Here is a 104376-nt window from a genome sequence, read left to right as displayed (position 1 = left end):
TATTTAGGAAAAATGGCTCAAGCTAAAGTGTTATCCTTCAAAATTACTGTTGCCACCCTTTACTAAGGTCTTCATCCTAGCAGAACAGATTAGTTTGTCTTAGAAGTAAATTGTATATCACGTTATATGTAAAGTCTAAGAGCCTTAAAATACTTTCAATGCCAATTATTCTTGTGTTTTATGTTTAGATTACTGAATACTAAAAGAATGTTGTGCAAACAATACTTATTCTTCAAAGGAAGAGATGTACAAGAACACGAGGACATGCACTGAAACTGGAGGGAGGTAGACTGATAGGAAATTTGATGAAAAATTACTTCACAGAAAGGGTAGTTGATAAATAGAAAAGCCTCCCATCCGATGTTGTTGCAGCTAAATGGTGAAACAATTTAAACACGCTTCGGATAGGCATAAGAATATCCTTAAGAGAAATGTAAGGAGCAAATAGGGTTGAAGTTGCCTAAAGGATACATGAAAAGGAGCAGACTACATGGGCCAAGTGGTTCTTATCTGCCATCAAATTCTGTTTCTATGTAATACATTATTTCAATAGCCAATTTCTACATGAACTGAACTTTAGAATTTTAAAACTAATCATAGTGTCTTTATCATTTAAGAATAATTTAATTAATTAAGTCTAATGTAGTTTGATCTTGATTGGAATATAGATGGGAAAATCGATCAATTCTTAGGTCTTTAAAAGTGTCTATGCCCTTTAATTCATTCAATCATTGTGCTTCATATTGCTTAGAAATAAATGGGATCAAGATATCAATGTCTGGGAGAGGAAAGATTGAAAGACTGTGGATGTCCTGAGCATACTTCTCAATGTCAGTCATTTTGAGTGTAAAACATATCCAAAGAGCAAAAATATATTGTCAGAAGTGGGATTTGAACCTACGCCTCTTTACAGAGGCCAGAATTCCCATTAACTGGAAGAGTAGAATCTTGAGTCTGGTGTCTTAGACCGCTCGGCCATCCTGACAAGCACATCAGTATGTCCAAACCTGCTTCCTGTTAGGGTTTATCATTTTACTATTTATATTTTTGATTGTGATTTTGACAAATAATTTGGCCTTGTTGAAAAAGGGGTCAGTAAATCAAGATCTTAGATTAATGCATTTCCTCTAAAAGCTGTTTCTTAAATAACATTATTTAGGAAAAATGGCTCAAGCTAAAGTGTTATCCTTCAAAATTACTGTTGCCACCCTTTACTAAGGTCTTCATCCTAGCAGAACAGATTAGTTTGTCTTAGAAGTAAATTGTATATCACGTTCTATGTAAAGTCTAAGAGCCTTAAAATACTTTCGATTCCAATTATTCTTGTGTTTTATGTTTAGATTACTGAATACTAAAAGAATGTTGTGCAAACAATACTTATTCTTCAAAGGAAGAGATGTACAAGAACACGAGGACATGCACTGAAACTGGAGGGAGGTAGACTTAGAGGAAATTTGAAGAAAAATTACTTCACAGAAAGGGTAGTTGATAAATAGAAAAGCCTCCCATCCGATGTTGTTGAAGCTAAATGGTGAAACAATTTAAACACGCTTGGGATAGGCATAAGAATATCCTTAAGAGAAATGTAAGGAGCAAATAGGATTGAAGTTGCCAAAAGGATACATGAAAAGGAGCAGACTACGTGGGCCAAGTGGTTCTTATCTGCCATCAAATTCTGTTTCTATGTAAAACATTATTTCAACAGTCAATTTCTACATGAACTGAACTTTAGAATTTTAAAACTTATCATAGTGTCTTTATCATTTAAGAATAATTTAATTAATTTAAGTCTAATGTAATTTGATCTTGATTGGAATGTAGATGGGAAAATTGATCAATTCTTAGGTCTTTAACAGTTTCTATGCCCTTTAATTCATTCAATCATTGTGCTTCATATTGCTTAGAAATAAATGGGATCAAGATATCAATGTCTGGGAGAGGAAAGATTGAAAGACTGTGGATGTCCTGAGCATACTTGTCAATGTCGGTCATTTTGAGTGTAAAACATAACCAAAGAGCAAGAAAATATTGTCAGAAGTGGGATTTGAACCCACGCCTCTTTACAGAGACCAGAATTCCCATTAACTGGAAGAGTAGAATCTTGAGTCTGGCGCCTTAGACCGCTCGGCCATCCTGACATGCACATCAGTATGTCCAAACCTGCTTCCTGTTAGGGTTTATCATTTTACTATTTATATTTTTGATTGTGATTTTGACAAATAATTTGGCCTTGTTGAAAAAGGGGTCATTAAATCAAGATCTTAGATTAATGCATTTCCTCTAAAAGCTGTTTCTTAAATAACATTATTTAGGAAAAATGGCTCAAGCTAAAGTGTTATCCTTCAAAATTACTGTTGCCACCCTTTACTAAGGTCTTCATCCTAGCAGAACAGATTAGTTTGTCTTAGAAGTAAATTGTATATCACATTATATGTAAAGTCTAAGAGCCTTAAAATACTTTCGATGCCAATTATTCTTGTGTTTTATGTTTAGATTACTGAATACTAAAAGAATGTTGTGCAAACAATACTTATTCTTCAAAGGAAGAGATGTACAAGAACACGAGGACATGCACTGAAACTGGAGGGAGGTAGACTTAGAGGAAATTTGAAGAAAAATTACTTCACAGAAAGGGTAGTTGATAAATAGAAAAACCTCCCATCCGATGTTGTTGAAGCTAAATGGTGAAACAATTTAAACACGCTTGGGATAGGCATAAGAATATCCTTAAGAGAAATGTAAGGAGCAAATAGGATTGAAGTTGCCTAAAGGATACATGAAAAGGAGCAGACTACATGGGCCAAGTGGTTCTTATCTGCCATCAAATTCTGTTTCTATGTAAAACATTATTTCAACAGTCAATTTCTACATGAACTGAACTTTAGAATTTTAAAACTAATCATAGTGTCTTTATCATTTAAGAATAATTTAATTAATTTAAGTCTAATGTAATTTGATCTTGATTGGAATGTAGATGGGAAAATCGATCAATTCTTAGGTCTTTAACAGTTTCTATGCCCTTTAATTCATTCAATCATTGTGCTTCATATTGCTTAGAAATAAATGGGATCAAGATATCAATGTCTGGGAGAGGAAAGATTGATAGACTGTGGATGTCCTGAGCATACTTCTCAATGTCGGTCATTTTGAGTGTAAAACATAACCAAAGAGCAAGAAAATATTGTCAGAAGTGGGATTTGAACCCACGCCTCTTTACAGAGACCAGAATTCCCATTAACTGGAAGAGTAGAATCTTGAGTCTGGCGCCTTAGACCGCTCAGCCATCCTGACATTCACATCAGTATGTCCAAACCTGCTTCCTGTTAGGGTTTATCATTTTACTATTTATATTTTTGATTGTGATTTTGACAAATAATTTGGCCTTGTTGAAAATGGGGTCATTAAATCAAGATCTTAGATTAATGCATTTCTTCTAAAAGCTGTTTCTTAAATAACATTATTTAGGAAAAATGGCTCAAGCTAAAGTGTTATCCTTCAAAATTACTGTTGCCACCCTTTACTAAGGTCTTCATCCTAGCAGAACAGATTAGTTTGTCTTAGAAGTAAATTGTATATCACGTTATATGTAAAGTCTAAGAGCCTTAAAATACTTTCAATGCCAATTATTCTTGTGTTTTATGTTTAGATTACTGAATACTAAAAGAATGTTGTGCAAACAATACTTATTCTTCAAAGGAAGAGATGTACAAGAACACGAGGACATGCACTGAAACTGGAGGGAGGTAGACTTAGAGGAAATTTGAAGAAAAATTACTTCACAGAAAGGGTAGTTGATAAATAGAAAAGCCTCCCATCCGATGTTGTTGAAGCTAAATGGTGAAACAATTTAAACACGCTTGGGATAGGCATAAGAATATCCTTAAGAGAAATGTAAGGAGCAAATAGGATTGAAGTTGCCTAAAGGATACATGAAAAGGAGCAGACTACGTGGGCCAAGTGGTTCTTATCTGCCATCAAATTCTGTTTCTATGTAAAACATTATTTCAACAGTCAATTTCTACATGAACTGAACTTTAGAATTTTAAAACTAATCATAGTGTCTTTATCATTTAAGAATAATTTAATTAATTTAAGTCTAATGTAATTTGATCTTGATTGGAATGTAGATGGGAAAATCGATCAATTCTTAGGTCTTTAACAGTTTCTATGCCCTTTAATTCATTCAATCATTGTGCTTCATATTGCTTAGAAATAAATGGGATCAAGATATCAATGTCTGGGAGAGGAAAGATTGATAGACTGTGGATGTCCTGAGCATACTTCTCAATGTCGGTCATTTTGAGTGTAAAACATAACCAAAGAGCAAGAAAATATTGTCAGAAGTGGGATTTGAACCCACGCCTCTTTACAGAGACCAGAATTCCCATTAACTGGAAGAGTAGAATCTTGAGTCTGGTGTCTTAGACCGCTCGGCCATCCTGACAAGCACATCAGTATGTCCAAACCTGCTTCCTGTTAGGGTTTATCATTTTACTATTTATATTTTTGATTGTGATTTTGACAAATAATTTGGCCTTGTTGAAAAAGGGGTCATTAAATCAAGATCTTAGATTAATGCATTTCCTCTAAAAGCTGTTTCTTAAATAACATTATTTAGGAAAAATGGCTCAAGCTAAAGTGTTATCCTTCAAAATTACTGTTGCCACCCTTTACTAAGGTCTTCATCCTAGCAGAACAGATTAGTTTGTCTTAGAAGTAAATTGTATATCACGTTCTATGTAAAGTCTAAGAGCCTTAAAATACTTTCGATGCCAATTATTCTTGTGTTTTATGTTTAGATTACTGAATACTAAAAGAATGTTGTGCAAACAATACTTATTCTTCAAAGGAAGAGATGTACAAGAACACGAGGACATGCACTGAAACTGGAGGGAGGTAGACTTAGAGGAAATTTGAAGAAAAATTACTTCACAGAAAGGGTAGTTGATAAATAGAAAAGCCTCCCATCCGATGTTGTTGAAGCTAAACGGTGAAGCAATTTAAACACGCTTCGGATAGGCATAAGAATATCCTTAAGAGAAATGTAAGGAGCAAATAGGGTTGAAGTTGATTAAAGGATACATGAAAAGGAGCAGACTACATGGGCCAAGTGGTTTTTATCTGCCATCAAATTCTGTTTCTATGTAATACATTATTTCAATAGTCAATTTCTACATGAACTGAACTTTAGAATTTTAAAACTAATCATAGTGTCTTTATCATTTAAGAATAATTTAATTAATTTAAGTCTAATGTAATTTGATCTTGATTGGAATGTAGATGGGAAAATCGATCAATTCTTAGGTCTTTAAAAGTTTCTATGCCCTTTAATTCATTCAATCATTGTGCTTCATATTGCTTAGAAATAAATGGGATCAAGATATCAATGTCTGGGAGAGGAAAGATTGAAAGACTGTGGATGTCCTGAGCATACTTCTCAATGTCAGTCATTTTGAGTGTAAAACATAACCAAAGAGCAAAAATATATTGTCAGAAGAGGGATTTGAACCTACGCCTCTTTACAGAGGCCAGAATTCCCATTAACTGGAAGAGTAGAATCTTGAGTCTGGTGTCTTAGACCGCTCGGCCATCCTGACAAGCACATCAGTATGTCCAAACCTGCTTCCTGTTAGGGTTTATCATTTTACTATTTATATTTTTGATTGTGATTTTGACAAATAATTTGGCCTTGTTGAAAAAGGGGTCAGTAAATCAAGATCTTAGATTAATGCATTTCCTCTAAAAGCTGTTTCTTAAATAACATTATTTAGGAAAAATGGCTCAAGCTAAAGTGTTATCCTTCAAAATTACTGTTGCCACCCTTTACTAAGGTCTTCATCCTAGCAGAACAGATTAGTTTGTCTTAGAAGTAAATTGTATATCACGTTCTATGTAAAGTCTAAGAGCCTTAAAATACTTTCGATTCCAATTATTCTTGTGTTTTATGTTTAGATTACTGAATACTAAAAGAATGTTGTGCAAACAATACTTATTCTTCAAAGGAAGAGATGTACAAGAACACGAGGACATGCACTGAAACTGGAGGGAGGTAGACTTAGAGGAAATTTGAAGAAAAATTACTTCACAGAAAGGGTAGTTGATAAATAGAAAAGCCTCCCATCCGATGTTGTTGAAGCTAAATGGTGAAACAATTTAAACACGCTTGGGATAGGCATAAGAATATCCTTAAGAGAAATGTAAGGAGCAAATAGGATTGAAGTTGCCAAAAGGATACATGAAAAGGAGCAGACTACGTGGGCCAAGTGGTTCTTATCTGCCATCAAATTCTGTTTCTATGTAAAACATTATTTCAACAGTCAATTTCTACATGAACTGAACTTTAGAATTTTAAAACTTATCATAGTGTCTTTATCATTTAAGAATAATTTAATTAATTTAAGTCTAATGTAATTTGATCTTGATTGGAATGTAGATGGGAAAATCGATCAATTCTTAGGTCTTTAACAGTTTCTATGCCCTTTAATTCATTCAATCATTGTGCTTCATATTGCTTAGAAATAAATGGGATCAAGATATCAATGTCTGGGAGAGGAAAGATTGAAAGACTGTGGATGTCCTGAGCATACTTGTCAATGTCGGTCATTTTGAGTGTAAAACATAACCAAAGAGCAAGAAAATATTGTCAGAAGTGGGATTTGAACCCACGCCTCTTTACAGAGACCAGAATTCCCATTAACTGGAAGAGTAGAATCTTGAGTCTGGCGCCTTAGACCGCTCGGCCATCCTGACATGCACATCAGTATGTCCAAACCTGCTTCCTGTTAGGGTTTATCATTTTACTATTTATATTTTTGATTGTGATTTTGACAAATAATTTGGCCTTGTTGAAAAAGGGGTCATTAAATCAAGATCTTAGATTAATGCATTTCCTCTAAAAGCTGTTTCTTAAATAACATTATTTAGGAAAAATGGCTCAAGCTAAAGTGTTATCCTTCAAAATTACTGTTGCCACCCTTTACTAAGGTCTTCATCCTAGCAGAACAGATTAGTTTGTCTTAGAAGTAAATTGTATATCACATTATATGTAAAGTCTAAGAGCCTTAAAATACTTTCGATGCCAATTATTCTTGTGTTTTATGTTTAGATTACTGAATACTAAAAGAATGTTGTGCAAACAATACTTATTCTTCAAAGGAAGAGATGTACAAGAACACGAGGACATGCACTGAAACTGGAGGGAGGTAGACTTAGAGGAAATTTGAAGAAAAATTACTTCACAGAAAGGGTAGTTGATAAATAGAAAAGCCTCCCATCCGATGTTGTTGAAGCTAAATGGTGAAACAATTTAAACACGCTTGGGATAGGCATAAGAATATCCTTAAGAGAAATGTAAGGAGCAAATAGGATTGAAGTTGCCTAAAGGATACATGAAAAGGAGCAGACTACATGGGCCAAGTGGTTCTTATCTGCCATCAAATTCTGTTTCTATGTAAAACATTATTTCAACAGTCAATTTCTACATGAACTGAACTTTAGAATTTTAAAACTAATCATAGTGTCTTTATCATTTAAGAATAATTTAATTAATTTAAGTCTAATGTAATTTGATCTTGATTGGAATGTAGATGGGAAAATCGATCAATTCTTAGGTCTTTAACAGTTTCTATGCCCTTTAATTCATTCAATCATTGTGCTTCATATTGCTTAGAAATAAATGGGATCAAGATATCAATGTCTGGGAGAGGAAAGATTGATAGACTGTGGATGTCCTGAGCATACTTCTCAATGTCGGTCATTTTGAGTGTAAAACATAACCAAAGAGCAAGAAAATATTGTCAGAAGTGGGATTTGAACCCACGCCTCTTTACAGAGACCAGAATTCCCATTAACTGGAAGAGTAGAATCTTGAGTCTGGCGCCTTAGACCGCTCAGCCATCCTGACATTCACATCAGTATGTCCAAACCTGCTTCCTGTTAGGGTTTATCATTTTACTATTTATATTTTTGATTGTGATTTTGACAAATAATTTGGCCTTGTTGAAAATGGGGTCATTAAATCAAGATCTTAGATTAATGCATTTCTTCTAAAAGCTGTTTCTTAAATAACATTATTTAGGAAAAATGGCTCAAGCTAAAGTGTTATCCTTCAAAATTACTGTTGCCACCCTTTACTAAGGTCTTCATCCTAGCAGAACAGATTAGTTTGTCTTAGAAGTAAATTGTATATCACGTTATATGTAAAGTCTAAGAGCCTTAAAATACTTTCAATGCCAATTATTCTTGTGTTTTATGTTTAGATTACTGAATACTAAAAGAATGTTGTGCAAACAATACTTATTCTTCAAAGGAAGAGATGTACAAGAACACGAGGACATGCACTGAAACTGGAGGGAGGTAGACTTAGAGGAAATTTGAAGAAAAATTACTTCACAGAAAGGGTAGTTGATAAATAGAAAAGCCTCCCATCCGATGTTGTTGAAGCTAAATGGTGAAACAATTTAAACACGCTTGGGATAGGCATAAGAATATCCTTAAGAGAAATGTAAGGAGCAAATAGGATTGAAGTTGCCTAAAGGATACATGAAAAGGAGCAGACTACGTGGGCCAAGTGGTTCTTATCTGCCATCAAATTCTGTTTCTATGTAAAACATTATTTCAACAGTCAATTTCTACATGAACTGAACTTTAGAATTTTAAAACTAATCATAGTGTCTTTATCATTTAAGAATAATTTAATTAATTTAAGTCTAATGTAATTTGATCTTGATTGGAATGTAGATGGGAAAATCGATCAATTCTTAGGTCTTTAACAGTTTCTATGCCCTTTAATTCATTCAATCATTGTGCTTCATATTGCTTAGAAATAAATGGGATCAAGATATCAATGTCTGGGAGAGGAAAGATTGATAGACTGTGGATGTCCTGAGCATACTTCTCAATGTCGGTCATTTTGAGTGTAAAACATAACCAAAGAGCAAGAAAATATTGTCAGAAGTGGGATTTGAACCCACGCCTCTTTACAGAGACCAGAATTCCCATTAACTGGAAGAGTAGAATCTTGAGTCTGGTGTCTTAGACCGCTCGGCCATCCTGACAAGCACATCAGTATGTCCAAACCTGCTTCCTGTTAGGGTTTATCATTTTACTATTTATATTTTTGATTGTGATTTTGACAAATAATTTGGCCTTGTTGAAAAAGGGGTCATTAAATCAAGATCTTAGATTAATGCATTTCCTCTAAAAGCTGTTTCTTAAATAACATTATTTAGGAAAAATGGCTCAAGCTAAAGTGTTATCCTTCAAAATTACTGTTGCCACCCTTTACTAAGGTCTTCATCCTAGCAGAACAGATTAGTTTGTCTTAGAAGTAAATTGTATATCACGTTCTATGTAAAGTCTAAGAGCCTTAAAATACTTTCGATGCCAATTATTCTTGTGTTTTATGTTTAGATTACTGAATACTAAAAGAATGTTGTGCAAACAATACTTATTCTTCAAAGGAAGAGATGTACAAGAACACGAGGACATGCACTGAAACTGGAGGGAGGTAGACTTAGAGGAAATTTGAAGAAAAATTACTTCACAGAAAGGGTAGTTGATAAATAGAAAAGCCTCCCATCCGATGTTGTTGAAGCTAAACGGTGAAGCAATTTAAACACGCTTCGGATAGGCATAAGAATATCCTTAAGAGAAATGTAAGGAGCAAATAGGGTTGAAGTTGATTAAAGGATACATGAAAAGGAGCAGACTACATGGGCCAAGTGGTTTTTATCTGCCATCAAATTCTGTTTCTATGTAATACATTATTTCAATAGTCAATTTCTACATGAACTGAACTTTAGAATTTTAAAACTAATCATAGTGTCTTTATCATTTAAGAATAATTTAATTAATTTAAGTCTAATGTAATTTGATCTTGATTGGAATGTAGATGGGAAAATCGATCAATTCTTAGGTCTTTAAAAGTTTCTATGCCCTTTAATTCATTCAATCATTGTGCTTCATATTGCTTAGAAATAAATGGGATCAAGATATCAATGTCTGGGAGAGGAAAGATTGAAAGACTGTGGATGTCCTGAGCATACTTCTCAATGTCAGTCATTTTGAGTGTAAAACATAACCAAAGAGCAAAAATATATTGTCAGAAGAGGGATTTGAACCTACGCCTCTTTACAGAGACCAGAATTCCCATTAACTGGAAGAGTAGAATCTTGAGTCTGGCGCCTTAGACCGCTCGGCCATCCTGACAAGCACATCAGTATGTCTAAACCTGCTTCCTGTTAGGGTTTATCATTTTACTATTTATATTTTTGATTGTGATTTTGACAAATAATTTGGCCTTGTTGAAAAAGGGGTCATTAAATCAAGATCTTAGATTAATGCATTTCCTCTAAAAGCCGTTTCTTAAATAACATTATTTAGGAAAAATGGCTCAAGCTAAAGTGTTATCCTTCAAAATTACTGTTGCCACCCTTTACTAAGGTCTTCATCCTAGCAGAACCGATTAGTTTGTCTTAGAAGTAAATTGTATATCACGTTATATGTAAAGTCAAAGAGCCTTAAAATACTTTCGATGCCAATTATTCTTGTGTTTTATGTTTAGATTACTGAATACTAAAAGAATGTTGTGCAAACAATACTTATTCTTCAAAGGAAGAGATGTACAAGAACACGAGGACATGCACTGAAACTGGAGGGAGGTAGACTTAGAGGAAATTTGAAGAAAAATTACTTCACAGAAAGGGTAGTTTATAAATAGAAAAGCCTCCCATCCGATGTTGTTGAAGCTAAATGGTGAAACAATTTAAACACGCTTGGGATAGGCATAAGAATATCCATAAGAGAAATGTAAGGAGCAAATAGGATTGAAGTTGCCTAAAGGATACATGAAAAGGAGCAGACTACGTGGGCCAAGTGGTTCTTATCTGCCATCAAATTCTGTTTCTATGTAAAACATTATTTCAACAGTCAATTTCTACATGAACTGAACTTTAGAATTTTAAAACTAATCATAGTGTCTTTATCATTTAAGAATAATTTAATTAATTTAAGTCTAATGTAATTTGATCTTGATTGGAATGTAGATGGGAAAATCGATCAATTCTTAGGTCTTTAACAGTTTCTATGCCCTTTAATTCATTCAATCATTGTGCTTCATATTGCTTAGAAATAAATGGGATCAAGATATCAATGTCTGGGAGAGGAAAGATTGAAAGACTGTGGATGTCCTGAGCATACTTCTCAATGTCAGTCATTTTGAGTGTAAAACATAACCAAAGAGCAAAAATATATTGTCAGAAGTGGGATTTGAACCTACGCCTCTTTACAGAGGCCAGAATTCCCATTAACTGGAAGAGTAGAATCTTGAGTCTGGTGTCTTAGACCGCTCGGCCATCCTGACAAGCACATCAGTATGTCCAAACCTGCTTCCTGTTAGGGTTTATCATTTTACTATTTATATTTTTGATTGTGATTTTGACAAATAATTTGGCCTTGTTGAAAAAGGGGTCAGTAAATCAAGATCTTAGATTAATGCATTTCCTCTAAAAGCGGTTTCTTAAATAACATTATTTAGGAAAAATGGCTCAAGCTAAAGTGTTATCCTTCAAAATTACTGTTGCCACCCTTTACTAAGGTCTTCATCCTAGCAGAACAGATTAGTTTGTCTTAGAAGTAAATTGTATATCACGTTCTATGTAAAGTCTAAGAGCCTTAAAATACTTTCGATTCCAATTATTCTTGTGTTTTATGTTTAGATTACTGAATACTAAAAGAATGTTGTGCAAACAATACTTATTCTTCAAAGGAAGAGATGTACAAGAACACGAGGACATGCACTGAAACTGGAGGGAGGTAGACTTAGAGGAAATTTGAAGAAAAATTACTTCACAGAAAGGGTAGTTGATAAATAGAAAAGCCTCCCATCCGATGTTGTTGAAGCTAAATGGTGAAACAATTTAAACACGCTTGGGATAGGCATAAGAATATCCTTAAGAGAAATGTAAGGAGCAAATAGGATTGAAGTTGCCAAAAGGATACATGAAAAGGAGCAGACTACGTGGGCCAAGTGGTTCTTATCTGCCATCAAATTCTGTTTCTATGTAAAACATTATTTCAACAGTCAATTTCTACATGAACTGAACTTTAGAATTTTAAAACTTATCATAGTGTCTTTATCATTTAAGAATAATTTAATTAATTTAAGTCTAATGTAATTTGATCTTGATTGGAATGTAGATGGGAAAATCGATCAATTCTTAGGTCTTTAACAGTTTCTATGCCCTTTAATTCATTCAATCATTGTGCTTCATATTGCTTAGAAATAAATGGGATCAAGATATCAATGTCTGGGAGAGGAAAGATTGAAAGACTGTGGATGTCCTGAGCATACTTCTCAATGTCGGTCATTTTGAGTGTAAAACATAACCAAAGAGCAAGAAAATATTGTCAGAAGTGGGATTTGAACCCACGCCTCTTTACAGAGACCAGAATTCCCATTAACTGGAAGAGTAGAATCTTGAGTCTGGCGCCTTAGACCGCTCGGCCATCCTGACATGCACATCAGTATGTCCAAACCTGCTTCCTGTTAGGGTTTATCATTTTACTATTTATATTTTTGATTGTGATTTTGACAAATAATTTGGCCTTGTTGAAAAAGGGGTCATTAAATCAAGATCTTAGATTAATGCATTTCCTCTAAAAGCTGTTTCTTAAATAACATTATTTAGGAAAAATGGCTCAAGCTAAAGTGTTATCCTTCAAAATTACTGTTGCCACCCTTTACTAAGGTCTTCATCCTAGCAGAACAGATTAGTTTGTCTTAGAAGTAAATTGTATATCACATTATATGTAAAGTCTAAGAGCCTTAAAATACTTTCGATGCCAATTATTCTTGTGTTTTATGTTTAGATTACTGAATACTAAAAGAATGTTGTGCAAACAATACTTATTCTTCAAAGGAAGAGATGTACAAGAACACGAGGACATGCACTGAAACTGGAGGGAGGTAGACTTAGAGGAAATTTGAAGAAAAATTACTTCACAGAAAGGGTAGTTGATAAATAGAAAAGCCTCCCATCCGATGTTGTTGAAGCTAAATGGTGAAACAATTTAAACACGCTTGGGATAGGCATAAGAATATCCTTAAGAGAAATGTAAGGAGCAAATAGGATTGAAGTTGCCTAAAGGATACATGAAAAGGAGCAGACTACATGGGCCAAGTGGTTCTTATCTGCCATCAAATTCTGTTTCTATGTAAAACATTATTTCAACAGTCAATTTCTACATGAACTGAACTTTAGAATTTTAAAACTAATCATAGTGTCTTTATCATTTAAGAATAATTTAATTAATTTAAGTCTAATGTAATTTGATCTTGATTGGAATGTAGATGGGAAAATCGATCAATTCTTAGGTCTTTAACAGTTTCTATGCCCTTTAATTCATTCAATCATTGTGCTTCATATTGCTTAGAAATAAATGGGATCAAGATATCAATGTCTGGGAGAGGAAAGATTGATAGACTGTGGATGTCCTGAGCATACTTCTCAATGTCGGTCATTTTGAGTGTAAAACATAACCAAAGAGCAAGAAAATATTGTCAGAAGTGGGATTTGAACCCACGCCTCTTTACAGAGACCAGAATTCCCATTAACTGGAAGAGTAGAATCTTGAGTCTGGCGCCTTAGACCGCTCAGCCATCCTGACATTCACATCAGTATGTCCAAACCTGCTTCCTGTTAGGGTTTATCATTTTACTATTTATATTTTTGATTGTGATTTTGACAAATAATTTGGCCTTGTTGAAAATGGGGTCATTAAATCAAGATCTTAGATTAATGCATTTCTTCTAAAAGCTGTTTCTTAAATAACATTATTTAGGAAAAATGGCTCAAGCTAAAGTGTTATCCTTCAAAATTACTGTTGCCACCCTTTACTAAGGTCTTCATCCTAGCAGAACAGATTAGTTTGTCTTAGAAGTAAATTGTATATCACGTTATATGTAAAGTCTAAGAGCCTTAAAATACTTTCAATGCCAATTATTCTTGTGTTTTATGTTTAGATTACTGAATACTAAAAGAATGTTGTGCAAACAATACTTATTCTTCAAAGGAAGAGATGTACAAGAACACGAGGACATGCACTGAAACTGGAGGGAGGTAGACTTAGAGGAAATTTGAAGAAAAATTACTTCACAGAAAGGGTAGTTGATAAATAGAAAAGCCTCCCATCCGATGTTGTTGAAGCTAAATGGTGAAACAATTTAAACACGCTTGGGATAGGCATAAGAATATCCTTAAGAGAAATGTAAGGAGCAAATAGGATTGAAGTTGTCTAAAGGATACATGAAAAGGAGCAGACTACGTGGGCCAAGTGGTTCTTATCTGCCATCAAATTCTGTTTCTATGTAAAACATTATTTCAACAGTCAATTTCTACATGAACTGAACTTTAGAATTTTAAAACTAATCATAGTGTCTTTATCATTTAAGAATAATTTAATTAATTTAAGTCTAATGTAATTTGATCTTGATTGGAATGTAGATGGGAAAATCGATCAATTCTTAGGTCTTTAACAGTTTCTATGCCCTTTAATTCATTCAATCATTGTGCTTCATATTGCTTAGAAATAAATGGGATCAAGATATCAATGTCTGGGAGAGGAAAGATTGATAGACTGTGGATGTCCTGAGCATACTTCTCAATGTCGGTCATTTTGAGTGTAAAACATAACCAAAGAGCAAGAAAATATTGTCAGAAGTGGGATTTGAACCCACGCCTCTTTACAGAGACCAGAATTCCCATTAACTGGAAGAGTAGAATCTTGAGTCTGGTGTCTTAGACCGCTCGGCCATCCTGACAAGCACATCAGTATGTCCAAACCTGCTTCCTGTTAGGGTTTATCATTTTACTATTTATATTTTTGATTGTGATTTTGACAAATAATTTGGCCTTGTTGAAAAAGGGGTCATTAAATCAAGATCTTAGATTAATGCATTTCCTCTAAAAGCTGTTTCTTAAATAACATTATTTAGGAAAAATGGCTCAAGCTAAAGTGTTATCCTTCAAAATTACTGTTGCCACCCTTTACTAAGGTCTTCATCCTAGCAGAACAGATTAGTTTGTCTTAGAAGTAAATTGTATATCACGTTCTATGTAAAGTCTAAGAGCCTTAAAATACTTTCGATGCCAATTATTCTTGTGTTTTATGTTTAGATTACTGAATACTAAAAGAATGTTGTGCAAACAATACTTATTCTTCAAAGGAAGAGATGTACAAGAACACGAGGACATGCACTGAAACTGGAGGGAGGTAGACTTAGAGGAAATTTGAAGAAAAATTACTTCACAGAAAGGGTAGTTGATAAATAGAAAAGCCTCCCATCCGATGTTGTTGAAGCTAAACGGTGAAGCAATTTAAACACGCTTCGGATAGGCATAAGAATATCCTTAAGAGAAATGTAAGGAGCAAATAGGGTTGAAGTTGATTAAAGGATACATGAAAAGGAGCAGACTACATGGGCCAAGTGGTTTTTATCTGCCATCAAATTCTGTTTCTATGTAATACATTATTTCAATAGTCAATTTCTACATGAACTGAACTTTAGAATTTTAAAACTAATCATAGTGTCTTTATCATTTAAGAATAATTTAATTAATTTAAGTCTAATGTAATTTGATCTTGATTGGAATGTAGATGGGAAAATCGATCAATTCTTAGGTCTTTAAAAGTTTCTATGCCCTTTAATTCATTCAATCATTGTGCTTCATATTGCTTAGAAATAAATGGGATCAAGATATCAATGTCTGGGAGAGGAAAGATTGAAAGACTGTGGATGTCCTGAGCATACTTCTCAATGTCAGTCATTTTGAGTGTAAAACATAACCAAAGAGCAAAAATATATTGTCAGAAGAGGGATTTGAACCTACGCCTCTTTACAGAGACCAGAATTCCCATTAACTGGAAGAGTAGAATCTTGAGTCTGGCGCCTTAGACCGCTCGGCCATCCTGACAAGCACATCAGTATGTCTAAATCTGCTTCCTGTTAGGGTTTATCATTTTACTATTTATATTTTTGATTGTGATTTTGACAAATAATTTGGCCTTGTTGAAAAAGGGGTCATTAAATCAAGATCTTAGATTAATGCATTTCCTCTAAAAGCCGTTTCTTAAATAACATTATTTAGGAAAAATGGCTCAAGCTAAAGTGTTATCCTTCAAAATTACTGTTGCCACCCTTTACTAAGGTCTTCATCCTAGCAGAACCGATTAGTTTGTCTTAGAAGTAAATTGTATATCACGTTATATGTAAAGTCAAAGAGCCTTAAAATACTTTCGATGCCAATTATTGTTGTGTTTTATGTTTAGATTACTGAATACTAAAAGAATGTTGTGCAAACAATACTTATTCTTCAAAGGAAGAGATGTACAAGAACACGAGGACATGCACTGAAACTGGAGGGAGGTAGACTTAGAGGAAATTTGAAGAAAAATTACTTCACAGAAAGGGTAGTTTATAAATAGAAAAGCCTCCCATCCGATGTTGTTGAAGCTAAATGGTGAAACAATTTAAACACGCTTGGGATCGGCATAAGAATATCCATAAGAGAAATGTAAGGAGCAAATAGGATTGAAGTTGCCTAAAGGATACATGAAAAGGAGCAGACTACGTGGGCCAAGTGGTTCTTATCTGCCATCAAATTCTGTTTCTATGTAAAACATTATTTCAACAGTCAATTTCTACATGAACTGAACTTTAGAATTTTAAAACTAATCATAGTGTCTTTATCATTTAAGAATAATTTAATTAATTTAAGTCTAATGTAATTTGATCTTGATTGGAATGTAGATGGGAAAATCGATCAATTCTTAGGTCTTTAACAGTTTCTATGCCCTTTAATTCATTCAATCATTGTGCTTCATATTGCTTAGAAATAAATGGGATCAAGATATCAATGTCTGGGAGAGGAAAGATTGATAGACTGTGGATGTCCTGAGCATACTTCTCAATGTCGGTCATTTTGAGTGTAAAACATAACCAAAGAGCAAGAAAATATTGTCAGAAGTGGGATTTGAACCCACGCCTCTTTACAGAGACCAGAATTCAGTAGACCAGACACCAGTAGAATCTTGAGTCTGGTGTCTTAGACCGCTCGGCCATCCTGACAAGCACATCAGTATGTCTAAACCTGCTTCCTGTTAGGGTTTATCATTTTACTATTTATATTTTTGATTGTGATTTTGACAAATAATTTGGCCTTGTTGAAAATGGGGTCATTAAATCAAGATCTTAGATTAATGCATTTCCTCTAAAAGCTGTTTCTTAAATAACATTATTTAGGAAAAATGGCTCAAGCTAAAGTGTTATCCTTCAAAATTACTGTTGCCACCCTTTACTAAGGTCTTCATCCTAGCAGAACAGATTAGTTTGTCTTAGAAGTAAATTGTATATCACGTTATATGTAAAGTCTAAGAGCCTTAAAATACTTTCAATGCCAATTATTCTTGTGTTTTATGTTTAGATTACTGAATACTAAAAGAATGTTGTGCAAACAATACTTATTCTTCAAAGGAAGAGATGTACAAGAACACGAGGACATGCACTGAAACTGGAGGGAGGTAGACTGATAGGAAATTTGATGAAAAATTACTTCACAGAAAGGGTAGTTGTTAAATAGAAAAGCCTCCCATCCGATGTTGTTGCAGCTAAATGGTGAAACAATTTAAACACGCTTCGGATAGGCATAAGAATATCCTTAAGAGAAATGTAAGGAGCAAATAGGGTTGAAGTTGCCTAAAGGATACATGAAAAGGAGCAGACTACATGGGCCAAGTGGTTCTTATCTGCCATCAAATTCTGTTTCTATGTAATACATTATTTCAATAGCCAATTTCTACATGAACTGAACTTTAGAATTTTAAAACTAATCATAGTGTCTTTATCATTTAAGAATAATTTAATTAATTAAGTCTAATGTAGTTTGATCTTGATTGGAATATAGATGGGAAAATCGATCAATTCTTAGGTCTTTAAAAGTGTCTATGCCCTTTAATTCATTCAATCATTGTGCTTCATATTGCTTAGAAATAAATGGGATCAAGATATCAATGTCTGGGAGAGGAAAGATTGAAAGACTGTGGATGTCCTGAGCATACTTCTCAATGTCAGTCATTTTGAGTGTAAAACATAACCAAAGAGCAAAAATATATTGTCAGAAGTGGGATTTGAACCTACGCCTCTTTACAGAGGCCAGAATTCCCATTAACTGGAAGAGTAGAATCTTGAGTCTGGTGTCTTAGACCGCTCGGCCATCCTGACAAGCACATCAGTATGTCCAAACCTGCTTCCTGTTAGGGTTTATCATTTTACTATTTATATTTTTGATTGTGATTTTGACAAATAATTTGGCCTTGTTGAAAAAGGGGTCAGTAAATCAAGATCTTAGATTAATGCATTTCCTCTAAAAGCTGTTTCTTAAATAACATTATTTAGGAAAAATGGCTCAAGCTAAAGTGTTATCCTTCAAAATTACTGTTGCCACCCTTTACTAAGGTCTTCATCCTAGCAGAACAGATTAGTTTGTCTTAGAAGTAAATTGTATATCACGTTCTATGTAAAGTCTAAGAGCCTTAAAATACTTTCGATTCCAATTATTCTTGTGTTTTGTGTTTAGATTACTGAATACTAAAAGAATGTTGTGCAAACAATACTTATTCTTCAAAGGAAGAGATGTACAAGAACACGAGGACATGCACTGAAACTGGAGGGAGGTAGACTTAGAGGAAATTTGAAGAAAAATTACTTCACAGAAAGGGTAGTTGATAAATAGAAAAGCCTCCCATCCGATGTTGTTGAAGCTAAATGGTGAAACAATTTAAACACGCTTGGGATAGGCATAAGAATATCCTTAAGAGAAATGTAAGGAGCAAATAGGATTGAAGTTGCCAAAAGGATACATGAAAAGGAGCAGACTACGTGGGCCAAGTGGTTCTTATCTGCCATCAAATTCTGTTTCTATGTAAAACATTATTTCAACAGTCAATTTCTACATGAACTGAACTTTAGAATTTTAAAACTTATCATAGTGTCTTTATCATTTAAGAATAATTTAATTAATTTAAGTCTAATGTAATTTGATCTTGATTGGAATGTAGATGGGAAAATCGATCAATTCTTAGGTCTTTAACAGTTTCTATGCCCTTTAATTCATTCAATCATTGTGCTTCATATTGCTTAGAAATAAATGGGATCAAGATATCAATGTCTGGGAGAGGAAAGATTGAAAGACTGTGGGTGTCCTGAGCATACTTGTCAATGTCGGTCATTTTGAGTGTAAAACATAACCAAAGAGCAAGAAAATATTGTCAGAAGTGGGATTTGAACCCACGCCTCTTTACAGAGACCAGAATTCCCATTAACTGGAAGAGTAGAATCTTGAGTCTGGCGCCTTAGACCGCTCGGCCATCCTGACATGCACATCAGTATGTCCAAACCTGCTTCCTGTTAGGGTTTATCATTTTACTATTCATATTTTTGATTGTGATTTTGACAAATAATTTGGCCTTGTTGAAAAAGGGGTCATTAAATCAAGATCTTAGATTAATGCATTTCTTCTAAAAGCTGTTTCTTAAATAACATTATTTAGGAAAAATGGCTCAAGCTAAAGTGTTATCCTTCAAAATTACTGTTGCCACCCTTTACTAAGGTCTTCATCCTAGCAGAACAGATTAGTTTGTCTTAGAAGTAAATTGTATATCACGTTATATGTAAAGTCTAAGAGCCTTAAAATACTTTCAATGCCAATTATTCTTGTGTTTTATGTTTAGATTACTGAATACTAAAAGAATGTTGTGCAAACAATACTTATTCTTCAAAGGAAGAGATGTACAAGAACACGAGGACATGCACTGAAACTGGAGGGAGGTAGACTTAGAGGAAATTTGAAGAAAAATTACTTCACAGAAAGGGTAGTTGATAAATAGAAAAGCCTCCCATCCGATGTTGTTGAAGCTAAATGGTGAAACAATTTAAACACGCTTGGGATAGGCATAAGAATATCCTTAAGAGAAATGTAAGGAGCAAATAGGATTGAAGTTGCCTAAAGGATACATGAAAAGGAGCAGACTACGTGGGCCAAGTGGTTCTTATCTGCCATCAAATTCTGTTTCTATGTAAAACATTATTTCAACAGTCAATTTCTACATGAACTGAACTTTAGAATTTTAAAACTAATCATAGTGTCTTTATCATTTAAGAATAATTTAATTAATTTAAGTCTAATGTAATTTGATCTTGATTGGAATGTAGATGGGAAAATCGATCAATTCTTAGGTCTTTAACAGTTTCTATGCCCTTTAATTCATTCAATCATTGTGCTTCATATTGCTTAGAAATAAATGGGATCAAGATATCAATGTCTGGGAGAGGAAAGATTGATAGACTGTGGATGTCCTGAGCATACTTCTCAATGTCGGTCATTTTGAGTGTAAAACATAACCAAAGAGCAAGAAAATATTGTCAGAAGTGGGATTTGAACCCACGCCTCTTTACAGAGACCAGAATTCCCATTAACTGGAAGAGTAGAATCTTGAGTCTGGTGTCTTAGACCGCTCGGCCATCCTGACAAGCACATCAGTATGTCTAAACCTGCTTCCTGTTAGGGTTTATCATTTTACTATTTATATTTTTGATTGTGATTTTGACAAATAATTTGGCCTTGTTGAAAATGGGGTCATTAAATCAAGATCTTAGATTAATGCATTTCTTCTAAAAGCTGTTTCTTAAATAACATTATTTAGGAAAAATGGCTCAAGCTAAAGTGTTATCCTTCAAAATTACTGTTGCCACCCTTTACTAAGGTCTTCATCCTAGCAGAACAGATTAGTTTGTCTTAGAAGTAAATTGTATATCACGTTATATGTAAAGTCTAAGAGCCTTAAAATACTTTCAATGCCAATTATTCTTGTGTTTTATGTTTAGATTACTGAATACTAAAAGAATGTTGTGCAAACAATACTTATTCTTCAAAGGAAGAGATGTACAAGAACACGAGGACATGCACTGAAACTGGAGGGAGGTAGACTTAGAGGAAATTTGAAGAAAAATTACTTCACAGAAAGGGTAGTTGATAAATAGAAAAGCCTCCCATCCGATGTTGTTGAAGCTACATGGTGAAACAATTTAAACACGCTTGGGATAGGCATAAGAATATCCTTAAGAGAAATGTAAGGAGCAAATAGGATTGAAGTTGCCTAAAGGATACATGAAAAGGAGCAGACTACGTGGGCCAAGTGGTTCTTATCTGCCATCAAATTCTGTTTCTATGTAAAACATTATTTCAACAGTCAATTTCTACATGAACTGAACTTTAGAATTTTAAAACTAATCATAGTGTCTTTATCATTTAAGAATAATTTAATTAATTTAAGTCTAATGTAATTTGATCTTGATTGGAATGTAGATGGGAAAATCGATCAATTCTTAGGTCTTTAACAGTTTCTATGCCCTTTAATTCATTCAATCATTGTGCTTCATATTGCTTAGAAATAAATGGGATCAAGATATCAATGTCTGGGAGAGGAAAGATTGAAAGACTGTGGATGTCCTGAGCATACTTGTCAATGTCGGTCATTTTGAGTGTAAAACATAACCAAAGAGCAAGAAAATATTGTCAGAAGTGGGATTTGAACCCACGCCTCTTTACAGAGACCAGAATTCCCATTAACTGGAAGAGTAGAATCTTGAGTCTGGCGCCTTAGACCGCTCGGCCATCCTGACATGCACATCAGTATGTCCAAACCTGCTTCCTGTTAGGGTTTATCATTTTACTATTTATATTTTTGATTGTGATTTTGACAAATAATTTGGCCTTGTTGAAAAAGGGGTCATTAAATCAAGATCTTAGATTAATGCATTTCCTCTAAAAGCTGTTTCTTAAATAACATTATTTAGGAAAAATGGCTCAAGCTAAAGTGTTATCCTTCAAAATTACTGTTGCCACCCTTTACTAAGGTCTTCATCCTAGCAGAACAGATTAGTTTGTCTTAGAAGTAAATTGTATATCACATTATATGTAAAGTCTAAGAGCCTTAAAATACTTTCGATGCCAATTATTCTTGTGTTTTATGTTTAGATTACTGAATACTAAAAGAATGTTGTGCAAACAATACTTATTCTTCAAAGGAAGAGATGTACAAGAACACGAGGACATGCACTGAAACTGGAGGGAGGTAGACTTAGAGGAAATTTGAAGAAAAATTACTTCACAGAAAGGGTAGTTGATAAATAGAAAAGCCTCCCATCCGATGTTGTTGAAGCTAAATGGTGAAACAATTTAAACACGCTTGGGATAGGCATAAGAATATCCTTAAGAGAAATGTAAGGAGCAAATAGGATTGAAGTTGCCTAAAGGATACATGAAAAGGAGCAGACTACATGGGCCAAGTGGTTCTTATCTGCCATCAAATTCTGTTTCTATGTAAAACATTATTTCAACAGTCAATTTCTACATGAACTGAACTTTAGAATTTTAAAACTAATCATAGTGTCTTTATCATTTAAGAATAATTTAATTAATTTAAGTCTAATGTAATTTGATCTTGATTTGAATGTAGATGGGAAAATCGATCAATTCTTAGGTCTTTAACAGTTTCTATGCCCTTTAATTCATTCAATCATTGTGCTTCATATTGCTTAGAAATAAATGGGATCAAGATATCAATGTCTGGGAGAGGAAAGATTGATAGACTGTGGATGTCCTGAGCATACTTCTCAATGTCGGTCATTTTGAGTGTAAAACATAACCAAAGAGCAAGAAAATATTGTCAGAAGTGGGATTTGAACCCACGCCTCTTTACAGAGACCAGAATTCCCATTAACTGGAAGAGTAGAATCTTGAGTCTGGCGCCTTAGACCGCTCAGCCATCCTGACATTCACATCAGTATGTCCAAACCTGCTTCCTGTTAGGGTTTATCATTTTACTATTTATATTTTTGATTGTGATTTTGACAAATAATTTGGCCTTGTTGAAAATGGGGTCATTAAATCAAGATCTTAGATTAATGCATTTCTTCTAAAAGCTGTTTCTTAAATAACATTATTTAGGAAAAATGGCTCAAGCTAAAGTGTTATCCTTCAAAATTACTGTTGCCACCCTTTACTAAGGTCTTCATCCTAGCAGAACAGATTAGTTTGTCTTAGAAGTAAATTGTATATCACGTTATATGTAAAGTCTAAGAGCCTTAAAATACTTTCAATGCCAATTATTCTTGTGTTTTATGTTTAGATTACTGAATACTAAAAGAATGTTGTGCAAACAATACTTATTCTTCAAAGGAAGAGATGTACAAGAACACGAGGACATGCACTGAAACTGGAGGGAGGTAGACTTAGAGGAAATTTGAAGAAAAATTACTTCACAGAAAGGGTAGTTGATAAATAGAAAAGCCTCCCATCCGATGTTGTTGAAGCTAAATGGTGAAACAATTTAAACACGCTTGGGATAGGCATAAGAATATCCTTAAGAGAAATGTAAGGAGCAAATAGGATTGAAGTTGCCTAAAGGATACATGAAAAGGAGCAGACTACGTGGGCCAAGTGGTTCTTATCTGCCATCAAATTCTGTTTCTATGTAAAACATTATTTCAACAGTCAATTTCTACATGAACTGAACTTTAGAATTTTAAAACTAATCATAGTGTCTTTATCATTTAAGAATAATTTAATTAATTTAAGTCTAATGTAATTTGATCTTGATTGGAATGTAGATGGGAAAATCGATCAATTCTTAGGTCTTTAACAGTTTCTATGCCCTTTAATTCATTCAATCATTGTGCTTCATATTGCTTAGAAATAAATGGGATCAAGATATCAATGTCTGGGAGAGGAAAGATTGAAAGACTGTGGATGTCCTGAGCATACTTCTCAATGTCAGTCATTTTGAGTGTAAAACATAACCAAAGAGCAAAAATATATTGTCGGAAGTGGGATTTGCACCTACGCCTCTTTACAGAGACCAGAATTCCCATTAACTGGAAGAGTAGAATCTTGAGTCTGGTGTCTTAGACCGCTCGGCCATCCTGACAAGCACATCAGTATGTCCAAATCTGCTTCCTGTTAGGGTTTATCATTTTACTATTTATATTTTTGATTGTGATTTTGACAAATAATTTGGCCTTGTTGAAAAAGGGGTCATTAAATCAAGATCTTAGATTAATGCATTTCCTCTAAAAGCTGTTTCTTAAATAACATTATTTAGGAAAAATGGCTCAAGTTAAAGTGTTATCCTTCAAAATTACTGTTGCCACCCTTTACTAAGGTCTTCATCCTAGCAGAACAGATTAGTTTGTCTTAGAAGTAAATTGTATATCACGTTATATGTAAAGTCTAAGAGCCTTAAAATACTTTCGATGCCAATTATTCTTGTGTTTTATGTTTAGATTACTGAATACTAAAAGAATGTTGTGCAAACAATACTTATTCTTCAAAGGAAGAGATGTACAAGAACACGAGGACATGCACTGAAACTGGAGGGAGGTAGACTTAGAGGAAATTTGAAGAAAAATTACTTCACAGAAAGGGTAGTTGATAAATAGAAAAGCCTCCCATCCAATGTTGTTGAAGCTAAACGGTGAAATAATTTAAACATGCTTTGGATAGGCATAAGAATATCCTTAAGAGAAATGTAAGGAGCAAATAGGATTGAAGTTGCCTAAAGGATACATGAAAAGGAGCAGACTACGTGGGCCAAGTGGTTCTTATCTGCCATCAAATTCTGTTTCTATGTAAAACATTATTTCAACAGTCAATTTCTACATGAACTGAACTTTAGAATTTTAAAACTAATCATAGTGTCTTTATCATTTAAGAATAATTTAATTAATTTAAGACTAATGTAATTTGATCTTGATTGGAATGTAGATGGGAAAATCGATCAATTCTTAGGTCTTTAACAGTTTCTATGCCCTTTAATTCATTCAATCATTGTGCTTCATATTGCTTAGAAATAAATGGGATCAAGATATCAATGTCTGGGAGAGGAAAGATTGATAGACTGTGGATGTCCTGAGCATACTTCTCAATGTCGGTCATTTTGAGTGTAAAACATAACCAAAGAGCAAGAAAATATTGTCAGAAGTGGGATTTGAACCCACGCCTCTTTACAGAGACCAGAATTCCCATTAACTGGAAGAGTAGAATCTTGAGTCTGTTGTCTTAGACCGCTCGGCCATCCTGACAAGCACATCAGTATGTCTAAACCTGCTTCCTGTTAGGGTTTATCATTTTACTATTTATATTTTTGATTGTGATTTTGACAAATAATTTGGCCTTGTTGAAAATGGGGTCATTAAATCAAGATCTTAGATTAATGCATTTCTTCTAAAAGCTGTTTCTTAAATAACATTATTTAGGAAAAATGGCTCAAGCTAAAGTGTTATCCTTCAAAATTACTGTTGCCACCCTTTACTAAGGTCTTCATCCTAGCAGAACAGATTAGTTTGTCTTAGAAGTAAATTGTATATCACGTTATATGTAAAGTCTAAGAGCCTTAAAATACTTTCAATGCCAATTATTCTTGTGTTTTATGTTTAGATTACTGAATACTAAAAGAATGTTGTGCAAACAATACTTATTCTTCAAAGGAAGAGATGTACAAGAACACGAGGACATGCACTGAAACTGGAGGGAGGTAGACTTAGAGGAAATTTGAAGAAAAATTACTTCACAGAAAGGGTAGTTGATAAATAGAAAAGCCTCCCATCCGATGTTGTTGAAGCTAAATGGTGAAACAATTTAAACACGCTTGGGATAGGCATAAGAATATCCTTAAGAGAAATGTAAGGAGCAAATAGGATTGAAGTTGCCTAAAGGATACATGAAAAGGAGCAGACTACGTGGGCCAAGTGGTTCTTATCTGCCATCAAATTCTGTTTCTATGTAAAACATTATTTCAACAGTCAATTTCTACATGAACTGAACTTTAGAATTTTAAAACTAATCATAGTGTCTTTATCATTTAAGAATAATTTAATTAATTTAAGTCTAATGTAATTTGATCTTGATTGGAATGTAGATGGGAAAATCGATCAATTCTTAGGTCTTTAACAGTTTCTATGCCCTTTAATTCATTCAATCATTGTGCTTCATATTGCTTAGAAATAAATGGGATCAAGATATCAATGTCTGGGAGAGGAAAGATTGATAGACTGTGGATGTCCTGAGCATACTTCTCAATGTCGGTCATTTTGAGTGTAAAACATAACCAAAGAGCAAGAAAATATTGTCAGAAGTGGGATTTGAACCCACGCCTCTTTACAGAGACCAGAATTCCCATTAACTGGAAGAGTAGAATCTTGAGTCTGGTGTCTTAGACCGCTCGGCCATCCTGACAAGCACATCAGTATGTCTAAACCTGCTTCCTGTTAGGGTTTATCATTTTACTATTTATATTTTTGATTGTGATTTTGACAAATAATTTGGCCTTGTTGAAAATGGGGTCATTAAATCAAGATCTTAGATTAATGCATTTCTTCTAAAAGCTGTTTCTTAAATAACATTATTTAGGAAAAATGGCTCAAGCTAAAGTGTTATCCTTCAAAATTACTGTTGCCACCCTTTACTAAGGTCTTCATCCTAGCAGAACAGATTAGTTTGTCTTAGAAGTAAATTGTATATCACGTTATATGTAAAGTCTAAGAGCCTTAAAATACTTTCAATGCCAATTATTCTTGTGTTTTATGTTTAGATTACTGAATACTAAAAGAATGTTGTGCAAACAATACTTATTCTTCAAAGGAAGAGATGTACAAGAACACGAGGACATGCACTGAAACTGGAGGGAGGTAGACTTAGAGGAAATTTGAAGAAAAATTACTTCACAGAAAGGGTAGTTGATAAATAGAAAAGCCTCCCATCCGATGTTGTTGAAGCTAAATGGTGAAACAATTTAAACACGCTTGGGATAGGCATAAGAATATCCTTAAGAGAAATGTAAGGAGCAAATAGGATTGAAGTTGCCTAAAGGATACATGAAAAGGAGCAGACTACGTGGGCCAAGTGGTTCTTATCTGCCATCAAATTCTGTTTCTATGTAAAACATTATTTCAACAGTCAATTTCTACATGAACTGAACTTTAGAATTTTAAAACTAATCATAGTGTCTTTATCATTTAAGAATAATTTAATTAATTTAAGTCTAATGTAATTTGATCTTGATTGGAATGTAGATGGGAAAATGGATCAATTCTTAGGTCTTTAACAGTTTCTATGCCCTTTAATTCATTCAATCATTGTGCTTCATATTGCTTAGAAATAAATGGGATCAAGATATCAATGTCTGGGAGAGGAAAGATTGATAGACTGTGGATGTCCTGAGCATACTTCTCAATGTCGGTCATTTTGAGTGTAAAACATAACCAAAGAGCAAGAAAATATTGTCAGAAGTGGGATTTGAACCCACGCCTCTTTACAGAGACCAGAATTCCCATTAACTGGAAGAGTAGAATCTTGAGTCTGGTGTCTTAGACCGCTCGGCCATCCTGACAAGCACATCAGTATGTCTAAACCTGCTTCCTGTTAGGGTTTATCATTTTACTATTTATATTTTTGATTGTGATTTTGACAAATAATTTGGCCTTGTTGAAACTGGGGTCATTAAATCAAGATCTTAGATTAATGCATTTCCTCTAAAAGCTGTTTCTTAAATAACATTATTTAGGAAAAATGGCTCAAGCTAAAGTGTTATCCTTCAAAATTACTGTTGCCACCCTTTACTAAGGTCTTCATCCTAGCAGAACCGATTAGTTTGTCTTAGAAGTAAATTGTATATCACGTTATATGTAAAGTCTAAGAGCCTTAAAATACTTTCGATGCCAATTATTCTTGTGTTTTATGTTTAGATTACTGAATACTAAAAGAATGTTGTGCAAACAATACTTATTCTTCAAAGGAAGAGATGTACAAGAACACGAGGACATGCACTGAAACTGGAGGGAGGTAGACTTAGAGGAAATTTGATGAAAAAATACTTCACAGAAAGGGTAGTTGATAAATAGAAAAGCCTCCCATCCGATGTTGTTGAAGCTAAACTGTGAAACAATTTAAATACGCTTGGGATAGGCATAATAATATCCTTAAAAGAAATGTAAGGAGCAAATAGGATTGAAGTTGCCTAAAGGATACATGAAAAGGAGCAGACTACGTGGGCCAAGTGGTTCTTATCTGCCATCAAATTCTGTTTCTATGTAAAACATTATTTCAACAGTCAATTTCTACATGAACTGAACTTTAGAATTTTAAAACTAATCATAGTGTCTTTATCATTTAAGAATAATTTAATTAATTTAAGTCTAATGTAATTTGATCTTGATTGGAATGTAGATGGGAAAATCGATCAATTCTTAGGTCTTTAAAAGTTTCTATGCCCTTTAATTCATTCAATCATTGTGCTTCATATTGCTTAGAAATAAATGGGATCAAGATATCAATGTCTGGGAGAGGAAAGATTGAAAGACTGTGGATGTCCTGAGCATACTTCTCAATGTCAGTCATTTTGAGTGTAAAACATAACCAAAGAGCAAAAATATATTGTCGGAAGTGGGATTTGCACCTACGCCTCTTTACAGAGACCAGAATTCCCATTAACTGGAAGAGTAGAATCTTGAGTCTGGTGTCTTAGACCGCTCGGCCATCCTGACAAGCACATCAGTATGTCCAAATCTGCTTCCTGTTAGGGTTTATCATTTTACTATTTATATTTTTGATTGTGATTTTGACAAATAATTTGGCCTTGTTGAAAAAGGGGTCATTAAATCAAGATCTTAGATTAATGCATTTCCTCTAAAAGCTGTTTCTTAAATAACATTATTTAGGAAAAATGGCTCAAGCTAAAGTGTTATCCTTCAAAATTACTGTTGCCACCCTTTACTAAGGTCTTCATCCTAGCAGAACAGATTAGTTTGTCTTAGAAGTAAATTGTATATCACGTTATATGTAAAGTCTAAGAGCCTTAAAATACTTTCGATGCCAATTATTCTTGTGTTTTATGTTTAGATTACTGAATACTAAAAGAATGTTGTGCAAACAATACTTATTCTTCAAAGGAAGAGATGTACAAGAACACGAGGACATGCACTGAAACTGGAGGGAGGTAGACTTAGAGGAAATTTGAAGAAAAATTACTTCACAGAAAGGGTAGTTGATAAATAGAAAAGCCTCCCATCCAATGTTGTTGAAGCTAAACGGTGAAATAATTTAAACATGCTTTGGATAGGCATAAGAATATCCTTAAGAGAAATGTAAGGAGCAAATAGGATTGAAGTTGCCTAAAGGATACATGAAAAGGAGCAGACTACGTGGGCCAAGTGGTTCTTATCTGCCATCAAATTCTGTTTCTATGTAAAACATTATTTCAACAGTCAATTTCTACATGAACTGAACTTTAGAATTTTAAAACTAATCATAGTGTCTTTATCATTTAAGAATAATTTAATTAATTTAAGACTAATGTAATTTGATCTTGATTGGAATGTAGATGGGAAAATCGATCAATTCTTAGGTCTTTAACAGTTTCTATGCCCTTTAATTCATTCAATCATTGTGCTTCATATTGCTTAGAAATAAATGGGATCAAGATATCAATGTCTGGGAGAGGAAAGATTGATAGACTGTGGATGTCCTGAGCATACTTCTCAATGTCGGTCATTTTGAGTGTAAAACATAACCAAAGAGCAAGAAAATATTGTCAGAAGTGGGATTTGAACCCACGCCTCTTTACAGAGACCAGAATTCCCATTAACTGGAAGAGTAGAATCTTGAGTCTGGTGTCTTAGACCGCTCGGCCATCCTGACAAGCACATCAGTATGTCTAAACCTGCTTCCTGTTAGGGTTTATCATTTTACTATTTATATTTTTGATTGTGATTTTGACAAATAATTTGGCCTTGTTGAAAATGGGGTCATTAAATCAAGATCTTAGATTAATGCATTTCTTCTAAAAGCTGTTTCTTAAATAACATTATTTAGGAAAAATGGCTCAAGCTAAAGTGTTATCCTTCAAAATTACTGTTGCCACCCTTTACTAAGGTCTTCATCCTAGCAGAACAGATTAGTTTGTCTTAGAAGTAAATTGTATATCACGTTATATGTAAAGTCTAAGAGCCTTAAAATACTTTCAATGCCAATTATTCTTGTGTTTTATGTTTAGATTACTGAATACTAAAAGAATGTTGTGCAAACAATACTTATTCTTCAAAGGAAGAGATGTACAAGAACACGAGGACATGCACTGAAACTGGAGGGAGGTAGACTTAGAGGAAATTTGAAGAAAAATTACTTCACAGAAAGGGTAGTTGATAAATAGAAAAGCCTCCCATCCGATGTTGTTGAAGCTAAATGGTGAAACAATTTAAACACGCTTGGGATAGGCATAAGAATATCCTTAAGAGAAATGTAAGGAGCAAATAGGATTGAAGTTGCCTAAAGGATACATGAAAAGGAGCAGACTACGTGGGCCAAGTGGTTCTTATCTGCCATCAAATTCTGTTTCTATGTAAAACATTATTTCAACAGTCAATTTCTACATGAACTGAACTTTAGAATTTTAAAACTAATCATAGTGTCTTTATCATTTAAGAATAATTTAATTAATTTAAGTCTAATGTAATTTGATCTTGATTGGAATGTAGATGGGAAAATCGATCAATTCTTAGGTCTTTAACAGTTTCTATGCCCTTTAATTCATTCAATCATTGTGCTTCATATTGCTTAGAAATAAATGGGATCAAGATATCAATGTCTGGGAGAGGAAAGATTGATAGACTGTGGATGTCCTGAGCATACTTCTCAATGTCGGTCATTTTGAGTGTAAAACATAACCAAAGAGCAAGAAAATATTGTCAGAAGTGGGATTTGAACCCACGCCTCTTTACAGAGACCAGAATTCCCATTAACTGGAAGAGTAGAATCTTGAGTCTGGTGTCTTAGACCGCTCGGCCATCCTGACAAGCACATCAGTATGTCTAAACCTGCTTCCTGTTAGGGTTTATCATTTTACTATTTATATTTTTGATTGTGATTTTGACAAATAATTTGGCCTTGTTGAAAATGGGGTCATTAAATCAAGATCTTAGATTAATGCATTTCTTCTAAAAGCTGTTTCTTAAATAACATTATTTAGGAAAAATGGCTCAAGCTAAAGTGTTATCCTTCAAAATTACTGTTGCCACCCTTTACTAAGGTCTTCATCCTAGCAGAACAGATTAGTTTGTCTTAGAAGTAAATTGTATATCACGTTATATGTAAAGTCTAAGAGCCTTAAAATACTTTCAATGCCAATTATTCTTGTGTTTTATGTTTAGATTACTGAATACTAAAAGAATGTTGTGCAAACAATACTTATTCTTCAAAGGAAGAGATGTACAAGAACACGAGGACATGCACTGAAACTGGAGGGAGGTAGACTTAGAGGAAATTTGAAGAAAAATTACTTCACAGAAAGGGTAGTTGATAAATAGAAAAGCCTCCCATCCGATGTTGTTGAAGCTAAATGGTGAAACAATTTAAACACGCTTGGGATAGGCATAAGAATATCCTTAAGAGAAATGTAAGGAGCAAATAGGATTGAAGTTGCCTAAAGGATACATGAAAAGGAGCAGACTACGTGGGCCAAGTGGTTCTTATCTGCCATCAAATTCTGTTTCTATGTAAAACATTATTTCAACAGTCAATTTCTACATGAACTGAACTTTAGAATTTTAAAACTAATCATAGTGTCTTTATCATTTAAGAATAATTTAATTAATTTAAGTCTAATGTAATTTGATCTTGATTGGAATGTAGATGGGAAAATGGATCAATTCTTAGGTCTTTAACAGTTTCTATGCCCTTTAATTCATTCAATCATTGTGCTTCATATTGCTTAGAAATAAATGGGATCAAGATATCAATGTCTGGGAGAGGAAAGATTGATAGACTGTGGATGTCCTGAGCATACTTCTCAATGTCGGTCATTTTGAGTGTAAAACATAACCAAAGAGCAAGAAAATATTGTCAGAAGTGGGATTTGAACCCACGCCTCTTTACAGAGACCAGAATTCCCATTAACTGGAAGAGTAGAATCTTGAGTCTGGTGTCTTAGACCGCTCGGCCATCCTGACAAGCACATCAGTATTTCTAAACCTGCTTCCTGTTAGGGTTTATCATTTTACTATTTATATTTTTGATTGTGATTTTGACAAATAATTTGGCCTTGTTGAAACTGGGGTCATTAAATCAAGATCTTAGATTAATGCATTTCCTCTAAAAGCTGTTTCTTAAATAACATTATTTAGGAAAAATGGCTCAAGCTAAAGTGTTATCCTTCAAAATTACTGTTGCCACCCTTTACTAAGGTCTTCATCCTAGCAGAACCGATTAGTTTGTCTTAGAAGTAAATTGTATATCACGTTATATGTAAAGTCTAAGAGCCTTAAAATACTTTCGATGCCAATTATTCTTGTGTTTTATGTTTAGATTACTGAATACTAAAAGAATGTTGTGCAAACAATACTTATTCTTCAAAGGAAGAGATGTACAAGAACACGAGGACATGCACTGAAACTGGAGGGAGGTAGACTTAGAGGAAATTTGATGAAAAAATACTTCACAGAAAGGGTAGTTGATAAATAGAAAAGCCTCCCATCCGATGTTGTTGAAGCTAAACGGTGAAACAATTTAAATACGCTTGGGATAGGCATAATAATATCCTTAAAAGAAATGTAAGGAGCAAATAGGATTGAAGTTGCCTAAAGGATACATGAAAAGGAGCAGACTACGTGGGCCAAGTGGTTCTTATCTGCCATCAAATTCTGTTTCTATGTAAAACATTATTTCAACAGTCAATTTCTACATGAACTGAACTTTAGAATTTTAAAACTAATCATAGTGTCTTTATCATTTAAGAATAATTTAATTAATTTAAGTCTAATGTAATTTGATCTTGATTGAAATGTAGATGGGAAAATCGATCAATTCTTAGGTCTTTAACAGTTTCTATGCCCTTTAATTCATTCAATCATTGTGCTTCATATTGCTTAGAAATAAATGGGATCAAGATATCAATGTCTGGGAGAGGAAAGATTGATAGACTGTGGATGTCCTGAGCATACTTCTCAATGTCGGTCATTTTGAGTGTAAAACATAACCAAAGAGCAAGAAAATATTGTCAGAAGTGGGATTTGAACCCACGCCTCTTTACAGAGACCAGAATTCCCATTAACTGGAAGAGTAGAATCTTGAGTCTAGCGCCTTAGACCGCTCGGCCATCCTGACATGCACATCAGTATGTCCAAACCTGCTTCCTGTTAGGGTTTATCATTTTACTATTTATATTTTTGATTGTGATTTTGACAAATAATTTGGCCTTGTTGAAACTGGGGTCATTAAATCAAGATCTTAGATTAATGCATTTCCTCTAAAAGCTGTTTCTTAAATAACATTATTTAGGAAAAATGGCTCAAGCTAAAGTGTTATCCTTCAAAATTACTGTTGCCACCCTTTACTAAGGTCTTCATCCTAGCAGAACAGATTAGTTTGTCTTAGAAGTAAATTGTATATCACGTTATATGTAAAGTCTAAGAGCCTTAAAATACTTTCGATGCCAATTATTCTTGTGTTTTATGTTTAGATTACTGAATACTAAAAGAATGTTGTGCAAACAATACTTATTCTTCAAAGGAAGAGATGTACAAGAACACGAGGACATGCACTGAAACTGGAGGGAGGTAGACTTAGAGGAAATTTGAAGAAAAATTACTTCACAGAAAGGGTAGTTGATAAATAGAAAAGCCTCCCATCCAATGTTGTTGAAGCTAAATGGTGAAACAATTTAAACACGCTTGGGATCGGCATAAGAATATCCATAAGAGAAATGTAAGGAGCAAATAGGATTGAAGTTGCCTAAAGGATACATGAAAAGGAGCAGACTACGTGGGCCAAGTGGTTCTTATCTGCCATCAAATTCTGTTTCTATGTAAAACATTATTTCAACAGTCAATTTCTACATGAACTGAACTTTAGAATTTTAAAACTAATCATAGTGTCTTTATCATTTAAGAATAATTTAATTAATTTAAGACTAATGTAATTTGATCTTGATTGGAATGTAGATGGGAAAATCGATCAATTCTTAGGTCTTTAACAGTTTCTATGCCCTTTAATTCATTCAATCATTGTGCTTCATATTGCTTAGAAATAAATGGGATCAAGATATCAATGTCTGGGAGAGGAAAGATTGATAGACTGTGGATGTCCTGAGCATACTTCTCAATGTCGGTCATTTTGAGTGTAAAACATAACCAAAGAGCAAGAAAATATTGTCAGAAGTGGGATTTGAACCCACGCCTCTTTACAGAGACCAGAATTCCCATTAACTGGAAGAGTAGAATCTTGAGTCTGGTGTCTTAGACCGCTCGGCCATCCTGACAAGCACATCAGTATGTCTAAACCTGCTTCCTGTTAGGGTTTATCATTTTACTATTTATATTTTTGATTGTGATTTTGACAAATAATTTGGCCTTGTTGAAAATGGGGTCATTAAATCAAGATCTTAGATTAATGCATTTCTTCTAAAAGCTGTTTCTTAAATAACATTATTTAGGAAAAATGGCTCAAGCTAAAGTGTTATCCTTCAAAATTACTGTTGCCACCCTTTACTAAGGTCTTCATCCTAGCAGAACAGATTAGTTTGTCTTAGAAGTAAATTGTATATCACGTTATATGTAAAGTCTAAGAGCCTTAAAATACTTTCAATGCCAATTATTCTTGTGTTTTATGTTTAGATTACTGAATACTAAAAGAATGTTGTGCAAACAATACTTATTCTTCAAAGGAAGAGATGTACAAGAACACGAGGACATGCACTGAAACTGGAGGGAGGTAGACTTAGAGGAAATTTGAAGAAAAATTACTTCACAGAAAGGGTAGTTGATAAATAGAAAAGCCTCCCATCCGATGTTGTTGAAGCTAAATGGTGAAACAATTTAAACACGCTTGGGATAGGCATAAGAATATCCTTAAGAGAAATGTAAGGAGCAAATAGGATTGAAGTTGCCTAAAGGATACATGAAAAGGAGCAGACTACGTGGGCCAAGTGGTTCTTATCTGCCATCAAATTCTGTTTCTATGTAAAACATTATTTCAACAGTCAATTTCTACATGAACTGAACTTTAGAATTTTAAAACTAATCATAGTGTCTTTATCATTTAAGAATAATTTAATTAATTTAAGTCTAATGTAATTTGATCTTGATTGGAATGTAGATGGGAAAATCGATCAATTCTTAGGTCTTTAACAGTTTCTATGCCCTTTAATTCATTCAATCATTGTGCTTCATATTGCTTAGAAATAAATGGGATCAAGATATCAATGTCTGGGAGAGGAAAGATTGATAGACTGTGGATGTCCTGAGCATACTTCTCAATGTCGGTCATTTTGAGTGTAAAACATAACCAAAGAGCAAGAAAATATTGTCAGAAGTGGGATTTGAACCCACGCCTCTTTACAGAGACCAGAATTCCCATTAACTGGAAGAGTAGAATCTTGAGTCTGGTGTCTTAGACCGCTCGGCCATCCTGACAAGCACATCAGTATTTCTAAACCTGCTTCCTGTTAGGGTTTATCATTTTACTATTTATATTTTTGATTGTGATTTTGACAAATAATTTGGCCTTGTTGAAACTGGGGTCATTAAATCAAGATCTTAGATTAATGCATTTCCTCTAAAAGCTGTTTCTTAAATAACATTATTTAGGAAAAATGGCTCAAGCTAAAGTGTTATCCTTCAAAATTACTGTTGCCACCCTTTACTAAGGTCTTCATCCTAGCAGAACCGATTAGTTTGTCTTAGAAGTAAATTGTATATCACGTTATATGTAAAGTCTAAGAGCCTTAAAATACTTTCGATGCCAATTATTCTTGTGTTTTATGTTTAGATTACTGAATACTAAAAGAATGTTGTGCAAACAATACTTATTCTTCAAAGGAAGAGATGTACAAGAACACGAGGACATGCACTGAAACTGGAGGGAGGTAGACTTAGAGGAAATTTGATGAAAAAATACTTCACAGAAAGGGTAGTTGATAAATAGAAAAGCCTCCCATCCGATGTTGTTGAAGCTAAACGGTGAAACAATTTAAATACGCTTGGGATAGGCATAATAATATCCTTAAAAGAAATGTAAGGAGCAAATAGGATTGAAGTTGCCTAAAGGATACATGAAAAGGAGCAGACTACGTGGGCCAAGTGGTTCTTATCTGCCATCAAATTCTGTTTCTATGTAAAACATTATTTCAACAGTCAATTTCTACATGAACTGAACTTTAGAATTTTAAAACTAATCATAGTGTCTTTATCATTTAAGAATAATTTAATTAATTTAAGTCTAATGTAATTTGATCTTGATTGAAATGTAGATGGGAAAATCGATCAATTCTTAGGTCTTTAACAGTTTCTATGCCCTTTAATTCATTCAATCATTGTGCTTCATATTGCTTAGAAATAAATGGGATCAAGATATCAATGTCTGGGAGAGGAAAGATTGATAGACTGTGGATGTCCTGAGCATACTTCTCAATGTCGGTCATTTTGAGTGTAAAACATAACCAAAGAGCAAGAAAATATTGTCAGAAGTGGGATTTGAACCCACGCCTCTTTACAGAGACCAGAATTCCCATTAACTGGAAGAGTAGAATCTTGAGTCTAGCGCCTTAGACCGCTCGGCCATCCTGACATGCACATCAGTATGTCCAAACCTGCTTCCTGTTAGGGTTTATCATTTTACTATTTATATTTTTGATTGTGATTTTGACAAATAATTTGGCCTTGTTGAAACTGGGGTCATTAAATCAAGATCTTAGATTAATGCATTTCCTCTAAAAGCTGTTTCTTAAATAACATTATTTAGGAAAAATGGCTCAAGCTAAAGTGTTATCCTTCAAAATTACTGTTGCCACCCTTTACTAAGGTCTTCATCCTAGCAGAACAGATTAGTTTGTCTTAGAAGTAAATTGTATATCACGTTATATGTAAAGTCTAAGAGCCTTAAAATACTTTCGATGCCAATTATTCTTGTGTTTTATGTTTAGATTACTGAATACTAAAAGAATGTTGTGCAAACAATACTTATTCTTCAAAGGAAGAGATGTACAAGAACACGAGGACATGCACTGAAACTGGAGGGAGGTAGACTTAGAGGAAATTTGAAGAAAAATTACTTCACAGAAAGGGTAGTTGATAAATAGAAAAGCCTCCCATCCAATGTTGTTGAAGCTAAATGGTGAAACAATTTAAACACGCTTGGGATCGGCATAAGAATATCCATAAGAGAAATGTAAGGAGCAAATAGGATTGAAGTTGCCTAAAGGATACATGAAAAGGAGCAGACTACGTGGGCCAAGTGGTTCTTATCTGCCATCAAATTCTGTTTCTATGTAAAACATTATTTCAACAGTCAATTTCTACATGAACTGAACTTTAGAATTTTAAAACTAATCATAGTGTCTTTATCATTTAAGAATAATTTAATTAATTTAAGACTAATGTAATTTGATCTTGATTGGAATGTAGATGGGAAAATCGATCAATTCTTAGGTCTTTAACAGTTTCTATGCCCTTTAATTCATTCAATCATTGTGCTTCATATTGCTTAGAAATAAATGGGATCAAGATATCAATGTCTGGGAGAGGAAAGATTGATAGACTGTGGATGTCCTGAGCATACTTCTCAATGTCGGTCATTTTGAGTGTAAAACATAACCAAAGAGCAAGAAAATATTGTCAGAAGTGGGATTTGAACCCACGCCTCTTTACAGAGACCAGAATTCCCATTAACTGGAAGAGTAGAATCTTGAGTCTGGTGTCTTAGACCGCTCGGCCATCCTGACAAGCACATCAGTATGTCTAAACCTGCTTCCTGTTAGGGTTTATCATTTTACTATTTATATTTTTGATTGTGATTTTGACAAATAATTTGGCCTTGTTGAAAATGGGGTCATTAAATCAAGATCTTAGATTAATGCATTTCTTCTAAAAGCTGTTTCTTAAATAACATTATTTAGGAAAAATGGCTCAAGCTAAAGTGTTATCCTTCAAAATTACTGTTGCCACCCTTTACTAAGGTCTTCATCCTAGCAGAACAGATTAGTTTGTCTTAGAAGTAAATTGTATATCACGTTATATGTAAAGTCTAAGAGCCTTAAAATACTTTCAATGCCAATTATTCTTGTGTTTTATGTTTAGATTACTGAATACTAAAAGAATGTTGTGCAAACAATACTTATTCTTCAAAGGAAGAGATGTACAAGAACACGAGGACATGCACTGAAACTGGAGGGAGGTAGACTTAGAGGAAATTTGAAGAAAAATTACTTCACAGAAAGGGTAGTTGATAAATAGAAAAGCCTCCCATCCGATGTTGTTGAAGCTAAATGGTGAAACAATTTAAACACGCTTGGGATAGGCATAAGAATATCCTTAAGAGAAATGTAAGGAGCAAATAGGATTGAAGTTGCCTAAAGGATACATGAAAAGGAGCAGACTACGTGGGCCAAGTGGTTCTTATCTGCCATCAAATTCTGTTTCTATGTAAAACATTATTTCAACAGTCAATTTCTACATGAACTGAACTTTAGAATTTTAAAACTAATCATAGTGTCTTTATCATTTAAGAATAATTTAATTAATTTAAGTCTAATGTAATTTGATCTTGATTGGAATGTAGATGGGAAAATCGATCAATTCTTAGGTCTTTAACAGTTTCTATGCCCTTTAATTCATTCAATCATTGTGCTTCATATTGCTTAGAAATAAATGGGATCAAGATATCAATGTCTGGGAGAGGAAAGATTGATAGACTGTGGATGTCCTGAGCATACTTCTCAATGTCGGTCATTTTGAGTGTAAAACATAACCAAAGAGCAAGAAAATATTGTCAGAAGTGGGATTTGAACCCACGCCTCTTTACAGAGACCAGAATTCCCATTAACTGGAAGAGTAGAATCTTGAGTCTGGTGTCTTAGACCGCTCGGCCATCCTGACAAGCACATCAGTATGTCTAAACCTGCTTCCTGTTAGGGTTTATCATTTTACTATTTATATTTTTGATTGTGATTTTGACAAATAATTTGGCCTTGTTGAAAATGGGGTCATTAAATCAAGATCTTAGATTAATGCATTTCTTCTAAAAGCTGTTTCTTAAATAACATTATTTAGGAAAAATGGCTCAAGCTAAAGTGTTATCCTTCAAAATTACTGTTGCCACCCTTTACTAAGGTCTTCATCCTAGCAGAACAGATTAGTTTGTCTTAGAAGTAAATTGTATATCACGTTATATGTAAAGTCTAAGAGCCTTAAAATACTTTCAATGCCAATTATTCTTGTGTTTTATGTTTAGATTACTGAATACTAAAAGAATGTTGTGCAAACAATACTTATTCTTCAAAGGAAGAGATGTACAAGAACACGAGGACATGCACTGAAACTGGAGGGAGGTAGACTTAGAGGAAATTTGAAGAAAAATTACTTCACAGAAAGGGTAGTTGATAAATAGAAAAGCCTCCCATCCGATGTTGTTGAAGCTAAATGGTGAAACAATTTAAACACGCTTGGGATAGGCATAAGAATATCCTTAAGAGAAATGTAAGGAGCAAATAGGATTGAAGTTGCCTAAAGGATACATGAAAAGGAGCAGACTACGTGGGCCAAGTGGTTCTTATCTGCCATCAAATTCTGTTTCTATGTAAAACATTATTTCAACAGTCAATTTCTACATGAACTGAACTTTAGAATTTTAAAACTAATCATAGTGTCTTTATCATTTAAGAATAATTTAATTAATTTAAGTCTAATGTAATTTGATCTTGATTGGAATGTAGATGGGAAAATGGATCAATTCTTAGGTCTTTAACAGTTTCTATGCCCTTTAATTCATTCAATCATTGTGCTTCATATTGCTTAGAAATAAATGGGATCAAGATATCAATGTCTGGGAGAGGAAAGATTGATAGACTGTGGATGTCCTGAGCATACTTCTCAATGTCGGTCATTTTGAGTGTAAAACATAACCAAAGAGCAAGAAAATATTGTCAGAAGTGGGATTTGAACCCACGCCTCTTTACAGAGACCAGAATTCCCATTAACTGGAAGAGTAGAATCTTGAGTCTGGTGTCTTAGACCGCTCGGCCATCCTGACAAGCACATCAGTATTTCTAAACCTGCTTCCTGTTAGGGTTTATCATTTTACTATTTATATTTTTGATTGTGATTTTGACAAATAATTTGGCCTTGTTGAAACTGGGGTCATTAAATCAAGATCTTAGATTAATGCATTTCCTCTAAAAGCTGTTTCTTAAATAACATTATTTAGGAAAAATGGCTCAAGCTAAAGTGTTATCCTTCAAAATTACTGTTGCCACCCTTTACTAAGGTCTTCATCCTAGCAGAACCGATTAGTTTGTCTTAGAAGTAAATTGTATATCACGTTATATGTAAAGTCTAAGAGCCTTAAAATACTTTCGATGCCAATTATTCTTGTGTTTTATGTTTAGATTACTGAATACTAAAAGAATGTTGTGCAAACAATACTTATTCTTCAAAGGAAGAGATGTACAAGAACACGAGGACATGCACTGAAACTGGAGGGAGGTAGACTTAGAGGAAATTTGATGAAAAAATACTTCACAGAAAGGGTAGTTGATAAATAGAAAAGCCTCCCATCCGATGTTGTTGAAGCTAAACGGTGAAACAATTTAAATACGCTTGGGATAGGCATAATAATATCCTTAAAAGAAATGTAAGGAGCAAATAGGATTGAAGTTGCCTAAAGGATACATGAAAAGGAGCAGACTACGTGGGCCAAGTGGTTCTTATCTGCCATCAAATTCTGTTTCTATGTAAAACATTATTTCAACAGTCAATTTCTACATGAACTGAACTTTAGAATTTTAAAACTAATCATAGTGTCTTTATCATTTAAGAATAATTTAATTAATTTAAGTCTAATGTAATTTGATCTTGATTGAAATGTAGATGGGAAAATCGATCAATTCTTAGGTCTTTAACAGTTTCTATGCCCTTTAATTCATTCAATCATTGTGCTTCATATTGCTTAGAAATAAATGGGATCAAGATATCAATGTCTGGGAGAGGAAAGATTGATAGACTGTGGATGTCCTGAGCATACTTCTCAATGTCGGTCATTTTGAGTGTAAAACATAACCAAAGAGCAAGAAAATATTGTCAGAAGTGGGATTTGAACCCACGCCTCTTTACAGAGACCAGAATTCCCATTAACTGGAAGAGTAGAATCTTGAGTCTAGCGCCTTAGACCGCTCGGCCATCCTGACATGCACATCAGTATGTCCAAACCTGCTTCCTGTTAGGGTTTATCATTTTACTATTTATATTTTTGATTGTGATTTTGACAAATAATTTGGCCTTGTTGAAACTGGGGTCATTAAATCAAGATCTTAGATTAATGCATTTCCTCTAAAAGCTGTTTCTTAAATAACATTATTTAGGAAAAATGGCTCAAGCTAAAGTGTTATCCTTCAAAATTACTGTTGCCACCCTTTACTAAGGTCTTCATCCTAGCAGAACAGATTAGTTTGTCTTAGAAGTAAATTGTATATCACGTTATATGTAAAGTCTAAGAGCCTTAAAATACTTTCGATGCCAATTATTCTTGTGTTTTATGTTTAGATTACTGAATACTAAAAGAATGTTGTGCAAACAATACTTATTCTTCAAAGGAAGAGATGTACAAGAACACGAGGACATGCACTGAAACTGGAGGGAGGTAGACTTAGAGGAAATTTGAAGAAAAATTACTTCACAGAAAGGGTAGTTGATAAATAGAAAAGCCTCCCATCCAATGTTGTTGAAGCTAAACGGTGAAATAAGTTAAACATGCTTTGGATAGGCATAAGAATATCCTTAAGAGAAATGTAAGGAGCAAATAGGATTGAAGTTGCCAAAAGGATACATGAAAAGGAGCAGACTACGTGGGCCAAGTGGTTCTTATCTGCCATCAAATTCTGTTTCTATGTAAAACATTATTTCAACAGTCAATTTCTACATGAACTGAACTTTAGAATTTTAAAACTTATCATAGTGTCTTTATCATTTAAGAATAATTTAATTAATTTAAGTCTAATGTAATTTGATCTTGATTGGAATGTAGATGGGAAAATCGATCAATTCTTAGGTCTTTAACAGTTTCTATGCCCTTTAATTCATTCAATCATTGTGCTTCATATTGCTTAGAAATAAATGGGATCAAGATATCAATGTCTGGGAGAGGAAAGATTGATAGACTGTGGATGTCCTGAGCATACTTCTCAATGTCGGTCATTTTGAGTGTAAAACATAACCAAAGAGCAAGAAAATATTGTCAGAAGTGGGATTTGAACCCACGCCTCTTTACAGAGACCAGAATTCCCATTAACTGGAAGAGTAGAATCTTGAGTCTAGCGCCTTAGACCGCTCGGCCATCCTGACATGCACATCAGTATGTCCAAACCTGCTTCCTGTTAGGGTTTATCATTTTACTATTTATATTTTTGATTGTGATTTTGACAAATAATTTGGCCTTGTTGAAACTGGGGTCATTAAATCAAGATCTTAGATTAATGCATTTCCTCTAAAAGCTGTTTCTTAAATAACATTATTTAGGAAAAATGGCTCAAGCTAAAGTGTTATCCTTCAAAATTACTGTTGCCACCCTTTACTAAGGTCTTCATCCTAGCAGAACAGATTAGTTTGTCTTAGAAGTAAATTGTATATCACGTTATATGTAAAGTCTAAGAGCCTTAAAATACTTTCGATGCCAATTATTCTTGTGTTTTATGTTTAGATTACTGAATACTAAAAGAATGTTGTGCAAACAATACTTATTCTTCAAAGGAAGAGATGTACAAGAACACGAGGACATGCACTGAAACTGGAGGGAGGTAGACTTAGAGGAAATTTGAAGAAAAATTACTTCACAGAAAGGGTAGTTGATAAATAGAAAAGCCTCCCATCCAATGTTGTTGAAGCTAAACGGTGAAATAATTTAAACATGCTTTGGATAGGCATAAGAATATCCTTAAGAGAAATGTAAGGAGCAAATAGGATTGAAGTTGCCAAAAGGATACATGAAAAGGAGCAGACTACGTGGGCCAAGTGGTTCTTATCTGCCATCAAATTCTGTTTCTATGTAAAACATTATTTCAACAGTCAATTTCTACATGAACTGAACTTTAGAATTTTAAAACTTATCATAGTGTCTTTATCATTTAAGAATAATTTAATTAATTTAAGTCTAATGTAATTTGATCTTGATTGGAATGTAGATGGGAAAATCGATCAATTCTTAGGTCTTTAACAGTTTCTATGCCCTTTAATTCATTCAATCATTGTGCTTCATATTGCTTAGAAATAAATGGGATCAAGATATCAATGTCTGGGAGAGGAAAGATTGATAGACTGTGGATGTCCTGAGCATACTTCTCAATGTCGGTCATTTTGAGTGTAAAACATAACCAAAGAGCAAGAAAATATTGTCAGAAGTGGGATTTGAACCCACGCCTCTTTACAGAGACCAGAATTCCCATTAACTGGAAGAGTAGAATCTTGAGTCTGGTGTCTTAGACCGCTCAGCCATCCTGACAAGCACATCAGTATGTCTAAACCTGCTTCCTGTTAGGGTTTATCATTTTACTATTTATATTTTTGATTGTGATTTTGACAAATAATTTGGCCTTGTTGAAAAAGGGGTCATTAAATCAAGATCTTAGATTAATGCATTTCCTCTAAAAGCTGTTTCTTAAATAACATTATTTAGGAAAAATGGCTCAAGCTAAAGTGTTATCCTTCAAAATTACTGTTGCCACCCTTTACTAAGGTCTTCATCCTAGCAGAACCGATTAGTTTGTCTTAGAAGTAAATTGTATATCACGTTATATGTAAAGTCTAAGAGCCTTAAAATACTTTCGATGCCAATTATTCTTGTGTTTTATGTTTAGATTACTGAATACTAAAAGAATGTTGTGCAAACAATACTTATTCTTCAAAGGAAGAGATGTACAAGAACACGAGGACATGCACTGAAACTGGAGGGAGGTAGACTTAGAGGAAATTTGAAGAAAAATTACTTCACAGAAAGGGTAGTTTATAAATAGAAAAGCCTCCCATCCGATGTTGTTGAAGCTAAATGGTGAAACAATTTAAACACGCTTGGGATAGGCATAAGAATATCCTTAAGAGAAATGTAAGGAGCAAATAGGATTGAAGTTGCCTAAAGGATACATGAAAAGGAGCAGACTACGTGGGCCAAGTGGTTCTTATCTGCCATCAAATTCTGTTTCTATGTAAAACATTATTTCAACAGTCAATTTCTACATGAACTGAACTTTAGAATTTTAAAACTAATCATAGTGTCTTTATCATTTAAGAATAATTTAATTAATTTAAGTCTAATGTAATTTGATCTTGATTGAAATGTAGATGGGAAAATCGATCAATTCTTAGGTCTTTAACAGTTTCTATGCCCTTTAATTCATTCAATCATTGTGCTTCATATTGCTTAGAAATATATGGGATCAAGATATCAATGTCTGGGAGAGGAAAGATTGATAGACTGTGGATGTCCTGAGCATACTTCTCAATGTCGGTCATTTTGAGTGTAAAACATAACCAAAGAGCAAGAAAATATTGTCAGAAGTGGGATTTGAACCCACGCCTCTTTACAGAGACCAGAATTCCCATTAACTGGAAGAGTAGAATCTTGAGTCTAGCGTCTTAGACCGCTCGGCCATCCTGACATGCACATCAGTATGTCCAAACCTGCTTCCTGTTAGGGTTTATCATTTTACTATTTATATTTTTGATTGTGATTTTGACAAATAATTTGGCCTTGTTGAAACTGGGGTCATTAAATCAAGATCTTAGATTAATGCATTTCCTCTAAAAGCTGTTTCTTAAATAACATTATTTAGGAAAAATGGCTCAAGCTAAAGTGTTATCCTTCAAAATTACTGTTGCCACCCTTTACTAAGGTCTTCATCCTAGCAGAACAGATTAGTTTGTCTTAGAAGTAAATTGTATATCACGTTATATGTAAAGTCTAAGAGCCTTAAAATACTTTCGATGCCAATTATTCTTGTGTTTTATGTTTAGATTACTGAATACTAAAAGAATGTTGTGCAAACAATACTTATTCTTCAAAGGAAGAGATGTACAAGAACACGAGGACATGCACTGAAACTGGAGGGAGGTAGACTTAGAGGAAATTTGAAGAAAAATTACTTCACAGAAAGGGTAGTTGATAAATAGAAAAGCCTCCCATCCAATGTTGTTGAAGCTAAACGGTGAAATAAGTTAAACATGCTTTGGATAGGCATAAGAATATCCTTAAGAGAAATGTAAGGAGCAAATAGGATTGAAGTTGCCAAAAGGATACATGAAAAGGAGCAGACTACGTGGGCCAAGTGGTTCTTATCTGCCATCAAATTCTGTTTCTATGTAAAACATTATTTCAACAGTCAATTTCTACATGAACTGAACTTTAGAATTTTAAAACTTATCATAGTGTCTTTATCATTTAAGAATAATTTAATTAATTTAAGTCTAATGTAATTTGATCTTGATTGGAATGTAGATGGGAAAATCGATCAATTCTTAGGTCTTTAACAGTTTCTATGCCCTTTAATTCATTCAATCATTGTGCTTCATATTGCTTAGAAATAAATGGGATCAAGATATCAATGTCTGGGAGAGGAAAGATTGATAGACTGTGGATGTCCTGAGCATACTTCTCAATGTCGGTCATTTTGAGTGTAAAACATAACCAAAGAGCAAGAAAATATTGTCAGAAGTGGGATTTGAACCCACGCCTCTTTACAGAGACCAGAATTCCCATTAACTGGAAGAGTAGAATCTTGAGTCTAGCGCCTTAGACCGCTCGGCCATCCTGACATGCACATCAGTATGTCCAAACCTGCTTCCTGTTAGGGTTTATCATTTTACTATTTATATTTTTGATTGTGATTTTGACAAATAATTTGGCCTTGTTGAAACTGGGGTCATTAAATCAAGATCTTAGATTAATGCATTTCCTCTAAAAGCTGTTTCTTAAATAACATTATTTAGGAAAAATGGCTCAAGCTAAAGTGTTATCCTTCAAAATTACTGTTGCCACCCTTTACTAAGGTCTTCATCCTAGCAGAACAGATTAGTTTGTCTTAGAAGTAAATTGTATATCACGTTATATGTAAAGTCTAAGAGCCTTAAAATACTTTCGATGCCAATTATTCTTGTGTTTTATGTTTAGATTACTGAATACTAAAAGAATGTTGTGCAAACAATACTTATTCTTCAAAGGAAGAGATGTACAAGAACACGAGGACATGCACTGAAACTGGAGGGAGGTAGACTTAGAGGAAATTTGAAGAAAAATTACTTCACAGAAAGGGTAATTGATAAATAGAAAAGCCTCCCATCCAATGTTGTTGAAGCTAAACGGTGAAATAATTTAAACATGCTTTGGATAGGCATAAGAATATCCTTAAGAGAAATGTAAGGAGCAAATAGGATTGAAGTTGCCAAAAGGATACATGAAAAGGAGCAGACTACGTGGGCCAAGTGGTTCTTATCTGCCATCAAATTCTGTTTCTATGTAAAACATTATTTCAACAGTCAATTTCTACATGAACTGAACTTTAGAATTTTAAAACTTATCATAGTGTCTTTATCATTTAAGAATAATTTAATTAATTTAAGTCTAATGTAATTTGATCTTGATTGGAATGTAGATGGGAAAATCGATCAATTCTTAGGTCTTTAACAGTTTCTATGCCCTTTAATTCATTCAATCATTGTGCTTCATATTGCTTAGAAATAAATGGGATCAAGATATCAATGTCTGGGAGAGGAAAGATTGATAGACTGTGGATGTCCTGAGCATACTTCTCAATGTCGGTCATTTTGAGTGTAAAACATAACCAAAGAGCAAGAAAATATTGTCAGAAGTGGGATTTGAACCCACGCCTCTTTACAGAGACCAGAATTCCCATTAACTGGAAGAGTAGAATCTTGAGTCTGGTGTCTTAGACCGCTCAGCCATCCTGACAAGCACATCAGTATGTCTAAACCTGCTTCCTGTTAGGGTTTATCATTTTACTATTTATATTTTTGATTGTGATTTTGACAAATAATTTGGCCTTGTTGAAAAAGGGGTCATTAAATCAAGATCTTAGATTAATGCATTTCCTCTAAAAGCTGTTTCTTAAATAACATTATTTAGGAAAAATGGCTCAAGCTAAAGTGTTATCCTTCAAAATTACTGTTGCCACCCTTTACTAAGGTCTTCATTCTAGCAGAACCGATTAGTTTGTCTTAGAAGTAAATTGTATATCACGTTATATGTAAAGTCTAAGAGCCTTAAAATACTTTCGATGCCAATTATTCTTGTGTTTTATGTTTAGATTACTGAATACTAAAAGAATGTTGTGCAAACAATACTTATTCTTCAAAGGAAGAGATGTACAAGAACACGAGGACATGCACTGAAACTGGAGGGAGGTAGACTTAGAGGAAATTTGAAGAAAAATTACTTCACAGAAAGGGTAGTTGATAAATAGAAAAGCCTCCCATCCGATGTTGTTGAAGCTAAATGGTGAAACAATTTAAACACGCTTGGGATAGGCATAAGAATATCCTTAAGAGAAATGTAAGGAGCAAATAGGATTGAAGTTGCCTAAAGGATACATGAAAAGGAGCAGACTACGTGGGCCAAGTGGTTCTTATCTGCCATCAAATTCTGTTTCTATGTAAAACATTATTTCAACAGTCAATTTCTACATGAACTGAACTTTAGAATTTTAAAACTAATCATAGTGTCTTTATCATTTAAGAATAATTTAATTAATTTAAGTCTAATGTAATTTGATCTTGATTGGAATGTAGATGGGAAAATCGATCAATTCTTAGGTCTTTAAAAGTTTCTATGCCCTTTAATTCATTCAATCATTGTGCTTCATATTGCTTTGAAATAAATGGGATCAAGATATCAATGTCTGGGAGAGGAAAGATTGAAAGACTGTGGATGTCCTGAGCATACTTCTCAATGTCAGTCATTTTGAGTGTAAAACATAACCAAAGAGCAAAAATATATTGTCGGAAGTGGGATTTGAACCTACGCCTCTTTACAGAGACCAGAATTCCCATTAACTGGAAGAGTAGAATCTTGAGTCTGGTGTCTTAGACCGCTCGGCCATCCTGACAAGCACATCAGTATGTCCAAATCTGCTTCCTGTTAGGGTTTATCATTTTACTATTTATATTTTTGATTGTGATTTTGACAAATAATTTGGCCTTGTTGAAAAAGGGGTCATTAAATCAAGATCTTAGATTAATGCATTTCCTCTAAAAGCTGTTTCTTAAATAACATTATTTAGGAAAAATGGCTCAAGCTAAAGTGTTATCCTTCAAAATTACTGTTGCCACCCTTTACTAAGGTCTTCATCCTAGCAGAACCGATTAGTTTGTCTTAGAAGTAAATTGTATATCACGTTATATGTAAAGTCTAAGAGCCTTAAAATACTTTCGATGCCAATTATTCTTGTGTTTTATGTTTAGATTACTGAATACTAAAAGAATGTTGTGCAAACAATACTTATTCTTCAAAGGAAGAGATGTACAAGAACACGAGGACATGCACTGAAACTGGAGGGAGGTAGACTTAGAGGAAATTTGAAGAAAAATTACTTCACAGAAAGGGTAGTTTATAAATAGAAAAGCCTCCCATCCGATGTTGTTGAAGCTAAATGGTGAAACAATTTAAACACGCTTGGGATAGGCATAAGAATATCCTTAAGAGAAATGTAAGGAGCAAATAGGATTGAAGTTGCCTAAAGGATACATGAAAAGGAGCAGACTACGTGGGCCAAGTGGTTCTTATCTGCCATCAAACTCTGTTTCTATGTAAAACATTATTTCAACAGTCAATTTCTACATGAACTGAACTTTAGAATTTTAAAACTAATCATAGTGTCTTTATCATTTAAGAATAATTTAATTAATTTAAGTCTAATGTAATTTGATCTTGATTGGAATGTAGATGGGAAAATCGATCAATTCTTAGGTCTTTAACAGTTTCTATGCCCTTTAATTCATTCAATCATTGTGCTTCATATTGCTTAGAAATAAATGGGATCAAGATATCAATGTCTGGGAGAGGAAAGATTGATAGACTGTGGATGTCCTGAGCATACTTCTCAATGTCGGTCATTTTGAGTGTAAAACATAACCAAAGAGCAAGAAAATATTGTCAGAAGTGGGATTTGAACCCACGCCTCTTTACAGAGACCAGAATTCCCATTAACTGGAAGAGTAGAATCTTGAGTCTGGCGCCTTAGACCGCTCGGCCATCCTGACATGCACATCAGTATGTCCAAACCTGCTTCCTGTTAGGGTTTATCATTTTACTATTTATATTTTTGATTGTGATTTTGACAAATAATTTGGCCTTGTTGAAACTGGGGTCATTAAATCAAGATCTTAGATTAATGCATTTCCTCTAAAAGCTGTTTCTTAAATAACATTATTTAGGAAAAATGGCTCAAGCTAAAGTGTTATCCTTCAAAATTACTGTTGCCACCCTTTACTAAGGTCTTCATCCTAGCAGAACAGATTAGTTTGTCTTAGAAGTAAATTGTATATCACGTTATATGTAAAGTCTAAGAGCCTTAAAATACTTTCAATGTCAATTATTCTTGTGTTTTATGTTTAGATTACTGAATACTAAAAGAATGTTGTGCAAACAATACTTATTCTTCAAAGGAAGAGATGCACAAGAACACGAGGACATGCACTGAAACTGGAGGGAGGTAGACTTAGAGGAAATTTGATGAAAAAATACTTCACAGAAAGGGTAGTTGATAAATAGAAAAGCCTCCCATCCGATGTTGTTGAAGCTAAACGGTGAAACAATTTAAATACGCTTGGGATAGGCATAATAATATCCTTAAAAGAAATGTAAGGAGCAAATAGAGTTGAAGTTGCCTAAAGGATACATGAAAAGGAGCAGACTACGTGGGCCAAGTGGTTCTTATCTGCCATCAAATTCTGTTTCTATGTAAAATATTATTTCAACCACCAATTTCTACATGAACTGAACTTTAGAATTTTAAAACTAATCATAGTGTCTTTATCATTTAAGAATAATTTAATTAATTTAAGTCTAATGTAGTTTGATCTTGATTGGAATGTAGATGGGAAAATCGATCAATTCTTAGGTCTTTAAAAGTTTCTATGCCCTTTAATTCATTCAATCATTGTGCTTCATATTGCTTAGAAATAAATGGGATCAAGATATCAATGTCTGGGAGAGGAAAGATTGAAAGACTGTGGATGTCCTGAGCATACTTCTCAATGTCAGTCATTTTGAGTGTAAAACATAACCAAAGAGCAAAAATATATTGTCGGAAGTGGGATTTGAACCTACGCCTCTTTACAGAGACCAGAATTCCCATTAACTGGAAGAGTAGAATCTTGAGTCTGGTGTCTTAGACCGCTCGGCCATCCTGACAAGCACATCAGTATGTCCAAATCTGCTTCCTGTTAGGGTTTATCATTTTACTATTTATATTTTTGATTGTGATTTTGACAAATAATTTGGCCTTGTTGAAAAAGGGGTCATTAAATCAAGATCTTAGATTAATGCATTTCCTCTAAAAGCTGTTTCTTAAATAACATTATTTAGGAAAAATGGCTCAAGCTAAAGTGTTATCCTTCAAAATTACTGTTGCCACCCTTTACTAAGGTCTTCATCCTAGCAGAACAGATTAGTTTGTCTTAGAAGTAAATTGTATATCACGTTATATGTAAAGTCTAAGAGCCTTAAAATACTTTCGATGCCAATTATTCTTGTGTTTTATGTTTAGATTACTGAATACTAAAAGAATGTTGTGCAAACAATACTTATTCTTCAAAGGAAGAGATGTACAAGAACACGAGGACATGCACTGAAACTGGAGGGAGGTAGACTTAGAGGAAATTTGAAGAAAAATTACTTCACAGAAAGGGTAGTTGATAAATAGAAAAGCTTCCCATCCGATGTTGTTGAAGCTAAATGGTGAAACAATTTAAACACGCTTAGGATAGGCATAAGAATATCCTTAAGAGAAATGTAAGGAGCAAATAGGATTGAAGTTGCCAAAAGGATACATGAAAAGGAGCAGACTACGTGGGCCAAGTGGTTCTTATCTGCCATCAAATTCTGTTTCTATGTAAAACATTATTTCAACAGTCAATTTCTACATGAACTGAACTTTAGAATTTTAAAACTAATCATAGTGTCTTTATCATTTAAGAATAATTTAATTAATTTAAGTCTAATGTAATTTGATCTTGATTGGAATGTAGATGGGAAAATCGATCAATTCTTAGGTCTTTAACAGTTTCTATGCCCTTTAATTCATTCAATCATTGTACTTCATATTGCTTAGAAATAAATGGGATCAAGATATCAATGTCTGGGAGAGGAAAGATTGAAAGACTGTGGATGTCCTGAGCATACTTCTCAATGTCGGTCATTTTGAGTGTAAAACATAACCAAAGAGCAAGAAAATATTGTCAGAAGTGGGATTTGAACCCACGCCTCTTTACAGAGACCAGAATTCCCATTAACTGGAAGAGTAGAATCTTGAGTCTGGCGCCTTAGACCGCTCGGCCATCCTGACAAGCACATAAGTATGTCCAAACCTGCTTCCTGTTAGGGTTTATCATTTTACTATTTATATTTTTGATTGTGATTTTGACAAATAATTTGGCCTTGTTGAAAAAGGGGTCATTAAAACAAGATCTTAGATTAATGCATTTCCTCTAAAAGCTGTTTCTTAAATAACATTATTTAGGAAAAATGGCTCAAGCTAAAGTGTTATCCTTCAAAATTACTGTTGCCACCCTTTACTAAGGTCTTCATCCTAGCAGAACAGATTAGTTTGTCTTAGAAGTAAATTGTATATCACGTTATATGTAAAGTCTAAGAGCCTTAAAATACTTTCGATGCCAATTATTCTTGTGTTTTATGTTTAGATTACTGAATACTAAAAGAATGTTGTGCAAACAATACTTATTCTTCAAAGGAAGAGATGTACAAGAACACGAGGACATGCACTGAAACTGGAGGGAAGTAGACTTAGAGGAAATTTGATGAAAAATTACTTCACAGAAAGGGTAGTTGATAAATAGAAAAGCCTCCCATCCGATGTTGTTGAAGCTAAACGGTGAAACAATTTAAACACGCTTCGGATAGGCATAAGAATATCCTTAAGAGAAATGTAAGGAGCAAATAGGGTTGAAGTTGCCTAAAGGATACATGAAAAGGAGCAGACTACATGGGCCAAGTGGTTCTTATCTGCCATCAAATTCTGTTTCTATGTAATACATTATTTCAATAGCCAATTTCTACATGAACTGAACTTTAGAATTTTAAAACTAATCATAGTGCCTTTATCATTTAAGAATAATTTAATTAATTTAAGTCTAATGTAATTTGATCTTGATTGGAATGTAGATGGGAAAATCGATCAATTCTTAGGTCTTTAAAAGTTTACATGCCCTTTAAATCAATCAATCATTGTGCTTCATATTGCTTAGAAATAAATGGGATCAAGATATCAATGTCTGGGAGAGGAAAGATTGAAAGACTGTGGATGTCCTGAGCATACTTCTCAATGTCAGTCATTTTGAGTGTAAAACATAACCAAAGAGCAAAAATATATTGTCAGAAGTGGGATTTGAACCTACGCCTCTTTACAGAGACAAGAATTCCCATTAACTGGAAGAGTAGAATCTTGAGTCTGGTGTCTTAGACCGCTCGGCCATCCTGACATGCACATCAGTATGTCCAAACCTGCTTCCTGTTAGGGTTTATCATTTTACTATTTATATTTTTGATTGTGATTTTGACAAATAATTTGGCCTTGTTGAAAAAGGGGTCATTAAATCAAGATCTTAGATTAATGCATTTCCTCTAAAAGCTGTTTCTTAAATAACATTATTTAGGAAAAATGGCTCAAGCTAAAGTGTTATCCTTCAAAATTACTGTTGCCACCCTTTACTAAGGTCTTCATCCTAGCAGAACAGATTAGTTTGTCTTAGAAGTAAATTGTATATCACGTTATATGTAAAGTCTAAGAGCCTTAAAATACTTTCGATGCCAATTATTCTTGTGTTTTATGTTTAGATAACTGAATACTAAAAGAATGTTGTGCAAACAATACTTATTCTTCAAAGGAAGAGATGTACAAGAACACGAGGACATGCACTTAAACTGGAGGGAGGTAGACTTAGAGGAAATTTGAAGAAAAATTACTTCACAGAAAGGGTAGTTGATAAATAGAAAAGCCTCCCATCCGATGTTGTTGAAGCTAAATGGTGAAACAATTTAAACATGCTTGGGATAGGCATAAGAATATCCTTAAGAGAAATGTAAGGAGCAAATAGGATTGAAGTTGCCTAAAGGATACATGAAAAGGAGCAGACTACATGGGCCAAGTGGTTCTTATCTGCCATCAAATTCTGTTTCTATGTAATACATTATTTCAATAGCCAATTTCTATATGAACTGAACTTTAGAATTTTAAAACTAATCATAGTGTCTTTATCATTTAAGAATAATGTAATTAATTTAACTCTAATGTAATTTGATCTTGATTGGAATGCAGATGGGAAAATCGATCAATTCTTAGGTCTTTAAAAGTTTCTATGCCCTTTAATTCATTCAATCATTGTGCTTCATATTGCTGAGAAATAAATGGGATCAAGATATCAATGTCTGGTAGAGGAAAGATTGAAAGACTGTGGATGTCCTGAGCATGCTTCTCAATGTCGGTCATTTTGAGAGTAAAATATAACCAAAGAGTAAGAAAATATTGTCAGAAGTAGAATTTGAACCCACGCCTCTTTACAGAGACAAGAATTCCCATTAACTGGAAGAGTAGAATCTTGAGTCTGGCGCCTTAGACCACTCGGCCATCCTGACAAGCACATCAGTATATCCGAACCTGCTTCCTGTTAGGGTTTATCATTTTACTATTTATATTTTTGATTGTGATTTTGACAAATAATTTGGACTTGTTGAAAATGGGGTCATTAAATCAAGATCTTAGATTTATGCATTTCCTCTAAAAGCTGTTTCTTAAATACCATTATTTAGGAAAAATGGCTCAAGCTAAAGTGTTATCCTTCAAAATTACTGTTGCCACCCTTTACTAAGGTCTTCATCCTAGCAGAACAGATTAGTTTGTCTTAGAAGAAAATTGTATATCATGTTATATGTAAAGTCTAAGAGCCTTAAAATACTTTCGATGCCAATTATTCTTGTGTTTTATGTTTAGATTACTGAATACTAAAAGAATGTTGTGCAAACAATATTTATTCTTCAAAGGAAGAGATGTACAAGAACATGAGGACATGCACTGAAACTGAAGGGAGGTAGACTTAGAGGAAATTTGAAGAAAAATTACTTCACAGAAAGGGTAATTGATAATTAGAAAAGCCTCCCATCCGATGTTGTTGAAGCTAAATGGTGAAACAATTTAAATACGCTTGGGATAGGCATAAGAATATCCTTAAAAGAAATGTAAGGAGCAAATAGGGTTGAAGTTGCCTAAAGGATACATGAAAAGGAGCAGACTACGTGGGCCAAGTGGTTCTTATCTGCCATCAAATTCTGTTTCTATGTAAAACATTATTTCAACCGCCAATTTCTACATGAACTGAACTTTAGAATTTTAAAACTAATCATAGTGTCTTTATCATTTAAGAATAATTTAATTAATTTAAGTCTAATGTAGTTTGATCTTGATTGGAATGTAGATGGGAAAATCGATCAATTCTTAGGTCTTTAAAAGTTTCTATGCCCTTTAATTCATTCAATCATTGTGCTTCATATTGCTTAGAAATAAATGGGATCAAGATATCAATGTCTGGGAGAGGAAAGATTGAAAGACTGTGGATGTCCTGAGCATACTTCTCAATGTCAGTCATTTTGAGTGTAAAACATAACCAAAGAGCAAAAATATATTGTCAGAAGTGGGATTTGAACCTACGCCTCTTTACAGAGGCCAGAATTCCCATTAACTGGAAGAGTAGAATCTTGAGTCTGGTGTCTTAGACCGCTCGGCCATCCTGACAAGCACATAAGTATGTCCAAACCTGCTTCCTGTTAGGGTTTATCATTTTACTATTTAGATTTTTGATTGTGATTTTGACAAATAATTTGGCCTTGTTGAAAAAGGGGTCATTAAATCAAGATCTTAGATTAATGCATTTCCTCTAAAAGCTGTCTCTTAAATAACATTATTTAGGAAAAATGGCTCAAGCTAAAGTGTTATCCTTCAAAATTACTGTTGCCACCCTTTACTAAGGTCTTCATCCTAGCAGAACAGACTAGTTTGTCTTAGAAGTAAATTGTATATCACGTTATATGTAAAGTCTAAGAGCCTTAAAATACTTTCAATGCCAATTATTCTTGTGTTTTATGTTTAGATTACTGAATACTAAAAGAATGTTGTGCAAACAATACTTATTCTTCAAAGGAAGAGATGTACAAGAACACGAGGACATGCACTGAAACTGGAGGGAGGTAGACTTAGAGGAAATTTGAAGAAAAATTACTTCACAGAAAGGGTAGTTGATAAATAGAAAAGCCTCCCATCCGATGTTGTTGAAGCTAAATGGTGAAACAATTTAAACACGCTTGGGATAGGCATAAGAATATCCTTAAGAGAAATGTAAGGAGCAAATAGGATTGAAGTTGCCAAAAGGATACAAGAAAAGGAGCAGACTATGTCGGCCAAGTGGTTCTTATCTGCCATCAAATTCTGTTTCTATGTAATACATTATTTCAATAGCCAATTTCTACATGAACTGAACTTTAGAATTTTAAAACTTATCATAGTGTCTTTATCATTTAAGAATAATTTAATTAATTAAGTCTAATGTAGTTTGATCTTGATTGGAATGTAGATGGGAAAATCGATCAATTCTTAGGTCTTTAAAAGTGTCTATGCCCTTTAATTCATTCAATCATTGTGCTTCATATTGCTTAGAAATAAATGGGATCAAGATATCAATGTCTGGGAGAGGAAAGATTGAAAGACTGTGGATGTCCTGAGCATACTTCTCAATGTCAGTCATTTTGAGTGTAAAACATAACCAAAGAGCAAAAATATATTGTCAGAAGTGGGATTTGAACATACGCCTCTTTACAGAGACCAGAATTCCCATTAACTGGAAGAGTAGAATCTTGAGTCTGGTGTCTTAGACCGCTCGGCCATCCTGACAAGCACATCAGTATGTCCAAACCTGCTTCCTGTTAGGGTTTATCATTTTACTATTTATATTTTTGATTGTGATTTTGACAAATAATTTGGCCTTGTTGAAAAAGGGGTCATTAAATCAAGATCTTAGATTAATGCATTTCCTCTAAAAGCTGTTTCTTAAATAACATTATTTAGGAAAAATGGCTCAAGCTAAAGTGTTATCCTTCAAAATTACTGTTGCCACCTTTTACTAAGGTCTTCATCCTAGCAGAACAGATTAGTTTGTCTTAGAAGTAAATTGTATATCACGTTATATGTAAAGTTTAAGAGCCTTAAAATACTTTCGATGCCAATTATTCTTGTGTTTTATGTTTAGATTACTGAATACTAAAAGAATGTTGTGCAAACAATACTTATTCTTCAAAGGAAGAGATGTACAAGAACACGAGGACATGCACTGAAACTGGAGGGAGGTAGACTTAGAGGAAATTTGAAGAAAAATTACTTCACAGAAAGGGTAGTTGATAAATAGAAAAGCCTCCCATCCGATGTTGTTGAAGCTAAATGGTGAAACAATTTAAACACGCTTGGGATAGGCATAAGAATATCCTTAAGAGAAATGTAAGGAGCAAATAGGATTGAAGTTGCCAAAAGGATACATGAAAAGGAGCAGACTACGTGGGCCAAGTGGTTCTTATCTGCCATCAAATTCTGTTTCTATGTAAAACATTATTTCAACAGTCAATTTCTACATGAACTGAACTTTAGAATTTTAAAACTTATCATAGTGTCTTTATCATTTAAGAATAATTTAATTAATTTAAGTCTAATGTAATTTGATCTTGATTGGAATGTAGATGGGAAAATCGATCAATTCTTAGGTCTTTAACAGTTTCTATGCCCTTTAATTCATTCAATCATTGTGCTTCATATTGCTTAGAAATAAATGGGATCAAGATATCAATGTCTGGGAGAGGAAAGATTGAAAGACTGTGGATGTCCTGAGCATACTTCTCAATGTCGGTCATTTTGAGTGTAAAACATAACCAAAGAGCAAGAAAATATTGTCAGAAGTGGGATTTGAACCCACGCCTCTTTACAGAGACCAGAATTCCCATTAACTGGAAGAGTAGAATCTTGAGTCTGGCGCCTTAGACCGCTCGGCCATCCTGACATGCACATCAGTATGTCCAAACCTGCTTCCTGTTAGGGTTTATCATTTTACTATTTATATTTTTGATTGTGATTTTGACAAATAATTTGGCCTTGTTGAAAATGGGGTCATTAAATCAAGATCTTAGATTAATGCATTTCTTCTAAAAAGCTGTTTCTTAAATAACATTATTTAGGAAAAATGGCTCAAGCTAAAGTGTTATCCTTCAAAATTACTGTTGCCACCCTTTACTAAGGTCTTCATCCTAGCAGAACAGATTAGCTGTCTTAGAAGTAAATTGTATATCACGTTATATGTAAAGTCTAAGAGCCTTAAAATACTTTCAATGCCAATTATTCTTGTGTTTTATGTTTAGATTACTGAATACTAAAAGAATGTTGTGCAAACAATACTTATTCTTCAAAGGAAGAGATGTACAAGAACACGAGGACATGCACTGAAACTGGAGGGAGGTAGACTTAGAGGAAATTTGATGAAAAATTACTTCACAGAAAGGGTAGTTGATAAATAGAAAAGCCTCCCATCCGATGTTGTTGAAGCTAAACGGTGAAACAATTTAAACATGCTTCGGATAGGCATAAGAATATCCTTAAGAGAAATGTAAGGAGCAAATAGGGTTGAAGTTGCCTAAAGGATACATGAAAAGGAGCAGACTACTTGGGCCAAGTGGTTCTTATCTGCCATCAAATTCTGTTTCTATGTAATACATTATTTCAATAGCCAATTTCTACATGAACTGAACTTTAGAATTTTAAAACTAATCATAGTGTCTTTATCATTTAAGAATAATTTAAGTAATTTAAGTCTAATGTAATTTGATCTTGATTGGAATGTAGATGGGACAATCGATCAATTCTTAGGTCTTTAAAAGTTTCTATGCCCTTTAATTCATTCAATCATTGTGCTTCATATTGCTTAGAAATAAATGGGATCAAGACATCAATGTCTGGGAGAGGAAAGATTGAAAGACTGTGGATGTCCTGAGCATACTTCTCAATGTCAGTCATTTTGAGTGTAAAACATAACCAAAGAGCAAAAATATATTGTCAGAAGTGGGATTTGAACCTACGCCTCTTTACAGAGACCAGAATTCCCATTAACTGGAAGAGTAGAATCTTGAGTCTGGTGTCTTAGACCGCTCGGCCATCCTGACAAGCACATCAGTATGTCTAAACCTGCTTCCTGTTAGGGTTTATCATTTTACTATTTATATTTTTGATTGTGATTTTGACAAATAATTTGGCCTTGTTGAAAAAGGGGTCATTAAATCAAGATCTTAGATTAATGCATTTCCTCTAAAAGCTGTTTCTTAAATAACATTATTTAGGAAAAATGGCTCAAGCTAAAGTGTTATCAGTCAAAATTACTGTTGCCACCCTTTACTAAGGTCTTCATCCTAGCAGAACAGATTAGTTTGTCTTAGAAGTAAATTGTATATCACGTTATATATATAAAGTCTAAGAGCCTTAAAATACTTTCGATGCCAATTATTCTTGTGTTTTATGTTTAGATTACTGAATACTAAAAGAATGTTGTGCAAACAATACTTATTCTTCAAAGGAAGAGATGTACAAGAACACGAGGACATGCACTGAAACTGGAGGGAGGTAGACTTAGAGGAAATTTGAAGAAAAATTACTTCACAGAAAGGGTAGTTGATAAATAGAAAAGCCTCCCATCCGATGTTGTTGAAGCTAAATGGTGAAACAATTTAAACACGCTTGGGATAGGCATAAGAATATCCTTAAGAGAAATGTAAGGAGCAAATAGGATTGAAGTTGCCTAAAGGATACATGAAAAGGAGCAGACTACGTGGGCCAAGTGGTTCTTATCTGCCATCAAATTCTGTTTCTATGTAAAACATTATTTCAACAGTCAATTTCTACATGAACTGAACTTTAGAATTTTAAAACTAATCATAGTGTCTTTATCATTTAAGAATAATTTAATTAATTTAAGTCTAATGTAATTTGATCTTGATTGGAATGTAGATGGGAAAATCGATCAATTCTTAGGTCTTTAACAGTTTCTATGCCCTTTAATTCATTCAATCATTGTGCTTCATATTGCTTAGAAATAAATGGGATCAAGATATCAATGTCTGGGAGAGGAAAGATTGATAGACTGTGGATGTCCTGAGCATACTTCTCAATGTCGGTCATTTTGAGTGTAAAACATAACCAAAGAGCAAGAAAATATTGTCAGAAGTGGGATTTGAACCCACGCCTCTTTACAGAGACCAGAATTCCCATTAACTGGAAGAGTAGAATCTTGAGTCTGGCGCCTTAGACCGCTCGGCCATCCTGACATTCACATCAGTATGTCCAAACCTGCTTCCTGTTAGGGTTTATCATTTTACTATTTATATTTTTGATTGTGATTTTGACAAATATTTTGGCCTTGTTGAAAATGGGGTCATTAAATCAAGATCTTAGATTAATGCATTTCTTCTAAAAGCTGTTTCTTAAATAACATTATTTAGGAAAAATGGCTCAAGCTAAAGTGTTATCCTTCAAAATTACTGTTGCCACCCTTTACTAAGGTCTTCATCCTAGCAGAACAGATTAGTTTGTCTTAGAAGTAAATTGTATATCACGTTATATGTAAAGTCTAAGAGCCTTAAAATACTTTCAATGCCAATTATTCTTGTGTTTTATGTTTAGATTACTGAATACTAAAAGAATGTTGTGCAAACAATACTTATTCTTCAAAGGAAGAGATGTACAAGAACACGAGGACATGCACTGAAACTGGAGGGAGGTAGACTTAGAGGAAATTTGATGAAAAATTACTTCACAGAAAGGGTAGTTGATAAATAGAAAAGCCTCCCATCCGATGTTGTTGAAGCTAAACGGTGAAACAATTTAAACATGCTTCGGATAGGCATAAGAATATCCTTAAGAGAAATGTAAGGAGCAAATAGGGTTGAAGTTGCCTAAAGGATACATGAAAAGGAGCAGACTACTTGGGCCAAGTGGTTCTTATCTGCCATCAAATTCTGTTTCTATGTAATACATTATTTCAATAGCCAATTTCTACATGAACTGAACTTTAGAATTTTAAAACTAATCATAGTGTCTTTATCATTTAAGAATAATTTAAGTAATTTAAGTCTAATGTAATTTGATCTTGATTGGAATGTAGATGGGACAATCGATCAATTCTTAGGTCTTTAAAAGTTTCTATGCCCTTTAATTCATTCAATCATTGTGCTTCATATTGCTTAGAAATAAATGGGATCAAGACATCAATGTCTGGGAGAGGAAAGATTGAAAGACTGTGGATGTCCTGAGCATACTTCTCAATGTCAGTCATTTTGAGTGTAAAACATAACCAAAGAGCAAAAATATATTGTCAGAAGTGGGATTTGAACCTACGCCTCTTTACAGAGACCAGAATTCCCATTAACTGGAAGAGTAGAATCTTGAGTCTGGTGTCTTAGACCGCTCGGCCATCCTGACAAGCACATCAGTATGTCTAAACCTGCTTCCTGTTAGGGTTTATCATTTTACTATTTATATTTTTGATTGTGATTTTGACAAATAATTTGGCCTTGTTGAAAAAGGGGTCATTAAATCAAGATCTTAGATTAATGCATTTCCTCTAAAAGCTGTTTCTTAAATAACATTATTTAGTAAAAATGGCTCAAGCTAAAGTGTTATCAGTCAAAATTACTGTTGCCACCCTTTACTAAGGTCTTCATCCTAGCAGAACAGATTAGTTTGTCTTAGAAGTAAATTGTATATCACGTTATATATATAAAGTCTAAGAGCCTTAAAATACTTTCGATGCCAATTATTCTTGTGTTTTATGTTTAGATTACTGAATACTAAAAGAATGTTGTGCAAACAATACTTATTCTTCAAAGGAAGAGATGTACAAGAACACGAGGACATGCACTGAAACTGGAGGGAGGTAGACTTAGAGGAAATTTGAAGAAAAATTACTTCACAGAAAGGGTAGTTGATAAATAGAAAAGCCTCCCATCCGATGTTGTTGAAGCTAAATGGTGAAACAATTTAAACACGCTTGGGATAGGCATAAGAATATCCTTAAGAGAAATGTAAGGAGCAAATAGGATTGAAGTTGCCTAAAGGATACATGAAAAGGAGCAGACTACGTGGGCCAAGTGGTTCTTATCTGCCATCAAATTCTGTTTCTATGTAAAACATTATTTCAACAGTCAATTTCTACATGAACTGAACTTTAGAATTTTAAAACTAATCATAGTGTCTTTATCATTTAAGAATAATTTAATTAATTTAAGTCTAATGTAATTTGATCTTGATTGGAATGTAGATGGGAAAATCGATCAATTCTTAGGTCTTTAACAGTTTCTATGCCCTTTAATTCATTCAATCATTGTGCTTCATATTGCTTAGAAATAAATGGGATCAAGATATCAATGTCTGGGAGAGGAAAGATTGATAGACTGTGGATGTCCTGAGCATACTTCTCAATGTCGGTCATTTTGAGTGTAAAACATAACCAAAGAGCAAGAAAATATTGTCAGAAGTGGGATTTGAACCCACGCCTCTTTACAGAGACCAGAATTCCCATTAACTGGAAGAGTAGAATCTTGAGTCTGGCGCCTTAGACCGCTCGGCCATCCTGACATTCACATCAGTATGTCCAAACCTGCTTCCTGTTAGGGTTTATCATTTTACTATTTATATTTTTGATTGTGATTTTGACAAATATTTTGGCCTTGTTGAAAATGGGGTCATTAAATCAAGATCTTAGATTAATGCATTTCTTCTAAAAGCTGTTTCTTAAATAACATTATTTAGGAAAAATGGCTCAAGCTAAAGTGTTATCCTTCAAAATTACTGTTGCCACCCTTTACTAAGGTCTTCATCCTAGCAGAACAGATTAGTTTGTCTTAGAAGTAAATTGTATATCACGTTATATGTAAAGTCTAAGAGCCTTAAAATACTTTCAATGCCAATTATTCTTGTGTTTTATGTTTAGATTACTGAATACTAAAAGAATGTTGTGCAAACAATACTTATTCTTCAAAGGAAGAGATGTACAAGAACACGAGGACATGCACTGAAACTGGAGGGAGGTAGACTTAGAGGAAATTTGATGAAAAATTACTTCACAGAAAGGGTAGTTGATAAATAGAAAAGCCTCCCATTCGATGTTGTTGAAGCTAAATGGTGAAACAATTTAAACACGCTTCGGATAGGCATAAGAATATCCTTAAGAGAAATGTAAGGAGCAAATAGGGTTGAAGTTGCCTAAAGGATACATGAAAAGGAGCAGACTACATGGGCCAAGTGGTTCTTATCTGCCATCAAATTCTGTTTCTATGTAATACATTATTTCAATAGCCAATTTCTACATGAACTGAACTTTAGAATTTTAAAACTAATCATAGTGTCTTTATCATTTAAGAATAATTTAATTAATTTAAGTCTAATGTAATTTGATCTTGATTGGAATGTAGATGGGAAAATCGATCAATTCTTAGGTCTTTAAAAGTGTCTATGCCCTTTAATTCATTCAATCATTGTGCTTCATATTGCTTAGAAATAAATGGGATCAAGATATCAATGTCTGGGAGAGGAAAGATTGAAAGACTGTGGATGTCCTGAGCATACTTCTCAATGTCAGTCATTTTGAGTGTAAAACATAACCAAAGAGCAAAAATATATTGTCAGAAGTGGGATTTGAACCCACGCCTCTTTACAGAGACCAGAATTCCCATTAACTGGAAGAGTAGAATCTTGAGTCTGTCGCCTTAGACCGCTCGGCCATCCTGACATGCACATCAGTATGTCCAAACCTGCTTCCTGTTAGGGTTTATCATTTTACTATTTATATTTTTGATTGTGATTTTGACAAATAATTTGGCCTTGTTGAAACTGGGGTCATTAAATCAAGATCTTAGATTAATGCATTTCCTCTAAAAGCTGTTTCTTAAATAACATTATTTAGGAAAAATGGCTCAAGCTAAAGTGTTATCCTTCAAAATTACTGTTGCCACCCTTTACTAAGGTCTTCATCCTAGCAGAACAGATTAGTTTGTCTTAGAAGTAAATTGTATATCACGTTATATGTAAAGTCTAAGAGCCTTAAAATACTTTCAATGCCAATTATTCTTGTGTTTTATGTTTAGATTACTGAATACTAAAAGAATGTTGTGCAAACAATACTTATTCTTCAAAGGAAGAGATGTACAAGAACACGAGGACATGCACTGAAACTGGAGGGAGGTAGACTTAGAGGAAATTTGATGAAAAAATACTTCACAGAAAGGGTAGTTGATAAATAGAAAAGCCTCCCATCCGATGTTGTTGAAGCTAAACGGTGAAACAATTTAAATACGCTTGGGATAGGCATAATAATATCCTTAAAAGAAATGTAAGGAGCAAATAGAGTTGAAGTTGCCTAAAGGATACATGAAAAGGAGCAGACTACGTGGGCCAAGTGGTTCTTATCTGCCATCAAATTCTGTTTCTATGTAAAATATTATTTCAAGCACCTATTTCTACATGAACTGAACTTTAGAATTTTAAAACTAATCATAGTGTCTTTATCATTTAAGAATAATTTAATTAATTTAAGTCTAATGTAGTTTAATCTTGATTGGAATGTAGATGGGAAAATCGATCAATTCTTAGGTCTTTAAAAGTTTCTATGCCCTTTAATTCATTCAATCATTGTGCTTCATATTGCTTAGAAATAAATGGGATCAAGATATCAATGTCTGGGAGAGGAAAGATTGAAAGACTGTGGATGTCCTGAGCATACTTCTCAATGTCAGTCATTTTGAGTGTAAAACATAACCAAAGAGCAAAAATATATTGTCGGAAGTGGGATTTGAACCTACGCCTCTTTACAGAGACCAGAATTCCCATTAACTGGAAGAGTAGAATCTTGAGTCTGGTGTCTTAGACCGCTCGGCCATCCTGACAAGCACATCAGTATGTCCAAATCTGCTTCCTGTTAGGGTTTATCATTTTACTATTTATATTTTTGATTGTGATTTTGACAAATAATTTGGCCTTGTTGAAAAAGGGGTCATTAAATCAAGATCTTAGATTAATGCATTTCCTCTAAAAGCTGTTTCTTAAATAACATTATTTAGGAAAAATGGCTCAAGCTAAAGTGTTATCCTTCAAAATTACTGTTGCCACCCTTTACTAAGGTCTTCATCCTAGCAGAACAGATTAGTTTGTCTTAGAAGTAAATTGTATATCACGTTATATGTAAAGTCTAAGAGCCTTAAAATACTTTCGATGCCAATTATTCTTGTGTTTTATGTTTAGATTACTGAATACTAAAAGAATGTTGTGCAAACAATACTTATTCTTCAAAGGAAGAGATGTACAAGAACACGAGGACATGCACTGAAACTGGAGGGAGGTAGACTTAGAGGAAATTTGAAGAAAAATTACTTCACAGAAAGGGTAGTTGATAAATAGAAAAGCTTCCCATCCGATGTTGTTGAAGCTAAATGGTGAAACAATTTAAACACGCTTAGGATAGGCATAAGAATATCCTTAAGAGAAATGTAAGGAGCAAATAGGATTGAAGTTGCCAAAAGGATACATGAAAAGGAGCAGACTACGTGGGCCAAGTGGTTCTTATCTGCCATCAAATTCTGTTTCTATGTAAAACATTATTTCAACAGTCAATTTCTACATGAACTGAACTTTAGAATTTTAAAACTAATCATAGTGTCTTTATCATTTAAGAATAATTTAATTAATTTAAGTCTAATGTAATTTGATCTTGATTGGAATGTAGATGGGAAAATCGATCAATTCTTAGGTTTTTAACAGTTTCTATGCCCTTTAATTCATTCAATCATTGTACTTCATATTGCTTAGAAATAAATGGGATCAAGATATCAATGTCTGGGAGAGGAAAGATTGAAAGACTGTGGATGTCCTGAGCATACTTCTCAATGTCGGTCATTTTGAGTGTAAAACATAACCAAAGAGCAAGAAAATATTGTCAGAAGTGGGATTTGAACCCACGCCTCTTTACAGAGACCAGAATTCCCATTAACTGGAAGAGTAGAATCTTGAGTCTGGTGCCTTAGACCGCTCGGCCATCCTGACATGCACATCAGTATGTCCAAACCTGCTTCCTGTTAGGGCTTATCATTTTACTATTTATATTTTTGATTGTGATTTTGACAAATAATTTGGCCTTGTTTGAAAAGGGGTCATTAAATCAAGATCTTAGATTAATGCATTTCCTCTAAAAGCTGTTTCTTAAATAACATTATTTAGGAAAAATGGCTCAAGCTAAAGTGTTATCCTTCAAAATTACTGTTGCCACCCTTTACTAAGGTCTTCATCCTAGCAGAACAGATTAGTTTGTCTTAGAAGTAAATTGTATATCACGTTATGTGTAAAGTCTAAGAGCCTTAAAATACTTTCAATGCCAATTATTCTTGTGTTTTATGTTTAGATTACTGAATACTAAAAGAATGTTGTGCAAACAATACTTATTCTACAAAGGAAGAGATGTACAAGAACACGAAGACATGCACTGAAACTGGAGGGAGGTAGACTTAGAGGAAATTTGATGAAAAAATACTTCACAGAAAGGGTAGTTGATAAATAGAAAAGCCTCCCATCCGATGTTGTTGAAGCTAAACGGTGAAACAATTTAAATACGCTTGGGATAGGCATAATAATATCCTTAAAAGAAATGTAAGGAGCAAATAGAGTTGAAGTTGCCTAAAGGATACATGAAAAGGAGCAGACTACGTGGGCCAAGTGGTTCTTATCTGCCATCAAATTCTGTTTCTATGTAAAATATTATTTCAACCACTAATTTCTACATGAACTGAACTTTAGAATTTTAAAACTAATCATAGTGTCTTTATCATTTAAGAATAATTTAATTAATTTAAGTCTAATGTAGTTTAATCTTGATTGGAATGTAGATGGGAAAATCGATCAATTCTTAGGTCTTTAAAAGTTTCTATGCCCTTTAATTCATTCAATCATTGTGCTTCATATTGCTTAGAAATAAATGGGATCAAGATATCAATGTCTGGGAGAGGAAAGATTGAAAGACTGTGGATGTCCTGAGCATACTTCTCAATGTCAGTCATTTTGAGTGTAAAACATAACCAAAGAGCAAAAATATATTGTCGGAAGTGGGATTTGAACCTACGCCTCTTTACAGAGACCAGAATTCCCATTAACTGGAAGAGTAGAATCTTGAGTCTGGTGTCTTAGACCGCTCGGCCATCCTGACATGCACATCAGTATGTCCAAATCTGCTTCCTGTTAGGGTTTATCATTTTACTATTTATATTTTTGATTGTGATTTTGACAAATAATTTGGCCTTGTTGAAAAAGGGGTCATTAAATCAAGATCTTAGATTAATGCATTTCCTCTAAAAGCTGTTTCTTAAATAACATTATTTAGGAAAAATGGCTCAAGCTAAAGTGTTAACCTTCAAAATTACTGTTGCCACCCTTTACTAAGGTCTTCATCCTAGCAGAACAGATTAGTTTGTCTTAGAAGTAAATTGTATATCACGTTATATGTAAAGTCTAAGAGCCTTAAAATACTTTTGATGCCAATTATTCTTGTGTTTTATGTTTAGATTACTGAATACTAAAAGAATGTTGTGCAAACAATACTTATTCTTCAAAGGAAGAGATGTACAAGAACACGAGGACATGCACTGAAACTGGAGGGAGGTAGACTTAGAGGAAATTTGAAGAAAAATTACTTCACAGAAAGGGTAGTTGATAAATAGAAAAGCTTCCCATCCGATGTTGTTGAAGCTAAATGGTGAAACAATTTAAACACGCTTAGGATAGGCATAAGAATATCCTTAAGAGAAATGTAAGGAGCAAATAGGATTGAAGTTGCCAAAAGGATACATGAAAAGGAGCAGACTACGTGGGCCAAGTGGTTCTTATCTGCCATCAAATTCTGTTTCTATGTAAAACATTATTTCAACAGTCAATTTCTACATGAACTGAACTTTAGAATTTTAAAACTAATCATAGTGTCTTTATCATTTAAGAATAATTTAATTAATTTAAGTCTAATGTAATTTGATCTTGATTGGAATGTAGATGGGAAAATCGATCAATTTTTAGGTCTTTAACAGTTTCTATGCCCTTTAATTCATTCAATCATTGTACTTCATATTGCTTAGAAATAAATGGGATCAAGATATCAATGTCTGGGAGAGGAAAGATTGAAAGACTGTGGATGTCCTGAGCATACTTCTCAATGTCGGTCATTTTGAGTGTAAAACATAACCAAAGAGCAAGAAAATATTGTCAGAAGTGGGATTTGAACCCACGCCTCTTTACAGAGACCAGAATTCCCATTAACTGGAAGAGTAGAATCTTGAGTCTGGTGCCTTAGACCGCTCGGCCATCCTGACATGCACATCAGTATGTCCAAACCTGCTTCCTGTTAGGGTTTATCATTTTACTATTTATATTTTTGATTGTGATTTTGACAAATAATTTGGCCTTGTTGAAAAAGGGGTCATTAAATCAAGATCTTAGATTAATGCATTTCCTCTAAAAGCTGTTTCTTAAATAACATTATTTAGGAAAAATGGCTCAAGCTAAAGTGTTATCCTTCAAAATTACTGTTGCCACCCTTTACTAAGGTCTTCATCCTAGCAGAACAGATTAGTTTGTCTTAGAAGTAAATTGTATATCACGTTATATGTAAAGTCTAAGAGCCTTAAAATACTTTCAATGCCAATTATTCTTGTGTTTTATGTTTAGATTACTGAATACTAAAAGAATGTTGTGCAAACAATACTTATTCTTCAAAGGAAGAGATGTACAAGAACACGAGGACATGCACTGAAACTGGAGGGAGGTAGACTTAGAGGAAATTTGATGAAAAAATACTTCACAGAAAGGGTAGTTGATAAATAGAAAAGCCTCCCATCCGATGTTGTTGAAGCTAAACGGTGAAACAATTTAAATACGCTTGGGATAGGCATAATAATATCCTTAAAAGAAATGTAAGGAGCAAATAGAGTTGAAGTTGCCTAAAGGATACATGAAAAGGAGCAGACTACGTGGGCCAAGTGGTTCTTATCTGCCATCAAATTCTGTTTCTATGTAAAACATTATTTCAACCACCAATTTCTACATGAACTGAACTTTAGAATTTTAAAACTAATCATAGTGTCTTTATCATTTAAGAATAATTTAATTAATTTAATTCTAATGTAGTTTGATCTTGATTGGAATGTAGATGGGAAAATCGATCAATTCTTAGGTCTTTAAAAGTTTCTATGCCCTTTAATTCATTCAATCATTGTGCTTCATATTGCTTAGAAATAAATGGGATCAAGATATCAATGTCTGGGAGAGGAAAGATTGAAAGACTGTGGATGTCCTGAGCATACTTCTCAATGTCAGTCATTTTGAGTGTAAAACATAACCAAAGAGCAAAAATATATTGTCGGAAGTGGGAATTGAACCTACGCCTCTTTACAGAGACCAGAATTCCCATTAACTGGAAGAGTAGAATCTTGAGTCTGGTGTCTTAGACCGCTCGGCCATCCTGACAAGCACATCAGTATGTCCAAATCTGCTTCCTGTTAGGGTTTATCATTTTACTATTTATATTTTTGATTGTGATTTTGACAAATAATTTGGCCTTGTTGAAAAAGGGGTCATTAATTCAAGATCTTAGATTAATGCATTTCCTCTAAAAGCTGTTTCTTAAATAACATTATTTAGGAAAAATGGCTCAAGCTAAAGTGTTATCCTTCAAAATTACTGTTGCCACCCTTTACTAAGGTCTTCATCCTAGCAGAACAGATTAGTTTGTCTTAGAAGTAAATTGTATATCACGTTATATGTAAAGTCTAAGAGCCTTAAAATACTTTCGATGCCAATTATTCTTGTGTTTTATGTTTAGATTACTGAATACTAAAAGAATGTTGTGCAAACAATACTTATTCTTCAAAGGAAGAGATGTACAAGAACACGAGGACATGCACTGAAACTGGAGGGAGGTAGACTTAGAGGAAATTTGAAGAAAAATTACTTCACAGAAAGGGTAGTTGATAAATAGAAAAGCTTCCCATCCGATGTTGTTGAAGCTAAATGGTGAAACAATTTAAACACGCTTAGGATAGGCATAAGAATATCCTTAAGAGAAATGTAAGGAGCAAATAGGATTGAAGTTGCCAAAAGGATACATGAAAAGAAGCAGACTACGTGGGCCAAGTGGTTCTTATCTGCCATCAAATTCTGTTTCTATGTAAAACATTATTTCAACAGTCAATTTCTACATGAACTGAACTTTAGAATTTTAAAACTAATCATAGTGTCTTTATCATTTAAGAATAATTTAATTAATTTAAGTCTAATGTAATTTGATCTTGATTGGAATGTAGATGGGAAAATCGATCAATTCTTAGGTCTTTAACAGTTTCTATGCCCTTTAATTCATTCAATCATTGTACTTCATATTGCTTAGAAATAAATGGGATCAAGATATCAATGTCTGGGAGAGGAAAGATTGAAAGACTGTGGATGTCCTGAGCATACTTCTCAATGTCGGTCATTTTGAGTGTAAAACATAACCAAAGAGCAAGAAAATATTGTCAGAAGTGGGATTTGAACCCACGCCTCTTTACAGAGACCAGAATTCCCATTAACTGGAAGAGTAGAATCTTGAGTCTGGTGCCTTATACCGCTCGGCCATCCTGACATGCACATCAGTATGTCCAAACCTGCTTCCTGTTAGGGTTTATCATTTTACTATTTATATTTTTGATTGTGATTTTGACAAATAATTTGGCCTTGTTGAAAAAGGGGTCATTAAATCAAGATCTTAGATTAATGCATTTCCTCTAAAAGCTGTTTCTTAAATAACATTATTTAGGAAAAATGGCTCAAGCTAAAGTGTTATCCTTCAAAATTACTGTTGTCACCCTTTACTAAGGTCTTCATCCTAGCAGAACAGATTAGTTTGTCTTAGAAGTAAATTGTATATCACGTTATATGTAAAGTCTAAGAGCCTTAAAATACTTTCAATGCCAATTATTCTTGTGTTTTATGTTTAGATTACTGAATACTAAAAGAATGTTGTGCAAACAATACTTAATCTTCAAAGGAAGAGATGTACAAGAACACGAGGACATGCACTGAAACTGGAGGGAGGTAGACTTAGAGGAAATTTGATGAAAAAATACTTCACAGAAAGGGTAGTTGATAAATAGAAAAGCCTCCCATCCGATGTTGTTGAAGCTAAACGGTGAAACAATTTAAATACGCTTGGGATAGGCATAATAATATCCTTAAAAGAAATGTAAGGAGCAAATAGAGTTGAAGTTGCCTAAAGGATACATGAAAAGGAGCAGACTACGTGGGCCAAGTGGTTCTTATCTGCCATCAAATTCTGTTTCTATGTAAAACATTATTTCAACCACCAATTTCTACATGAACTGAACTTTAGAATTTTAAAACTAATCATAGTGTCTTTATCATTTAAGAATAATTTAATTAATTTAATTCTAATGTAGTTTGATCTTGATTGGAATGTAGATGGGAAAATCGATCAATTCTTAGGTCTTTAAAAGTTTCTATGCCCTTTAATTCATTCAATCATTGTGCTTCATATTGCTTAGAAATAAATGGGATCAAGATATCAATGTCTGGGAGAGGAAAGATTGAAAGACTGTGGATGTCCTGAGCATACTTCTCAATGTCAGTCATTTTGAGTGTAAAACATAACCAAAGAGCAAAAATATATTGTCAGAAGTGGGATTTGAACCTACGCCTCTTTACAGAGACCAGAATTCCCATTAACTGGAAGAGTAGAATCTTGAGTCTGGTGTCTTAGACCGCTCGGCCATCCTGACAAGCACATCAGTATGTCCAAATCTGCTTCCTGTTAGGGTTTATCATTTTACTATTTATATTTTTGATTGTGATTTTGACAAATAATTTGGCCTTGTTGAAAAAGGGGTCATTAATTCAAGATCTTAGATTAATGCATTTCCTCTAAAAGCTGTTTCTTAAATAACATTATTTAGGAAAAATGGCTCAAGCTAAAGTGTTATCCTTCAAAATTACTGTTGCCACCCTTTACTAAGGTCTTCATCCTAGCAGAACAGATTAGTTTGTCTTAGAAGTAAATTGTATATCACGTTATATGTAAAGTCTAAGAGCCTTAAAATACTTTCGATGCCAATTATTCTTGTGTTTTATGTTTAGATTACTGAATACTAAAAGAATGTTGTGCAAACAATACTTATTCTTCAAAGGAAGAGATGTACAAGAACACGAGGACATGCACTGAAACTGGAGGGAGGTAGACTTAGAGGAAATTTGAAGAAAAATTACTTCACAGAAAGGGTAGTTGATAAATAGAAAAGCTTCCCATCCGATGTTGCTGAAGCTAAATGGTGAAACAATTTAAACACGCTTAGGATAGGCATAAGAATATCCTTAAGAGAAATGTAAGGAGCAAATAGGATTGAAGTTGCCAAAAGGATACATGAAAAGGAGCAGACTACGTGGGCCAAGTGGTTCTTATCTGCCATCAAATTCTGTTTCTATGTAAAACATTATTTCAACAGTCAATTTCTACATGAACTGAACTTTAGAATTTTAAAACTAATCATAGTGTCTTTATCATTTAAGAATAATTTAATTAATTTAAGTCTAATGTAGTTTAATCTTGATTGGAATGTAGATGGGAAAATCGATCAATTCTTAGGTCTTTAAAAGTTTCTATGCCCTTTAATTCATTCAATCATTGTGCTTCATATTGCTTAGAAATAAATGGGATCAAGATATCAATGTCTGGGAGAGGAAAGATTGAAAGACTGTGGATGTCCTGAGCATACTTCTCAATGTCAGTCATTTTGAGTGTAAAACATAACCAAAGAGCAAAAATATATTGTCGGAAGTGGGATTTGAACCTACGCCTCTTTACAGAGACCAGAATTCCCATTAACTGGAAGAGTAGAATCTTGAGTCTGGTGTCTTAGACCGCTCGGCCATCCTGACAAGCACATCAGTATGTCCAAATCTGCTTCCTGTTAGGGTTTATCATTTTACTATTTATATTTTTGATTGTGATTTTGACAAATAATTTGGCCTTGTTGAAAAAGGGGTCATTAAATCAAGATCTTAGATTAATGCATTTCCTCTAAAAGCTGTTTCTTAAATAACATTATTTAGGAAAAATGGCTCAAGCTAAAGTGTTATCCTTCAAAATTACTGTTGCCACCCTTTACTAAGGTCTTCATCCTAGCAGAACAGATTAGTTTGTCTTAGAAGTAAATTGTATATCACGTTATATGTAAAGTCTAAGAGCCTTAAAATACTTTTGATGCCAATTATTCTTGTGTTTTATGTTTAGATTACTGAATACTAAAAGAATGTTGTGCAAACAATACTTATTCTTCAAAGGAAGAGATGTACAAGAATACGAGGACATGCACTGAAACTGGAGGGAGGTAGACTTAGAGGAAATTTGAAGAAAAATTACTTCACAGAAAGGGTAGTTGATAAATAGAAAAGCTTCCCATCCGATGTTGTTGAAGCTAAATGGTGAAACAATTTAAACACGCTTAGGATAGGCATAAGAATATCCTTAAGAGAAATGTAAGGAGCAAATAGGATTGAAGTTGCCAAAAGGATACATGAAAAGGAGCAGACTACGTGGGCCAAGTGGTTCTTATCTGCCATCAAATTCTGTTTCTATGTAAAACATTATTTCAACAGTCAATTTCTACATGAACTGAACTTTAGAATTTTAAAACTAATCATAGTGTCTTTATCATTTAAGAATAATTTAATTAATTTAAGTCTAATGTAATTTGATCTTGATTGGAATGTAGATGGGAAAATCGATCAATTCTTAGGTCTTTAACAGTTTCTATGCCCTTTAATTCATTCAATCATTGTACTTCATATTGCTTAGAAATAAATGGGATCAAGATATCAATGTCTGGGAGAGGAAAGATTGAAAGACTGTGGATGTCCTGAGCATACTTCTCAATGTCGGTCATTTTGAGTGTAAAACATAACCAAAGAGCAAGAAAATATTGTCAGAAGTGGGATTTGAACCCACGCCTCTTTACAGAGACCAGAATTCCCATTAACTGGAAGAGTAGAATCTTGAGTCTGGTGCCTTAGACCGCTCGGCCATCCTGACATGCACATCAGTATGTCCAAACCTGCTTCCTGTTAGGGTTTATCATTTTACTATTTATATTTTTGATTGTGATTTTGACAAATAATTTGGCCTTGTTGAAAAAGGGGTCATTAAATCAAGATCTTAGATTAATGTATTTCCTCTAAAAGCTGTTTCTTAAATAACATTATTTAGGAAAAATGGCTCAAGCTAAAGTGTTATCCTTCAAAATTACTGTTGCCACCCTTTACTAAGGTCTTCATCCTAGCAGAACAGATTAGTTTGTCTTAGAAGTAAATTGTATATCACGTTATATGTAAAGTCTAAGAGCCTTAAAATACTTTCAATGCCAATTATTCTTGTGTTTTATGTTTAGATTACTGAATACTAAAAGAATGTTGTGCAAACAATACTTATTCTTCAAAGGAAGAGATGTACAAGAACACGAGGACATGCACTGAAACTGGAGGGAGGTAGACTTAGAGGAAATTTGATGAAAAAATACTTCACAGAAAGGGTAGTTGATAAATAGAAAAGCCTCCCATCCGATGTTGTTGGAGCTAAACGGTGAAACAATTTAAATACGCTTGGGATAGGCATAATAATATCCTTAAAAGAAATGTAAGGAGCAAATAGAGTTGAAGTTGCCTAAAGGATACATGAAAAGGAGCAGACTACGTGGGCCAAGTGGTTCTTATCTGCCATCAAATTCTGTTTCTATGTAAAACATTATTTCAACCACCAATTTCTACATGAACTGAACTTTAGAATTTTAAAACTAATCATAGTGTCTTTATCATTTAAGAATAATTTAATTAATTTAATTCTAATGTAGTTTGATCTTGATTGGAATGTAGATGGGAAAATCGATCAATTCTTAGGTCTATAAAAGTTTCTATGCCCTTTAATTCATTCAATCATTGTGCTTCATATTGCTTAGAAATAAATGGGATCAAGATATCAATGTCTGGGAGAGGAAAGATTGAAAGACTGTGGATGTCCTGAGCATACTTCTCAATGTCAGTCATTTTGAGTGTAAAACATAACCAAAGAGCAAAAATATATTGTCGGAAGTGGGATTTGAACCTACGCCTCTTTACAGAGACCAGAATTCCCATTAACTGGAAGAGTAGAATCTTGAGTCTGGTGTCTTGGACCGCTCGGCCATCCTGACAAGCACATCAGTATGTCCAAATCTGCTTCCTGTTAGGGTTTATCATTTTACTATTTATATTTTTGATTGTGATTTTGACAAATAATTTGGCCTTGTTGAAAAAGGGGTCATTAATTCAAGATCTTAGATTAATGCATTTCCTCTAAAAGCTGTTTCTTAAATAACATTATTTAGGAAAAATGGCTCAAGCTAAAGTGTTATCTTCAAAATTACTGTTGTCACCCTTTACTAAGGTCTTCATCCTACCAGAACAGATTAGTTTGTCTTAGAAGTAAATTGTATATCACGTTATATGTAAAGTCTAAGAGCCTTAAAATACTTTCGATGCCAATTATTCTTGTGTTTTATGTTTAGATTACTGAATACTAAAAGAATGTTGTGCAAACAATACTTATTCTTCAAAGGAAGAGATGTACAAGAACACGAGGACATGCACTGAAACTGGAGGGAGGTAGACTTAGAGGAAATTTGAAGAAAAATTACTTCACAGAAAGGGTAGTTGATAAATAGAAAAGCTTCCCATCTGATGTTGCTGAAGCTAAATGGTGAAACAATTTAAACACGCTTAGGATAGGCATAAGAATATCCTTAAGAGAAATGTAAGGAGCAAATAGGATTGAAGTTGCCAAAAGGATACATGAAAAGGAGCAGACTACGTGGGCCAAGTGGTTCTTATCTGCCATCAAATTCTGTTTCTATGTAAAACATTATTTCAACAGTCAATTTCTACATGAACTGAACTTTAGAATTTTAAAACTAATCATAGTGTCTTTATCATTTAAGAATAATTTAATTAATTTAAGTCTAATGTAATTTGATCTTGATTGGAATGTAGATGGGAAAATCGATCAATTCTTAGGTCTTTAACAGTTTCTATGCCCTTTAATTCATTCAATCATTGTACTTCATATTGCTTAGAAATAAATGGGATCAAGATATCAATGTCTGGGAGAGGAAAGATTGAAAGACTGTGGATGTCCTGAGCATACTTCTCAATGTCGGTCATTTTGAGTGTAAAACATAACCAAAGAGCAAGAAAATATTGTCAGAAGTGGAAATTGAACCCACGCCTCTTTACAGAGACCAGAATTCCCATTAACTGGAAGAGTAGAATCTTGAGTCTGGTGCCTTAGACTGCTCGGCCATCCTGACATGCACATCAGTATGTCCAAACCTGCTTCCTGTTAGGGTTTATCATTTTACTATTTATATTTTTGATTGTGATTTTGACAAATAATTTGGCCTTGTTGAAAAAGGGGTCATTAAATCAAGATCTTAGATTAATGCATTTCCTCTAAAAGCTGTTTCTTAAATAACATTATTTAGGAAAAATGGCTCAAGCTAAAGTGTTATCCTTCAAAATTACTGTTGCCACCCTTTACTAAGGTCTTCATCCTAGCAGAACAGATTAGTTTGTCTTAGAAGTAAATTGTATATCACGTTATATGTAAAGTCTAAGAGCCCTAAAATACTTTCGATGCCAATTATTCTTGTGTTTTATGTTTAGATTACTGAATACTAAAAGAATGTTGTGCAAACAATACTTATTCTTCAAAGGAAGAGATGTACAAGAACACGAAGACATGCACTGAAACTGGAGGGAGGTAGACTTAGAGGAAATTTGATGAAAAAATACTTCACAGAAAGGGTAGTTGATAAATAGAAAAGCCTCCCATCCGATGTTGTTGAAGCTAAACGGTGAAACAATTTAAATACGCTTGGGATAGGCATAATAATATCCTTAAAAGAAATGTAAGGAGCAAATAGAGTTGAAGTTGCCTAAAGGATACATGAAAAGGAGCAGACTACGTGGGCCAAGTGGTTCTTATCTGCCATCAAATTCTGTTTCTATGTAAAATATTATTTCAACCACCAATTTCTACATGAACTGAACTTTAGAATTTTAAAACTAATCATAGTGTCTTTATCATTTAAGAATAATTTAATTAATTTAAGTCTAATGTAGTTTAATCTTGATTGGAATGTAGATGGGAAAATCGATCAATTCTTAGGTCTTTAAAAGTTTCTATGCCCTTTAATTCATTCAATCATTGTGCTTCATATTGCTTAGAAATAAATGGGATCAAGATATCAATGTCTGGGAGAGGAAAGATTGAAAGACTGTGGATGTCCTGAGCATACTTCTCAATGTCAGTCATTTTGAGTGTAAAACATAACCAAAGAGCAAAAATATATTGTCGGAAGTGGGATTTGAACATACGCCTCTTTACAGAGACCAGAATTCCCATTAACTGGAAGAGTAGAATCTTGAGTCTGGTGTCTTAGACCGCTCGGCCATCCTGACAAGCACATCAGTATGTCCAAATCTGCTTCCTGTTAGGGTTTATCATTTTACTATTTATATTTTTGATTGTGATTTTGACAAATAATTTGGCCTTGTTGAAAAAGGGGTCATTAAATCAAGATCTTAGATTAATGCATTTCCTCTAAAAGCTGTTTCTTAAATAACATTATTTAGGAAAAATGGCTCAAGCTAAAGTGTTATCCTTCAAAATTACTGTTGCCACCCTTTACTAAGGTCTTCATCCTAGCAGAACAGATTAGTTTGTCTTAGAAGTAAATTGTATATCACGTTATATGTAAAGTCTAAGAGCCTTAAAATACTTTCGATGCCAATTATTCTTGTGTTTTATGTTTAGATTACTGAATACTAAAAGAATGTTGTGCAAACAATACTTATTCTTCAAAGGAAGAGATGTACAAGAACACGAGGACATGCACTGAAACTGGAGGGAGGTAGACTTAGTGGAAATTTGAAGAAAAATTACTTCACAGAAAGGGTAGTTGATAAATAGAAAAGCTTCCCATCCGATGTTGTTGAAGCTAAATGGTGAAACAATTTAAACACGCTTAGGATAGGCATAAGAATATCCTTAAGAGAAATGTAAGGAGCAAATAGGATTGAAGTTGCCAAAAGGATACATGAAAAGGAGCAGACTACGTGGGCCAAGTGGTTCTTATCTGCCATCAAATTCTGTTTCTATGTAAAACATTATTTCAACAGTCAATTTCTACATGAACTGAACTTTAGAATTTTAAAACTAATCATAGTGTCTTTATCATTTAAGAATAATTTAATTAATTTAAGTCTAATGTAATTTGATCTTGATTGGAATGTAGATGGGAAAATCGATCAATTCTTAGGTCTTTAACAGTTTCTATGCCCTTTAATTCATTCAATCATTGTACTTCATATTGCTTAGAAATAAATGGGATCAAGATATCAATGTCTGGGAGAGGAAAGATTGAAAGACTGTGGATGTCCTGAGCATACTTCTCAATGTCGGTCATTTTGAGTGTAAAACATAACCAAAGAGCAAGAAAATATTGTCAGAAGTGGGATTTGAACCCACGCCTCTTTACAGAGACCAGAATTCCCATTAACTGGAAGAGTAAAATCTTGAGTCTGGTGCCTTAGACCGCTCGGCCATCCTGACATGCACATCAGTATGTCCAAACCTGCTTCCTGTTAGGGTTTATCATTTTACTATTTATATTTTTGATTGTGATTTTGACAAAAAATTTGGCCTTGTTGAAAAAGGGGTCATTAAATCAAGATCTTAGATTAATGCATTTCCTCTAAAAGCTGTTTCTTAAATAACATTATTTAGGAAAAATGGCTCAAGCTAAAGTGTTATCCTTCAAAATTACTGTTGCCACCCTTTACTAAGGTCTTCATCCTAGCAGAACAGATTAGTTTGTCTTAGAAGTAAATTGTATATCACGTTATATGTAAAGTCTAAGAGCCTTAAAATACTTTCAATGCCAATTATTCTTGTGTTTTATGTTTAGATTACTGAATACTAAAAGAATGTTGTGCAAACAATACTTATTCTTCAAAGGAAGAGATGTACAAGAACACGAGGACATGCACTGAAACTGGAGGGAGGTAGACTTAGAGGAAATTTGATGAAAAAATACTTCACAGAAAGGGTAGTTGATAAATAGAAAAGCCTCCCATCCGATGCTGTTGAAGCTAAACGGTGAAACAATTTAAATACGCTTGGGATAGGCATAATAATATCCTTAAAAGAAATGTAAGGAGCAAATAGAGTTGAAGTTGCCTAAAGGATACATGAAAAGGAGCAGACTACGTGGGCCAAGTGGTTCTTATCTGCCATCAAATTCTGTTTCTATGTAAAACATTATTTCAACCACCAATTTCTACATGAACTGAACTTTAGAATTTTAAAACTAATCATAGTGTCTTTATCATTTAAGAATAATTTAATTAATTTAATTCTAATGTAGTTTGATCTTGATTGGAATGTAGATGGGAAAATCGATCAATTCTTAGGTCTTTAAAAGTTTCTATGCCCTTTAATTCATTCAATCATTGTGCTTCATATTGCTTAGAAATAAATGGGATCAAGATATCAATGTCTGGGAGAGGAAAGATTGAAAGACTGTGGATGTCCTGAGCATACTTCTCAATGTCAGTCATTTTGAGTGTAAAACATAACCAAAGAGCAAAAATATATTGTCGGAAGTGGAATTTGAACCTACGCCTCTTTACAGAGACCAGAATTCCCATTAACTGGAAGAGTAGAATCTTGAGTCTGGTGTCTTAGACCGCTCGGCCATCCTGACAAGCACATCAGTATGTCCAAATCTGCTTCCTGTTAGGGTTTATCATTTTACTATTTATATTTTTGATTGTGATTTTGACAAATAATTTGGCCTTGTTGAAAAAGGGGTCATTAATTCAAGATCTTAGATTAATGCATTTCCTCTAAAAGCTGTTTCTTAAATAACATTATTTAGGAAAAATGGCTCAAGCTAAAGTGTTATCCTTCAAAATTACTGTTGCCACCCTTTACTAAGGTCTTCATCCTAGCAGAACAGATTAGTTTGTCTTAGAAGTAAATTGTATATCACGTTATATGTAAAGTCTAAGAGCCTTAAAATACTTTCGATGCCAATTATTCTTGTGTTTTATGTTTAGATTACTGAATACTAAAAGAATGTTGTGCAAACAATACTTATTCTTCAAAGGAAGAGATGTACAAGAACACGAGGACATGCACTGAAACTGGAGGGAGGTAGACTTAGAGGAAATTTGAAGAAAAATTACTTCACAGAAAGGGTAGTTGATAAATAGAAAAGCTTCCCATCCGATGTTGCTGAAGCTAAATGGTGAAACAATTTAAACACGCTTAGGATAGGCATAAGAATATCCTTAAGAGAAATGTAAGGAGCAAATAGGATTGAAGTTGCCAAAAGGATACATGAAAAGGAGCAGACTACGTGGGCCAAGTGGTTCTTATCTGCCATCAAATTCTGTTTCTATGTAAAACATTATTTCAACAGTCAATTTCTACATGAACTGAACTTTAGAATTTTAAAACTAATCATAGTGTCTTTATCATTTAAGAATAATTTAATTAATTTAAGTCTAATGTAATTTGATCTTGATTGGAATGTAGATGGGAAAATCGATCAATTCTTAGGTCTTTAACAGTTTCTATGCCCTTTAATTCATTCAATCATTGTACTTCATATTGCTTAGAAATAAATGGGATCAAGATATCAATGTCTGGGAGAGGAAAGATTGAAAGACTGTGGATGTCCTGAGCATACTTCTCAATGTCGGTCATTTTGAGTGTAAAACATAACCAAAGAGCAAGAAAATATTGTCAGAAGTGGAATTTGAACCCACGCCTCTTTACAGAGACCAGAATTCCCATTAACTGGAAGAGTAGAATCTTGAGTCTGGCGCCTTAGACTGCTCGGCCATCCTGACATGCACATCAGTATGTCCAAACCTGCTTCCTGTTAGGGTTTATCATTTTACTATTTATATTTTTGATTGTGATTTTGACAAATAATTTGGCCTTGTTGAAAAAGGGGTCATTAAATCAAGATCTTAGATTAATGCATTTCCTCTAAAAGCTGTTTCTTAAATAACATTATTTAGGAAAAATGGCTCAAGCTAAAGTGTTATCCTTCAAAATTACTGTTGCCACCCTTTACTAAGGTCTTCATCCTAGCAGAACAGATTAGTTTGTCTTAGAAGTAAATTGTATATCACGTTATATGTAAAGTCTAAGAGCCCTAAAATACTTTCGATGCCAATTATTCTTGTGTTTTATGTTTAGATTACTGAATACTAAAAGAATGTTGTGCAAACAATACTTATTCTTCAAAGGAAGAGATATACAAGAACACGAGGACATGCACTGAAACTGGAGGGAGGTAGACTTAGAGGAAATTTGAAGAAAAATTACTTCACAGAAAGGGTAGTTGATAAATAGAAAAGCCTCCCATCCGATGTTGTTGAAGCTAAATGGTGAAACAATTTAAACACGCTTGGGATAGGCATAAGAATATCCTTAAGAGAAATGTAAGGAGCAAATAGGATTGAAGTTGCCAAAAGGATACATGAAAAGGAGCAGACTACGTGGGCCAAGTGGTTCTTATCTGCCATCAAATTCTGTTTCTATGTAAAACATTATTTCAACAGTCAATTTCTACATGAACTGAACTTTAGAATTTTAAAACTAATCATAGTGTCTTTATCATTTAAGAATAATTTAATTAATTTAAGTCTAATGTAATTTGATCTTGATTGGAATGTAGATGGGAAAATCGATCAATTCTTAGGTCTTTAACAGTTTCTATGCCCTTTAATTCATTCAATCATTGTACTTCATATTGCTTAGAAATAAATGGGATCAAGATATCAATGTCTGGGAGAGGAAAGATTGAAAGACTGTGGATGTCCTGAGCATACTTCTCAATGTCGGTCATTTTGAGTGTAAAACATAACCAAAGAGCAAGAAAATATTGTCAGAAGTGGGATTTGAACCCACGCCTCTTTACAGAGACCAGAATTCCCATTAACTGGAAGAGTAGAATCTTGAGTCTGGTGCCTTAGACCGCTCGGCCATCCTGACATGCACATCAGTATGTCCAAACCTGCTTCCTGTTAGGGTTTATCATTTTACTATTTATATTTTTGATTGTGATTTTGACAAATTATTTGGCCTTGTTGAAAAAGGGGTCATTAAATCAAGATCTTAGATTAATGCATTTCCTCTAAAAGCTGTTTCTTAAATAACATTATTTAGGAAAAATGGCTCAAGCTAAAGTGTTATCCTTCAAAATTACTGTTGCCACCCTTTACTAAGGTCTTCATCCTAGCAGAACAGATTAGTTTGTCTTAGAAGTAAATTGTATATCACGTTATATGTAAAGTCTAAGAGCCTTAAAATACTTTCGATGCCAATTATTCTTGTGTTTTATGTTTAGATTACTGAATACTAAAAGAATGTTGTGCAAACAATACTTATTCTTCAAAGGAAGAGATGTACAAGAACACGAGGACATGCACTGAAACTGGAGGGAGGTAGACTTAGAGGAAATTTGAAGAAAAATTACTTCACAGAAAGGGTAGTTGATAAATAGAAAAGCTTCCCATCCGATGTTGTTGAAGCTAAATGGTGAAACAATTTAAACACGCTTAGGATAGGCATAAGAATATCCTTAAGAGAAATGTAAGGAGCAAATAGGATTGAAGTTGCCAAAAGGATACATGAAAAGGAGCAGACTACGTGGGCCAAGTGGTTCTTATCTGCCATCAAATTCTGTTTCTATGTAAAACATTATTTCAACAGTCAATTTCTACATGAACTGAACTTTAGAATTTTAAAACTAATCATAGTGTCTTTATCATTTAAGAATAATTTAATTAATTTAAGTCTAATGTAATTTGATCTTGATTGGAATGTAGATGGGAAAATCGATCAATTCTTAGGTCTTTAACAGTTTCTATGCCCTTTAATTCATTCAATCATTGTACTTCATATTGCTTAGAAATAAATGGGATCAAGATATCAATGTCTGGGAGAGGAAAGATTGAAAGACTGTGGATGTCCTGAGCATACTTCTCAATGTCGGTCATTTTGAGTGTAAAACATAACCAAAGAGCAAGAAAATATTGTCAGAAGTGGGATTTGAACCCACGCCTCTTTACAGAGACCAGAATTCCCATTAACTGGAAGAGTAGAATATTGAGTCTGGTGCCTTAGACCGCTCGGCCATCCTGACATGCACATCAGTATGTCCAAACCTGCTTCCTGTTAGGGTTTATCATTTTACTATTTATATTTTTGATTGTGATTTTGACAAATAATTTGGCCTTGTTGAAAAAGGGGTCATTATATCAAGATCTTAGATTAATGCATTTCCTCTAAAAGCTGTTTCTTAAATAACATTATTTAGGAAAAATGGCTCAAGCTAAAGTGTTATCCTTCAAAATTACTGTTGCCACCCTTTACTAAGGTCTTCATCCTAGCAGAACAGATTAGTTTGTCTTAGAAGTAAATTGTATATCACGTTATATGTAAAGTCTAAGAGCCTTAAAATACTTTCAATGCCAATTATTCTTGTGTTTTATGTTTAGATTACTGAATACTAAAAGAATGTTGTGCAAACAATACTTATTCTTCAAAGGAAGAGATGTACAAGAACACGAGGACTTGCACTGAAACTGGAGGGAGGTAGACTTAGAGGAAATTTGATGAAAAAATACTTCACAGAAAGGGTAGTTGATAAATAGAAAAGCCTCCCATCCGATGTTGTTGAAGCTAAACGGTGAAACAATTTAAATACGCTTGGGATAGGCATAATAATATCCTTAAAAGAAATGTAAGGAGCAAATAGAGTTGAAGTTGCCTAAAGGATACATGAAAAGGAGCAGACTACGTGGGCCAAGTGGTTCTTATCTGCCATCAAATTCTGTTTCTATGTAAAATATTATTTCAAGCACCTATTTCTACATGAACTGAACTTTAGAATTTTACAACTAATCATAGTGTCTTTATCATTTAAGAATAATTTAATTAATTTAAGTCTAATGTAGTTTAATCTTGATTGGAATGTAGATGGGAAAATCGATCAATTCTTAGGTCTTTAAAAGTTTCTATGCCCTTTAATTCATTCAATCATTGTGCTTCATATTGCTTAGAAATAAATGGGATCAAGATATCAATGTCTGGGAGAGGAAAGATTGAAAGACTGTGGATGTCCTGAGCATACTTCTCAATGTCGGTCATTTTGAGTGTAAAACATAACCAAAGAGCAAGAAAATATTGTCAGAAGTGGGATTTGAACCCACGCCTCTTTACAGAGACCAGAATTCCCATTAACTGGAAGAGTAGAATCTTGAGTCTGGTGCCTTAGACCACTCGGCCATCCTGACATGCACATCAGTATGTCCAAACCTGCTTCCTGTTAGGGCTTATCATTTTACTATTTATATTTTTGATTGTGATTTTGACAAATAATTTGGCCTTGTTTGAAATGGGGTCATTAAATCAAGATCTTAGATTAATGCATTTCCTCTAAAAGCTGTTTCTTAAATAACATTATTTAGGAAAAATGGCTCAAGCTAAAGTGTTATCCTTCAAAATTACTGTTGCCACCCTTTACTAAGGTCTTCATCCTAGCAGAACAGATTAGTTTGTCTTAGAAGTAAATTGTATATCACGTTATATGTAAAGTCTAAGAGCCTTAAAATACTTTCAATGCCAATTATTCTTGTGTTTTATGTTTAGATTACTGAATACTAAAAGAATGTTGTGCAAACAATACTTATTCTTCAAAGGAAGAGATGTACAAGAACACGAAGACATGCACTGAAACTGGAGGGAGGTAGACTTAGAGGAAATTTGATGAAAAAATACTTCACAGAAAGGGTAGTTGATAAATAGAAAAGCCTCCCATCCGATGTTGTTGAAGCTAAACGGTGAAACAATTTAAATACGCTTGGGATAGGCATAATAATATCCTTAAAAGAAATGTAAGTAGCAAATAGAGTTGAAGTTGCCTAAAGGATACATGAAAAGGAGCAGACTACGTGGGCCAAGTGGTTCTTATCTGCCATCAAATTCTGTTTCTATGTAAAATATTATTTCAACCACCAATTTCTACATGAACTGAACTTTAGAATTTTAAAACTAATCATAGTGTCTTTATCATTTAAGAATAATTTAATTAATTTAAGTCTAATGTAGTTTAATCTTGATTGGAATGTAGATGGGAAAATCGATCAATTCTTAGGTCTTTAAAAGTTTCTATGCCCTTTAATTCATTCAATCATTGTGCTTCATATTGCTTAGAAATAAATGGGATCAAGATATCAATGTCTGGGAGAGGAAAGATTGAAAGACTGTGGATGTCCTGAGCATACTTCTCAATGTCAGTCATTTTGAGTGTAAAACATAACCAAAGAGCAAAAATATATTGTTGGAAGTGGGATTTGAACCTACGCCTCTTTACAGAGACCAGAATTCCCATTAACTGGAAGAGTAGAATCTTGAGTCTGGTGTCTTAGACCGCTCGGCCATCCTGACAAGCACATCAGTATGTCCAAATCTGCTTCCTGTTAGGGTTTATCATTTTACTATTTATATTTTTGATTGTGATTTTGACAAATAATTTGGCCTTGTTGAAAAAGGGGTCATTAAATCAAGATCTTAGATTAATGCATTTCCTCTAAAAGCTGTTTCTTAAATAACATTATTTAGGAAAAATGGCTCAAGCTAAAGTGTTATCCTTCAAAATTACTGTTACCACCCTTTACTAAGGTCTTCATCCTAGCAGAACAGATTAGTTTGTCTTAGAAGTAAATTGTATATCACGTTATATGTAAAGTCTAAGAGCCTTAAAATTCTTTCGATGCCAATTATTCTTGTGTTTTATGTTTAGATTACTGAATACTAAAAGAATGTTGTGCAAACAATACTTATTCTTCAAAGGAAGAGATGTACAAGAACACGAGGACATGCACTGAAACTGGAGGGAGGTAGACTTAGAGGAAATTTGAAGAAAAATTACTTCACAGAAAGGGTAGTTGATAAATAGAAAAGCTTCCCATCCGATGTTGTTGAAGCTAAATGGTGAAACAATTTAAACACGCTTAGGATAGGCATAAGAATATCCTTAAGAGAAATGTAAGGAGCAAATAGGATTGAAGTTGCCAAAAGGATACATGAAAAGGAGCAGACTACGTGGGCCAAGTGGTTCTTATCTGCCATCAAATTCTGTTTCTATGTAAAACATTATTTCAACAGTCAATTTCTACATGAACTGAACTTTAGAATTTTAAAACTAATCATAGTGTCTTTATCATTTAAGAATAATTTAATTAATTTAAGTCTAATGTAATTTGATCTTGATTGGAATGTAGATGGGAAAATCGATCAATTCTTAGGTCTTTAACAGTTTCTATGCCCTTTAATTCATTCAATCATTGTACTTCATATTGCTTAGAAATAAATGGGATCAAGATATCAATGTCTGGGAGAGGAAAGATTGAAAGACTGTGGATGTCCTGAGCATACTTCTCAATGTCGGTCATTTTGAGTGTAAAACATAACCAAAGAGCAAGAAAATATTGTCAGAAGTGGGATTTGAACCCACGCCTCTTTACAGAGACCAGAATTCCCATTAACTGGAAGAGTAGAATCTTGAGTCTGGTGCCTTAGACCGCTCGGCCATCCTGACATGCACATCAGTATGTCCAAACCTGCTTCCTGTTAGGGTTTATCATTTTACTATTTATATTTTTGATTGTGATTTTGACAAATAATTTGGCCTTGTTGAAAAAGGGGTCATTAAATCAAGATCTTAGATTAATGCATTTCCTCTAAAAGCTGTTTCTTAAATAACATTATTTAGGAAAAATGGCTCAAGCTAAAGTGTTATCCTTCAAAATTACTGTTGCCACCCTTTACTAAGGTCTTCATCCTAGCAGAACAGATTAGTTTGTCTTAGAAGTAAATTGTATATCACGTTATATGTAAAGTCTAAGAGCCTTAAAATACTTTCAATGCCAATTATTCTTGTGTTTTATGTTTAGATTACTGAATACTAAAAGAATGTTGTGCAAACAATACTTATTCTTCAAAGGAAGAGATGTACAAGAACACGAGGACATGCACTGAAACTGGAGGGAGGTAGACTTAGAGGAAATTTGATGAAAAAATACTTCACAGAAAGGGTAGTTGATAAATAGAAAAGCCTCCCATCCGATGTTGTTGAAGCTAAACGGTGAAACAATTTAAATACGCTTGGGATAGGCATAATAATATCCTTAAAAGAAATGTAAGGAGCAAATAGAGTTGAAGTTGCCTAAAGGATACATGAAAAGGAGCAGACTACGTGGGCCAAGTGGTTCTTATCTGCCATCAAATTCTGTTTCTATGTAAAACATTATTTCAACCACCAATTTCTACATGAACTGAACTTTAGAATTTTAAAACTAATCATAGTGTCTTTATCATTTAAGAATAATTTAATTAATTTAATTCTAATGTAGTTTGATCTTGATTGGAATGTATATGGGAAAATCGATCAATTCTTAGGTCTTTAAAAGTTTCTATGCCCTTTAATTCATTCAATCATTGTGCTTCATATTGCTTAGAAATAAATGGGATCAAGATATCAATGTCTGGGAGAGGAAAGATTGAAAGACTGTGGATGTCCTGAGCATACTTCTCAATGTCAGTCATTTTGAGTGTAAAACATAACCAAAGAGCAAAAATATATTGTCGGAAGTGGGATTTGAACCTACGCCTCTTTACAGAGACCAGAATTCCCATTAACTGGAAGAGTAGAATCTTGAGTCTGGTGTCTTAGACCGCTCGGCCATCCTGACAAGCACATCAGTATGTCCAAATCTGCTTCCTGTTAGGGTTTATCATTTTACTATTTATATTTTTGATTGTGATTTTGACAAATAATTTGGCCTTGTTGAAAAAGGGGTCATTAATTCAAGATCTTAGATTAATGCATTTCCTCTAAAAGCTGTTTCTTAAATAACATTATTTAGGAAAAATGGCTCAAGCTAAAGTGTTATCCTTCAAAATTACTGTTGTCACCCTTTACTAAGGTCTTCATCCTAGCAGAACAGATTAGTTTGTCTTAGAAGTAAATTGTATATCACGTTATATGTAAAGTCTAAGAGCCTTAAAATACTTTTGATGCCAATTATTCTTGTGTTTTATGTTTAGATTACTGAATACTAAAAGAATGTTGTGCAAACAATACTTATTCTTCAAAGGAAGAGATGTACAAGAACACGAGGACATGCACTGAAACTGGAGGGAGGTAGACTTAGAGGAAATTTGAAGAAAAATTACTTCACAGAAAGGGTAGTTGATAAATAGAAAAGCTTCCCATCCGATGTTGCTGAAGCTAAATGGTGAAACAATTTAAACACGCTTAGGATAGGCATAAGAATATCCTTAAGAGAAATGTAAGGAGCAAATAGGATTGAAGTTGCCAAAAGGATACATGAAAAGGAGCAGACTACGTGGGCCAAGTGGTTCTTATCTGCCATCAAATTCTGTTTCTATGTAAAACATTATTTCAACAGTCAATTTCTACATGAACTGAACTTTAGAATTTTAAAACTAATCATAGTGTCTTTATCATTTAAGAATAATTTAATTAATTTAAGTCTAATGTAGTTTAATCTTGATTGGAATGTAGATGGGAAAATCGATCAATTCTTAGGTCTTTAAAAGTTTCTATGCCCTTTAATTCATTCAATCATTGTGCTTCATATTGCTTAGAAATAAATGGGATCAAGATATCAATGTCTGGGAGAGGAAAGATTGAAAGACTGTGGATGTCCTGAGCATACTTCTCAATGTCAGTCATTTTGAGTGTAAAACATAACCAAAGAGCAAAAATATATTGTTGGAAGTGGGATTTGAACCTACGCCTCTTTACAGAGACCAGAATTCCCATTAACTGGAAGAGTAGAATCTTGAGTCTGGTGCCTTAGACCGCTCGGCCATCCTGACATGCACATCAGTATGTCCAAACCTGCTTCCTGTTAGGGCTTATCATTTTACTATTTATATTTTTGATTGTGATTTTGACAAATAATTTGGCCTTGTTTGAAAAGGGGTCATTAAATCAAGATCTTAGATTAATGCATTTCCTCTAAAAGCTGTTTCTTAAATAACATTATTTAGGAAAAATGGCTCAAGCTAAAGTGTTATCCTTCAAAATTACTGTTGCCACCCTTTACTAAGGTCTTCATCCTAGCAGAACAGATTAGTTTGTCTTAGAAGTAAATTGTATTTCACGTTATATGTAAAGTCTAAGAGCCTTAAAATACTTTCAATGCCAATTATTCTTGTGTTTTATGTTTAGATTACTGAATACTAAAAGAATGTTGTGCAAACAATACTTATTCTTCAAAGGAAGAGATGTACAAGAACACGAAGACATGCACTGAAACTGGAGGGAGGTAGACTTAGAGGAAATTTGATGAAAAAATACTTCACAGAAAGGGTAGTTGATAAATAGAAAAGCCTCCCATCCGATGTTGTTGAAGCTAAACGGTGAAACAATTTAAATACGCTTGGGATAGGCATAATAATATCCTTAAAAGAAATGTAAGGAGCAAATAGAGTTGAAGTTGCCTAAAGGATACATGAAAAGGAGCAGACTACGTGGGCCAAGTGGTTCTTATCTGCCATCAAATTCTGTTTCTATGTAAAATATTATTTCAACCACCAATTTCTACATGAACTGAACTTTAGAATTTTAAAACTAATCATAGTGTCTTTATCATTTAAGAATAATTTAATTAATTTAAGTCTAATGTAGTTTAATCTTGATTGGAATGTAGATGGGAAAATCGATCAATTCTTAGGTCTTTAAAAGTTTCTATGCCCTTTAATTCATTCAATCATTGTGCTTCATATTGCTTAGAAATAAATGGGATCAAGATATCAATGTCTGGGAGAGGAAAGATTGAAAGACTGTGGATGTCCTGAGCATACTTCTCAATGTCAGTCATTTTGAGTGTAAAACATAACCAAAGAGCAAAAATATATTGTTGGAAGTGGGATTTGAACCTACGCCTCTTTACAGAGACCAGAATTCCCATTAACTGGAAGAGTAGAATCTTGAGTCTGGTGTCTTAGACCGCTCGGCCATCCTGACAAGCACATCAGTATGTCCAAATCTGCTTCCTGTTAGGGTTTATCATTTTACTATTTATATTTTTGATTGTGATTTTGACAAATAATTTGGCCTTGTTGAAAAAGGGGTCATTAAATCAAGATCTTAGATTAATGCATTTCCTCTAAAAGCTGTTTCTTAAATAACATTATTTAGGAAAAATGGCTCAAGCTAAAGTGTTATCCTTCAAAATTACTGTTACCACCCTTTACTAAGGTCTTCATCCTAGCAGAACAGATTAGTTTGTCTTAGAAGTAAATTGTATATCACGTTATATGTAAAGTCTAAGAGCCTTAAAATTCTTTCGATGCCAATTATTCTTGTGTTTTATGTTTAGATTACTGAATACTAAAAGAATGTTGTGCAAACAATACTTATTCTTCAAAGGAAGAGATGTACAAGAACACGAGGACATGCACTGAAACTGGAGGGAGGTAGACTTAGAGGAAATTTGAAGAAAAATTACTTCACAGAAAGGGTAGTTGATAAATAGAAAAGCTTCCCATCCGATGTTGTTGAAGCTAAATGGTGAAACAATTTAAACACGCTTAGGATAGGCATAAGAATATCCTTAAGAGAAATGTAAGGAGCAAATAGGATTGAAGTTGCCAAAAGGATACATGAAAAGGAGCAGACTACGTGGGCCAAGTGGTTCTTATCTGCCATCAAATTCTGTTTCTATGTAAAACATTATTTCAACAGTCAATTTCTACATGAACTGAACTTTAGAATTTTAAAACTAATCATAGTGTCTTTATCATTTAAGAATAATTTAATTAATTTAAGTCTAATGTAATTTGATCTTGATTGGAATGTAGATGGGAAAATCGATCAATTCTTAGGTCTTTAACAGTTTCTATGCCCTTTAATTCATTCAATCATTGTACTTCATATTGCTTAGAAATAAATGGGATCAAGATATCAATGTCTGGGAGAGGAAAGATTGAAAGACTGTGGATGTCCTGAGCATACTTCTCAATGTCGGTCATTTTGAGTGTAAAACATAACCAAAGAGCAAGAAAATATTGTCAGAAGTGGGATTTGAACCCACGCCTCTTTACAGAGACCAGAATTCCCATTAACTGGAAGAGTAGAATCTTGAGTCTGGTGCCTTAGACCGCTCGGCCATCCTGACATGCACATCAGTATGTCCAAACCTGCTTCCTGTTAGGGTTTATCATTTTACTATTTATATTTTTGATTGTGATTTTGACAAATAATTTGGCCTTGTTGAAAAAGGGGTCATTAAATCAAGATCTTAGATTAATGCATTTCCTCTAAAAGCTGTTTCTTAAATAACATTATTTAGGAAAAATGGCTCAAGCTAAAGTGTTATCCTTCAAAATTACTGTTGCCACCCTTTACTAAGGTCTTCATCCTAGCAGAACAGATTAGTTTGTCTTAGAAGTAAATTGTATATCACGTTATATGTAAAGTCTAAGAGCCTTAAAATACTTTCAATGCCAATTATTCTTGTGTTTTATGTTTAGATTACTGAATACTAAAAGAATGTTGTGCAAACAATACTTATTCTTCAAAGGAAGAGATGTACAAGAACACGAGGACATGCACTGAAACTGGAGGGAGGTAGACTTAGAGGAAATTTGATGAAAAAATACTTCACAGAAAGGGTAGTTGATAAATAGAAAAGCCTCCCATCCGATGTTGTTGAAGCTAAACGGTGAAACAATTTAAATACGCTTGGGATAGGCATAATAATATCCTTAAAAGAAATGTAAGGAGCAAATAGAGTTGAAGTTGCCTAAAGGATACATGAAAAGGAGCAGACTACGTGGGCCAAGTGGTTCTTATCTGCCATCAAATTCTGTTTCTATGTAAAACATTATTTCAACCACCAATTTCTACATGAACTGAACTTTAGAATTTTAAAACTAATCATAGTGTCTTTATCATTTAAGAATAATTTAATTAATTTAATTCTAATGTAGTTTGATCTTGATTGGAATGTAGATGGGAAAATCGATCAATTCTTAGGTCTTTAAAAGTTTCTATGCCCTTTAATTCATTCAATCATTGTGCTTCATATTGCTTAGAAATAAATGGGATCAAGATATCAATGTCTGGGAGAGGAAAGATTGAAAGACTGTGGATGTCCTGAGCATACTTCTCAATGTCAGTCATTTTGAGTGTAAAACATAACCAAAGAGCAAAAATATATTGTCAGAAGTGGGATTTGAACCTATGCCTCTTTACAGAGACCAGGATTCCCATTAACTGGAAGAGTAGAATCTTGAGTCTGGTGTCTTAGACCGCTCGGCCATCCTGACAAGCACATCAGTATGTCCAAATCTGCTTCCTGTTAGGGTTTATCATTTTACTATTTATATTTTTGATTGTGATTTTGACAAATAATTTGGCCTTGTTGAAAAAGGGGTCATTAATTCAAGATCTTAGATTAATGCATTTCCTCTAAAAGCTGTTTCTTAAATAACATTATTTAGGAAAAATGGCTCAAGCTAAGGTGTTATCCTTCAAAATTACTGTTGTCACCCTTTACTAAGTTCTTCATCCTAGCAGAACAGATTAGTTTGTCTTAGAAGTAAATTGTATATCACGTTATATGTAAAGTCTAAGAGCCTTAAAATACTTTCGATGCCAATTATTCTTGTGTTTTATGTTTAGATTACTGAATACTAAAAGAATGTTGTGCAAACAATACTTATTCTTCAAAGGAAGAGATGTACAAGAACACGAGGACATGCACTGAAACTGGAGGGAGGTAGACTTAGAGGAAATTTGAAGAAAAATTACTTCACAGAAAGGGTAGTTGATAAATAGAAAAGCTTCCCATCCGATGTTGCTGAAGCTAAATGGTGAAACAATTTAAACACGCTTAGGATAGGCATAAGAATATCCTTAAGAGAAATGTAAGGAGCAAATAGGATTGAAGTTGCCAAAAGGATACATGAAAAGGAGCAGACTACGTGGGCCAAGTGGTTCTTATCTGCCATCAAATTCTGTTTCTATGTAAAACATTATTTCAACAGTCAATTTCTACATGAACTGAACTTTAGAATTTTAAAACTAATCATAGTGTCTTTATCATTTAAGAATAATTTAATTAATTTAAGTCTAATGTAGTTTAATCTTGATTGGAATGTAGATGGGAAAATCGATCAATTCTTAGGTCTTTAAAAGTTTCTATGCCCTTTAATTCATTCAATCATTGTGCTTCATATTGCTTAGAAATAAATGGGATCAAGATATCAATGTCTGGGAGAGGAAAGATTGAAAGACTGTGGATGTCCTGAGCATACTTCTCAATGTCAGTCATTTTGAGTGTAAAACATAACCAAAGAGCAAAAATATATTGTCGGAAGTGGGATTTGAACCTACGCCTCTTTACAGAGACCAGAATTCCCATTAACTGGAAGAGTAGAATCTTGAGTCTGGTGTCTTAGACCGCTCGGCCATCCTGACAAGCACTTCAGTATGTCCAAATCTGCTTCCTGTTAGGGTTTATCATTTTACTATTTATATTTTTGATTGTGATTTTGACAAATAATTTGGCCTTGTTGAAAAAGGGGTCATTAAATCAAGATCTTAGATTAATGCATTTCCTCTAAAAGCTGTTTCTTAAATAACATTATTTAGGAAAAATGGCTCAAGCTAAAGTGTTATCCTTCAAAATTACTGTTGCCACCCTTTACTAAGGTCTTCATCCTAGCAGAACAGATTAGTTTGTCTTAGAAGTAAATTGTATATCACGTTATATGTAAAGTCTAAGAGCCTTAAAATACTTTCGATGCCAATTATTCTTGTGTTTTATGTTTAGATTACTGAATACTAAAAGAATGTTGTGCAAACAATACTTATTCTTCAAAGGAAGAGATGTACAAGAACACGAGGACATGCACTGAAACTGGAGGGAGGTAGACTTAGAGGAAATTTGAAGAAAAATTACTTCACAGAAAGGGTAGTTGATAAATAGAAAAGCTTCCCATCCGATGTTGTTGATGCTAAATGGTGAAACAATTTAAACACGCTTAGGATAGGCATAAGAATATCCTTAGGAGAAATGTAAGGAGCAAATAGGATTGAAGTTGCCAAAAGGATACATGAAAAGGAGCAGACTACGTGGGCCAAGTGGTTCTTATCTGCCATCAAATTCTGTTTCTATGTAAAACATTATTTCAACAGTCAATTTCTACATGAACTGAACTTTAGAATTTTAAAACTAATCATAGTGTCTTTATCATTTAAGAATAATTTAATTAATTTAAGTCTAATGTAATTTGATCTTGATTGGAATGTAGATGGGAAAATCGATCAATTCTTAGGTCTTTAACAGTTTCTATGCCCTTTAATTCATTCAATCATTGTACTTCATATTGCTTAGAAATAAATGGGATCAAGATATCAATGTCTGGGAGAGGAAAGATTGAAAGACTGTGGATGTCCTGAGCATACTTCTCAATGTCGGTCATTTTGAGTGTAAAACATAACCAAAGAGCAAGAAAATATTGTCAGAAGTGGGATTTGAACCCACGCCTCTTTACAGAGACCAGAATTCCCATTAACTGGAAGAGTAGAATCTTGAGTCTGGTGCCTTAGACCGCTCGGCCATCCTGACATGCACATCAGTATGTCCAAACCTGCTTCCTGTTAGGGTTTATCATTTTACTATTTATATTTTTGATTGTGATTTTGACAAATAATTTGGCCTTGTTGAAAAAGGGGTCATTAAATCAAGATCTTAGATTAATGCATTTCCTCTAAAAGCTGTTTCTTAAATAACATTATTTAGGAAAAATGGCTCAAGCTAAAGTGTTATCCTTCAAAATTACTGTTGCCACCCTTTACTAAGGTCTTCATCCTAGCAGAACAGATTAGTTTGTCTTAGAAGTAAATTGTATATCACGTTATATGTAAAGTCTAAGAGCCTTAAAATACTTTCAATGCCAATTATTCTTGTGTTTTATGTTTAGATTACTGAATACTAAAAGAATGTTGTGCAAACAATACTTATTCTTCAAAGGAAGAGATGTACAAGAACACGAGGACATGCACTGAAACTGGAGGGAGGTAGACTTAGAGGAAATTTGATGAAAAAATACTTCACAGAAAGGGTAGTTGATAAATAGAAAAGCCTCCCATCCGATGTTGTTGAAGCTAAACGGTGAAACAATTTAAATACGCTTGGGATAGGCATAATAATATCCTTAAAAGAAATGTAAGGAGCAAATAGAGTTGAAGTTGCCTAAAGGATACATGAAAAGGAGCAGACTACGTGGGCCAAGTGGTTCTTATCTGCCATCAAATTCTGTTTCTATGTAAAACATTATTTCAACCACCAATTTCTACATGAACTGAACTTTAGAATTTTAAAACTAATCATAGTGTCTTTATCATTTAAGAATAATTTAATTAATTTAATTCTAATGTAGTTTGATCTTGATTGGAATGTAGATGGGAAAATCGATCAATTCTTAGGTCTTTAAAAGTTTCTATGCCCTTTAATTCATTCAATCATTGTGCTTCATATTGCTTAGAGATAAATGGGATCAAGATATCAATGTCTGGGAGAGGAAAGATTGAAAGACTGTGGATGTCCTGAGCATACTTCTCAATGTCAGTCATTTTGAGTGTAAAACATAACCAAAGAGCAAAAATATATTGTCGGAAGTGGGATTTGAACCTACGCCTCTTTACAGAGACCAGAATTCCCATTAACTGGAAGAGTAGAATCTTGAGTCTGGTGTCTTAGACCGCTCGGCCATCCTGACAAGCACATCAGTATGTCCAAATCTGCTTCCTGTTAGGGTTTATCATTTTACTATTTATATTTTTGATTGTGATTTTGACAAATAATTTGGCCTTGTTGAAAAAGGGGTCATTAATTCAAGATCTTAGATTAATGCATTTCCTCTAAAAGCTGTTTCTTAAATAACATTATTTAGGAAAAATGGCTCAAGCTAAAGTGTTATCCTTCAAAATTACTGTTGTCACCCTTTACTAAGTTCTTCATCCTAGCAGAACAGATTAGTTTGTCTTAGAAGTAAATTGTATATCACGTTATATGTAAAGTCTAAGAGCCTTAAAATACTTTCGATGCCAATTATTCTTGTGTTTTATGTTTAGATTACTGAATACTAAAAGAATGTTGTGCAAACAATACTTATTCTTCAAAGGAAGAGATGTACAAGAACACGAGGACATGCACTGAAACTGGAGGGAGGTAGACTTAGAGGAAATTTGAAGAAAAATTACTTCACAGAAAGGGTAGTTGATAAATAGAAAAGCTTCCCATCCGATGTTGCTGAAGCTAAATGGTGAAACAATTTAAACACGCTTAGGATAGGCATAAGAATATCCTTAAGAGAAATGTAAGGAGCAAATAGGATTGAAGTTGCCAAAAGGATACATGAAAAGGAGCAGACTACGTGGGCCAAGTGGTTCTTATCTGCCATCAAATTCTGTTTCTATGTAAAACATTATTTCAACAGTCAATTTCTACATGAACTGAACTTTAGAATTTTAAAACTAATCATAGTGTCTTTATCATTTAAGAATAATTTAATTAATTTAAGTCTAATGTAGTTTAATCTTGATTGGAATGTAGATGGGAAAATCGATCAATTCTTAGGTCTTTAAAAGTTTCTATGCCCTTTAATTCATTCAATCATTGTGCTTCATATTGCTTAGAAATAAATGGGATCAAGATATCAATGTCTGGGAGAGGAAAGATTGAAAGACTGTGGATGTCCTGAGCATACTTCTCAATGTCAGTCATTTTGAGTGTAAAACATAACCAAAGAGCAAAAATATATTGTCGGAAGTGGGATTTGAACCTACGCCTCTTTACAGAGACCAGAATTCCCATTAACTGGAAGAGTAGAATCTTGAGTCTGGTGTCTTAGACCGCTCGGCCATCCTGACAAGCACTTCAGTATGTCCAAATCTGCTTCCTGTTAGGGTTTATCATTTTACTATTTATATTTTTGATTGTGATTTTGACAAATAATTTGGCCTTGTTGAAAAAGGGGTCATTAAATCAAGATCTTAGATTAATGCATTTCCTCTAAAAGCTGTTTCTTAAATAACATTATTTAGGAAAAATGGCTCAAGCTAAAGTGTTATCCTTCAAAATTACTGTTGCCACCCTTTACTAAGGTCTTCATCCTAGCAGAACAGATTAGTTTGTCTTAGAAGTAAATTGTATATCACGTTATATGTAAAGTCTAAGAGCCTTAAAATACTTTCGATGCCAATTATTCTTGTGTTTTATGTTTAGATTACTGAATACTAAAAGAATGTTGTGCAAACAATACTTATTCTTCAAAGGAAGAGATGTACAAGAACACGAGGACATGCACTGAAACTGGAGGGAGGTAGACTTAGAGGAAATTTGAAGAAAAATTACTTCACAGAAAGGGTAGTTGATAAATAGAAAAGCTTCCCATCCGATGTTGTTGATGCTAAATGGTGAAACAATTTAAACACGCTTAGGATAGGCATAAGAATATCCTTAGGAGAAATGTAAGGAGCAAATAGGATTGAAGTTGCCAAAAGGATACATGAAAAGGAGCAGACTACGTGGGCCAAGTGGTTCTTATCTGCCATCAAATTCTGTTTCTATGTAAAACATTATTTCAACAGTCAATTTCTACATGAACTGAACTTTAGAATTTTAAAACTAATCATAGTGTCTTTATCATTTAAGAATAATTTAATTAATTTAAGTCTAATGTAATTTGATCTTGATTGGAATGTAGATGGGAAAATCGATCAATTCTTAGGTCTTTAACAGTTTCTATGCCCTTTAATTCATTCAATCATTGTACTTCATATTGCTTAGAAATAAATGGGATCAAGATATCAATGTCTGGGAGAGGAAAGATTGAAAGACTGTGGATGTCCTGAGCATACTTCTCAATGTCGGTCATTTTGAGTGTAAAACATAACCAAAGAGCAAGAAAATATTGTCAGAAGTGGGATTTGAACCCACGCCTCTTTACAGAGACCAGAATTCCCATTAACTGGAAGAGTAGAATCTTGAGTCTGGTGCCTTAGACCGCTCGGCCATCCTGACATGCACATCAGTATGTCCAAACCTGCTTCCTGTTAGGGTTTATCATTTTACTATTTATATTTTTGATTGTGATTTTGACAAATAATTTGGCCTTGTTGAAAAAGGGGTCATTAAATCAAGATCTTAGATTAATGCATTTCCTCTAAAAGCTGTTTCTTAAATAACATTATTTAGGAAAAATGGCTCAAGCTAAAGTGTTATCCTTCAAAATTACTGTTGCCACCCTTTACTAAGGTCTTCATCCTAGCAGAACAGATTAGTTTGTCTTAGAAGTAAATTGTATATCACGTTATATGTAAAGTCTAAGAGCCTTAAAATACTTTCAATGCCAATTATTCTTGTGTTTTATGTTTAGATTACTGAATACTAAAAGAATGTTGTGCAAACAATACTTATTCTTCAAAGGAAGAGATGTACAAGAACACGAGGACATGCACTGAAACTGGAGGGAGGTAGACTTAGAGGAAATTTGATGAAAAAATACTTCACAGAAAGGGTAGTTGATAAATAGAAAAGCCTCCCATCCGATGTTGTTGAAGCTAAACGGTGAAACAATTTAAATACGCTTGGGATAGGCATAATAATATCCTTAAAAGAAATGTAAGGAGCAAATAGAGTTGAAGTTGCCTAAAGGATACATGAAAAGGAGCAGACTACGTGGGCCAAGTGGTTCTTATCTGCCATCAAATTCTGTTTCTATGTAAAACATTATTTCAACCACCAATTTCTACATGAACTGAACTTTAGAATTTTAAAACTAATCATAGTGTCTTTATCATTTAAGAATAATTTAATTAATTTAATTCTAATGTAGTTTGATCTTGATTGGAATGTAGATGGGAAAATCGATCAATTCTTAGGTCTTTAAAAGTTTCTATGCCCTTTAATTCATTCAATCATTGTGCTTCATATTGCTTAGAAATAAATGGGATCAAGATATCAATGTCTGGGAGAGGAAAGATTGAAAGACTGTGGATGTCCTGAGCATACTTCTCAATGTCGGTCATTTTGAGTGTAAAACATAACCAAAGAGCAAGAAAATATTGTCAGAAGTGGGATTTGAACCCACGCCTCTTTACAGAGACCAGAATTCCCATTAACTGGAAGAGTAGAATCTTGAGTCTGGTGCCTTAGACCGCTCGGCCATCCTGACATGCACATCAGTATGTCCAAACCTGCTTCCTGTTAGGGTTTATCATTTTACTATTTATATTTTTGATTGTGATTTTGACAAATAATTTGGCCTTGTTGAAAAAGGGGTCATTAAATCAAGATCTTAGATTAATGCATTTCCTCTAAAAGCTGTTTCTTAAATAACATTATTTAGGAAAAATGGCTCAAGCTAAAGTGTTATCCTTCAAAATTACTGTTGCCACCCTTTACTAAGGTCTTCATCCTAGCAGAACAGATTAGTTTGTCTTAGAAGTAAATTGTATATCACGTTATATGTAAAGTCTAAGAGCCTTAAAATACTTTCAATGCCAATTATTCTTGTGTTTTATGTTTAGATTACTGAATACTAAAAGAATGTTGTGCAAACAATACTTATTCTTCAAAGGAAGAGATGTACAAGAACACGAGGACATGCACTGAAACTGGAGGGAGGTAGACTTAGAGGAAATTTGATGAAAAAATACTTCACAGAAAGGGTAGTTGATAAATAGAAAAGCCTCCCATCCGATGTTGTTGAAGCTAAACGGTGAAACAATTTAAATACGCTTGGGATAGGCATAATAATATCCTTAAAAGAAATGTAAGGAGCAAATAGAGTTGAAGTTGCCTAAAGGATACATGAAAAGGAGCAGACTACGTGGGCCAAGTGGTTCTTATCTGCCATCAAATTCTGTTTCTATGTAAAACATTATTTCAACCACCAATTTCTACATGAACTGAACTTTAGAATTTTAAAACTAATCATAGTGTCTTTATCATTTAAGAATAATTTAATTAATTTAATTCTAATGTAGTTTGATCTTGATTGGAATGTAGATGGGAAAATCGATCAATTCTTAGGTCTTTAAAAGTTTCTATGCCCTTTAATTCATTCAATCATTGTGCTTCATATTGCTTAGAAATAAATGGGATCAAGATATCAATGTCTGGGAGAGGAAAGATTGAAAGACTGTGGATGTCCTGAGCATACTTCTCAATGTCGGTCATTTTGAGTGTAAAACATAACCAAAGAGCAAAAATATATTGTCGGAAGTGGGATTTGAACCTACGCCTCTTTACAGAGACCAGAATTCCCATTAACTGGAAGAGTAGAATCTTGAGTCTGGTGCCTTAGACCGCTCGGCCATCCTGACAAGCACATCAGTATGTCCAAATCTGCTTCCTGTTAGGGTTTATCATTTTACTATTTATATTTTTGATTGTGATTTTGACAAATAATTTGGCCTTGTTGAAAAAGGGGTCATTAATTCAAGATCTTAGATTAATGCATTTCCTCTAAAAGCTGTTTCTTAAATAACATTATTTAGGAAAAATGGCTCAAGCTAAAGTGTTATCCTTCAAAATTACTGTTGCCACCCTTTACTAAGGTCTTCATCCTAGCAGAACAGATTAGTTTGTCTTAGAAGTAAATTGTATATCACGTTATATGTAAAGTCTAAGAGCCTTAAAATACTTTCGATGCCAATTATTCTTGTGTTTTATGTTTAGATTACTGAATACTAAAAGAATGTTGTGCAAACAATACTTATTCTTCAAAGGAAGAGATGTACAAGAACACGAGGACATGCACTGAAACTGGAGGGAGGTAGACTTAGAGGAAATTTGATGAAAAAATACTTCACAGAAAGGGTAGTTGATAAATAGAAAAGCCTCCCATCCGATGTTGTTGAAGCTAAACGGTGAAACAATTTAAATACGCTTGGGATAGGCATAATAATATCCTTAAAAGAAATGTAAGGAGCAAATAGAGTTGAAGTTGCCTAAAGGATACATGAAAAGGAGCAGACTACGTGGGCCAAGTGGTTCTTATCTGCCATCAAATTCTGTTTCTATGTAAAACATTATTTCAACCACCAATTTCTACATGAACTGAACTTTAGAATTTTAAAACTAATCATAGTGTCTTTATCATTTAAGAATAATTTAATTAATTTAATTCTAATGTAGTTTGATCTTGATTGGAATGTAGATGGGAAAATCGATCAATTCTTAGGTCTTTAAAAGTTTCTATGCCCTTTAATTCATTCAATCATTGTGCTTCATATTGCTTAGAAATAAATGGGATCAAGATATCAATGTCTGGGAGAGGAAAGATTGAAAGACTGTGGATGTCCTGAGCATACTTCTCAATGTCGGTCATTTTGAGTGTAAAACATAACCAAAGAGCAAGAAAATATTGTCAGAAGTGGGATTTGAACCCACGCCTCTTTACAGAGACCAGAATTCCCATTAACTGGAAGAGTAGAATCTTGAGTCTGGTGCCTTAGACCGCTCGGCCATCCTGACATGCACATCAGTATGTCCAAACCTGCTTCCTGTTAGGGTTTATCATTTTACTATTTATATTTTTGATTGTGATTTTGACAAATAATTTGGCCTTGTTGAAAAAGGGGTCATTAAATCAAGATCTTAGATTAATGCATTTCCTCTAAAAGCTGTTTCTTAAATAACATTATTTAGGAAAAATGGCTCAAGCTAAAGTGTTATCCTTCAAAATTACTGTTGCCACCCTTTACTAAGGTCTTCATCCTAGCAGAACAGATTAGTTTGTCTTAGAAGTAAATTGTATATCACGTTATATGTAAAGTCTAAGAGCCTTAAAATACTTTCAATGCCAATTATTCTTGTGTTTTATGTTTAGATTACTGAATACTAAAAGAATGTTGTGCAAACAATACTTATTCTTCAAAGGAAGAGATGTACAAGAACACGAGGACATGCACTGAAACTGGAGGGAGGTAGACTTAGAGGAAATTTGATGAAAAAATACTTCACAGAAAGGGTAGTTGATAAATAGAAAAGCCTCCCATCCGATGTTGTTGAAGCTAAACGGTGAAACAATTTAAATACGCTTGGGATAGGCATAATAATATCCTTAAAAGAAATGTAAGGAGCAAATAGAGTTGAAGTTGCCTAAAGGATACATGAAAAGGAGCAGACTACGTGGGCCAAGTGGTTCTTATCTGCCATCAAATTCTGTTTCTATGTAAAACATTATTTCAACCACCAATTTCTACATGAACTGAACTTTAGAATTTTAAAACTAATCATAGTGTCTTTATCATTTAAGAATAATTTAATTAATTTAATTCTAATGTAGTTTGATCTTGATTGGAATGTAGATGGGAAAATCGATCAATTCTTAGGTCTTTAAAAGTTTCTATGCCCTTTAATTCATTCAATCATTGTGCTTCATATTGCTTAGAAATAAATGGGATCAAGATATCAATGTCTGGGAGAGGAAAGATTGAAAGACTGTGGATGTCCTGAGCATACTTCTCAATGTCAGTCATTTTGAGTGTAAAACATAACCAAAGAGCAAAAATATATTGTCGGAAGTGGGATTTGAACCTACGCCTCTTTACAGAGACCAGAATTCCCATTAACTGGAAGAGTAGAATCTTGAGTCTGGTGTCTTAGACCGCTCGGCCATCCTGACAAGCACATCAGTATGTCCAAATCTGCTTCCTGTTAGGGTTTATCATTTTACTATTTATATTTTTGATTGTGATTTTGACAAATAATTTGGCCTTGTTGAAAAAGGGGTCATTAATTCAAGATCTTAGATTAATGCATTTCCTCTAAAAGCTGTTTCTTAAATAACATTATTTAGGAAAAATGGCTCAAGCTAAAGTGTTATCCTTCAAAATTACTGTTGTCACCCTTTACTAAGGTCTTCATCCTAGCAGAACAGATTAGTTTGTCTTAGAAGTAAATTGTATATCACGTTATATGTAAAGTCTAAGAGCCTTAAAATACTTTCGATGCCAATTATTCTTGTGTTTTATGTTTAGATTACTGAATACTAAAAGAATGTTGTGCAAACAATACTTATTCTTCAAAGGAAGAGATGTACAAGAACACGAGGACATGCACTGAAACTGGAGGGAGGTAGACTTAGAGGAAATTTGAAGAAAAATTACTTCACAGAAAGGGTAGTTGATAAATAGAAAAGCTTCCCATCCGATGTTGCTGAAGCTAAATGGTGAAACAATTTAAACACGCTTAGGATAGGCATAAGAATATCCTTAAGAGAAATGTAAGGAGCAAATAGGATTGAAGTTGCCAAAAGGATACATGAAAAGGAGCAGACTACGTGGGCCAAGTGGTTCTTATCTGCCATCAAATTCTGTTTCTATGTAAAACATTATTTCAACAGTCAATTTCTACATGAACTGAACTTTAGAATTTTAAAACTAATCATAGTGTCTTTATCATTTAAGAATAATTTAATTAATTTAAGTCTAATGTAATTTGATCTTGATTGGAATGTAGATGGGAAAATCGATCAATTCTTAGGTCTTTAACAGTTTCTATGCCCTTTAATTCATTCAATCATTGTACTTCATATTGCTTAGAAATAAATGGGATCAAGATATCAATGTCTGGGAGAGGAAAGATTGAAAGACTGTGGATGTCCTGAGCATACTTCTCAATGTCGGTCATTTTGAGTGTAAAACATAACCAAAGAGCAAGAAAATATTGTCAGAAGTGGAATTTGAACCCACGCCTCTTTACAGAGACCAGAATTCCCATTAACTGGAAGAGTAGAATCTTGAGTCTGGCGCCTTAGACTGCTCGGCCATCCTGACATGCACATCAGTATGTCCAAACCTGCTTCCTGTTAGGGTTTATCATTTTACTATTTATATTTTTGATTGTGATTTTGACAAATAATTTGGCCTTGTTGAAAAAGGGGTCATTAAATCAAGATCTTAGATTAATGCATTTCCTCTAAAAGCTGTTTCTTAAATAACATTATTTAGGAAAAATGGCTCAAGCTAAAGTGTTATCCTTCAAAATTACTGTTGCCACCCTTTACTAAGGTCTTCATCCTAGCAGAACAGATTAGTTTGTCTTAGAAGTAAATTGTATATCACGTTATATGTAAAGTCTAAGAGCCCTAAAATACTTTCGATGCCAATTATTCTTGTGTTTTATGTTTAGATTACTGAATACTAAAAGAATGTTGTGCAAACAATACTTATTCTTCAAAGGAAGAGATGTACAAGAACACGAAGACATGCACTGAAACTGGAGGGAGGTAGACTTAGAGGAAATTTGATGAAAAAATACTTCACAGAAAGGGTAGTTGATAAATAGAAAAGCCTCCCATCCGATGTTGTTGAAGCTAAACGGTGAAACAATTTAAATACGCTTGGGATAGGCATAATAATATCCTTAAAAGAAATGTAAGGAGCAAATAGAGTTGAAGTTGCCTAAAGGATACATGAAAAGGAGCAGACTACGTGGGCCAAGTGGTTCTTATCTGCCATCAAATTCTGTTTCTATGTAAAACATTATTTCAACCACCAATTTCTACATGAACTGAACTTTAGAATTTTAAAACTAATCATAGTGTCT

At 33.8% G+C, this 104376-nt stretch overlaps 49 non-coding genes across 49 annotated transcripts; all 49 read right to left on the bottom strand.

Annotated features, from left to right (window-relative positions):
• Window positions 1–2029: 2029 nt before the first annotated feature.
• Window positions 2030–2138, bottom strand: TRNAL-CAA (transfer RNA leucine (anticodon CAA)). The gene is made up of 2 exons: window positions 2101–2138; window positions 2030–2075 (listed from the first exon to the last, which is right to left on the bottom strand). It is a non-coding gene; the product is annotated as a tRNA-Leu (tRNA).
• Window positions 2139–3182: 1044 nt separating this feature from the next.
• On the bottom strand, window positions 3183–3291 carry TRNAL-CAA (transfer RNA leucine (anticodon CAA)). The gene is made up of 2 exons: window positions 3254–3291; window positions 3183–3228 (listed from the first exon to the last, which is right to left on the bottom strand). It is a non-coding gene; the product is annotated as a tRNA-Leu (tRNA).
• A 1044-nt stretch (window positions 3292–4335) lies between these two features.
• Window positions 4336–4444, bottom strand: TRNAL-CAA (transfer RNA leucine (anticodon CAA)). Its single transcript has 2 exons — window positions 4407–4444; window positions 4336–4381 (listed from the first exon to the last, which is right to left on the bottom strand). It is a non-coding gene; the product is annotated as a tRNA-Leu (tRNA).
• Window positions 4445–6641: 2197 nt separating this feature from the next.
• Window positions 6642–6750, bottom strand: TRNAL-CAA (transfer RNA leucine (anticodon CAA)). Its single transcript has 2 exons — window positions 6713–6750; window positions 6642–6687 (listed from the first exon to the last, which is right to left on the bottom strand). It is a non-coding gene; the product is annotated as a tRNA-Leu (tRNA).
• Window positions 6751–7794: 1044 nt separating this feature from the next.
• Window positions 7795–7903, bottom strand: TRNAL-CAA (transfer RNA leucine (anticodon CAA)). Its single transcript has 2 exons — window positions 7866–7903; window positions 7795–7840 (listed from the first exon to the last, which is right to left on the bottom strand). It is a non-coding gene; the product is annotated as a tRNA-Leu (tRNA).
• A 1044-nt stretch (window positions 7904–8947) lies between these two features.
• TRNAL-CAA (transfer RNA leucine (anticodon CAA)) lies at window positions 8948–9056 on the bottom strand. Its single transcript has 2 exons — window positions 9019–9056; window positions 8948–8993 (listed from the first exon to the last, which is right to left on the bottom strand). It is a non-coding gene; the product is annotated as a tRNA-Leu (tRNA).
• Window positions 9057–12406: 3350 nt separating this feature from the next.
• On the bottom strand, window positions 12407–12515 carry TRNAL-CAA (transfer RNA leucine (anticodon CAA)). Its single transcript has 2 exons — window positions 12478–12515; window positions 12407–12452 (listed from the first exon to the last, which is right to left on the bottom strand). It is a non-coding gene; the product is annotated as a tRNA-Leu (tRNA).
• A 1044-nt stretch (window positions 12516–13559) lies between these two features.
• TRNAL-CAA (transfer RNA leucine (anticodon CAA)) lies at window positions 13560–13668 on the bottom strand. Its single transcript has 2 exons — window positions 13631–13668; window positions 13560–13605 (listed from the first exon to the last, which is right to left on the bottom strand). It is a non-coding gene; the product is annotated as a tRNA-Leu (tRNA).
• A 1044-nt stretch (window positions 13669–14712) lies between these two features.
• TRNAL-CAA (transfer RNA leucine (anticodon CAA)) lies at window positions 14713–14821 on the bottom strand. Its single transcript has 2 exons — window positions 14784–14821; window positions 14713–14758 (listed from the first exon to the last, which is right to left on the bottom strand). It is a non-coding gene; the product is annotated as a tRNA-Leu (tRNA).
• Window positions 14822–17018: 2197 nt separating this feature from the next.
• On the bottom strand, window positions 17019–17128 carry TRNAL-CAA (transfer RNA leucine (anticodon CAA)). Its single transcript has 2 exons — window positions 17091–17128; window positions 17019–17064 (listed from the first exon to the last, which is right to left on the bottom strand). It is a non-coding gene; the product is annotated as a tRNA-Leu (tRNA).
• A 2196-nt stretch (window positions 17129–19324) lies between these two features.
• TRNAL-CAA (transfer RNA leucine (anticodon CAA)) lies at window positions 19325–19433 on the bottom strand. Its single transcript has 2 exons — window positions 19396–19433; window positions 19325–19370 (listed from the first exon to the last, which is right to left on the bottom strand). It is a non-coding gene; the product is annotated as a tRNA-Leu (tRNA).
• A 1044-nt stretch (window positions 19434–20477) lies between these two features.
• On the bottom strand, window positions 20478–20586 carry TRNAL-CAA (transfer RNA leucine (anticodon CAA)). Its single transcript has 2 exons — window positions 20549–20586; window positions 20478–20523 (listed from the first exon to the last, which is right to left on the bottom strand). It is a non-coding gene; the product is annotated as a tRNA-Leu (tRNA).
• Window positions 20587–21630: 1044 nt separating this feature from the next.
• TRNAL-CAA (transfer RNA leucine (anticodon CAA)) lies at window positions 21631–21739 on the bottom strand. Its single transcript has 2 exons — window positions 21702–21739; window positions 21631–21676 (listed from the first exon to the last, which is right to left on the bottom strand). It is a non-coding gene; the product is annotated as a tRNA-Leu (tRNA).
• Window positions 21740–22783: 1044 nt separating this feature from the next.
• On the bottom strand, window positions 22784–22892 carry TRNAL-CAA (transfer RNA leucine (anticodon CAA)). Its single transcript has 2 exons — window positions 22855–22892; window positions 22784–22829 (listed from the first exon to the last, which is right to left on the bottom strand). It is a non-coding gene; the product is annotated as a tRNA-Leu (tRNA).
• Window positions 22893–26242: 3350 nt separating this feature from the next.
• On the bottom strand, window positions 26243–26351 carry TRNAL-CAA (transfer RNA leucine (anticodon CAA)). The gene is made up of 2 exons: window positions 26314–26351; window positions 26243–26288 (listed from the first exon to the last, which is right to left on the bottom strand). It is a non-coding gene; the product is annotated as a tRNA-Leu (tRNA).
• Window positions 26352–27395: 1044 nt separating this feature from the next.
• TRNAL-CAA (transfer RNA leucine (anticodon CAA)) lies at window positions 27396–27504 on the bottom strand. Its single transcript has 2 exons — window positions 27467–27504; window positions 27396–27441 (listed from the first exon to the last, which is right to left on the bottom strand). It is a non-coding gene; the product is annotated as a tRNA-Leu (tRNA).
• A 2197-nt stretch (window positions 27505–29701) lies between these two features.
• On the bottom strand, window positions 29702–29810 carry TRNAL-CAA (transfer RNA leucine (anticodon CAA)). Its single transcript has 2 exons — window positions 29773–29810; window positions 29702–29747 (listed from the first exon to the last, which is right to left on the bottom strand). It is a non-coding gene; the product is annotated as a tRNA-Leu (tRNA).
• Window positions 29811–30854: 1044 nt separating this feature from the next.
• On the bottom strand, window positions 30855–30963 carry TRNAL-CAA (transfer RNA leucine (anticodon CAA)). Its single transcript has 2 exons — window positions 30926–30963; window positions 30855–30900 (listed from the first exon to the last, which is right to left on the bottom strand). It is a non-coding gene; the product is annotated as a tRNA-Leu (tRNA).
• Window positions 30964–32007: 1044 nt separating this feature from the next.
• Window positions 32008–32116, bottom strand: TRNAL-CAA (transfer RNA leucine (anticodon CAA)). Its single transcript has 2 exons — window positions 32079–32116; window positions 32008–32053 (listed from the first exon to the last, which is right to left on the bottom strand). It is a non-coding gene; the product is annotated as a tRNA-Leu (tRNA).
• Window positions 32117–33160: 1044 nt separating this feature from the next.
• Window positions 33161–33269, bottom strand: TRNAL-CAA (transfer RNA leucine (anticodon CAA)). The gene is made up of 2 exons: window positions 33232–33269; window positions 33161–33206 (listed from the first exon to the last, which is right to left on the bottom strand). It is a non-coding gene; the product is annotated as a tRNA-Leu (tRNA).
• Window positions 33270–34313: 1044 nt separating this feature from the next.
• On the bottom strand, window positions 34314–34422 carry TRNAL-CAA (transfer RNA leucine (anticodon CAA)). Its single transcript has 2 exons — window positions 34385–34422; window positions 34314–34359 (listed from the first exon to the last, which is right to left on the bottom strand). It is a non-coding gene; the product is annotated as a tRNA-Leu (tRNA).
• Window positions 34423–35466: 1044 nt separating this feature from the next.
• TRNAL-CAA (transfer RNA leucine (anticodon CAA)) lies at window positions 35467–35575 on the bottom strand. Its single transcript has 2 exons — window positions 35538–35575; window positions 35467–35512 (listed from the first exon to the last, which is right to left on the bottom strand). It is a non-coding gene; the product is annotated as a tRNA-Leu (tRNA).
• A 1044-nt stretch (window positions 35576–36619) lies between these two features.
• TRNAL-CAA (transfer RNA leucine (anticodon CAA)) lies at window positions 36620–36728 on the bottom strand. Its single transcript has 2 exons — window positions 36691–36728; window positions 36620–36665 (listed from the first exon to the last, which is right to left on the bottom strand). It is a non-coding gene; the product is annotated as a tRNA-Leu (tRNA).
• Window positions 36729–37772: 1044 nt separating this feature from the next.
• Window positions 37773–37881, bottom strand: TRNAL-CAA (transfer RNA leucine (anticodon CAA)). The gene is made up of 2 exons: window positions 37844–37881; window positions 37773–37818 (listed from the first exon to the last, which is right to left on the bottom strand). It is a non-coding gene; the product is annotated as a tRNA-Leu (tRNA).
• Window positions 37882–38925: 1044 nt separating this feature from the next.
• TRNAL-CAA (transfer RNA leucine (anticodon CAA)) lies at window positions 38926–39034 on the bottom strand. The gene is made up of 2 exons: window positions 38997–39034; window positions 38926–38971 (listed from the first exon to the last, which is right to left on the bottom strand). It is a non-coding gene; the product is annotated as a tRNA-Leu (tRNA).
• Window positions 39035–40078: 1044 nt separating this feature from the next.
• On the bottom strand, window positions 40079–40187 carry TRNAL-CAA (transfer RNA leucine (anticodon CAA)). The gene is made up of 2 exons: window positions 40150–40187; window positions 40079–40124 (listed from the first exon to the last, which is right to left on the bottom strand). It is a non-coding gene; the product is annotated as a tRNA-Leu (tRNA).
• Window positions 40188–41231: 1044 nt separating this feature from the next.
• TRNAL-CAA (transfer RNA leucine (anticodon CAA)) lies at window positions 41232–41340 on the bottom strand. Its single transcript has 2 exons — window positions 41303–41340; window positions 41232–41277 (listed from the first exon to the last, which is right to left on the bottom strand). It is a non-coding gene; the product is annotated as a tRNA-Leu (tRNA).
• A 1044-nt stretch (window positions 41341–42384) lies between these two features.
• Window positions 42385–42493, bottom strand: TRNAL-CAA (transfer RNA leucine (anticodon CAA)). The gene is made up of 2 exons: window positions 42456–42493; window positions 42385–42430 (listed from the first exon to the last, which is right to left on the bottom strand). It is a non-coding gene; the product is annotated as a tRNA-Leu (tRNA).
• Window positions 42494–45843: 3350 nt separating this feature from the next.
• On the bottom strand, window positions 45844–45952 carry TRNAL-CAA (transfer RNA leucine (anticodon CAA)). Its single transcript has 2 exons — window positions 45915–45952; window positions 45844–45889 (listed from the first exon to the last, which is right to left on the bottom strand). It is a non-coding gene; the product is annotated as a tRNA-Leu (tRNA).
• A 3350-nt stretch (window positions 45953–49302) lies between these two features.
• Window positions 49303–49411, bottom strand: TRNAL-CAA (transfer RNA leucine (anticodon CAA)). Its single transcript has 2 exons — window positions 49374–49411; window positions 49303–49348 (listed from the first exon to the last, which is right to left on the bottom strand). It is a non-coding gene; the product is annotated as a tRNA-Leu (tRNA).
• A 2197-nt stretch (window positions 49412–51608) lies between these two features.
• TRNAL-CAA (transfer RNA leucine (anticodon CAA)) lies at window positions 51609–51717 on the bottom strand. The gene is made up of 2 exons: window positions 51680–51717; window positions 51609–51654 (listed from the first exon to the last, which is right to left on the bottom strand). It is a non-coding gene; the product is annotated as a tRNA-Leu (tRNA).
• Window positions 51718–57372: 5655 nt separating this feature from the next.
• Window positions 57373–57481, bottom strand: TRNAL-CAA (transfer RNA leucine (anticodon CAA)). The gene is made up of 2 exons: window positions 57444–57481; window positions 57373–57418 (listed from the first exon to the last, which is right to left on the bottom strand). It is a non-coding gene; the product is annotated as a tRNA-Leu (tRNA).
• Window positions 57482–59680: 2199 nt separating this feature from the next.
• Window positions 59681–59789, bottom strand: TRNAL-CAA (transfer RNA leucine (anticodon CAA)). Its single transcript has 2 exons — window positions 59752–59789; window positions 59681–59726 (listed from the first exon to the last, which is right to left on the bottom strand). It is a non-coding gene; the product is annotated as a tRNA-Leu (tRNA).
• A 2199-nt stretch (window positions 59790–61988) lies between these two features.
• Window positions 61989–62097, bottom strand: TRNAL-CAA (transfer RNA leucine (anticodon CAA)). The gene is made up of 2 exons: window positions 62060–62097; window positions 61989–62034 (listed from the first exon to the last, which is right to left on the bottom strand). It is a non-coding gene; the product is annotated as a tRNA-Leu (tRNA).
• A 1044-nt stretch (window positions 62098–63141) lies between these two features.
• Window positions 63142–63250, bottom strand: TRNAL-CAA (transfer RNA leucine (anticodon CAA)). The gene is made up of 2 exons: window positions 63213–63250; window positions 63142–63187 (listed from the first exon to the last, which is right to left on the bottom strand). It is a non-coding gene; the product is annotated as a tRNA-Leu (tRNA).
• A 2197-nt stretch (window positions 63251–65447) lies between these two features.
• Window positions 65448–65556, bottom strand: TRNAL-CAA (transfer RNA leucine (anticodon CAA)). The gene is made up of 2 exons: window positions 65519–65556; window positions 65448–65493 (listed from the first exon to the last, which is right to left on the bottom strand). It is a non-coding gene; the product is annotated as a tRNA-Leu (tRNA).
• Window positions 65557–67753: 2197 nt separating this feature from the next.
• TRNAL-CAA (transfer RNA leucine (anticodon CAA)) lies at window positions 67754–67862 on the bottom strand. The gene is made up of 2 exons: window positions 67825–67862; window positions 67754–67799 (listed from the first exon to the last, which is right to left on the bottom strand). It is a non-coding gene; the product is annotated as a tRNA-Leu (tRNA).
• A 2197-nt stretch (window positions 67863–70059) lies between these two features.
• On the bottom strand, window positions 70060–70168 carry TRNAL-CAA (transfer RNA leucine (anticodon CAA)). Its single transcript has 2 exons — window positions 70131–70168; window positions 70060–70105 (listed from the first exon to the last, which is right to left on the bottom strand). It is a non-coding gene; the product is annotated as a tRNA-Leu (tRNA).
• Window positions 70169–73518: 3350 nt separating this feature from the next.
• Window positions 73519–73627, bottom strand: TRNAL-CAA (transfer RNA leucine (anticodon CAA)). Its single transcript has 2 exons — window positions 73590–73627; window positions 73519–73564 (listed from the first exon to the last, which is right to left on the bottom strand). It is a non-coding gene; the product is annotated as a tRNA-Leu (tRNA).
• Window positions 73628–78129: 4502 nt separating this feature from the next.
• Window positions 78130–78238, bottom strand: TRNAL-CAA (transfer RNA leucine (anticodon CAA)). The gene is made up of 2 exons: window positions 78201–78238; window positions 78130–78175 (listed from the first exon to the last, which is right to left on the bottom strand). It is a non-coding gene; the product is annotated as a tRNA-Leu (tRNA).
• A 3350-nt stretch (window positions 78239–81588) lies between these two features.
• On the bottom strand, window positions 81589–81697 carry TRNAL-CAA (transfer RNA leucine (anticodon CAA)). Its single transcript has 2 exons — window positions 81660–81697; window positions 81589–81634 (listed from the first exon to the last, which is right to left on the bottom strand). It is a non-coding gene; the product is annotated as a tRNA-Leu (tRNA).
• A 1044-nt stretch (window positions 81698–82741) lies between these two features.
• TRNAL-CAA (transfer RNA leucine (anticodon CAA)) lies at window positions 82742–82850 on the bottom strand. The gene is made up of 2 exons: window positions 82813–82850; window positions 82742–82787 (listed from the first exon to the last, which is right to left on the bottom strand). It is a non-coding gene; the product is annotated as a tRNA-Leu (tRNA).
• Window positions 82851–83894: 1044 nt separating this feature from the next.
• Window positions 83895–84003, bottom strand: TRNAL-CAA (transfer RNA leucine (anticodon CAA)). The gene is made up of 2 exons: window positions 83966–84003; window positions 83895–83940 (listed from the first exon to the last, which is right to left on the bottom strand). It is a non-coding gene; the product is annotated as a tRNA-Leu (tRNA).
• A 2197-nt stretch (window positions 84004–86200) lies between these two features.
• Window positions 86201–86309, bottom strand: TRNAL-CAA (transfer RNA leucine (anticodon CAA)). The gene is made up of 2 exons: window positions 86272–86309; window positions 86201–86246 (listed from the first exon to the last, which is right to left on the bottom strand). It is a non-coding gene; the product is annotated as a tRNA-Leu (tRNA).
• Window positions 86310–90812: 4503 nt separating this feature from the next.
• On the bottom strand, window positions 90813–90921 carry TRNAL-CAA (transfer RNA leucine (anticodon CAA)). Its single transcript has 2 exons — window positions 90884–90921; window positions 90813–90858 (listed from the first exon to the last, which is right to left on the bottom strand). It is a non-coding gene; the product is annotated as a tRNA-Leu (tRNA).
• A 3350-nt stretch (window positions 90922–94271) lies between these two features.
• TRNAL-CAA (transfer RNA leucine (anticodon CAA)) lies at window positions 94272–94380 on the bottom strand. The gene is made up of 2 exons: window positions 94343–94380; window positions 94272–94317 (listed from the first exon to the last, which is right to left on the bottom strand). It is a non-coding gene; the product is annotated as a tRNA-Leu (tRNA).
• Window positions 94381–97730: 3350 nt separating this feature from the next.
• Window positions 97731–97839, bottom strand: TRNAL-CAA (transfer RNA leucine (anticodon CAA)). Its single transcript has 2 exons — window positions 97802–97839; window positions 97731–97776 (listed from the first exon to the last, which is right to left on the bottom strand). It is a non-coding gene; the product is annotated as a tRNA-Leu (tRNA).
• A 1044-nt stretch (window positions 97840–98883) lies between these two features.
• TRNAL-CAA (transfer RNA leucine (anticodon CAA)) lies at window positions 98884–98992 on the bottom strand. Its single transcript has 2 exons — window positions 98955–98992; window positions 98884–98929 (listed from the first exon to the last, which is right to left on the bottom strand). It is a non-coding gene; the product is annotated as a tRNA-Leu (tRNA).
• A 2197-nt stretch (window positions 98993–101189) lies between these two features.
• TRNAL-CAA (transfer RNA leucine (anticodon CAA)) lies at window positions 101190–101298 on the bottom strand. The gene is made up of 2 exons: window positions 101261–101298; window positions 101190–101235 (listed from the first exon to the last, which is right to left on the bottom strand). It is a non-coding gene; the product is annotated as a tRNA-Leu (tRNA).
• Between the last annotated feature and the right edge of the window lie 3078 nt (window positions 101299–104376).

This window comes from Taudactylus pleione, unplaced genomic scaffold, assembly GCF_031769625.1.
Source record: "Taudactylus pleione unplaced genomic scaffold, aTauple2 ptg000612l, whole genome shotgun sequence".
In the NCBI taxonomy this organism is placed as follows: domain Eukaryota; kingdom Metazoa; phylum Chordata; class Amphibia; order Anura; family Myobatrachidae; genus Taudactylus; species Taudactylus pleione.
The sequence above is the reverse complement of the archived record's forward strand: the minus strand, read 5'-3'. Positions and strand labels throughout refer to the sequence as shown.